Source organism: Protopterus annectens, chromosome 4.part1, assembly GCF_019279795.1.
Source record: "Protopterus annectens isolate FY-2018-M chromosome 4.part1, PAN1.0, whole genome shotgun sequence".
NCBI lineage: Eukaryota > Metazoa > Chordata > Ceratodontiformes > Protopteridae > Protopterus > Protopterus annectens.
The window spans coordinates 141,969,144-142,113,322 of NC_056734.1; the positions used below are offsets into that span (position 1 = coordinate 141,969,144).

Consider the following 144,179-nt stretch of genomic DNA (forward strand, 5'->3'; position numbering starts at 1 on the left):
ATTCATCAATGGACAGAGATGCATTTTCAATAAATGTGAGCTTCAAGGGAATCATTCATTGTTATTCATGGTAAGGCTGTTTATGTGAGACTGTTTTTTATTTTAATTTTTATTTTGTTGTTGTTGTTTTTGTTTAGCAAATGGCCATCAGTGTTTTCACTTAAAGTTTTGAAATAAAAGTTTCAGATTAAATTTATATTTCTGTAATCACTGTGAAAGCAAAGAAGAAAATGGTATGCACACTGATTGGTTTAAACAGTGTTCATAATAACCAATGAGATTCAGTCAAAGAATGGAACACTGGAATGACTGTGGTAGAGGCCTCATCCATTACTCTTCAGAGGGTCCCATTTGACCACGATCTGGCTCTGGATACAGATGGTAATAGATGTGGCTAGATTCAGAATAGACGTAAAGAAGTACTATATCACAAGGAGAGAGAATGGTAGGAAAGTAGAAAGAATTACCCATGGAGACTGATGATATTGGACAATGAACACCTTTTAAACAGCATGGGACAAACTGAATAGAATTGGAAATGAAATGCTGGATGGAGCAATAAGCAAAAAGCAACTATACACAGTTCATTTGGATATGTGATCTCTTTCTGTAGGCATACTCTCAGATCCTAAAGATGCAAAAGACATTTTTCTTAAAACATTTAAAAAGCTTCCTGACACTGTATCTTAATATTCTACTGTTAAAGAACTACAATAAGGTTTGATCTTTTCTTTTCTTTACTCTGACAGTATTTGTGTTACATGATTTGTAATTCTGGTGTGACATAATTATATTAGCTTAAGAACTTGTCATGTAATTTACACATGATGGATTTGGTGTGACAGTGTGCAGTGACAGGATATATGCTTGTTAGATTTGTGTGGATTAATAGAAGCATTTAAATTGCTGTATTTACTTTTTTCTCTTTCTCTCACATATGCTTGCTGTGTAAATAGATAATATGTTAATTTTACTACAAGCTTTTGAGTTACAGCCTTCTGTGTAAGCTAAATGATTTTGGAGGGAAAAACATTCCATCTCAACATTCTAGCAAGAAAATCTTCCCCTCAGAGTTCCAGCTGATGCTCTGCATGAACATGCACTCTACAGTCTCTCTGAGATGGATGGTGATGTCATCATTTGTGAGGAAAGAAGGACAGTTTCAAATACACAAGTCTGCTTGTTTTCAACAAGTATTCAATAGCGCTAACTTTTTAGTAGATCTGGCTATTATTTAAAGTGTTTTCTCTTCATAAATGAAGGTTGCTTTTTAAATTTAAACAGATTCATGTCACATAATATATTCAGTGACTTTTAGTGTGTCTGCATGACTTCAAAGCAAGCTGCTACTTTCATAAAGCAGAGTGAAAATGTTTCTGGAAACAAATGAACAGGTTAGTTTTATATATTAAAATTCTAAAGGATGTGTAAAGAAATGAACATATTTTCCTATTCAGAATATTTTTTCATACAATATTTTATATGATACTGAAGTGTTTAATTTGACAAATGTTGCAAAGTATACCTGTTCAATGAAAGTTTCATGTTCTTTCTATTCTCTGCTCTCTTTCTTCTCAGAGGCTGGATGTGATATTTATGATTAGTAGTTTATGTTTAAGAAAGCCTTTACTTATTTGAAAGGTTTGAAATAACTATCTTTAATATGATTAGCTGAAGCTACCTGTATATATTTAAGCCCTTAGATTTACTGCATTTAGCTTGCTTGTTTCTGTTTTAATTAGATGTTCAAAATGTTTACTTTAAAAGCCTTGTCTTTTCATGCTGTTTTGCTATGTTACATTTATAGCTTAGAAGAATAGTATGGCTACATAACCTAACAGAGTCATTAGGAAATATTCAAAAAGTAGATTTAAAATTATATGTATGCACATTGTTGTACATTCAGTCCAGTATATATGATGCTGTTTAAGTTACTATTTAATAATATAATTATACTGTATTCATGTATATTAACTAGTGTTAAAAACCTTACAGCTTATAATATTTCATTTTGAATAGTTCCTGTACTACTATTATCTAGTTAATAGATGCATCTCCAGACTGAATTGTTTTTCATTTTGAGATATGGTTGCTTGGTAGTTGTTTTTTGCTTTATTTGAACTATAACTAAATACTCATTCTACAGGTATTAGTGCTTTTATCATACTAATGGTCATGTTGATTAATGAAATTATCACTAAAGTACTAAAGAAGGTTCAGTAGATAGTGCATGACTATTATCTTTAGTTCAGTAATGCTATGCTTATTTACTTATATTTTAATGTTACCAGTTGGTTTTGTTATACTTATATATGTTATCTTACATATCTTTCAGTTTTAATTGTATTACTTCTTATGATAGAGTGTTCTAGTTAAGCAGAGTGTGATTTATTTATTATTTACTTGTTTCTCTTTCTCTTGAAATACTTGAGGAAATACATTTAATCACTATAAATTTCAATTTAAGGATAGGAGCTTTAGATTAGTATTAGAAGTAGGGATTAAGCATGTTGGACGTCTTGAAATTAGTTAATTTTGTATATATTTTTAGTAGTATTACTCGGACTTTATGTTATGTTAGGCTTCCTTTGAGTAATTTGTATTCTAACTTGAGGTTATTATTATCTATAATTACAATTTTTTTTATGTTCTTCTGCTCTTCCTTTATCACAGGGGGATTGGTGGGTAGGCACTAGGGTTAGGATAAAGGTTATTATTATACATTTCATGGTTCTTGAAAAACCTTTTTTCTTTTTTTTTTCAACAAATGTTATTTGATGACTTGCTTGAATACTTAAAGACTGTTTTTTCTTTTATTTTTTTTCTTCTTCTTTTTAATGTTATGTTGGATTTGCACCTTGAGTTCACTTTTATAGCATCAATAATGATTATACTTGTAGAATATGCCTGTTGACATAATTTTAGATTCTTGGAATGTTAGAGGCATTCAAGATAAAGCGAAAAGTCACTATTATTTCATATGATCTTTAAATCACAGGCTAACATTTGTTTTATTCAAGAGACCCATATTTCACGTATTGATTGGAATAAAGAGTTAAAAAAAAATGGATCAAAAAGATTATAGCTTCAGGTGACTCATCTAACGCCAGAGGTGTAGCTATAATCATTAAACAAAAATTCATTGGGAATATTATTGATGAGAAATTTGATGATGAGGGGAGGTGGTGCTTATTTACCGCTTCTATTGTTGGTTTGGAGAAACCCTTTTTAATTTTAAATCTATATGGCCCATGTAATTCACAACATTTGTTCATTTTAAAAATTTACAATATTCTTGCATCCTATAAGGATCATCATATTATAGTGGGTGGTGACTGGAATGCAGTTATAAACCCTGTAATTGATCGTTCCCGCTCCACTGTCACCTATAATCTTCAATCTACTCTGGCTATAAATGATTTGATGACAGAATATAATTTAATAGATCCCCTCCGCACTGTTAAAAGTATAAACAAGAATGATATATATACTTATTATTCTAAGTGCTATCATTCGTGGTCCAGATTAGACTTCTTTCTAATTTCAGATTATATTTCAAAATATATTGTGGACTTTACTACAGAACCCAGATTCTTTTCGGATCACTCAAGAATTTCACTAAAATTGAACATAAAACCCAATATCAAAAATAAAACTATGTTTAATAAGTGGACCTTAAATAATAACTTATTGTCAAATGAAGATATTTGCAAACAAGCTTCAGAAATCCTAAATGAAATGGTGAATAGTCTTGAATCATCAGACATTCCTTATGACATACAATGGGCTGCATGTAAAGCAAGATTAAGAGGTTTATTTATTAGTAAAGCTGCTTTTTCAAAAACAATACTTTAAGAAAGAGGAATTCTTAAAATCAAGAATTTCTTCGTTGGAAAATCATCTTAGTCTGAACTATGATGCTACTTTAGAAAAACAAATTTTTGATTGTCAGAAAGATTTAATTCTGCTTCACCAAAATAACCTCTCCTTAGCTGAACAAAAGCTACTTGCTTCATATTCAGAGTGGGCCCAGGTTCCATCTAAATTGTTAGCGAGAATTATTAAAGTTAACTTTAGAAATCCAAATATTACATCTTTATCTTATAATAACAGATTATATAATACTGATGAAGAGATTATTCAACTTTTCACCTCTCTTTACACTGAGTTATATTCAGGTTCTTCTAATTCTGTTAAAGATAATCACTCAAAATTCTTTTTAGACTCTTTGCAGTTCCCTAAACTTAATGATAATCAGCAAAAACTACTTTCTACCCCTATATCGGTACAAAAAATCTCGGATTCAATAGATAATCTTAAATTGGGTAAATCTCCGGGACCTGATGGTTTTACTCCAGAATTTTTCAAAACTTTCAAATTGGTAGTTCTTCCCTTTCTATTTAAAGTTTACAATCATATAAGAGTTAATGATATCTCAGATATTACGTTCATAGGTTCATAGGTTCATACTAGGCTATCTGCCCGAGGGCATTTACAAGCCTAGCCCATCGTTTTGTGGCTTACGCCACCCCTTTAGTATGGGGAACTATACCCATTATTTTGCTGTGCCTCTGTCGAGCAGTGACACTGAGGTAATCCCTGGGGTATATCTGCGATCTCCCATCCATTGGTCAAGATTTCTCTTGAACAAGGCCAGCGAGGTGCTCTGCCTCACATGTACCGGGATTTTGTTCCACAGCATAGGGAGTCTTTGGGTGATGAATCTATCCCTCCAGCACGTCCTATTAATAGCCGTGTCAAGGTTTAAGTCTCCGCCTTGTGGCTCTGATGGATCTAGATTTTTGAGGTGAAGCATATTCATCAAATCTGGGTTTGACATGGCCTTGTATGTTAGGCAAAGGTCACCTCTGAGCAAGCGGTGGCGACTGAATAGAGCTGGAGTTCTTTCAGTCGGGCAGCATAGGACAGATTTTGAGACCCTTTATCCTTTTGGTGAGGAACTTTGTGGCCTCTCCAGCTGCTGCAAGTGTCGGGTCAGATACATTCGAATGGGGCATTGTACTCAATCATTGGTCTGATGAGTGATGAGTAAAGGGAGACTATGACCTCCCTTGATCTAGATGAGAATCCTTCATGATAAGGTGGGCAATGTAGAAGGTCTTCCTAACTACTTTAGCTACATGGGTGTCGAATGACAGACTACTATCAACCTGGGTCCCCAGGTCCCTGATAACTTCTTCTGTGCTCAGTGGATTTCCACCTATTTGGTAGCTAGGGGTAACCTTGTTTTTCCCGAAGGGTATGACTATGCATTTTTTGGCATTTAACTTTAGGCTGTGGCTCTGGCACCAGTTATCCGTTTCTGTGAGACCCTTCTGAAGGATATCTGTGTCAGATGTGTTTTCTACTATGGCACCCAGTTTGCAGTCATCTGCAAACTTTGTCAGCCATAACCCTCCTGTGTTTGCTTGTACTTCGGAAAAGTAGATGCCAAACAAGAGTGGGCCCAGGACTGAGCCCTGTGGGACACCACTTGTGACAGGCTTTGAGTCTGACATGGCGCCAGCAGCTCTGACCCTGTGGGTTCTGTCACTCAGCCAGTTTGCAACCCATCTTGTGATGTATGGGTTGACATTTAAGCTGATGAGTTTTTCAATGATACCCGAATGGGGTCCACATCCAAAACCATTCTAATTCTAAAAAATAATAAAGATAAATCTGACCCAGTAAATTATAGACCCATTTCTTTAATTAACGTGGATATTAAGATTCTGTCATCTATTCTGGCTAACAGATTGAAACGGATTTTACCCTCAATTATCTCGTCAGATCAATCAGGTTTTATGTCTCAGAGACATGCTTGGGATAATACTCTATCTTTAGAGACTATACTTCATCTTATTAAGAAAAATCCAAACCCTATATATGCTTTGATTATAGATGCATCAAATGCCTTTGACAGAGTATGTTGGAACTTTCTATTTCAAACTATGTTATGTTTTAATATTCCCTTATTCTTTATAAATTTTTAAAAGTTTTATACAAGAATATGTTTACTAGACTATACATTAATGGTCAATTTTCTGCTCCGATAAAGATCACTAAAGGAACAAGACAGGGTTGTCCATTGTCCCCTTTTCTTTTCAACATTTATTTAGAACCTTTGCTATTGTTTATTACTCAAAATACTTTTCATAACATCCCTAGAATTCTTAATACTAATATTCATTTCTCTGCTTTTATGGATGATTTAGTAATCTACTTTCAAACTCCATTATCTGATTACAGAAAAATAATGAATTCTATTGATTATTTTCCTTTGGTTTCCAACTATCTTTTAAATTCTACAAAAACTCATATTTTTCTCTTAAATCATTTAGCACACAAATCTTTTTTGTTTCCAGACGATCATTTTCAGTTTACTTATAATATAAAATATTTAGGAATCAACTTAGAACACAATAATAAATCTTCCTTTCAAAATAATATTAATAAATTATGGAACTCTATATTGTCTGATGTGGACAGATGGAAGCATCTAAACCTTTCATTTCTTTCAAGGGTGGCCATTATTAAAATGAATATTCTGCCTAAATTTCTTTACCAATTCTCATCATCTGATCAGATAATTTCAAAAAATTTTTTTGAGTCTGTAAATAAAGCTTTGGCAAAATTCATATGGTTCCCTAAATCTGTTAGAATTTCCTATTCTAGATTGGCATTTTCGAAGGACAAGGGAGGTTTGGGTTTACCTAATCTTTATCTCTATTATTTGATTGTCTCATCCAATAAACTTCTTACTATCTCTAAATTCAATAACACTTCTTATCCAAATCACTCTTTATGGATAAAATTATGGTATAATTATGTCATTTCTAATAATTTAAATCCTGAAGCTATTCCTTTATCTCTCTGGATAGTTTATTTATTAAAAATATATCTACAGTATTTAAACAAAAGATTAGAGATTTCCAAACCTTACTCAAAATGTGTAAACTAGAAAAGATCTCGCACCATGTTCAGCCAATTCATCTAAACCCAAATATATTATTGGACAATAAACTTTTGAACTTAACAAACTATCCTTTAATTAAAAATCTAAAAGTAGGAGATGTTTTGAAATATCTTGACTTGCCTTTATCTGACTGGCGTAAGTTATTGAAAGTAAACTGGAATTACTCACCAATTCTTACACAACTAAGAGCAATAATTAAAAACAAATTTGTATGTCTGGTCCCCATAGACTCACAATTGAAAAACCTTAACACGATTATCAAAATACTTTCATCATCTGATAAAATGCTCTCAAACTCATATAAATTAATTAATTCTTTAATGATGGACCACAACTGTCTTTTATCTAATGTTTGGTTGAATTATAATTCCCAATTGTCAGAATCTCAGAAAGTCCTGGCTATTAGACACACTAAGGAATTTATCCCTTTTAAAAATTAGCATACACACAATTAATGATTAATAATGATGCCTACTTTACCCCAATCAAATTAAACAAATTTAACCCAAATAAGTCCCCTTCGTGTTCATGCTGTTCTCATCCCCAAGCAGACCTCCTTCATATTCTATGGTATTGTCATTTTTCTCACAGATTGTGGACATCTTTGAAAGTCAGACTGCAGAAAATGGGATATCAAAATCCACGTTGACGGGAATTTGCTATTCTACATATTCCATTGATTCATCTTTCAAAAGTTGATATTCATGTTATCATTTTTATTTGCTCATTACTAAAACTTTATATAATACAAAATTGGATTGATCGTTCTAAATTAAAATGGGTTACTTTCCAGAAAATGGCTTTTAAATTTATTGATGCTCAAAGATACTTAGGTGGGAGTCCAAAAAAAAAAAGCTATTAGAAAGGTTGTGTTAGAAAAGGTTTTAAACATATTAAATAGTTAATGTTAAATATATTTTTTTTCTCAGGTTGCCTAACTTGTATATAGTGTACATATGGTGTATGTTTTATTTCTAAATAATTTATCAAAATCTCATGAAGCTTGTTATCACTAGATGAATTGTTATATGTTCATTTATGCCTTCTTGTTATGTATAATCTTTTAATTGTCTTGCTATTCATATAATTAATAAAAAATTTTTTGAGATGTAAGTTCATTTGGATATGTGATCTCTTTCTGTAGGCATACTCATATGGTTATATAACAAATGTATGACATTTTATCTTAATCATACTGAATGTAGTAAAATATTATTAATGGAATACAAAAGGAATTAGAAAACTTCATAAAATTGATATGCTCTTTGGCAGGTCAGAGAAAGAATGTGCAATTGTTAGATACATAGATCTGTGGTGGAAAGAATATGAAGATGCCATTGCAAAAAAACAAGCACATTTGAAGAGTGTTTCCATTATGGTCCAGATTCCATAAACTTTGTGGAATTTTGGGAGACTTCACTGAGTTCTTCACAAAATTTTCAGCAAGCTAAGTTATATATAAATGTGTCCCAGTCTAGTGAGCATAACTCAGCCCAATGCTGGCAAAGCAAATAACCTGTAAAGTCAACGCAACTACAATCGGATATAGCAAAATAATTTCACAAGGGAAACTTGTACATAAGGTGTTATAAGTGCATTTACCAATGCACGTGTGTGAAAGTTATATAAACTCAAATATGTGCATTAGCAGTAATCCTGAAAAGTGACAAATATCTGCAATATGTTACAGATATCGTAAATCACAGAAGGGCATATTTAAATTGTTATCATTTGCAGAATCTGTCATAATCTGCAAAAATTCTAATAAAAATCAAGATTAAGTAGCATTCATGGCCACATTACCAGTGCTAACAGTAGTTAACAATGTGTGCAAGACATATGTGGGGAGCACAAGTAATGTACACACCAAAGGAAATAGGGTGATAGGCAAATGTGGGATGAGGGTGAAGAAGAAGGACACACAAGAGAGAGGATGAAATAGGAAGGTCAGAGAGAGAGTCAGAGGGGCATGGGCAATTTTTTGGTGGGAATAGGTTATTTTTTTGTTTTTGGAGAATAGAAGGTATAGAAATAACACGAAACAGGGGGTGTGGAAAAGTGTGGCTGCAAACCTATAAAAAGTACCACAAGACGATGGCCAAATGTCAATAATATACATAAAAGATGGGTAAGGTACACAGACAGCACACATATGCACTGTACAACATAGGTGAAGGAAAGATGACAAACAGGGTAGGATGCATACCAGCCATAGTGCACTGTAAGAATAGATTATGTACCAATGCACAAAGCAGAGCTGAGATGTTGCAAACTGTGTGACAGTTATACCAAAAGATGTATGATTGATGATAGGTGTGTGTCAGAGAACACTGAATAGGGAATGCTTACATTGCAGTACACAATTGGCATCAAACATCATCATCCACTAGGCTGTCAGTAGTGTAAGTGTAATTCATCCAACAGCTAGGCTGACTAAATCAAATCAAGGAAATATAGAAACAAAGGGCAGATTAGAACCATCAACCCTGCATGCTATAGGCAAACTGCTAAGCACAGTGCCAAGCATCAGTACTGCAACAAGAGAGAAGTGTGGTTGTATAATAAACTAATGTGTATAAATACCACTAGGACTGGAGAAATAGGATCCAGATGGCAAAGAAAAAATTCTGTGCCAGAGGAAACACAAATTGTGCAGCTATACAATGTATATGTGTGACGTGCAATGGCATCACACAAAGCAAACATTAAGAACGCTCATCAAGCACACTTACACCAATGACATGAAATGTGAAGCACATGGTGATAAATGTACATTATAAATAGCATATGAATAATAAAAAGTAAAGAATGTAAGCCTGTGCATACATAAATGTGCAGAAATAATACAAATATCATGGTAATGCACAAGACACAAGTAAAACATGAACACTGATGGACTCTTCTCAATTACTACCACCTTGTGTGTATATGCTTTGCATATGTATAATACCCTAACATGGCGCCACAATGTCATGTTGTCCCAGTACACCTAGACTGCAATTATGATACATTACATGAAGATACACATACACATATACATATGCCTTATATATGTGAAACATATCGGCCAAAGCTATAAGGTGAAAGGGAGGTGGACAAAGTAAGTCTACAGTAATAAGGAATGGCTGCACGAGAAGGCTGGCAAAGAAAAAAGTAAGACAAGCATAGCTAATTAAATAAATGCACCTGAGTGCGTCCCCAACACAAGATGGACTGTAATTCCCCTGCAACATACATTGATGGAAATGGTCAATGTCTGACACATGCAGTGTGCATTAGCAATGGCTATAAACATGTCTGTGTACAAATGATGCAATGATGCAAATAACACAGTAATGTGCAACATTTAAATATCAGTTAGTATAGATATATAATGAAAGTAGAGTTCAGTATCACATACACATATACTGAAGAAAATATCATACAGAAGCAAAGATATTTTATTGAAGACAAAGCTCAATCAAATAAAGCGCTTTGATCTATGTCAAACTTCTTTTGGTCTGAAGAAGTTTGACATAGATCAAACGAAAAGCACTTCACAGTTTATTTGATTTGAGCTTTTGTCTTCAATAAAATATCTTTTTGGCTTCTGCATCGTGGTTTGGTGGCTACTCCTGGATATTTTCTTCAGTTTGTTATCGTTTATTTTCCAATACACATATATACTGCTATGCTAATATAAAACGGCAGATGGCATACTCAGAGAAAATGATACAGACAGAATGCGTAAATGTGTACGACTGATCAAAGGATGAATTATGGCACACCATCTGCGGGTGAATGATACATGCTTACTATAGTCTTACAATGGCTCACTAATGTGCTTGCAATGTTAGGGAAATCCAGTTGTATAGCCATACAAAGGAAGGCTGCCGTATTATACATAATGACAATTGGAGTGATGTTAACATGTGTAATACACAGTCAAGGTATATGCATGTTAGAGTATAAGCTATATGCCCACTACAGTGGTGTTTACCAAAATAAGTAGACTGCATGATATGGTTGCTCACTACTTGTGCCATTCATAACGTAACAGCATGGAATTCTCAAATACAATGGGGAAAGTCAGTCTATCACAGTAACACCATCTAGCAATGTGACAGACAATGGAAATTTTACCAACAGAGCCATACATTATATCAGTAAAATAAAACTGTGTACTACATGCCACAGAAGTTAGCATTAACTATCACACACAAGTGCATAGTGCCAACGGAACCTCCTGACACACCAAGGTCACTATTGGAGCAAAGATTCTAATATGCCATGTATATCAACCAGCATATTAAAATGAAAATGTGACCAAATTTGTACAAAATATGCACACATTTATCTACCATTTGAATGTAGTCTCAAGGAGAAGGGAACTACAATGGTATATGGGGAATGTTATTAAACATAACATGTATAATGTACCACATATGCTAATGCTGGAAACTGTCCCTGTATGCAGGCGAACACAGCCAGTAAGAGCTGGAAACTGTCCCTGTATGCATGTGAACACAGCCAGCAGGACAAGTGTGTCACACTGTAAGAATGGCACCTGTATCAGACATACAGTATTTGTCACATGAAAGGGCACACTAGATCTAAAATAGCATTGTCACAGTGTACTTCATACAGAAGAGGCAAGCTGCATACTGAGTACAAGAATACCTGTCCTGCCACCTGTAACACTGTCTACAGGTATGTCAGCAACTGATGAACATGTGACACCTTGGTGATATTAGCAGTGTCATATTTTAACAAATATCAAGTTAGCAATAATATATTGCCCCATAGATACAGAACTGTGAAGTCTGCACCATGAGGTGCATCATACAAGCATGAACACAGTATGGTATTTGTGCACAAATGTGTACCTAATAATGCAAAATAGCTGAACAGGAACACACCATAGTAGCAGCATTACATGAGTGGATAACATAGACAATACATATGATCCAGAGGGCCCTACCTGATGGGGATGAACATCCTGAATGATCTCATACCAAGTTTCCTGTAAGGAGTCTTGCACAGCAAGTGCCATAACCTGGGAGAAATTGCTCATCATATCCCTCATGTGGGCCTGGAACACATTGATATGTTATTAGTTATGATTAACATCATGAATCTTATCCCTCCACTTATCTGGCTGGTGTGGTGAAGGATGTTGTCACTTTCAGTTCACTGGAATGATGGCATGTGCTGGTCCCATTCCCTCAGTCATCATCATCCTGTTTCCTGGCCTGATCCTCGGATTCCAACTCTGCAGGAAGTGGTCATGCACCTCATCTATGAAGGGGTGGACTAGCATGGGTCCTATGTTCTATAACATAGCAATAACTGTATAGCCTTACATATTCCTAAAAAAGTAAATGAAAAACAGCTATACATATAACAAGATATATGAGTCACACACCTGTACAGTATCCAGTGTTAATTATGTGATGTATTAGTCATGTGAGAACTAAACCAATAGGCTATGTGTCTGTGCAAATCTGCAATAGATCATACCCTAACACTTTCAAATATATCTGTTATATAAGTCAGAATGTAATGGGTGACACATATGGAATACATCCATGTCTTATGTAATGCATTCACATAATGAGGTGAAGATGACAAACAATATACCCATTGCCTTATGTACAAAAACACACCATGTAGGTCACATGCCAGTCTATTGTCTGGAAATATCAAAGTTAGGTAAGAAATCATGCCAGTAGTAATGGAAATGTAACAGAACAGAGGTATAAGATATCTGCTGACCATAGCTCTCAACTGTCCAGATTTTTGCAGAATGACCAGTTTTTGCCTCATATATTTGGTCTGTTGTTCATAAAACTTGTGTTATTCTGTCAAATCAGTGAGGACTGAATTCACTAAATAGTAATAGCTATTTAAGTTTCAGTCTTCATATCCTTCAGAAAATGCATGGTAACACAAAACCTTCTATTCTAGCAACTTTCTCAGATTATACAAGCAATATTTAAAATTTGTTCCTACTTTTGGGCCTTTGTCCCCCATTAATTTAGGCTTTGTCCAGATTTCTTGTGCTGTGAGGTTGAGAGGTATGCCAGCGCTGACATGTCAGAGGAGCATTTAAAATGGCCTGTAAAGGAGGTCACACACACATAAGTATCTTAAACTATCAGGATGTAATCCACATGGCAAGGAGTATCATAGCCCAAGGTATAACTACTGAACTAACAAATACACACACACACACACACACACACACACACACACACACACACACACACACACACACACACACATATATATGCAAACATAAAAGAGCAATGACAGCAGCACCTTGTAATAAGTATAATAACAGTACAAGTCAACATAAAGCAAGAAAATAACAATATATTAAACGTACAATTGACATCAACATACTCTCTACATGGTTGGTGTAATGATTGTCTGCCAAATGTTGTAAGAACGTAATGCAAGTGTAAAGGTTACATTACTAGGTGGTGAGAAAAATGGAAAACTGAAAACTGTAGAAGGAAACTTAGCAATGTTTAGGCCTTACATGCTGAATTGCAGTAGCAAGAAGCAATGACACCATCACAACACATGATAATACACAGATGCTAAACTGCAGCACACAGTATCAGTACTTACAAGAAATTACATAAGAAATCAAAATTATATCCATTGATATAAGTACAAGTTTGGCAGAAGCAAATTACCATATGTCTGCAAAAAACACAATCACAGGAATGGCAGATACCCATAGCATAACTATACCATTGCTAATATATCACACCAGTCTGTGCAGGTTGTGAACTCACTACAATGATTACCACACACATATATGTCGAGGTGGCACTACAACAGTAACATGCAATGATAAAACTGTAATATGCGCAATGTCTAATACATGTGGAGGTCACGTGTCAGATATGTGATACTTTGAACATTACCATATCTACACATGGCAGTCTGTAGTTGAAAACCAAATGCATTGCAAAATTATCCAAGAGTTTGAGAGATGTGAACTGTGAGTAAGTAGCTTTTCAAAAACAAACAGAAAAGGAAAGAAAGAGAGAGAATGAACTTATTTTAATTATTTCAGTTCTGCTTAAATATTTGAGTTGCACTTAGTGATCTTTCTGGTAGTGATACTTTGCACCTTTCTGCCCTGTTCCATCTGTTTGCATTTTTAAGTTAGTTATGGAACCTTAATCTTGTTTATTAAGAGTTGTGGGAAGATTGCATTTCTGTGTTATTCTGCACTTCTATTTCCACAAGTAGAATTACTTGCAAAAGCATCTGTTTGTATTTTAAATCCTTCTGGCCCATAGTCCTGTAATTTAATGCACTGTGATGGTAGAGCTGTGTAATTTTTAGATATTTTGAGCCTTAGTCATTTATTATTGTATTATTCTATCAACAGTATTACTGGTAAATTTCTGCATACTGTGGTGCCTTAAACTGTAGTAGAATGTCAACAGTGAGAGAATTGTCTCTGTTCCAGTTTATGTTTCATTGTTTTTATATTTTGCATATCTTTTCCCACCTTAAAGTTGCATTCTCTGTCTGCCCCATCCCGATTAACACAATAAGCTAAAGTTTCTGAAAGAGCTCAGCTATTTCCTTTATTTGATAAAATTTTTATCTAGCTATCCTCCTACTTCCAGCACAGAGCTACCCCCACCCAATGTCTTTTATCCAAGACCTGGTGATGTCAGAGACTCTGAGATATTTTGCTAACATCTGAAGCCATGCTTGGTAAGAAAAATGAAATTAAGTATCATTTTGCACTTTCATTGCTTGTTTTGATAATACGGTTAATGTGCTTTTTATTGCTTTTTTTTGCACATCTTCATGTTTAAAACTACATTTTCTAATTGCTGCAAAGGCTGCTGTTCTGCATTTAAATACACTGTGTCTAGTGATTTGTTAGCTAGTTTCAGGCATCTGTTTGTGGTTCCTTAACTTCTGGTCTCCAAACCAGTAATTTTACATTAAGAGGGTCAAAGTCTATACTTGTGTGGCAGCAGAGGGCTTATTTCACCTATCTGAGCTAGGAATAGCTGGTGGAAAGCTTATTGTGTGCTTACCTGATTGACTTTAGGGCATAGTTAGTGTAAAACTTTTTTTTGATCATATATAAGCTTTGTGTTTGCCCAAAGCTGCTCTTCACACAACAGCAGTTAGTGTTGCCTTGTATATACACAATCACCAGAAGTTGAAATTTCCCCATAATGATCACCTCAGAACATTACCTCAGTCCCGCATTACTCACAGAGCAACTATTTTGCTGTACTTAACATATTTAGTTAGGACTATTTAGTTATACTTCACCTTGTCATGGCAGCCAGGACTATCACTGCACATCTGGTTTGGGTGCTGGGCAGCATCGCTGGCTAGGTTAGGTACAGATTACACCAACTAAGCACCCATCCCTCATCCAGTCACAAACACCCTCCACTTCTATCCCTTGTGAAGCACACATTGAGACCTGCAACTATGGATGGACACTTTCCTGCAATCTCTGCATCTAGTTTGTTGGACATGGGCATCCTGAGGCAATGTAACAATTTCCTTATGTACACTGATAACCATTTAATTCTCAAACAGAGAAATACAGTATGTGCGTGACTTAGTTACACTTTGACACTGGAGGTCAGACTCTCACATACAGACACAAAAAGCAACTAACAGGTTGTCAGTGGTTCACACACACCATTCACTGCACCCACAGAGGACTACACACGTAGACCCACATATGCAAAGGTGCTCACATTTAACTTACCCAAACCTTAAAGGCCTCTTAGACACAATCCTCAGGAACTCTGCATGTACACAAACAAGACAATTCAGAACACAACACGTAAAGTCACATTTCATTGTGTCTCAACAACCTAGCCCATAAGGTGAAACACTCCAGAAGCCAATATTCTGGTTGTATGAGATGCCATTGTAAGACACACTGATGTCCCTGTTACCAGGCTGGATAAGAGAAGGTTACAATTAGTTGTCTGTCGGGGCCAGGATCCATCCGATCACACAAACACTCAGGTCAGTTTACCCCTAAATACCAGTATGACTCAATCATAGTCTGTGTGGTTGTGAATGACCTGAGACACACCTCCTTAGACTAAATGAAGAGAGACATGATTGAGCAGTCAGAATATGCATAGCCAAGGATGATGCCACAATACCAACAGAAAATGATTGACTTTAACAATTGGCTTAGCTATTGGTGTCATTCAAATGGGTCCAATACTTCTTAGTCTGGGAGAAAATGGTTGACAGGCCATGCTGCTTTGCCCAGGATGATCTTCACCTGTCACCTCTAGGCTTTTGTATACTGGCCAAAACATTATCCACCCCTGTAGTGCCTTTTTTAGGCATTGCCTAACAGACAAATCTTCCACCATAACAAAAACTACTCAGGATAAGCTGTTTTGCTGCTCAGTGCTAGGAATATCAACAAGAAACTGCACTCCCTAGAAGCTCTCCTCACCCTGGAGAATCTGGCATCAGTGCAGTTACTGAAACATGGTTCAAAGTTACTGGAAGCACTCTGGGAGTGCATGGCTATAATGCCTTTCATACATTCCGACCACCCACTGAACATGAAAGAGCAAACAGCAGAGGTTGTATCTATCTATATAAAGGATAAGATCACCTCAAGGCTGGTCAAACAATATGATATGCTTGAGCTACTTTTTGTCCAAACAACCATGGAAAAAATCCATTGCCATATTGTTGCTAACTACAGTACCCCTGCCATGAACCAGGAAACCCATACATCATACCTGAAGTTACTAGAATCACTTACTATCCAGCCCAATATGATACTCATGGGTGATTTTAACTACCCTCCATTAACGGGGAAGCATACATGACCACTAACATGCAGGCCCAAAGATTTCTTGACTTTGTAAATTCAAAAACCCTGGACCAGATAGTCTGCACTCCCACTAGTGGACTAAATATCAGATATGGTACTCACAAATATGGCAGAGTGCTGCATCTCCCCCCCCCCCCCAGTGTGATATCATCACTGGTAAGATCAGATCACAAAGTGGTCTCCCTTGAAATAAAGGTAAAGCTAGACCCCACACCTAACATCAAAAACTTTAAGAACTTTTCTAAAACAAGTACATCCTATTAAGTGATGATATAGCTAGTTTCCAAGCCCCCCAAATCCAGAAAACACAGAAGCCTATGCAGAGGCATACAAAAAAGCCCTGTATGACCATATAGGCAACTACATATAGTCAGCAGTATCAGACTGAAATAAACCCAGGTCAAACTGTAAAAATAAGCCACCCTGGTGGACCCCTGGTATGAATAGGTTGTACAAGAAAAGGAAGAAAATCCTGTTGGTAAGTAAGACGGACTGTGCACAACAAAGCAAAAAGTCCCTCATTAGTGTAAACAAGTGAATCAGGGAACTAGCCAAGTCTCTAAAAACAGACTTTGAGGTAAAACTAGCCTCCAAAGATATGGATAACCATAAAGCAGTTTTCAGTTATGTCCACAGTCTCAAGGGTAACACCCAACAATGTGTGGAATTAGTTGTAGATGTCATCACCTATACTCAGCCAGAAGATATAGAAAATCCAATGGCCAATAAATTCAGCTCATATTTCACCTTCCCATCACCCCCAGTTCTTCCCAAAGAAATGCCCCCCATCACTTTCCTGCCAATTATAACTAAAGAACAGGTTGCCAATGTGCTCTCTAAAGCTAAAAATATGGCCTCAATGGGGCCTGACGATATACCATGTTGACTCTTAAACAGCTTAAATTAGGATGTATCAGGCCCATTTATTTAACCACAACCTCTGGATCAGCTTTGTCCCAGTAGAGTGAAAGACAGCAACAGTTGTCCCTCTGTATAAAGGGGTCCATCAACTGACCCGGGAAATTACAGAGTCGTATGTTTGACTAACCTTATATGTCATGGAAAGAATAATAATGGACCTGATAAATAATGACATAGGAAACATGCAAGCACCGGACCTGACCCAATTTGGCTTTGTCAAGGGCAGGTTATGCCTACTAAATCTAGTAGACTTCTTTGAGAAAGTCACAAAGGCAATGGATGAGGGTAAAACAGTACACACAACCTACATTAACCTGGCCAAGGCATTTTAACACAAATCCCCTCACAGGTATTATACATAAACTCACAAAATGGGGCATAAATCCCTACTTAACCAGATGGATAGCCAGTTGGCTCATGTGGTTACAGTAGGTGAATCCAGATTATACCTCTCAACATCTTAGAGCAAAACATCTGGACAAAGCCTAAAATGATGGGGGGACAAATAGGGACAGATTTTAAATATTGCTCTTACAAACTTAGAAAGTTGATAGAATAATAGGTTTTGCATTAGCATGAAGTTTCTGAAGGATGTGGAGTCTTAAACGCAAATGTTTGTCATTATTTAATGACTTCAGTCCTCAGCTATTTGCCAGAAAGGAACAGATTTTAGGATGAACACACCAAAGATATGAAGCAAAAATCTGGACAGTTGAGAGGTATGATCCAGATCCAGCAAGAGGCCAGTTACTAGTGGTATGCCACAGGTCTCAGTGCTGGGACCAGTCCTATTTGGAATATACTTCTCTGAACTCAAGGTTAATATGAAAGGCCTTTGAATGACAAAGTTTGCAGATGACTGCAAGCTGGGGCCAGTCATTGAATCACCTAATGATGTAGATGCCCTTCAGGATGGTCTAAATCAGACACATGATTAGTGCCAGACCCATAGTCTAAATCTAAATGTAGAAAAATGCATTATCATACTCCTTGGGAAGTCAGAATTACAACATTAATAGCACACCCCTAAGAGAAGACTCTGGGAGCATTACTCTAGCTCCAACACCCTTGCCCAAAGGTTCCTAGAATTCATAAACTCAAATGCTATAGAACAACTTGTTACCACTCCCACAAGAGGGGAAGACATACTGGACCTGATCATCACCAACATGGGGACTCTGTGCTCCAGACCAGAAGTGTATCCCTTACTGGTAAGATCAGACCATAAACTGATCTCACTGGATATTCACATCCTGACCCCACCCCCTGCCCAGAAAACCACAGTGAAAAACTTCTCTAAAGCAAATTTCACACTCCTCAAAACCGAGGTGGAATCCTTCAAAGCCCCCGGGCCTGTGGAAAATACGGCCCAGACCGCAGAATCCTTTATAAATGCATTCTATGAACACCTTCAGGAATGCATGGATCATGCAATCCCAAATAAAACCAAGACCCAATCCTCCAAAGGCAGACGACCTGTCTGGTGGACCCCAGCCATAAACAAACTATACAATAGAAGGAGGAAGCTACTACATGATAGAGCAAAATCCCAAAAGGAAGGCATCTCTGATCAGTATTAGCAAAAAACTAAGGGCACTCATAAAATTGTCAAAGGCCAGCTTCGAGAGAAAAATTGCACAGGACACTAAGGATAATCACAAGGCTTTCTTTAGTTATGTTAGGAACCTGGGTGGGAATTCCCAGATATGCTCAGAATTAGTCCAAAATGACAAAAAATACACTGATCCCACAGACATTGCCAACATCCTAGCTGACAGGTTCAGCGCAAACTTCTCCCCCCCTCCAATACGGCAAATAGCTATCCCAGCAGAGTGCTGCGGCCTGACATCTCAGATGCTCAGGTGGGAGCCGCCCTCTCCAAAGCAAAAAACACAGCATCAATGGGACCAGACGGTGTCCCAGGCTGCGTCCTACATGAACTCCAAGAAGAGCTAAACCCAAACATAAAACTACTGTTCAATCTCAGCCTTACTACAGGATATGTACCCAAAGAGTGGTGTACAGCAACAGTGGTCCCTCTCCACAAAGGTGGTGCCTCAACGGACCCTGGAAACTATCGCCCATAAGCCTGACTAGCTTGGTCTGCAAAGCTATGGAAAGGATCATCATGGACCTCATAAATAAAGATATTGGGGACCTACAGACACTGGATCCTACCCAGTTTGGCTTTGTTAAGGGCAGATCCTGCCTCTTAAACCTGGTTGACTTCTTTGAAACAGTCACCAAGGCCATTGACGAAGGGAAGGTGGTCCACACAGCCTATCTGGACCTCAAAAAAGCCTTCGATACAATACCCCACTCGGGCATTATAGATAAGCTCACCAGCTTAAATATAAACCCCTATGTCACTAGATGGGTTGCAAACTGGCTCAAGGACAGAACCCACATGGTTAGAATTGCTGGAGCCATGTCAGACTCCAAACCAGTTACAAGTGGCGTCCCACAAGGCTCAGTCCTGGGACCTCTCTTGTTTGGTATATATTTCTCAGAGGTACAGGCCAACACGGAAGGACTGTGGCTGACCAATTTCGCAGATGACTGCAAACTGGGCGTCATAATCGACTCTCCAGCCGACACAAGCATCCTCCAAAAGGGCCTCGTAGAAACAGACAACTGGTGCCAGAGCCATGGCCTCAAGCTAAATGCCAAAAAGTGTATAGTCATCCCCTTTGGCAAAAACAAAGTGCCCACAAATTACCACATAGGTGGTAATCCATTAAGTACAGAAGAAGTAATTAGGGACCTGGGGACCCAAGTTGATAGCAATCTCTCATTTGACAACCACGTGGCCAAAGTGGTTAGAAAAACATTTTATATAGCCCACCTAATCATGAAGGGATTCACATCTAGATTACGGGAGGTCATCGTGCCTCTTTACTCATCCCTCATCAGGCCCATAATTGAGTACAATGCCCCTTTTGGGATGTACCTTACCAAACACCTGCAGCAACTGGAAAGACCCCAAAAGTACCTCACCAAGAGGATCAAAGGCTCAAACAGATGCCATATGCTGCCCGGTTAAAGAAACTCCAGCTCTACTCAGTGGCATACCGCCTGCTCAGAGGTGACCTGTGCCTGACGTATAAGGCCATGTCCAACCCGGAATTAAGGGACATGCTGCACCTCAAAAAATCCAAATCCCATCGAGCTACACGCTCGAGAGACTTGAACCTCAGCACTGAAATAAATAGGACATGCTGGAGGGACAGATTCATAACCCAGAGGCTCCCTTCACTCTGGAATAAAATCCCAGTCCAGGTTAGGCAGAGTCCCTCATTGACTCTTTTCAAGAGGAATCTTGATGAGTGGATGGGAGATCGTAGGTTTACCCAGGTATCACTTCTGTGTCACTGTTAGACAGAGGCACAGTATACTAACCTCGAAAAAGGTCATAGCAAAATTAATTTAAAATGGGTGGCGAAAGCCAAACATACTCTGGCTAGGCTTATAAATGCCCTAGGGCAAATAGCCTAGTATGAACCTATGAACCTATGAACAAATCTTCCACCATAACAAAAACTACTCAGGATAAGCTGTTTTGCTGCTCAGTGCTAGGAATATCAACAAGAAACTGCACTCCCTAGAAGCTCTCCTCACCCTGGAGAATCTGGCATCAGTGCAGTTACTGAAACATGGTTCAAAGTTACTGGAAGCACTCTGGGAGTGCATGGCTATAATGCCTTTCATACATTCAGACCACCCACTGAACATGAAAGAGCAAACAGCAGAGGTGTATCTATCTATATAAAGGATAACATCACCTCAAGGCTGGTCAAACAATATGATATGCTTGAGCTACTTTTTGTCCAAACAACCATGGAAAAAATCCATTGCCTTATTGTTGCTAACTACAGTACCCCTGCCATGAACCAGGAAACCCGTACATCATACCTGAAGTTACTAGAATCATTTACTATCCAGCCCAATACCATACTCATGGGTGATTTTAACTACCCTCCATTAACGGGGAAGCATACATGACCACTAACATGCAGGCCCAAAGATTTCTTGACTTTGTAAATTCAAAAACCCTGGACCAGATAGTCTGCACTCCCACTAGTGGACTAAATATCAGATATGGTACTCACAAATATGGCAGAGTGCTGCACCCCCCCCCCCCCAGTGTGATATCATCACTGGTAAGATCAGATCACAAAGTTGTCTCCCTTGAAATAAAGGTAAAGCTAGACCCCACACCTAACATCAAAAACTTTAAGAACTTTTCTAAAACAAGTACATCCTATTAAGTGATGGCATAGCTAGTTTCCAAGCCCCCCAAATCCAGAAAACACAGAAGCCCATGCAGAGGCATACAAAAAAGCCCTGTATGACCATATAGGCAACTACATATAGTCAGCAGTATCAGACTGAAATAAACCCAGGTCAAACTGTAAAAATAAGCCACCCCGGTGGACCCCTGGTATGAATAGGTTGTACAAGAAAAGGAAGAAAATCCTGTTGGGAAGTAAGACGGACTGTGCACAACAAAGCAAAAAGTCCCTCATTAGTGCAAATAAGTGAATCAGGGAACTAGCCAAGTCTCTAAAAACAGACTTTGAGGTAAAACTAGCCTCCAAAGATATGGATAACCATAAAGCAGTTTTCAGTTATGTCCACAGTCTCAAGGGTAACACCCAACAATGTGTGGAATTAGTTGTAGATGTCATCACCTATACTCAGCCAGAAGATATAGAAAATCCAATGGCCAATAAATTCAGCTCATATTTCACCTTCCCATCACCCCCAGTTCTTCCCAAAGAAATGCCCCCCATCACTTTCCTGCCAATTATAACTAAAGAACAGGTTGCCAATGTGCTCTCTAAAGCTAAAAATATGGCCTCAATGGGGCCTGATGATATACCATGTTGCCTCTTAAACAGCTTAAATTAGGATGTATCAGTCCCATTTATTTAACCACAACCTCTGGATCAGCTTTGTCCCAGTAGAGTGAAAGACAGCAACAGTTATCCCTCTGTATAAAGGGGTCCATCAACTGACCCGGGAAATTACAGAGTCATATGTTTGACTAATCTTATATGTCATGGAAAGAATAATAATGGACCTGATAAATAATGACATAGGAAACATGAAAGCACTGGACCTGACCCAATTTGGCTTTGTCAAGGGCAGGTTATGCCTACTAAATCTAGTGGACTTCTTTGAGAAAGTCACAAAGGCAATGGATGAGGGTAAAACAGTACACACAACCTACATTAACCTGGCCAAGGCATTTGACACAATTCCCCTCACAGGTATTATACAAAAACTCACAAAATGGGGCATAAATCCCTACTTAACCAGATGGATAGCCAGTTGGCTCATGTGGTTACAATAGGTGAATCCAGATTATACCTCTCAACATCTTAGAGCAAAACATCTGGACAAAGCCTAAAATGATGGGGGGACAAATAGGGACAGATTTTAAATATTGCTCTTACAAACTTAGAAAGTTGATAGAATAATAGGTTTTGCATTAGCATGAAGTTTCTGAAGGATGTGGAGTCTTAAACTCAAATGTTTGTCATTATTTAATGACTTCAGTCCTCAGCTATTTGCCAGAAAGGAACAGATTTTAGGATGAACACACCAAAGATATGAAGCAAAAATCTGGACAGTCTCTGTGCAGTTGAGAGGTATGATCCAGATCCAGCAAGAGGCCAGTTACTAGTGGTATGCCACAGGTCTCAGTGCTGGGACCAGTCCTATTTGGAATATACTTCTCTGAACTCAAGGTTAATATGAAAGGCCTTTGAATGACAAAGTTTGCAGATGACTGCAAGCTGGGGCCAGTCATTGAATCACCTAATGATGTAGATGTCCTTCAGGATGGTCTAAATCAGACACATGATTGGTGCCAGACCCATAGTCTAAATCTAAATGTAGAAAAATGCATTATCATACTCCTTGGGAAGTCAGAATTACAACATTAATAGCACACCCCTAAGAGAAGACTCTGTGGTGAGAGATCTAGGTACACAGATAAAGTGTAGCCTGAACTTTGACTGCCATTATGTCCACAGTGATGAGGAAGTCCTTCTGTGTGGCACAATTTATAAGTAAAGGTATGTCATCTAGATCCAAGGAAATTATAGTCCCATTGTACTCAGCCTCCTTAGACCAATAATTGAGTACAACGTGTCATTTGGCATGTACTTGACTAGGCACATACAACAGCTGTAGTGACCTCAGAAGTTCCTCAAAAAGAAAATACAGGGTGTTAACAACATGCCCTATGTGGATAGACTGTGAATGGACTAAATTCCCTATCCCTTTACTCTGTCGCCTAACAACTATTAAGGGATGATCCATGCATGACCTGCAAGGCACGCACAAATCCAGCTGTGATGCAGCTGCTACACATCTGCAAGACAAGCAGCATGAGGGTCACTAAATCTAGGGATCTAAGCTTAGACAGTGACTCAGGCAAAACATACTGGAGAGACAGATATGTGTCTCAGAGATTGCCCCTTCTTTGGAAAAGTCTTTCTATTCACGTTAAGCAGAACCCTTCCCTGGCTCTCTTCAAATGCAGTTTGGACAACAGATGGGAAAGTGTAAATTCACACCTGGTGTAGTGCCTATGTCCCCTTATAGACAGGGGCAATCTGTAAAATACTCAAGGCAGTAGCATAAACCTATGCCATCGTCTTGTCCCTAAGGGCCATATATTGGGTAAAAGTAAGTTATATTGGCAAGGTTTGTAAAGCTTTGTAAGCTGTAAGCCTATTAATCTCCTATGAACTTATGAACCTTTGAAATGTGCAGTGCATCATGGGTAACAGATAACATCACAACATACTTACATCCAGAACTGAATCAAATGTATGGGTCACATCTGTACGGTATACTGCACCATATGGCAGCATTATCTTACATAGGCCATGTTGTATGTATATAACAGATGTATAAACATTTTGTTGTCAATGCAATGAACCAAGCAATATCACACTGACACATGTAGAAGCAATACTGAAAAGGAGATATCCATGTTTGTCATATATTCAGCCTGCCTGTGCCTGCAATTAGTCCATTTACACTACTGCAGTACTGCATTTAAGAAATATAATTACATAATTAAATATGGAATAAGGAGTAATATAAGCCCATTAAGAAATTACAATGATGAGTGCCATGTGAACCAGTAACAGGAAACTGTGTTAGATAGTGTTGTAACAGACTTGTGCATCTACATATTGGTGTTAGAGTGGAACTCAAGCGATAAACCCCTGCCAATATCAATGATACTGTGACACTGCAGATACACATTCAATGCATGAATTAAGCTGGGAACCACTATCATAAATACAAGTTACTTACTGTATGCTATTGTCAGCAGTCACCATCAGTATAGCGATCACACACAACTAATATATAAGATTTTCAAAACAAACACTCTGTGCAAGTATAACAAAGCTGACTATCATTTTGGCTGTCAGTGAACAGCCTATAACCAGAAAATAACCCATTAATATTGGAAGGACTTGTATACATGCAGTTTTCAGAAAAATAATTGCTCAGCAAAAGGTATACACAATACGTTAACAATTACAATATATGCCTTGTGGATGCATGATGGGAATCTTGAAATTTACATTGCATGGATAACATCTGAATAGCATTCACATACAGGAGATGGATACATAACGATGGTCCTACAGGGCATAAATAAGGCTGAAGATAATAATGTTCATCTCTCCCCCTTCATTGATCCTGCAGCCTGTGCATATGTTCAATCCACAAGGCTCTGTTATGGGCATGGTCCTCACCACCTGTAGGAATAACGGGAGAAAAAAGATTACGTTAAGATATGTCAGTTCAGAATTTATCCTTAGTAAAGTAATTACATTACCCAGCAGTGTTATACAATTGTAGGTCACAATTTGCATACAGAATTATTTACATCAGAGTGCAACTGTATCACACATACTAGGAGAACTGAATAGAAGCAACTGGTAGCTGGATTCAAGCCTACAGCATTCACCAAAATCCAGAACCATACCTCCCTAGCTACCTGTCCTTTGCTATGAGAGATGAAGTTAATGGAATTCTAATACCTGTCATCTATGACTATGCAGTTGAAACACGACATGCCATGTGTCCCTGAGTACACATTAATAATGATATATGAGGTGACTTTTGGATAACATGTGAGACAGTCCCAGTGTATCATCCAAAGAATGATGGGATCTGCACTGAGTACATTTTTAAATATTAAACAAGGCCAGTGCTATATGCACATCAATGTTAGAAGGATGAGCTTTGCAATTTTAGTATATATCCCCCAGGACTACATGCAATGTTTATATACTGTCACATACCATACAGCATATAAAGGACAAATGCTGCATAAGTGGACAATAGTATAAGTACTCATAAAATAACAATGCAGCCATATGTCTTGACAGATGTACAAATATATGGTGAAAATCAAATATAAACATACACATTATCCTATGAAATATGGACACGGCAACAAGTACACATCCGTACAATAAGGCAATAATGTAAGCCATCAATGAAAATAAACCTACAGAAGTTGCAAGTGAAAAAAAATAGCCTGTCTCTCAGGCAAACACATAGCTGTACATTACAAGACTTAAATGTCTGATAGGGAGTCAAACCCACTAAAACAAGATAATATGGATTGTGATGTGTGAATACAACACACAATCAAATGGAATGCATGTTCCGCTGCAGTGTTTCAAACATTTCCTAGCATGGGTAAATATCAGTGTATGCCACTATTAATTAAGCAATCAGTCGCACACCTAGGGTTGGGTGAGATGGGCAGCTGCCCAGGCGCAAAGTGTTGGGGGACCGAGATCAGCTGATTCCGATGTCTCTTTAAAGCAATACCGGCTTTTAAAAGTTGGTATCGCATCTGCAGTCAAACCTTAGCACTGTAGCACACTGTGTGTGTGGTCTAAACTGTAGCAATTGCTTGCTACACTGTAGAAAGTAGCTTGCTACAGTTTAAAAGTAAAAAATGCCTTTTTTTAAACTAAAACAAGAGCACCACAGCGTATTGTGTAGGCAAAGTATAAGCTGTAGCAACTGATTGATACATTTGTAGCAATCAGTTTGCTACAGTTCAAAAAGAAGAATTTTTAAAAATTAAAACGTGAGCACTGTAGAGCTCCATGTAGGCAGGGTTTAAGCTATACCAACTGTTTGCTACATTTCTGGTAAAAAGTTTGCTACAGATTAAAAGAAGAAATTATTATTTTTTATATAAAAGATGCTGAAGTAGTGTTGGGTACTGGGCACAGAAACAGGACCTGAATGGCTGAGGCTGGAGGGATGGGGGTGTGTCATGCATGTATCTGACTACCTGGATGGTGAGCCAGTGGAAGGAAAGTCCTTTTTTTTTTGTTCTTCAATGAAGAGCTCGGGGGGGGGGGGGTAGGAATAGATCTAACTGTAATAAGCGCATCATTTACAATGTAACAAGTGATTGGCTTATTTCAGTTAAATGTTTTTTATTTTTTGCTCTGGGGGAAAGGGTGCTGGTTCATAGTACTGTCTGCAGTCAATATATAATGCTGAGCATACATATTTTTTGGATGTTCTGTACAAGTTGCAATAGGAACACAAGGTGATAAATGATAAATACATAAATGGTAGATCTAGATCAAGGGAGGTCATAGTCTGCAGAAGCTGGAGAGGCCACAATTTGATGAATATGCTTCACCAAAAATCTAGATCTGTCAGATTCATCACCCAAAGACTCCCTATGCTGTGCTGGCCTTGTTCAAGATAAATCTTGACCAATGGATGGGAGATGGATTACCTCAGTGTCACTGCTCAACAGAGAGCAAAAGCAAATAATAGGGTATAATTCCAAATATGAACCTATGAACCTATGGTGTGGAAATCTAGAAATATTGCAGATAATGAAGGAATGCATAGTCATCCATAGCATAAAAGAATCTTGTACTATAACACAGACATTATTTCACATAGGGTACAAGTAAGATATGTTGCAGTGTCATACCTCTCAACCTCTTAGAGAAAGAAATCTGAACAAGGCCTAAAATAATGAGGGGACAAAGGTCCAACAATAGAGACTATTTTAAATATTGCTGTTATAAACTTAGAAAATTGCTAGAACAGCAGGATTTGTATTGGTGTGCAGTTTCTGAAAGATATGAAGTCTGAAACTCAAATATATATAATTATTTAATGACTTCAATTCTTATTGATTTGTTCGAAAACCACAAATTTTATGAGGACCAGATGAAAAATATGAGGCAAAAATCTGGACATTCTGCTAAAATCAGGACACTTGAGAGGTATGCTCAATGTTACAAAAAGACAGGAATTAAAAGACAATAGTGGGGTTCAAACCCAAAGCAACATAGCAGTTAGAAGAGTGCAGTTCATGGCAAAAGCCAAAAGTGCTAAACCACCAACTATGCCACATGTAGTGATCACATTCCTACATTTGGTGTATATTCGATTTGAGTACAGATTACGCCCTGAGTCAGTACACATGATCATATCAACCAAAGAGAATCAAAATGTTTTGTCCCTGCATTTTGTGTATATCAAGGAATTAGTGGGATTTGAAACTACGAAAAATCCACCTCCATATCCACTGCTACATTCTCAGCCAGTTGAGCTAATGCACATCACAGTACTTGTCATGGCTGAACAGCTTCGGTGAATGACTAACAGTTTCAATGGGATTTGCAGAATACTTGCATTCTTCCATACGGCCTGATTGAGTAAAGCTCACAGTCTCTGGTACATTATGCCGATATCAGTGCAAAACTTGCAGATAACATAATATGTAAATGTATGGCAAGACACTCAGAATAGCTTATTACACACTGGAGTATCACAATATGAATGGCACACAAAACAAATCCACAATTAATCTGTAAGTAATGAGAAATGGTTGTCCAATCACGTTGTGCACTAAGATGATCACAATTCAAGCATTCTGACATTTTGATAAGTATACAGACATTTTTGACAATTCAGACAATTCTGAATGGAGACCTGCATACAGCACGGAATGGGATTTTTCCCTTTTCCTCACTGTAGTGCGATCTTGGAGTTGGTATATTTAATTAGTGGGGCATGGGGGGTGCAGGGGGGCTTGCCCCATGCAGAAACATTTTATCTGTTGTTGTTTTTTTGTTGGGTTTGTTTCAGAATTTCGAACTTCTGAAACCTCGGTCATATGGTCTTGACCATATGAATTTCAAGATTTCAGAAGTTCGACATTCTGAAGTGAATCCATATATACACATACTATATCAAAATACCACATCATTGAATTTTAATTCATTGAGACCAGTTCAATGAAACCTCACTATATTGATAAGACAAATCATTGAGTCCTGTTTCATCGAACCTACTAGCCAAATCTTACAGGATGCTGCAGTCAGAGCAGCTCCTCAACTGACAAACATAATTTAACAAAAAACTATAGCTATGTCAACAGTTATGCAGGGGGGACAAGCCCCCCTGCACCCACCACTCCCCCTGTATATTTAATATATCAACTCCAAGATCGCACTACAGTGGGGTAAGGGTAAATTTTCCGATCCTCACTGTACCACAGTCTCCATTCAAAATGTTAAACAGCAATAAACTTTTTCTTACATACTGTATTGCAATGCAGGAACTGCTCTTACAACTGCAGAGCGATCATCCATAATTGACTGCTATAGCAAAGGTATTAAAAATTGTAAGAAAAGTTACATCTTTTTGAGTAGTATCTATTTATTTTCACAATCCTTTCTGGGAATATCTGCAAGAGTAGGTTCAATGAAATGGGACTTGATGATTTGCATTGTCGATATAGTGGGGTTTCAATGATCTGGTCTTGATGAATTAAAAATTGACAATGTGGTATTTCGAAATAGTGAAGTAGACCCACACAAACCCATATATATATATATAATATATATATATATATATATATATATATATATATATATATATATATATATATATATATATATAATACACACACACACACATATATATATATATATATATATATATATAGAAAGAGAGAGAGAGAGAGATAAAATACAGAATCTGTCTATCAACAACTAAGGAATGTAACTGACTCTGTTGTGATACTAAAAAGCAAAAAAAATGCCAACTATCCCAATGTAAGCTGCATAGCATTCATAACATACATTTTCAGGAATAGACCCAAAACCCATCACAGACAACTATGGATATCTGTGTAACACATGTATTAATAAAACTGGTGGCTTGGACTTAACAGATTTTGACAGAATCTGTAAATTTCTTAATAAAAAATAAAAGGCAAAGGGCATTCATGGCCACATCACAATAACTAGTATTTGCTAACAATGGGTTTGGGACTTGTGTGGGCTACCAAAGTAACACACAAACCCAAGGAGGTAGAAAAGAAGTTGTAGGGTATGGGTGAAGAAGAGGTTCACACAAGAGGAATGTTAGAATAGGAAAATGTGAGGGAAAGTCAGAAAGGCATGGGCCTTTTTTTGGTGGGAATAGGCCCCATTTTTTTTAAGAATAGAAGGAAAGGTAAACAGGGAGATAGGAGGAGAAGGCTATCACATCAGTTATACCCATAGAACAAATAGCACAACACAAGACAGACAAAGACTGGAAAACCCCCCCAGTAAGGACAGGTAAGTTATATAAATGGCATACTGCACAACGTGGGCAATGGAAAGTTGACAAACGTGGTGACGGTTACCAGCCATCGTAAAATGCAGAAAAAACATAACTACCTATGCACTATCACATTATGATATGTTGCAAACTGTGTGGCAGTCATACCTGGATTGTATTATCAATGGTAGATGTGTGTTCTAAGGTAATAAAGCAGGATCACATTACACATTGAATAAATATACACATATGCAATTAGTCCATCAGCAGTGCAGGTGTAAGCCAATCAACATCACAGATGAGCAAAATGCAGGTCAAACAATACTAGATAACTCCAGGAAAGGACAGAACCAAACCTACAATAATGCATGTGAAAGGAGAATAACCAAGCACAGTGCCAAACAAAAGTACTGCAGAAGAGCAATGAAGGCTGGTACATACACAATTAGGTGTACACAACCCAAACAAATGTCTAATGAAATGTGTATATGTTACAAAGATATGCCATGTCAAAGGCAACATGCAGGTGTAGATGTGTGTGTATGTATGTCTGTCAGTGGCATAAATGGAATGAACGTGAAAGCAAGGTTGATACACATGCACATACCAATGACGTGTATGTTCAAAAATGTAACAGTACAGTATAATGAATATAGCAGGTTGTGCACATGGATATGAAAAAACTACAGCGGGTAGCACACAAGTATAATGAGAACTAGGATGTATTGTAGGTGTTAGCCAACAACTAGTGAGCACATGTCCTGCATTGTAAAATGGCCATACATGTAGCACATGTTCACTCTGTCAAATGAATACATAGCAATGGACATTATCTGCAACAAAGGCAAACATGTCTGCAAAAAATTATAGTGAAATATGAAGGTGAGAGAGAGGTGGACAACCTGGGCCCACATCAGGGTAAAGCAGGACAAGGCAAATACATGTGTATAGCAGACAGGGTGCTGTAGAAGCCAAACAAAAATACATTTAACCAAATGGAGAATGTATGTCAAATGGCCAGATTGATTGCTGATGTCCACAGAACTGGACATGTATAAAACACACGTATACAGTAATGTGCAATCATATGACATCAACACGCATAGGTAAGCAAGCTAAAAATTACAAGCACATACACATATACTATCATGCAAATGTCGAATAAAGAAATGCAGGTGTATGTCAACCACCCTGCTCATTACGGAGGAGAAGACACTCTTGTGAGAATCATTACAGCAAATCAGCAGTAACTCAGTAAATGCCCACATGTCAAAGTTACATTTATGTGTCATTATGTATCTGACTATGTGCACACACATGCATTCAGTTAATGTGTACAACTGTTTGCGGAAGGTGTAAACTGATGTTAGTATGTAATGGATGTGGAAATTCTACATACAACTAATGGCATAATTTACTCTTGAAGAATGTGTTATCTGTAACACTGTGTATAGATTAATGCTACATAGCTATTTGATGCAACCAGAAAAGGAGGACTGCACATACACAGGATATACCTGTATATTATCCCACATGGTATTAGTACTGCCAACCTATGACACACAGCACCACATCATGCCAGTGGGACATCATGACAACTGTCATCCAAACCACACAGAAATGTCATGTCTGTCTGTTGCACATACCTGATATGGCAAAACACAATTCTGAGACATACCATACTGTTAGTGATGAAGTACGGACAGCATATGTTGTCTGTCAGTCCCCCCAGTAAAACACATATTTACAGGCTACCTCTTGCAGCACTAGCTGCAGGTTAACTGCAAAAATGCATGGACAGTTGAATGTGGGAGGAAATTGTAATGTGTTAATGTGTATCATACATATATTGAAATAAAAGTATATGTCACATGGCAATAACACATAAGCATGACAGATACATGGTATGCATACCCAAGCATGTGTATACAGTCCAATCAATGAAATGGAAATCACCATGTTGGAAGCATTACACAAGCAGAGCACACAGACAATAATTACAGACCAGTGGGACCAGGCTGATGGGGCTTAGACTCTTGAATACCTCACAAGCTATCACCCTGAATGAATCCCACATAGCCCATGCCATATCCTCAAAGAAGGATCCCATCATGTCCCTCATGTGAGTTCTGAACACATTGGTCATGACCTCCTGGATCTCCTCCTGATAACTGTCTTGAGTCTGGTCATGTTGTCATCATCTCCTCTAGGGTGCAGGCATGATGGCTTGCACAGGGCCAGGTTCAGGTTCCTCAGCATTGTCATCATCATCATTATCACCATCATCCTCGGAAGATGCTGGCAGCGGCTTGACATGCACTTGTCAACGCCTTCTGATTAGAGAATGTCCATGAGTCCTATGTTCTGATGATTAAGATTAATCAAGATTAATTGCATTGAACAACAGAAAAGCAAAGCAAATGTCTATCACACAGAACATTCCCATGATTATCATAGCACTACAGAATATGATTATAATGACAATTTACAAAGGGACTGACACACAACCATTATGGACAGAGTTACCTCATAAATGCATGACCCTATATGCCCTATTCATAAACAAGATGTCAGTATTCCTTTTTAAAAAATTCTATAGGCTTGGACACACCCACCTGGGTCATTTGCTTTGTAAGAATGTACACATGCTCAAATCAAGAGATTATACTGCCTGCTTTCAATGATTTGTATAAACAGCCATAAACTGTCATTGTTAAAATGAGGAGAAAGTGATATAATAATATTATGGACAATAGGCAAGCAATATGACAAACATCTGAGACAGGCAGCATGATAATTGGCTGAACATACATCAGTACAATAACTACAATAGTAAAAGCAGTGCTATATGTTTAATCACCACAGTTGGTGACATATGAGAATCTAATATGACATTGCCATTGCCATATGGTGACATATGAGAATCTAATATGACATTGCCATTGCCATATTGTGACATATGAGAATCTAATATGACATTGCCACTGACATTGCAAACATCTTGTCTGATAGGTTCAGTGCAAATTTCTCCCCCCCCCACCACCTACAGAGCCTATTACTATTCCAGGGGATTGTGTAACTCCAATTATTACTGATACGTTGGTTAATAAGGCTCTATCTAAAGCTAAAAACACTGCCTCCATGGGACCAGATGGTGTTCCGGGCTGTGTCATACGCGAGCTCCAAAATGAATTATCCCCACATCTGAATACCCTGTTCAGTCTCAGCCTCTCGACAGGATATGTGCCCATAGAATGGTGCACAGCAACGGTGGTTCCGCTGCACAAGGGTGGGCTCACAACCGACCCTGGGAGCTACTGACCAATAAGCCTGACCAGTCTGATCTGTAAGGCAATGGAGCGAATCATTATGGAACTCATAAATGGAGAGATTGGGAACCTCCAAACACTTGACTCCACACAGTTCGGCTTCGTCAAGGGCAGATCATGCCTCCTGAACCTGGTGGACTTCTTTGAGACAGTTACTCAGGCTATAGATAAGGGAAAGGAGGTACACACAGCTTACCTTGACCTTGCTAAAGCATTTGACACCATTCCCCATTTGGGTATTATTGATAAACTCACCAACCTGGGCATAAACCCTTATGTCACAAGATGGATCGCAAACTGGCTTTCAGACAGATCCCACAAAGTAAGAGTAGCGGGATCTATCTCCGAATCCAGACCAGTAACGAGCGGTGTGCCTCAGGGCTCTGTCCTGGGGCCCCTCCTATTTGGCATATACTTCTCAGAAGTACAGGCAAGCACTGAAGGGCTGTGGCTGAACAAGTTTGTGGATGACTGCAAACTGGGTGCTATAATAGAGTCTCCAGCTGACATGGATATCCTCCAGAAGGGCCTTAATGAGACTGATGCATGGTGTCAAAGCCATAGTCTCAAGCTAAATGCTAAAAAATCCATAGTAATCCCCTTTGGAAAAACAGAGTACCCGCGAACTACCACATAGGAGGTAACCCCTGAAATCTGAAGAAGTAATAAGGGATCTAGAGACCCAAGTAGATAGTCAGCTTTCCTTTGATTACCATGTTGCCAAGGTGGTTAGAAAATCCTTCTGTGTGACCCATCTGATCACGAAAGGGTTTGCATCAAGATCTAAGGATGTAGTGGTGCCCCTCTACTCTTCCCTCATCAGAATCATTATTGAGTACAATGCACCAACTGGAATTTACCTGGCTTGGCATCTCCAGCAGCTGGAGAGACCACAGAGGTACCTCACTAAGAGGATTACTGGCCTCAAACAGTTGCCCTATGCAGCACATTTGAAAAAACTAAGGCTTTTCTCTGTTGCATACTGCTTTCTCAGAGGCGATCTCTGTCTGACATACAGAGCCATGTCCAACCCAGAACTGTTGAACATGCTCCATCTTAGCAAAACAAAATCTACTTGAGCTAAATGCTCTAGGGATATAAACCTCAGCACAACAATGAAGAGAACATGCTGGAGGGATAGATTCCCTTCGCAAAGACTTCCCTTGCTATGGAACAAGGTCCCGATTTACATAAGACAGAGCCCCTCACTATCACTCTTCAAGAGGAACCTTGACGAGTGGATGGGTGACAGAAAGTTCACACCAGGGATCATACCAACAGCTCTACTAGATAGGGGCCAAGGGTACTAGCTGCTAGATCAAGGGCCTAGGGAACTAACCAAAGGGGCCGTGAATACCGCACAATGTGGCTGGGCTACTATATGCCTTTGGGCAGATAGCCCAGTACCTACCTATGAACCTATGACCCTATATATCTGTTACTAATAGTATTGTATGTGTACAACTGTATGGATTATCTTCCAAAAAGTATTAGAAATTAGTAGCCTGAAAAAATCAAAATATTACAAATATGCTTACTGATAATGAACTGCTGCACACAAGTGTCTATCTGCACAAGTGTCAGTAAACCAAAGCTATAACTGTGTTTCTACTAAAAACACCCAAGGGGTTGGAGGCAGATGCAATACCAGTGATGACCTGTAGGATGTGCTCAATATGAACTGCTGCAATTAAATGTCTACTTGCACAAGTGTCAGTAAACCTATGCTATAACTGTGTTTTCTACAAAACCACCCAAAATGCTGAAAGCAGATGCAATACCAATGCTAAAACGAAGGACATGCCATATAGTCAACAAACAGCAATGCCAGCACTGATATAGCAGATACCCATTCACTATGTGATAAGGCAAGCAATACAGATCAATTACTGGATCACACAAACATAAACACAAATGTACAAAAACTTCATAAGAAGCTATCAAAGCACTTAAACTCATAAGCAAAACACTCCTGTTCCAATACGTGTGACTGATATACCAACCCAACTTTTATTTGGTTTGTGGAGTGCAATTCAAAAATGTGTGTTGAAGCAATGTCTCAATGGTACATGAAAGTTCAACATTTTTAGATTTCAGACACAGTTGTAAACACAGCTATCATATGATGATTTCACTTACCTTACTGATGCATGATGGGTATTGAAGCATTCTAATTAATGTACATATTATTGTGAAAAATACAGGCCTGTAAACAGGGAAAGAGGCATTTCCTTTTATAAAACAGGAAAAATAATCAACATACCTCTATCCCTCTGCTACTCCTCAAGCCTGTGCATCCACTTGATGCACATGGATGTGTTTCTGCTACAATAGCACTTTTACAAAGTATACAATGTTAACCAAAGAATTGCTCAGACATATAACAGTATTTAGCAAGCTTTAATGACCCTGCTGTTAAACAGCTGATGTTAACAGAACATTATGGGTCACAGATATGATTGTGTTAATTCAATGAATAATGGATGCTCAAAATATACTATAATATCATTAAGTGGAATATGCTGCTCTAAATAAATGCTATGGGTAAATTAAAGCAAGTTAATAGTGTCAGATATGTGTCCCCTCTCTGAAGTTGAGCACTCAGCATGCCAAAATGTAGGTATGTTGGCCTGTTTTCTTAAAAGCCACAATAAGAGCCAGCACCACGTTGTTACAAAGTTGATGTTATTAGAGTGTTATGGATTATGGGCATATTCATAGAACATTTGACAACTAATGTACTTATTCATAAACATGCACACAGAAATGTTAGTATCAAATTTTGGAATATGCTTCTGCAAAGAAATGCTTTGCATGAATTAAGCCAAGATAATAATTATAGATGTAAGTTTCACTTGTGTGGATTGGAACCCACAGCATGCCAAAATTTCTACCTACAGGCTGGTTGCTTTACAGACCAGGCTAACAGTCAGCAGGAGTTTCATTTTAGAGAACAGGTACTGCAGGTGTTTATTAAAAGTGCAGTAGGGAATGGATGAATATAGAAACTGCAAAAATGTATTGGACATTTTATTTAAAGAAATGACAGCTATCAACACATAACTGAAAACATATGTGTAAGCAGTCGGATAGGTATTACTTTTTATAGCTTAAATAAACGTGTCTGTGTACTTTCTTAGAAGAAATGAATTAATGAAGTCATGTATGTGTTTTTATTCCAACATATAGCAGTACAGTAGGCAATACTACACCGTTATACAGTGCAGTGCGTGAGACTGTGGTACCATAATGGAAAACTACGAAGTGCACAGTCATCATGGCCTAGTGATTAATGTGCACAGTAATTATGTCATTAGATGCAAAACATATGTACACCTACAAAGGTCATAATTATGGATATTATACACATTATTAAATAAATTAACAACATGGGAATCAAACACTCAGTTAATAGGACAATATTTACCAAATCCACTTATTTGTCCTCATGAGTTAATTGCCACAGGAGCTACTAAATAATTATAAAAACATCTATGTGATATAGATTGGATAGAAATATCTGAAAAATCTGTAGGAATGCTCAGATATGTGTAGAGTATAAACAGTAGGGATCTACAGGCTTTCTCAGCACCTCAGCAACCCTTGTTTAAAGCTCCTCCACATTTCTCTGATGCAGGTCATCATAGTGGTGGTGATCTTGCACTCCAGTGTGGTAGACCCTGTCTTCCTTTGGTATTCCTTGTGATTCCAGTTCCATACGTCTGTCATGGTGAAGTTCCTAGGTCTGGCTCTCATCTTCTGCTCTAATTCAGTGTGCACAGTCAACACCTGGGTCATCTCCTCATTGGTCCAGTTGGGCACACAGACAAATCTCAGCCTCCTCGAAGTAGCCATCACAGTCCTCAACTTGATGGAGTCTGGGAAATACAAACACAGAGAAATGCTCACAAAGGTGCCATTCATTTTGCAGTTAGCAGTGGTCTGAGTAGTGAATGTATTAAAATTAATATTTAAAAGAGGTGCTGATGTCATGTTATCAGATCATTGGAAGATAATGGGCACATGCCACACATGGTACTGTTTATGAATATCTATTGAGTGTTTAGGTAGTACATCTGGGTGTTATGGTTCATGAAGCCAGTTTATGCAGAGGTGTATGAATAGGATTCCAAAAACTTGTATTTTAATGAGCCTCATTAATTCTGTATCCACAAATGGTACTTAAAAGTGGATGCACATAAGGTGTACTTTGATTCTGTGATTCTGAATGAGAGGCAAATTGACAATTGGTAGCATTTCTGTTTTGGTGAATAGTAAATTTCTTCTAGTCAGTCATTGTCAAAGGTGCCTATTTCATTTTTATTCAAAATGTTATCTTTAACAGAAGTTGTTATAAGCTACTGGAGTAATGTGGCATTGAACTTTATGTATATAGGTGTTGCTGTTTTAAATAATTGATTTCAGTCTCGTATGTGGTTGTACAGACAGACTTTTATTGTAAAAGTTAACAGTATATGAAGGCTGATTTATTGATCATCTGTAATTCTTACTGGTAATTCCTTGCACTCTGTGGTGGAACTACAGAAATCTGCAGACTCTGACACTATCCATATCTGGTATGTGATGTTGATATTACAGATATTTCTTAATTCATGTTTCCTAACAAAACTATTAAAAATGTGCTGCTGCTGTTATGGAAATTTCTTCAATGATGTTTCTTAACAAAGGTGTTACCACTACTGGGTCAATATACAAAAGGTCTGTACTGTCTGTGTTCTGCCTATGAATCCTGAAGTATTCTGATGGTTTCCTTAAGTTGTTCAGTTGTCACTTGCTGTAGTATTGTAGTATGAAATAAAAGCAGATTGCTGTGGCGTTATACTGTTGTTTTTGGACCTCCATTTAACATATATATAGTGTCTGGGGTTCTAATCCTGCTCATAAACTGTAAAAATATTACAAGATATGTTGATTTTACAAACGTTATGTATGAAAGCATTGTTGTTACTTTTATATGTCACTTTAGTATTTATCACAGACAGTGTTATACAGACCTTTGCACTGCATACTGCTTATGTTGACATATGCCGTTCACAGAACCAAATGCATAAATGGTCTTACACAGGAATATTATCATGTGCATATCATTGCCTTTCAGATGACCCACCATCCTAGGGTGACAATTTCTCCCTCCGGAAAAAGATTGATGCTCTCCACCAACATGGATGGAGACTCCTAGGCCATTCAGGTGATACAGTTTGGAGAAATGAAATCTGGACTAGCCTCACCAACATGATCAATGCAGTTGGAGGCCTCAACCAATCCCATGAAGCCTGTAGATGAAAATGCTCGGACATGATTCTTTGTGCAGCTAACAGAGTGAGATGTTATGAAAGATCAAGGGATGCCACCAGTGGTGGACCACCATTGACCCCAGATGATCAGGTGGCATCACAATATTTCTGGCAACACTGCATACAGCAAGAGGGGAACAACACATACCCAGGGGTGGGATTGACGTTGGAGTTCCAGACCAAACATGTATGCCTTTCTTTTCATTACATGGCTGGGTATAGAGACAATAACTGCATATTGCTGTAGCATGCATACTCATGTATTGTTGTTTTTGATTTACAGCAGCAGAGTTGACCCATGCGCACATTTACACAGGGTAAGGATGATGAATGTAAATTCAATGATATGTATTGATACAATAAATACAGATAGAGCAGCCCAAACATCATTTGTAATGCTGTTTGCATTAATATTCATAGGTTCATCAGGACTAAACAAGGGATCAGCAGGTGAGTGTCTCCATACTGTCACTGTGACTGCTACCTTGTTACTTCCTCAGCCTCATTTCATGGCATTGCTGTTTACTGACATATTGTTATTTACCTAACATTGAACACTACAGGTACATCCAGTGGAGGCCCAAGCTGTGCAGGTTCAAGTGCAGAAGACTAGGTATGTTACAGCAAAATTGTCATAGCTTGCATCAATGTGTAGCACACGTGATATGTGACATTTATGCCAATATTTGTCAACAAAGGCCCATCTGGTGTACAGTTGCAATGTCCATCATGTGAGTATTTGTAGCCCATGTTATTGTGTTACTTATATCATGGTGTCAGTATTTCAGTATTCTTTTTGCTAAATACATGACTGTGCTGTCTTTCTCTTTACTTTCCCACTGTAGGATCCACAGTACAGCCCAAATCTGCTCCACAGCAGGAGTCTGTCAGTGGTATGTTACTAAGTATGTTTCATACCTACCCTTGCTGTTAATCCTGTAGTTGACCTCCATTAATACTGTATTCTTTCCATTCCTAGGACAGTCTGTATCAATGCCATTGAGTGCACATATAAATGGTATGTGTATGCCACACCTTCCAAATGTTTTAACTGTGTTCACCTGGTTAATGGTGTGAATGATGTGATCATTAATCCTGTTTTTTTTTTCATGCATAGTTGAAGTTCATCCCTCTTCAACAGCACCATTTTCCCATGAGTTGTTGTCAGGTGTGTATTTTTTGTATTCCTCACATATGTCATGTATGTTGGCCTTGTAACCAAATTATATACTTCATGTGTGCAGATTCCAGTGAAACATACATACAGTAGATCTCATGTAAAGTATTATTATTTGTAACATTGCAGTGATATATATATATATATATATATATATATATATATATATATATATATATATATATATATATATATAAAATGTCATATTTCTTTGATAATACCCATCATATGATGCAAGCACATTGTCCTGATCTGTGTCTTTGTATCCTGTAGTGCATCAACTATTTGTATCATCCAACAGATCATGATGTGGTTCAAGATGTGTCTCAGCATGGTGGTACGGCCGGCACACAGGTCCTTGAGATGTTTGGAGAGTCCATCCATGATGTTGCTGCAGCTGTAGTCTTAGATGTGGAGGTCAGCTTGTCTATAGGGTGAAACAGTTGGCCAACAGACCCCAGTTCAGACCACTGCTGATGGCAGTTCCACACAACAACCTAAAACAGGGTAGATGTAGGTGAGCAGATGTGCATCACCAGGTGTCAGAGGGTGTCTGTCTCCTGCTGCAGGCAAATAAATGGTCACAACAACAGCATCAGTCAGACGTCCATGTCACAGATTGTGTGGCACACCAGCTACATATCATGCATGAAGGAGAAGAGTACATACATGGTGAGATTCTGGCTACATTGGCCACTCAGAATGAGATTCTGGTGGTTGTGACATAGTAGGCCAAAATATTGCCTTCTACAGTACTGCAGCAGTGTTGCACTACCAGTAGGATTCTGCGTTCCATGACTGTGCTTAGCAGATTGTAACCTGGGAGAGGCATGCCACCTATCTGCAGAACCACCACTGGCCATTCAGACTCGGTCTGTGGTTCAAACTGCACAGAGTTCAACTGTTGTCACATCTGCTGCGGTTCTGACAGTCACAAGGCCTTCATCTCACAGTCATGCTCCTTCATCTCAACATGGTTTTGTAATCCCTTCCATCTCTTCTGCAGAGCAACTAGGGCAGCATGTGTCTGTACATGGCTGGAGCAGAGCGGACAGTTGTGTGAGATGTCAGCAAAATCTTCCTAGACAACATTAAAGTATGTCTTATAGTGTAGTACACACAGCTGTGTATGACAATCTGAGTGTGTATGCTTACCTGTGTCAGTTCTGCCCTGAGTTGATGATCCCTGTTGTGACACACTTGCACATCTTCATGTTGTAATATCTTATGATTATTGTGTTATGACTGATGCTCAGTGTGTACATCTAGCTGTTACTTGCTATTAGACTCAACCTGTATTGCTGTGGTGGGGCAACACCTGAACATCAATGCTTGATCTGTGTACTCATGTATGTGGGGCTTGTCATGACACAAAGATGTGGGTCAGATGCTGCCATGTTGCCTGGGCCTGCACTTGTGGTCACACCCTACATTACCTATGCCTGTGTCTTCTGGCTCCTACATCCTCCTGCTCTTCCTCTGATACCTGTGGGATATCATCTTCAGACATCTGGGGTTCTTGGGGGTAGTTCATGGAAGGCCACCATGTGCTCTAGTTAGCATGTTGTGCAACAAATTATACACCATTATCATCTGTGCTGCCTTCTCAGACGTGTACTGCAGTGCACCTGGGAAGTGTCCAGACATCTGAACCTAGCTTTTGATATACCAAACACATGCTCTATGGTGTTTTTGATTGTTGTGTGTGGTCTATTGTAGGCCTTCTGTGCAGGGTTGGATGGTTCATGGTATGGGGTCATTAGCCATTGTTCAAGTGGATAATCACAGTCAAGTATTGTGGGGAGTGGAAATACATGTGGTCAGGATGAATATAGTGTTATGAGGGTTATCCTTAACTTCCATGCTAGCTGTGTTCCTGTACTTACCAAATAGCATTCCCTCATGTATTTCACCTTGCTGGAATTCAGACCTCATCCAATTTCCATCCAAATGGCAGCATCATGGTCACTTCTAGGGTGTTTTACCATGATGTATGTTATTCTCCCATCTGCTGCACACACAACTTGGAAGTTGATGGATAGCCAGCTCTTTCTGTTTATGTTTCAGTCTGCTTCAGGATGTACCAGTGTCTTGATAGGTATGTGTGTGCAGTCTGTTGCACCAAGTACATGTGCGAAGTTTGAGATGCTGTAAAACTGGTGCATTACAGTTCTCTGCTTCATGGCAGTGGACAGAAAGTATAGGTTCATAGGTTCATAGGTTGGTACTAGTCTATCAGCCCTAGGGCCTATACAAGCCTAGCCACAACAATTCCTTGGCTATTTCTTCCCACATTATTTACTTTCCTGGACCCCTGTCTAGCAGGGCAACTGATGTGATCCCTGGGGTGAATTTCCTTTCTCCCATCCAATCGTCAAGGTTCCTCTTGAAGAGGTCCAAAGAGGCACTCTGCTTGACATGTATGGGCAATCTATTCCAGAGTCTGGGGAATCTCTGGGTCAGGAACCTGTCCCTCCAGCATGTTTTGTTTATTGTGATGACAAGGTTTAGATCCCTGGAGCATGTAGCTCTGAGGGATTGGGATTTCTTTAAGTGTAGCATGTCCAACAGCTCTGGGTTTGACATGGCCTTGTATGTTAAGCAGAGATCGCCTCTGAGTAGACGATATGCGACAGAGTATAGCTGGAGATTTTTAAGGCAGTCAGCATAGGGCATCTGCTTTAGGCCTGTGATTCTTTTAATGAGGTATTTCTGAGGTCTTTCCAGTAGTTGCAGATGTCTTGAGAGGTACATACCAAATGGGGCGTTGTATTCTATAATGGGTCTAATGAGGGATGAGTACAGTGGGACAATGACCTCCTTTTTTCTGGATGAAAAGCCCTTCGTGATGAGGTGTGCCACATAGAAGGATTTCCTGAATGTTGTGGTGATGTGGTTATCGAAGGTGAGACCACTGTTCACCTGTGTCCCTAAGTCTCTTATCACACTTTCTGTGTTTAGTGTACTGCCACCTATATGGTAATTCATGGATACATGTTTTTCCCAAAGGGGACAACAATACATTTCTTGGCATTGAGCTTGAGCCCATGGCTCTGGCACCAAGCATCTGTTTCTGTAAGGCCCTTTTGTAGAGTATCCACATAATTTGGGGATTCAATAATGGCTCCCAGTTTGCAGTCATCTGCAAACTTTGTTAGCCAGAGTCCCTTAGTATTGACCTGTACTTCAGAGAAGTAGATGCCAAACAAGAGCAGCCCCAGGACTGAACCCTGAGGTACTCCACTTGTCACTTGTCTGGAGCTGGATTTGGAGTCGGCTACTTTTACAGTGTGGGTTCTATCAGTAAGCCATTTAGGAACCCATTGGGTGACATAGGGATTAATGCCCAACTTAATAAGTTTATCTGTGATTCCAGAGTGGGAGATGGTGTCAAAGGCCTTGGCAAGTTCTAAATAGGCTGTGTGGACCACCTTACCCTTGTCCATGGCTCTGGAGACTGATTCAAAGAAGTCAATCAGGTTCAGGAGACAAGATCGGCCCTTCACAAACCCAAACTGGGTGGGGTCCAGTGTTTGAAGGTTGCCAATGTCTTTGTTTATAAGTTCCATGATAATACGTTCCATGGCCTTGCAGATAAGGCTTGTCAGACTGATGGGACAGTAGTTTCTGGGATCCAAGGTGGATCCCCCCTTGTGGATTGGGATAACTGTAGCTCTGCGCCACTCAGTGGGCATGAAACCTGAGGTGAGGCTATGATTAAACATGACACTTAGGTGAGGTGCCAGTTCATATTGTAGTTCATGTAGTACACAGCCTGGGATGTCATCTGGTCCCATGGATGCTGTATTCTTGGCTTTAGAGAGTGTGTTTTGTACCTGTGTGGCCGTTATTACTGGAATTTGGCAATCTTCCAGTATTGAGATGGGTCATTTAGGGGGTGAGGGGGTGAAGTTGGCACTGAATTGATCTGCCAGGATATTGGCAATATCCTTCGGATCAGTATATTTAATGCCATTCTGTTTTAGCTCAGAGCAGATCTGAGCATTGCCATTTAGATTCTTGACATAGTTATAGAATGCTTTGTGGTTGTCTTTGGAATCTTTGGCAATTTTATTTTCGTAACTAGCTTTGGAGGATTTTATGAGGCATCTTAGTTTCTTACTGAGGCTAGTAAAGGAGTTTTTTGCATCCTGGGATTTTCCTCTTTTCTGCAAAAGTTTCTTCCTTTTGTTGTAAAGTTTGTTTATGGCAGGGGACCACCAGATTGGCTTCCTTTTTTTGGATGAGAGCATTTTGGTTCTATTTGGGATGGCACGATTCATGCATGAGTGGATGTGCTCGTACAGTGCCTTAGTGTAGGATTCAGCAGTTGAACTTTCAGTTCCCGTCTGCATGGGTGTCATGAAGTTTGTCACTTCTGACTTGAGTAGCATGAAGTTGGCTTTGAAGAAGTTTTTTATGGTATATGGTATATGTAGTGATCCACCTTGCTGCACATTGCTTCCAGGGATTTGATGGGATATGATTGGCAGCTGTCTGTGCTACTCCCACAGCATCCCCCCATATGTCTCTGGAATGTTCCAGATCCAAGTACACTCGGGCCGAGACACACTTTGGGTTCAAGTGGAATGGGATTTCTTCACAGGGTCTGCACAAATATGTATGGGGCGCATATGTTGCAGACAACCTGCATCAGTTGTCTGTCTAGCTGATATCTGTTGATTATTTGCATGTCTGATATCTAGTTAAGCTGCAGCCTTGCTCTGATTCTAGCTGGCTGCCTTCTAGAGCACACAATCACAGCCTCATTTATGGCTTGTATAATTGCAACCTGTTGCAGTTTATTAACAGCTGTTTGCATTTTATATATTTTTTGATGTTTTGCTATAGATTTCACCATACTCTGTAGTATTCACTTGAATTCCTTCATACCCATAAAGCATAAACTGAGGATTTTAGAAATGGAGTCTACATGGCTGTTTGTCACATTTAAGTTGCATTGTGAGCATACAATGTGTTTTTGAATCAGATCTGCATGTGTAGAATCCCTAATTATCCTACGCTGAATACTTAAGTACTCAGGCTGCCTTCAGTATGTCTTCTGTGATCCTCCCCCAGCAGGTGCGCTGAAGTCTTCCTTCAACATTCTGTGCTGTCCACAAATAGCTTCAGCGAACTTTACAGGATCTGGCCCATAACATCCTGCATACCTGCTTGTTTGGCCCAACTTGTGTGCTGATGACCTCATTTTTCACAGTTAGACTTCCATCAATATTTAGATATAACATTTTATTTCCATTAAGAGTTCTCTAATCATATTCATACATGTATTATATATAGATATGGGCAGTAAATGCTAACAGTACATAGTAGGTGCTAAGGTGTGGATTTTGGCACTTTCTGTAGATGTCCAGGGCTGGTGTCAAACCTGAGCGATCCTGTTCTGTGGGTCATCCTGGTCTCTATGGTGAAGGTTGCAGTATCGATGCTGGACCTGCATGCCTGTCCTGATGATCCCTGTATGACCCTGGAGCTCTCTCTCAGTCTGGTTTGAAATGTTGTTGTGTGCAAAATTCTTCTGGTGGGTTTGCATCCCCTCCACTGATGTCCAACATAGACAGCCAGCATCTAGAGGGTCTCCTCATTGATCTAGTTGGGTGCCTAGACACATTGCAGTCGCCTCTCAGTCGGCACTTTCTTAAATGGTTGTAAGGTTAATGAAAAGTGCCTTCAAAATATTGCTCACTAGCATCCTACTCAGTTTGCAGGCAACAATGGTATGATAGGAAAATGTATCAATATCACATTATAAATGTGTCACATATAAGATGGTAGCAAACCATTGGTAGGCATTGGGCATGTGCTACAAATGATCTCATTAAATGATAACTGTTGGGCAATTGTGCTGAGCACTGTACACATACAGGGTATTGACGAAAGCACCATGATTTTAGAACTTGCATGGACGTTCGCTGATGGGATTACAGAACATTGTATGTTATTGAACCTCATTAATTATGTATGGCACAAATTGTACTTAATAGGTGTTTGTACTAAGCTAACCTCACTGTTACATATAGCTACCTGACTCCTATCATCCAAAAGCTAAGCTATCATGAGATCAGCTACTTTGGTGGAACCAATGCCATTATCACTCTACTATGTTCACAGTGTTCTTTGTAAAACTTTTAGCACATATTTAATGCATTTTTTGTTTGGAAAATTCTCTGCACATCAGTATGTCAGTTACATAAATGATGGGGCTAGACTTCCCTAATATGCAGCTATATGGCTACAAACAAGCTTGCCCCCGTGAACTTTGGATATGGATGAAATGTGATAATATCCATCTGTAATGCAGATTCACTTGTACATCTGTATTAGGTTTGCAGATAATGGCGCTTTATGGGGTTGTCTGCAAACTGTACATCTGAAGTCTGATTTACAGGTATTCAAGGATGATTACTCATACAGTGGTAGCTGCTATACCATTCGATGGGACTGGGGAATGTAAGGATGGCTTAGCATTTAACTTGTCTTTTGTCATCACATCTAACTGTGACTGCATGATTATTAATTTTTCATAAGCTCCTCTTGTTCTTCCTTGGAGGTTTAACACATTTGGATAGAGATGCCATTTAACATATCAAGAAGGTCACATTTTTGCTGATCTTTGTCACTGACATGACAAAGTGTTATGCATGTTATATTACCAGAACAATGTGCAGATAACACTGTCATCACTATGTGTACTGCTATGTCTTTTGATTGCATAGGTCCATCAGCATCAGGATAACATTACTGCTTGTCATATAAGTGTCTCCATAGTCTGTTAGTGAGATCAGTTGCCTTTGTGTGCCTCTGCCTTCTGTTATGCCTGAGGTGTATACTTACATGTTGTTTGTGTTCAGTTTTAACCAACAGGTACATCCTTGTCCCAGATAGTGCGTTCTCCAACAAGTGCAGACAGATCTGGTAACGTTAGTAGTTTCCACGTGTGCCTTCCCATATCTACCTGCTTACATACACATAAACACCTAAGTTGCTGTAACCCAAGCAATGCTGCATGTTCCATGGCTGGTGTGTACTGCCTGTCATTGATGCTCTGCATGATTGAACATATTCTTACATCTGAATGATGCATGTTGCAGCAATAACCTGTACATTGCAGTGTTGTCTTATGTGTGACATTCCACATCAGGTGTGTAATATGAAACTTGTTTGTAACATAGATATGTTTCATTTTGGCTGGTCCTTGACATGTTGTCATAACTCACGCTGCTGTATGCTGCATAGTGGGTTGTCTGATACTGTTACGCATAACTATGCTATGTGTAATGCAACCCCTGTAATTAGGTTTTGTTTGTGCTGATACATTCCTATACACTGCATGGGTCAAGATTTGTTATGGTACTGACTGTTGTACAGCTAACTTCACATACTACTTTTCTGTATGATGACATCCTACCTGTACGACGACACTTTCTGTTGCTCGCACCTCAAATATGCCAGACATATGCCAGTATGGTTCTCTTTGTTGCTGTACCTTGCAGAGTGTATTCCTGTGGTGATGTTTTCTCTGTAGGAATCCAGATTTGGTTCTTGCTGTGTCATGTGTATGTGTATAAGGTATGACAGGTGAATCATATGATTGCGTTATATATGATGTTCAATGTGGACAGCAAATGGGCTGTTTCCATTAGTCATACTCGGTGCTGCTGTTGTGGGGCAACACTATGTGAACATCACTGTTTTGTCTATATACTTCTGTATTGGTGGCTTGTCATAACTCAAAGGCATGAGCTAGATGCTGCCCTGTTGTCTGAGCTAAGATATATGGCCACACCTTACATCCCCATGCCTATTTCTTCTCACCCATGTGTCCTCCTGATCATTCTATGACAGCTCTGATAGCTTCATTTCTGACATCTGGGGCTCTTGAATAGGTCACCCACACCTGTAGTTTGTAGGCCACTGTATTTTGATGTTATCACATTGTGTAGCATTGCGCACATGGTGACCATCTATGATGTCTTTTCTGGTGTGTATTGAGTGTGCCTGGATGTGTCTAGACATTTGAATCTTACTTTTAGCATGCCGAGCATGTGCTTAGTGGTGTTCTGTGTTATGGTGTTCTGTTGTATGCATCCTCAGCAGGCATTGATAGGGCTCTGTATGGCATCATAAGCCAAGGCTCCAGTGGATAATAGTAGTCACCTTTTTTAGGGGGATAAGAAAAAATATTTGGTTGTCATGCTGCCTGTTGCAATGTGGCCATTGCTTACAATATAGCAGTGGTCATGTACTCACCTAGTAGAACCCCCTCTGGTATTTCATCATGTTAAAAAGCAGCTCTCATGCACTTTCCCCTCTAAATTGCTCTGTCAAGCATGCTACCAGGGTGTGTTGCCATGATACTGGCAATGAGCCCATCTGCGGAGCACACCACATGTCAAATAAGTGATTGCCACCCCTATCTATTGTATGTTGTATATTGTATGTATGTATGTTCATCATCATGTACCACTGGGGGGTTTGAAAGGATGTGGCTGCAGCCAACTGCACAGAGGATATGAGGAAACTGGCAATGGCACAGAACTGTTGCATGACAGTTCTGCACTCCATACCCATTGTTGGGTAGTGGGTGTTTTAATCTACTTTGTACATTACTGCAGAAACTGTGCTAGAGCGTGACTAGCAGCTGTCCAAAACACTCCTACAGCATCCCCCATATGCCATTGGAATGTCCCAGTGGTCAGTATAACCAGACTCATTTACACTTTTGTTTCTACCACTACTGGGTTACCCAACAGACTGTGAGTGTCTATGTGGGGTGCATATGTCCTGTACACAGGCTGCACCAGCTATCTATCTAATCTTTTTCTATCTATTATTTCCTGTTCAGAGAGCTGACTTAACTGCAGGCTGGCTCGGCACTTTGCTAGATGTCTACCAGGTTGAATTTGTAGATCATCTTTTATTATGGTTTGTAGTATCCCAGCCTGTTTGAGTGATAATATACCTCTTTTTAGTTATATTTTGTGGATTCCAAAGGATTGCTTAGTGACTCATAGACTAAAGTAGTGTTACGGGAAAGCACATATGGTTTCTGCTGTTTTCATGAAATTATTGGTACACTAGTCTGTTGGATTTTATTTGAGTTGGGTGCACCCGTTGTGTTTTGCAATCTGGCAGCCATGTATGGAATCTATAGTTATCCTACACTGAATAAGTTATTACTTGCTCCTGCAATACCATCTGTTATGGAGTCACATCTGTCGCTGATAAGCTGACATTTTCTTTCAGCACAGTGTGCTGTCTGCAACTTTCTTTTTGAATCCAATCCTATGAAACTCTAGGTAACAAGATTCCAAGGAACATTATCACTGAACACTAACTGCTAAAACACTACAAGGACGAAAAATCAAACTGTATGCATCTAGCTGTTCTACTCCCTAGAGCCCCAAAACGTACATATACTAACTCCAAGGCAACAGAAACACAAACACAAAGAAGGGGCAAATCTCCAAAAGCAATTCTGGCCATTGACACTTGAGGAATGTGTAGAAATGCTGTGAAAAAGTAGTTTAATTACCTTTGGCTGAATACAGCCAAATAATTCAGAAATAAATCAAATAATATATATATATATATATATATATATATATATATATATATATATATATATATATATATATATATATATATATATATATGTATGTAGAGAGAGAGAGAGAGATACACATACACACATAATATATATATATATATATATATATATATATATATATATATATATATATGTGTGTGTGTGTATTTATTTTATTTATTTAACATTAGTTTACCAGGAAAGTCCAATTTGGAACAGGCCAATTTGTCAGTGGAGGCCCAGGGAGAAATGTTCCAGATGCATGTCTTTGAAAGTTGGGAGGAAACCAGAGCACCCGGAGGAAATCCACACGAATGCAGGGAGGACATGCAGACTCCACACAGAAGGCACGCCAGCTAAGAATTGAACCAGAGAGCCTCTTGCTGTGAGGCGACAATGCTACCATGCACCATTGCTATAGATATATATATATATATATATATATATATATATATATATATATATAATTGTCCTCTATATGATCAACATTCTTAATGTCATGGTTAAAAATAGTATTAAATAGTTTGTACATACAGAACACTGAATACCCTAAATAACAAACACTACCCTGTACCACCTTAGTAAAGGGTGCTAACCCTAACCCTAATGCTACACCTTCCCTCAACCCTAATCCTACACCTCAAATTAATAAAAACCTTCCCATAACACTGCCACTACACAAGACACTCCCATACACACAAACGCACAATAACAACACATCTACACGCTTGCCTAACCCTGACCGTAACCCTAAAATGCATACACTCACATGTAAACATACAAAACCTATCACCCCACCTATTCCCAACTCTAACCCTGATTCCCCCCACACACTGTCTCCCCTTCCAACCCCATTCACTTTTCATGAGGAAACAGTCCCTCCACATTTTAAACATTCGAGTATCTGTACGCTTGATATTATGCACCACCGTCATCACTAATCAAGCAAATGAATGTTCAATCACATTGAGGGAAACTGTATATAAGTATTTGTGTGTGTGTGTGTTTGTGTCTTTGTGTGTATTCAGCCAAAAGTAATTAATCACACTCTTCCATTTTTCTCTGTTCTCTTTTCCCTCTCTCGATTGTCCTATTAATTTCCTTTTTCTCCCAGCATGCATTGCAGGCTTTAAGACCAGCTGTTAGCATTACCCGGCATCTATTCCCTCTCCCACACTCTCACTGGCTGTAATGGCACCCCTGACGATGTGAGTGAACTACGGCCCCCATTGTAATCATCTATAACATCCATTTCACTAATAAATACATTTATACTGTGCTATTTTATGTTATCGCTGCTGTTTGCCAATTGGAATGTTGTCATCGGCTGATGAATATAGAAGTGCTTAGGACTGGTAGTGTCTAACTAAGCAACCGACTGACTGTGCTATATTTTCTATGTATTACCTGCCTAGTTCTTAGTATTTCCACAAAATCAGTTTATACTGCTAAAGTGCCAAGTGTCGGTGTTAGTGTATGGTTTGTTATTGTCAAATGGCTGCTGGGTATATACATACATAGACCTGTGAATGTCTTACTAAGCGACCTTTTGGCTTATCTCTGGTAGTTATGGTTTAATTCTCTAGTGCTTAGTACTTTCATAATAACAGTGTGTACTGATAAACTGCATTGCTATATCTGACTGTAATTGTCCCTGTTTTATATTATACTATTTTTCTGTGTAACCTGATGGCTCTGCTGCTCAATGTACGGTGATTAGAACCAGTACGCTTCCAGCACCTGCATTGTTGTACTTCCCAATAGCTAAATAAACTCTGCTGCTTTCTGTGTTTCTGTAGTGAGTCACATACTAATTTGTGAGGCTCTGACGCTGTTTTTAAGTTTCTTGATCTTAACTCAGTCTAAGATTTATTATTTTGATGTAGGCCTCTTTCTATAGTTTGTTGTCCTGTAGATTACAGTATGTGGGTTAACAATTGAGCGTACTTCCTAACATTTTGAACTTTTTTCATGTAAATGCGATGTATTGACCAAGTATACCTCACCCTTGACTGTATGCATGCTGATACTACTAAGTTATTATATCTGTTCATACAGTATTTTACATTGTTTTATGTACTTCTATTCTTGCATTCTCACATTTACTTAGTTCCTAATTGTTATTCCAAATAATCCTGCACCCTGCCATCAGTACTTTTAGCCTCCTGCATTATTTTTAGTTACATAGGTTCATAGGTGTGTACTAGGCTAATGGCCCTGGGGCCTTTACAAGCCTAGCGATAGGATTACCCTGGCATCATACCACCCATCCTTAGTTCCCAGTGCCTCTGTCGAGTAGAGTCACTGGAGTTATCCCCGGGGTGAATTTTCTATTTCCCATCCACACATCAAGATTTCTCTTGAAGAGGGTCAGCAAGGTGCTCTGCTTGACATGTATGGGAAGTCTATTTCATACATGGGCAGTCTCTGGGTTATGAACCTGTCCCTCTAGTATGTTTTGTTGATTGTGGTAATGAGGTTTAGGTCTCTGGAGGATGTGTTGTGGAGGGATTGGGATTTCTTTAGATGTAACATTTCTAACAGAGCTGGGTCAGACATGGCTTTGTAAGTCAAGCAGAGATCGCCTCTAAGTAGGCGAAATGCAACAGAGAATAGTTGGAGTTTTTTTGAGTCTGTCCATATAGGGCACATGTTTAAGGCCTAGGATCCTCTTTGTGAGGAACTTTTGTGGCCTCTCCAGTTGTTGCAGGTGTCCAGTGAGGTACATGCCAAATGGGGCATTGTACTCGATTGGCCTACTGAGGGAAGAGTAGAGGGAGAAAATGACCTCTTTCTTCCTGGATGCAAAACCCTTAGTAATGAGATGTGCCACATAGAAGGACTTTCTGACCACAGTGGCAATGTGGGGATCAAAACAGAAGTTGCTGTCAACCTGTGTTCCCAGATCTCTTATAACACCTTCTGTGTTCAGTGGACTACCATCAATGTGGTAATTCATGGGAACCAGTCTTTTCCCAAAGGGGATGGCAACACATTTTATGGCATTGAACTTAAGGCCATGGTTCTGACACCAGTCGTTAATCTCAGTTAGGCCATTCTGTAGGATGTCAACATCACTTGGGGAGTTAATAATAACTCCCAACTTGCAATTGTCTGTGAACTTTGTCAGCCAGATTCCCTTCGTGGTGGCCTGGATTTCAGAGAAGTAGATACCAAACAGGAGAGGACCCAGGACTGAACCCTGTGGGACTCCACTCATGACTAGTTGGCAGTCTGACTTGGAGTCAGCTACCTTCACACTGTGGGTTCTATCTGTGAGCCAGTTTGCAACCCACCTAGTAATATAGGGGTTGATGCCTAGCTTAGTGATTTTTTTCTATGATTCCTGAGTGGGGAATGGTATCAAAGGCCTTGGCCAGATCAAGGTAGGCTGTATGAACCACCTTGCCTTCATCCACAGATCTAGTGACTGACACAAAGAAGTTGACCAAGATGAGCAAGCATGATCTACCCTTCACAAAACCAAACTGTGTGGGATCCAGATTCCCCATATCCTTGTTTATTAGGTCCATAATGATATGTTCCATAGCTTTGCATATCAGACTCATCAGGCTAATGGGACAATAGTTCCCATGGTCTGTAGTTGCTCCCCCTTTGTGGAGAGGGATGACTGTAGCAGTTCACCATTTGGTAGGGACAAAGCCTAAGGTGAGGCTGTGAATAAACAGGGCACACAGCTGAGGTGCCAGTTCACTATGTATTTCATGTAGAACACAGCCAGGGATATTGTCAAGTCCCATAGAAGCTGTATTCTTGACCTTGGAAAGTGCTGTTTTAACCTGTGCAGTAGTAATACTGGGTGCCTGACAATCTACTGGTATTGTGATTGGTCCTTTGTGGGGGAGAGAGGGGTAATGTTGGCACTGAATCTGTCAGCCAATATATTGGCAATATCTGTTGGCTCGGTATAGGAGGTACCATTGTGCAGTAGCGCAGAGCAAATCTGGGTATTGCCATGGAAATTCTTTACTTAACTATAGAAGGCCTTGTGGTTGTCTTTACTATCTGCTGCAATTCTGTTTTCATAGCTAGCTTTAGAGGATTTGATGAGGGATCTCAACTTTTTGTTGAGTTTGATAAGGGAGTTTTTCCAGTCTTGGGACTTCACCTTATTCTGCATCAGTTTCCTCCTTCTGTTGTAGAGTTTGTTTATGGCAGGGGACCACCAGATTAGCTTCCTTTTTCTGGAGGAGTGGGTCTTGGTTTTATTGGGTATGGCAACATCCATGCATGTGTGTACGTGTTCGTACAGTGCATTGGTGTATGATTCGGCAGTCATGCAACTATTCTCCATTTGCATGGTGATGTGAAGTTAGCCAGCTCTGTTTTTAGGAGTCCAAAGTTAGCTCTGGAGAAGTTTTTCATGGTGGTTACCTTTGCAGGGTGCGGTGGGGGTGGGGGGGATGTGGATTTCCAAGGTGATTAGTTTGTGGTTGGATCTAACCAGGGAGGAGTTGAGTAAGGGTGTAGAGCAATAGTCGCCCATGTTAGTAATGACCAGGTCAAGGATGTTGCTACCTCTAGAGGGGGTAAGAATGAGCTGGTCCAGGGCATTGGAATTAATGAATTCCAGGAACGTTGGGTAAGTGTATTAGTATATAAACAAGTTCCTGGATTACAACAACTACTTGCAGAAAAACAACTGTCTCCAGCTGAAAAAATGTATAGTCCAGGCAAATCCAACCAAAGCTCTCTTTTATTCCAAAAAATGAACCAACGATAGCTATTAAGTCTAATCTGCCATCTGACTTCTTTGTCACTCACTAGTGCCTTAATATTTCCTCCACGTGGATTGGGTTTCACCAATTCCAAAATGGCAAACTTAAACCCTGTGCAACTTTTATTATTCATAAGGTGCCTAGACAAGGCATTATTGGGATCATTCTTTTTTATACAATACAAATGATCATATATTCTGTTTTTCAGATATCGATCCGTTTTCCCAACATAATAATTCATACATGTGTTGCACAGGGCTAGGTATATAACATGCTGGCTCATACAGTTCCCATTCATAAATCTAATTCTTGTTTTAACAGTATTATTAAGTGTAACTGAATCCTTTTCAAAAATGTAACTACAGTAGTTACAGTTGCCACATTTTTTAGTGCCCACCTTCACACTCTTGGTATTACTACTAAAAGAATTATAATTAATTTCTAAGATTCTCTTTATATTATTACCAGTTTTATATACAAATTTAGGGATATTAGGTATTTTGTCTTTTATACTACTATCACTTGTTAAAATATTCCAATTCGAATGAATTATACCCTTAATCTCATTACTACATGCTCCATATTTCAAAATACAGGCTTTATAGTGTCCCTCATCACTGTTTTTCTTATTACCATTTGTGTGGCTTGGTCCTATTTTGTTTTCGAGTCCTATCCCTAATAATGGTGGATATTTCCGACCCCATTCGCTAGACACATATGTTATAATATCTGTTACCATATCCCTAGGATAACCCTTTTCTATAAATGCTCTACCAATAAAATCCAATTCCGATGTCATACCCTCCTTTGTTGTTGTCATTCTTGCTGCCCTTATGCACTGTCCTTTTACAATTCCTCTTTTGGTGTTATACGAATGGGCACTTTCGTAGTGTAGGTAACTATTGCTATATGTTTCCTTTCTGTATATTTGTGATTGAAAGGAGGTGCCATCATTAGAAATATAAGTATCAAGGTAGTTTATCCCCTCTTTGTTCATTTTATATGTGAATCTTAGGTATCCTGTTGTTTGATTGATATACCGTAGGAAGTCGGTAAATTCGTCACTGCTACCCTTCCATAAGATGAAAATATCGTCAAAAAATCGGACATACGTTGTTATTGATTTCATCCAAGTGGAGTGCAGTACAAATTCCTCCTCCCAATCTAATAGCACAAGATTGGCATATATGGGAGCACATGATGCTCCCATAGCCACCCCTGATAACTGTCTAAAGTATTCACCTTCATAATAGATATAGTTAAAATCCAACACTAATTCCATAAAGGCTGCAAGCAGGCTAATTTCTTCTGTAGAGAGTCCACTATGTTTTTGCAAACTACACATAAATCTTTCTAGGCCTTCCACTTTGGGTATACAAGAGAACAAATTTTGTATATCAATGGTAACAAATAACTGTTCAGGTTTCCATAAATCATGTGTAAATAATCCCAAAAATTCCCATGAATCTTTAATTATGTGTTTTATAGATGTGTATACATGCTTCAATTTATAGTCAATATATTTCCCAAAAGGGAATACTTTACTATTACTTCCAGAGATAATAGGCCTAAAGGGAGGATCAGATAGGTCCTTATGAATCTTAGGGATCCCTTTAATTGTTGCCAGAATGGGGAAGTCCACCTTTAAATATTTGTACAAGTCCTCATCTATTCTGTTCTCTAATAAAAATTCTTCCAAATATGAGTCAATTCGTCTATATGAAATGTTAACTTCATTTAATGATGATACTTCATATTGGTCTGTATTATATAATATTTCAAAAATTTTATTAATATATTTGATGTTATCATATAGTACTATCCCACCCCCTTTGTCTGCTGCCAATACTCTTACATTATTCTCTTTGAGTTTCTCCAAAGTTAGAATAGCCTGCTGGTTTGCTGCTCTATGCTTATTATTATATTTCTTTTTATTATACAATGAATATATTTCCTTATTTATAACATTCTCAAAGGAAATTAATGTCTTGGCAAGCGGGGGGGGTAAAAGTACTCTTCTTTCTTAAATCTTTATTGTACCTATATTCTGTGTCAGATTGGAAAAAAATTCCAAGATTTAATTTCCGAAGAAACAGTTTGGTCTCAACTAGTGTATCAGTAAGGTCCATTGATCTGTCTGGGATGAATTTCATTCCCCTGGTCAAAATTTGTAATAGTTCAGGGTTGATATTATATGCTGTATAATTAAATATTTTAACATCCCCCCTTCCTTCTAATATATTGGGGAATGTAGGGTCAATTGTCTGCCTAACTGGCACTATCGCTGACATCTCCCCTGCATTAAAGGGCTCATTATTCCACATTTCATTCATTATCTGTAATTGCTCCACCTTTGGTTCCCCCTCCCCTGTTTCTTCAGAGTCGGCCAATTTTCCGCTTTCCCATTCTCCCATAAAAAATCTTGTTCAGGGATGTTAGGCCTATATGAATTTCGTCTCTCTTTCGCATATGTATTATTTTTGCCTTTTATATTTCCACTTCTCCATCTATAAGCCCTCCCCTGTTCATACTGCAAAATATCTCTTTGTAATTTCCTATTCTTTCGTTCAAACATTTTTTTGCTGTTTGTTTCTGCATAATCATACTGTTTTTGGTAAAGTACTTCCCATTGTGGGAATAACAAATCCCTAGTGATACTATTGCTCATCTCTTCTGCCTCACTCAAAAGGCTACTTAATTTCATGTCATTGTTGGTTATAATAAATTTCATGAAACGTTTTCCAAAATCATCAAACATGCTATTGCAGATTTTAACATTCTCTGTATTCATTTCTATACCTATTGGCTCTTTGAAAAAACGTAAGCCCATAGGTATTACATTGCAGTCAATGCATTTACGCAAATACATGTTTTCTAATTGCAACATCTTTATCTTATTTAATTTGTCGCCAAATGAAAAGATGGTTTGTTTAAGTGTTACTGGTCTATCTTGTTCATCTCTACATTTAGCGTTTGCTTCGTTGCCAACTTTAAATTCAAAAGACGTATGCATTATTCTGTCACTATTGAATATATTATTATTTCCCCCAGGGGAAGAATGAAAAACAGTACCAAGACATTAATTTCCTTTGAGAATGTTATAAATAAGGAAATATATTCATTGTATAATAAAAAGAAATATAATAATAAGCATAGAGCAGCAAACCAGCAGGCTATTCTAACTTTGGAGAAACTCAAAGAGAATAATGTAAGAGTATTGGCAGCAGACAAAGGGGGTGGGATAGTACTATATGATAACATCAAATATATTAATAAAATTTTTGAAATATTATATAATACAGACCAATATGAAGTATCATCATGAAATGAAGTTAACATTTCATATAGACGAATTGACTCATATTTGGAAGAATTTTTATTAGAGAACAGAATAGATGAGGACTTGTACAAATATTTAAAGGTGGACTTCCCCATTCTGGCAACAATTAAAGGGATCCCTAAGATTCATAAGGACCTATCTGACCCTCCCTTTAGGCCTATTATCTCTGGAAGTAATAGTAAAGTATTCCCTTTTGGGAAATATATTGACTATAAATTGAAGCATGTATACACATCTATAAAACACATAATTAAAGATTCATGGGAATTTTTGGGATTATTTACACATGATTTATGGAAACCTGAACAGTTATTTGTTACCATTGATATACAAAATTTGTTCTCTTGTATACCCAAAGTGGAAGGCCTAGAAAGATTTATGTGTAGTTTGCAAAAACATAGTGGACTCTCTACAGAAGAAATTAGCCTGCTTGCAGCCTTTATGGAATTAGTGTTGGATTTTAACTATATCTATTATGAAGGTGAATACTTTAGACAGTTATCAGGGGTGGCTATGGGAGCATCATGTGCTCCCATATATGCCAATCTTGTGCTATTAGATTGGGAGGAGGAAATTGTACTGCACTCCACTTGGATGAAATCAATAACAACATATGTCCGATTTTTTGACGATATTTTCATCTTATGGAAGGGTAGCAGTGACGAATTTACCGACTTCCTACGGTATATCAATCAAACAACAGGATACCTAAGATTCACATATAAAATGAACAAAGAGGGGATAAACTACCTTGATACTTATATTTCTAATGATGGCACCTCCTTTCAATCACAAATATACAGAAAGGAAACATATAGCAATAGTTACCTACACTACGAAAGTGCCCATTATAACACCAAAAGAGGAATTGTAAAGGACAGTGCATAAGGGCAGCAAGAATGACAACAACAAAGGAGGGTATGACATCGGAATTGGATTTTATTGGTAGAGCATTTATAGAAAAGGGTTATCCTAGGGATATGGTAACAGATATTATAACATATGTGTCTAGCGAATGGGGTCGGAAATATCCACCATTATTAGGGATAGGACTCGAAAACAAAATAGGACCAAGCCACACAAATGGTAATAAGAAAAACAGTGATGAGGGACACTATAAAGCCTGTATTTTGAAATATGGAGCATGTAGTAATGAGATTAAGGGTATAATTCATTTGAATTGGAATATTTTAACAAGTGATAGTAGTATAAAAGACAAAATACCTAATAACCCTAAATTTGTATATAAAACTGGTAATAATATAAAGAGAATCTTAGAAATTAATTATAATTCTTTTAGTAGTAATACCAAGAGTGTGAAGGTGGGCACTAAAAAATGTGGCAACTGTAACTACTGTAGTTACATTTTTGAAAAGGATTCAGTTACACTTAATAATACTGTTAAAACAAGAATTAGATTTATGAATGGGAACTGTATGAGCCAGCATGTTATATACCTAGCCCTGTGCAACACATGTATGAATTATTATGTTGGGAAAACGGATCAATATCTGAAAAACAGAATATATGATCATTTGTATTGTATAAAAAAGAATGATCCCAATAATGCCTTGTCTAGGCACCTTATGAATAATAAAAGTTGCACAGGGTTTAAGTTTGCCATTTTGGAATTGGTGAAACCCAATCCACGTGGAGGAAATATTAAGGCACTAGTGAGTGACAAAGAAGTCAGATGGCAGATTAGACTTAATAGCTATCATTGGTTCATTTTTTGGAATAAAAGAGAGCTTTGGTTGGATTTGCCTGGACTATACATTTTTTCAGCTGGAGACAGTTGTTTTTCTGCAAGTAGTTGTTGTAATCCAGGAACTTGTTTATATAGTTGTGCCTTATGGATTCCCTCCATGAGCTCTCAGGGTATGGTAGCACCATTACCAGAGAAGAAGTGGATAAAATCCACTCTGAACTAGCGATTGTGAAAGGAGAATTGTCACGTTTAATCGAACTTTTAACACCACCTACTACCACTTTAAATGGTAGGAACTTTGCTAACGCTAACACAAACAACGTATTGATGTCATCTCGTTCCTCCGTAGGCAACGGCAGTGATGCGGATATCCCGAATGGGCAAAGGAGGCATTCCCTACCGCTTTCGACTGACTGTACGCCGAGGAAAGGTGAAACCCAAGGGCCGAGCAACTCGGAAAACCTGTTCAATTTAACAGGAGCTAAAGACGACAAGGAAGAGGATGTGTATCTTATATCGGGTGCCAAACCGAAACGAGCATTACCAACAAGGACTTATGCTACAACTGAAAAACTAAAAACATATACTGGTCACATTAAAGGTACTGTTTTTCATTCTTCCCCTGGGGGAAATAATAATATATTCAATAGTGACAGAATAATGCATACGTCTTTTGAATTTAAAGTTGGCAACGAAGCAAACGCTAAATGTAGAGATGAACAAGATAGACCAGTAACACTTAAACAAACCATCATTTCATTTGGCGACAAATTAAATAAGATAAAGATGTTGCAATTAGAAAACATGTATTTGCGTAAATGCATTGACTGCAATGTAATACCTATGGGCTTACGGTTTTTCAAAGAGCCAATAGGTATAGAAATGAATACAGAGAATGTTAAAATCTGCAATAGAATGTCTGATGATTTTGGAAAACGTTTCATGAAATTTATTATAACCAACAATGACATGAAATTAAGTAGCCTTTTGAGTGAGGCAGAAGACATGAGCAATAGTATCACTAGGGATTTGTTATTCCCACAATGGGAAGTACTTTACCAAAAACAGTATGATTATGCAGAAACAAACAGCAAAAAAATGTTTGAACGAAAGAATAGGAAATTACAAAGAGATATTTTGCAGTATGAACAGGGGAGGGCTTATAGATGGAGAAGTGGAAATATAAAAGGCAAAAATAATACATATGCGAAAGAGAGACGAAATTCATATAGGCCTAACATCCCTGAACAAGATTTTTTATGGGAGAATGGGAAAGCGGAAAATTGGCCGACTCTGAAGAAACAGGGGAGGGGGAACCAAAGGTGGAGCAATTACAGATAATGAATGAAATGTGGAATAATGAGCCCTTTAATGCAGGGGAGATGTCAGCGATAGTGCCAGTTAGGCAGACAATTGACCCTACATTCCCCAATATATTAGAAGGAAGGGGGGATGTTAAAATATTTAATTATACAGCATATAATATCAACCCTGAACTATTACAAATTTTGACCAGGGGAATGAAATTCATCCCAGACAGATCAATGGACCTTACTGATACACTAGTTGAGACCAAACTGTTTCTTCGGAAATTAAATCTTGGAATTTTTTTCCAATCTGACACAGAATATAGGTACAATAAAGGTTTAAGAAAGAAGAGTACTTTTACCCCCCCCGCTTGCCAAGACATTAATTTCCTTTGAGAATGTTATAAATAAGGAAATATATTCATTGTATAATAAAAAAAAATATAATAATAAGCATAGAGCAGCAAACCAGCAGGCTATTCTAACTTTGGAGAAACTCAAAGAGAATAATGTAAGAGTATTGGCAGCAGACAAAGGGGGTGGGATAGTACTATATGATAACATCAAATATATTAATAAAATTTTTGAAATATTATATAATACAGACCAATATGAAGTATCATCATTAAATGAAGTTAACATTTCATATAGACGAATTGACTCATATTTGGAAGAATTTTTATTAGAGAACAGAATAGATGAGGACTTGTACAAATATTTAAAGGTGGACTTCCCCATTCTGGCAACAATTAAAGGGATCCCTAAGATTCATAAGGACCTATCTGACCCTCCCTTTAGGCCTATTATCTCTGGAAGTAATAGTAAAGTATTCCCCTTTGGGAAATATATTGATTATAAATTGAAGCATGTATACACATCTATAAAACACATAATTAAAGATTCATGGGAATTTTTGGGATTATTTACACATGATTTATGGAAATCTGAACAGTTATTTGTTACCATTGATATACAAAATTTGTTCTCTTGTATACCCAAAGTGGAAGGCCTAGAAAGATTTATGTGTAGTTTGCATAAACATAGTGGACTCTCTACAGAAGAAATTAGCCTGCTTGCAGCCTTTATGGAATTAGTGTTGGATTTTAACTATATCTATTATGAAGGTGAATACTTTAGACAGTTATCAGGGGTGGCTATGGGAGCATCATGTGCTCCCATATATGCCAATCTTGTGCTATTAGATTGGGAGGAGGAATTTGTACTGCACTCCACTTGGATGAAATCAATAACAACGTATGTCCGATTTTTGGACGATATTTTCATCTTATGGAAAGGTAGCAGTGACGAATTAACCGACTTCCTACGGTATATTAATCAAACAACAGGATACCTAAGATTCACATATAAAATGGACAAAGAGGGGATAAACTACCTTGATACTTATATTTCTAATGATGGCACCTCCTTTCAATCACAAATATACAGAAAGGAAACATATAGCAATAGTTACCTACACTATGAAAGTGCCCATTCGTATAACACCAAAAGAGGAATTATAAAAGGACAGTGCATAAGGGCAGCAAGAATGACAACAACAAAGGAGGGCATGACATCGGAATTGGATTTTATTGGTAGAGCATTTATAGAAAAGGGTTATCCTAGGGATATGGTAACAGATATTATAACATATGTGTCTAGCGAATGGGGTCGGAAATATCCACCATTATTAGGGATAGGACTCGAAAACAAAATAGGACTAAGCCCCACAAATGGTAATAAGAAAAACAGTGATGAGGGACACTATAAAGCCTGTATTTTGAAATATGGAGCATGTAGTAATGAGATTAAGGGTATAATTCATTCGAATTGGAATATCTTAACAAGTGATAGTAGTATAAAAGACAAAATACCTAATATCCCTAAATTTGTATATAAAACTGGTAATAATATAAAGAGAATCTTAGAAATTAATTATAATTCTTTTAGTAGTAATACCAAGAGTGTGAAGGTGGGCACTAAAAAATGTGGCAACTGTAACTACTGTAGTTACATTTTTGAAAAGGATTCAGTTACACTTAATAATACTGTTAAAACAAGAATTAGATTTATGAATGGGAACTGTATGAGCCAGCATGTTATATACCTAGCCCTGTGCAACACATGTATGAATTATTATGTTGGGAAAATGGATCGATATCTGAAAAACAGAATATATGATCATTTGTATTGTATAAAAAAGAATGATCCCAATAATGCCTTGTCTAGGCACCTTATGAATAATAAAAGTTGCACAGGGTTTAAGTTTGCCATTTTGGAATTGGTGAAACCCAATCCACGTGGAGGAAATATTAAGGCACTAGTGAGTGACAAAGAAGTCAGATGGCAGATTAGACTTAATAGCTATCGTTGGTTCATTTTTTGGAATAAAAGAGAGCTTTGGTTGGATTTGCCTGGACTATACATTTTTTCAGCTGGAGACAGTTGTTTTTCTGTAAGTGTATTAGTACATAAGTAGTTTTCCCAGTTAATGGAGGGGTAGTTGAAGTCGCCCAGTATGAAAGTGTTAGGTTGGACCCCAATATTCTCCATGGTGCTGAGGAACATCGAGTGTGAGTCTTGGGACATGGTTGGAGACCTATAGCAGGCTATGACCTGAATCGCTGTCTTACCCAATGTTAGCTGCACCTGAAGTATCTCTGATGCGTTATGTTGGGCTACCAGTCTGGAGGTGTGCTCATCATTTATGAATATGGAAACACCACCTTCTTTGGAGCTTTATTCCATGTTCTGGGGCCGAAAGGTGTGGAATGACTTATAGCCTGGTAGCACAAGGGTGCTTTCTGCTGCCTTGAACCAGGTCTCTGTTACAGCACAAATGTCAATGTTCTCCATTTTAAGGAGTGCTTTGAGTGAATGCAGTTTGAGATTTAGACTTCTAGCATTGAGCAGCATGACCCTCAGATAGCATTTGTTTGTAGCTGTTACAGTGGTAACTTGATCTTTGGAACACCACCTAAAAAAGGCACTATAGGGGTGGCAAGCACCTTGGCCAGTATCCAGAAGCCCAGCGGTGACAGATGCTGGCCATCTCTGGCAAAGCATCGAGGTCTGTCAGTCATGTCATCCCAGGCAGACAGATACTGGATCCCCTTAGAATGACACCAGAAACTTAGCCAATTGTTGAAATCAGTCATTTTCTGGTTGTACTGTGGTATCATTCTAGGTGATGGTACAATGCTGCTCAGGGCTAGGGTCATACCCGCCTGGGCTACATAATCCAAGAGATCCTCCATGTATATTTTCATGTAGTCCTGGGAGGTATATCTCAGGTCATTCACACCAACATGTACAATGACAGAGTCATATTTGTACCTGTTGCTGAGGGATCTGAGTGCTTGCCTTATGTGGTGGATCCTGGCACCTGACAGGCAGCTGATTGTTACTTTCTCCTTATTCAACCTAGTGAGTGGGACATCATTGTGCCTCACGATCGAGTCACCTATGACTAGTGTGTTGGGCATGCTGTTTTGCCTCAGGGGCTTTAGTTGAGTGGCACACTGTTTAGGAGAGTTATATGTCTCGTGATTAGTGTTGTGTTGTGGTAGTCAAGTGCGTTCCTGCCTTGGAGGTCTCTGCTGTTTGGGTAGATTCTTGAGAGCCTCAGTGAAGGTGGGTGTGTGGTTTGTGTTTTTGTGTGAAGGCAATGCTGGTGTGTGTTCTGGAGGGCTATGTGTTCCATGTGGTGTGGTGCAAGTTTTGATCTTCTTCCTGACCAGCTATTCCGGTATTGGCTGGAGAGTGTGTGGCTTCCAATTTGGATATATAAGTCCATCTCTCACAAGTCTGAGTGTTGTGAGTTAAGAGGAGAGGGTTGTCGGTGTACATGAGGAAGTTGCTACATTGCCTCAGGATGCCCAAGTTCACCAGGTTAATAGGAGAAAGCACAAGGAACTGACCTTTAGACATGGCTGGAGGGGTGGGCATTAATAATAAATACTGGAACTGTTTCCTTGTAGAACATTTAGTGCTGGTAGCACTTTTGTGTGCTACAATAATTGCTACAAGAAGTCTGGCAAAGTGCAGACTAATAAGCTAGTAAAAGTGCAGGAGAGGAGAGAACTAGCGGCTCTATGGAAAAATTTGAAGAGCAGACTTTGGCACTGTTCAGAACCTTACAAAAAGTCCTAGATACAGCAAGTATGTATCTAGACTAGACTAGTTACAGGAAAGGTGCTAAACAAGTGCAAACATGGGCTTTTAAACCAGAAAGTTGAAAGAGATGGCAAAACTGCCTAAATGGCCAGTAAACTACAACTTCTAGGGCAGATAGGCTACCTAGTGCTTACCACTCCCACTGATAAGCTAGAAGGCTCCCCTCCAATACAGAAGGCTTGGGAGGCTCAGAAGCATATATACAGTCCTGGATACAGCAAATCTGTATCTGGACTAGACTAGTTATAGGAAAGGTGGTAAACAAGTGCAAATGCAGGCTTTTAAGCCAGAAAGTTGAAAGAGATGGAAAAACTGCCCTAACAGCCAATAAACTACAATTTGTCTGCCAGAAACTACTCCTCTTGTGGTAGCTAGGTTACCTAGTGCTTACCACTCCCACTGACAAGCTAGAAGGCTTCCCTACAACACAGAAAGGCTTGGGTGCCTCAGAAGCTTACAAACAGTCTTGGATAAAGCAAATCTCTATCTGGATTAGACTAGTTACAGAAGAAATGGGAAACAAGTCCAAATGCGGGCTTTTAAACCAGAAAAGTTGAAAGAGATGGAAAAACTGCCCAAATGGCCAATAACTTCATTTTCTGGGGCAGAAACCACTCCTCTTGTGGTAGATAGGCTACTTAGTGCTTACCACTCCCACTAATAAGCTAGAAGGCTTCCTTCCAATACAGAAAGGCTTGGGGGGCTCAGAAGCTTACAAACAGCCTTGAATACAGCAAATCTGTATCTGGACTAGACTAGTTACAGGAAAAGCAGAAAACAATCTCAAATGCAGAACCAGAAAAGTTGAGACAGATGGAAAAAATGGCCAAATGGCCAATAAGTACAATTTCTGGGCCAGAAACCACTCCTTTTGTGGTAGATAGGCTACCTAGTTCTTGTCACTCCAAATGATAAGCTTGATGGCTTCCCTCCAGCATAGAAAAGCTTGGGGGGCTCAGAAGCTTACAAACAATCCTGGATTAAGCAAATCTCTATCTGGACTTGACTAGTTACAGCAAAGGCAGGAAACAAGCTTAGAAATTGTATTTCTTAGTAGAGTGGAAAGGGAAAAAGGAGGAACAGAATATAATTCAAGGATAAGAACCTTCGTTGGTTGGCCTTCTCAAATGTTTTCTGTATTAGGTAGGATGAGCTAATGACACTAGACAGGGAGGAGTGTCACAGATCAAATTTACAGTATGGGTGGGCAACTGCAAAGCCACCGAGTATAAGAATAAGACACCAATATGGAAGGTGGGTGGGAAACTATTACAGCTATTAGCTCTAGCCACTAAATGAAAATTTTAAACAGATAAAGGAGCAAGGAGACTCAAGAGAATGCTTTTAACTGCAAACAAATCAGTTATGTGATACCTGACTAGAACACAGAAACCTCACAGAAAATGCACAGAAAAGCACAGATAGAGCACTCACAAACAGAAAATACAAGTCGCAGTATGAAAAAGCAGTTTACAGTTAAGTAATTCAGTAAAAACGCAATTACAGTGATGAACACAATTACAGCTACTAGCTCTATCCACTAACTGAACATTTTAAGCAGATGAAGGAGCAAGAAGACTCTAGAGAATGTTTTTAACTGCAAACAAATCAGTTATGTGATACCTGACTAGAACACAGAAACTCAGAAAAATGCACAGAAAAGCACAGATAGAGCAATCAATAACAGAAAATACCACTCTCAGTATGAAAAAGCAGTTTACAGTTAAGTAATTCAGTAAAAATGCAATTACAGTGATAATCGCTATTACAGCTACTAGCTCTAGCCACTAAATGAAAGTTTTAAACAGATAAAGGAGCAAGGAGACTCAACAGAATGCTTTTAACTGCAAACGAACACGTTATGTGATACCTGACTAGAACACAGAAACCTCACAAAAATGCATAGAAAAGCACAGGCAGAGCACTCACAAACAGAAAATACAACTCTCAGTATGAAAAAGCAGTTTACAGTTAAGTAATTCAGTAAAAATGCAATCACAGTGATGAACACTATTACAGCTACTAGCTCTAGCCACTAAATGAAAGTTTTAAACAGATAAAGGAGCAAGGAGACTCAAGAGAATGCTTTTAACTGCAAACAAACACGTTATGTGATACCTGACTAGAACACAGAAACCTCACAAAAATGCATAGAAAAGCACAGGCAGAGCACTCACAAACAGAAAATAGAACTCTCAGTATGAAAAAGCAGTTTACTGTTAAGTAATTCAGTAAAAATGCAATTAGAGTAATGAAACAATATCTAGCAATACAAATGCAGTTAAAATAGTATAAAGCAGTACACAAACACAATGAAACCATAGAAAAAGATTTATAACAGTACAAAATGTAGTAGATTAGCTGTATAGCATAATTATAAGCATTAAAGAAGTGCAATTCAATGAAATAAATGTAAGAAACAACTTATTTTGCTCTTGGAATCTTAAAGATTTCTGCTTTGTCCCAGTGATGAATCACCATTCCACAGCCTGGTAAATACAAGCACAGCCCCCTGCAGACACAGGATGTATATACCAGAAAGGATGAAAGAAACTAGAAGCTTGAATTACTACCCAGTCATGCTAGCCCTACTATTACAACCAATCACTCCTGCTAGAGAAGGTCAGCAAACTCTGTTACTCTCAATAACAAAGAAGACAAGACACTATCAGCAGAAGATGGCTGCCAGAAACACAGGAAACTCAACAAATAAAACAACCAAGTCTGGGTAACAGCAGGCCTCTATCCAGATTATTCTACCTGAGTTGAACACAGAAACCTCACAATAAATTCACAGAAAAGCATAGATAGAGCACTTACAAACAGAAAATAAAAGTCTCAGTATGAAAAACAAGTTTACAGTTAAGTAATTCAGTAAAAATGCAATTACAGTGATGAACACTATTAGAGCTACTAACTCTAGCCACTACATGAAAGTTTTAATCAGATAAAAGAGCAAGGAGACTCTAGAGAATGGTTTTAACTGCAAACAAATCAGTTATATGGTACCTGATTAGAACACAGAAACCTCACAAAAATGCACCAAAAAGCACAGCTAGGGCACTCACAAACCGAAAATACAACTCTTAGTATGGAAATGCAGTTTACAGTTAAGCAGTGCAGTAGAAATGTAATTACAGTGATGAACACTATTAGAGCCATTAACTCTAGTCACTAAATGAAAGTTTTAATCAGATAAAAGAGCAAGTTGACTTTAGAGAATGGTTTTAACTGCAAACAAATCAGTTCTATTATCCCTGACTAGAACACAGAAACCTCACAAAAAATGCACAGAAAAGCACAGATAGAGCACTCACAAACAGAAAATACAACTCTCATTAAGAAAAAGCAGTTTGCAGTTAAGCAATTCAGTAAAAATACTATTACAGTGATGAACACTATTAGATCTACTAGCTCTAGCCACTAAAGGAAAGGTTTAATCAGATAAAGGAGCAAGGAGACTCTAGAGAATGTTTTTAACTGCAAACAAATCAGTTATATGATACCTGAGAAAAACACAGAAACCTCACAAAAATACAGAGAAAAGCACAGATAGAGCACTCACAAACAGAAAATACAACTCTCAGTAAGAAAAAACAGTTTACAGTTAAGTAATTCAGTAAAAATGCAATTAGAGTAATGAAACAATATCTAGCAATGAAAAAGTACAGTCAAAATAGTATAAAACAGTACATAAATGCAGGGAAACAGTAAAAAAAGCTTTATAACAGTGCAAAATATAGTAGATTAGCTGTATAGAATATTTGTAAGTGTTAAAGAAGTGCAATTCAATGAAATAAATGTAAGAAATAACTTATTCTGCTATTGGAATCTTAAGGAAGTTTTGCTTTGTCCCAGTGACAAATCACGATGCCACAGCCTGATAAATACAAGCACAGCCCCCTGCAGACACAGAGTGTATATACCAGAAAGGATAGCGGAATCTAGAAGCTTGATTTACTACCCAGTCATGCTAGCCCTGCTCTTACAACCAATCACTCGTGTTAGAAAAGGTCAGCAAACCCTGTTACTCTCAATAACAAAGAAAACAAGACACTATCAGCAGAAGATGGCTGCCAGAAACACAGGAAACTCAACAAATAAAACAACCAGGTCTGGATAACAGCAGGCCTCTATCCAGATTATTCTACCTGAGTTGAACACAGCAACCTCACAATAAATTCACAGAAAAGCATAGATAGAGCACTTACAAACAGAAAATACAAGTCTCAGTATGAAAAAGCAGTATACAGTTAAGTAATTCAGTAAAAATGCAATTACAGTGATGAACACTAGAGCTACTAGCTGTAACCACTAAATGAAAGTTTTAATCAGATAAAAGGGCAAGGAGACTCTAGAGAATGGTTTTAACTGCAAAAAATCAGTTATATGATACCTGACTAGAACACAGAAACCTCACAGAAAAGCACAGATAGGAGTACTCAGAAATAGAAAATACAACTCTCAGTAAGAAAAAGAACTTTACAGTTAGGTAATTCAGTAAAAATGCAATTAGAGTAATGAAACAATATCTAGCAATACAAATACAATTAATATAGTATAGAACAGTACACAAATGCAGTGAAACAGTAAAAAAAGCTTTGTAAATGTGCAAATGAAGTGGATTGGCTGTATAGCATAATTATAAGTGTTAAAGAATTGCAGTTCAATGAAATAAATGTAAGAAATAATAATTTATTCTGCTCTTGGAAACTTAAGGAATTTCTACTTTGTCCCAGAGATGAATCACCACTCCACAGCCAGGTAGATACAATCATAGCCCCCTGCAGACACAGGGTGTATATACCAGAAAGGATGGACGAATCTAGAAGCTTGAATAACTACCCAGTCATGCTAGTTCTGCTATTACAACCAATCACTCATGCTAGAGAAAGTCAGCAAACCCTGCTACTTTCAATAACAAAGAAGACAAGACACTATCAGCAGAAAATGGCAGCCAGAAACACAGGAACCTCAACAAAAAAAAAAAAAAAACTACCAGGTCTGGATGACAGCAGGCCTCTAATCAGATTATGCTACCTGAGTTGAACACAGAAACCTTACAATAAATTCACAGAAAAGCATAGATAGATCACCTACAAACAGAAAATACAAGTCTCAGTATGAAAAAGCAGTTTACAGTTAAGCAATTCAGTAGAATGCAATTACAATGATGAACACTATTAGAGCTACCTGCTCTAGCCCCTAAATGAAAGTTTATGTCTGATAAATGAGCAAGGAGACTTTAGAGAATGGTTTGAATTGCAAACAAATCAGTTATATGATACCTGACTACAACAGAGAAACCACACAAAAAAATGCACAGAAAAGCACAGATAGAGCACTCAGAAACAGAAAATACAACTCTTGTTAAGAAAAAGCAGTTTACAGTTTAGTAATTCAGTAAAAATTCAATTACAGTGATGAACACTATTACAGCTACTACCTCTAGCCACTAAATGAAAGTTTTAAACAGATAAAAGAGCAATGAGATGCTAGAGAATGCTTTTAACTGCAACCATATCAGTTATGTGATACCTGAATAGAACACAGAAACCTCACAAAAATGCACAGAAAAGCACAGATAGAGCACTCAGAAACAGAAAATACTACTGCCAGTAAGAAAAAGCAGTTTACAGTTACGTAATTCAGTAAAAATGCAATTAGAGTAATGAAACAATATCTAGCAATGAAAAATACAGTTAAAATAGTATAAAATAGTACACAAATGCAGTGAAACAGTAGTAAAAGCTTTATAACAGTGCAAAATGTACTAGATTAGCTGTATAGCATAATTATAAGCATTAAACAATTGCAATTAAATGAAATAAATGTAAGAAATAACTCATTCTGCTCTTGGAATCTTTAGGAATTTCTGCTTTGTCCCAGTGATGATTCACCATTCCATAGCCGGATAAATACAAGCACAACCCCCGAGACACAGGGTTTATATACCAGAAAGGATGAAAGAATCTAGAAGCGTTAATTACTACCCAGTTATGCTAGCCATGCTCTTACAACCAATCAGTCATGGTAGAGAAGGTCAGGAAACCCTGTTACTCTCAATAACAAAGAAGACAAGCCACTATCAGCAGAAGATGGCTACCAGAAACACAGGAAATTCAACAAACAAAACTACCAGGTCTGGATAACAGCAGCCCTCTATCCAGATTATGCTACCTGAGTAGAACACAGAAACCTCACAATAAATGCACAGAAAAGCACAGATATAGCACTCACAAACAGAAAATAAAAGCAGTTTACAGTTTAGTAATTCAGTAAAAATGCAATTAGAGTAATGAAACAATATCTAGCAATGAAAAATACAGTTAAAATAGTATAAAATAGTACACAAATGCAGTGAAACAGTAGTAAAAGCTTTATAACAGTGCAAAATGTACTAGATTAGCTGTATAGCATAATTATAAGCATTAAACAATTGCAATTAAATGAAATAAATATAAGAAATAACTCATTCTGCTCTTGGAATCTTTAGGAATTTCTGCTTTGTCCCAGTGATGATTCACCATTCCATAGCCGGATAAATACAAGCACAACCCCCCCCCCCCGCAGACACAGGGTTTATATACCAGAAAGGATGAAAGAATCTAGAAGCGTTAATTACTACCCAGTTATGCTAGCCATGCTCTTACAACCAATCAGTCATGGTAGAGAAGGTCAGGAAACCCTGTTACTCTCAATAACAAAGAAGACAAGCCACTATCAGCAGAAGATGGCTACCAGAAACACAGGAAATTCAACAAACAAAACTACCAGGTCTGGATAACAGCAGCCCTCTATCCAGATTATGCTACCTGAGTAGAACACAGAAACCTCACAATAAATGCACAGAAAAGCACAGATATAGCACTCACAAACAGAAAATAAAAGCAGTTTACAGTTTAGTAATTCAGTAAAAATTCAATTACCGTGATGAATCCTATTATAGCTACTAGCTCTAGCCAGTAAATGAAGGTTTTAAACAGATAATGATGCAAGAAGATTCTAGAGAATGCTTTTAACTGCAAACAAATCAGTTATATCGTACCTGATTAGGAAACAGAAACATCACAAAAATGCACCAAAAAGCACAGCTAGGGCACTCACAAACAGAAAGTACAACTCTCAGTATGAAAAAGCAGTTTACAGTTAAGCAATTCAGTAGAAATGCAATTACAGTGATGAACACTATTAGAGCTACTAACTCTAGCCACTAAATGAAAGTTTTAATCAGATAAAGGAGCAAGTTGACTTTAGAGAATGATCTTAACTGAAAACAAATCAGTTATATGATCCCTGACTAGAACACAGAAAGCTCACAATAAATGCACAGAAAAGCACAGATAGAGAGCACTCACAAACAAAAAATACAAATCTCAGTATGAAAAAGCAGTTTACAGTTTAGTGATTCAGTAAAAATTCAATTACAGTGATGAACACTATTACAGCTACTAGCTCTAGCTAACAAATGAAAGTTTTAAACAGATAAAGGAACAAGGAGACTCTAGAGAATGCCTTTAACTGCAAACAAATTAGTTTTGTGATACCTGACTAGAACACAGAAACCTCACCAAAATGCACAGAAAAGCACAGATAGAGCACTCAGAAACAGAAAATACTACTGCCGGTAAGAAAAAGCAGTTTACAGATAAGTAAATCAGTAAACATGCAATTAGAGTAATGAAACAATATCTAGGAATGAAAAATACATTTAAAAGTGTATAAAACAGTACACAAATGCAGTGAAATAGTAAAAAAGCTATATAACAGTGTAAAATGTAGTAGATTAGCTGTATAGCATAATTATAAGCATTAAAGAAGTGCAGTTCAATGAAATAAATGTAAGAAATAACTTATTCTACTCTTGGAATCTTTAGGAATTTCTGCTTTGTCCCAGTGATGATTCACCATTCCACAGCCGGGTAAATACAAGCACAGCCCCCTGCAGACACAGGGTTTATATACCAGAAAGGATGAAATAATCTAGAAGCTTGAATTACTACCCAGTCATGTTAGCCATGCTCTTACAACCAATCACTCATGGTAGAGAAGGTCAGGAAACCCTGTTACTCTCAATAACAGAGAAGACAAGCCACTATCAGCAGAAGATGGCTGCAAGAAACACAGGAAACTCAATAAGCAAAACTACCAGGTCTGGATAACAGCAGGCCTCTATCCAGATAATGCTACCTGAGTAAAACACAGAAACCTCAGAATAAATGCAGAGAAAAGCATAGATAGAGCACTCACAAATAGTAAATACAAGTCTCAGTATGAAAAAGCAGTTCACAGTGCAGTAATTCAGTAAAAATTCAATTAAAGTGATGAACACTATTACAGCTACTACCTCTAGCCACTAAATGACAGTTTCAAACAGATAAAGGAGCAAAGAGATGCTAGGGAATGCTTTTAACTGCAAACAAATCAGGTATATGATACCTGACTAGAACATAGAAACCTCACAAAAACTGCACAGAAAAGCACAGATAGAGCACTCAGAAACAAAAAATACAACTCTCGTTAAGTAAAAGCAGTTTACAGTTTAGTAATTCAGTAAAAATGCAATTACAGTGATGAACACTATTAGAGCTACTACCTCTAGTCACTAAATGAATGTTTTAAACTGATAAAGGAGCAAGGAGATGCTAGAGAATGCTTTTAACTGCAGCCAAATCAGTTATGTGATACCTGAGTAGAACACAGAAACCTCACAAAAAAAATGCATAGACAAGCACAGATGGAGCACCCAGAAAGAGAAAACACAACTCCCAGTAAGAAAAAGCAGTTTACAGTTAAGTAATTCAGTAAAAATGCAATTAGAGTAATGAAACAATATCTAGCAATGAAAATACAGTTAAAATTGTATAAAATAGTACACAAATGCAGTGAAACAGTAAAAAAGTCTTTATAACAGTACAAAATGTAGTAGATTAGCTGTATAGCATAATTGTAAGCATTAAAGAAGTGCAATTCAATGAAATAAATGTAAGAAATAACTTATTCTGCTATTGGAATCTTAAGGAATTTTTGCTTTGTCCCAGTTATGAATCACCATTTCATAGCCTGGTAAATACAAGCACAGCTCCCTGCAGACACAAGGTGTATATACTAGAAAGGATGGAGTAATCTAGAAGCTTGAATTATTACCCATTCATGCTTGTACCTGTTACCACATAGGTGGCAGTACACTAAACAACGAAAGTGTGATAAGAGACTTAGGGACACAGGTGGACAGTGGTCTCACCGGGTCTATATTAGTACATCGAAGTATTACTACTTTGAATGTATTAATATCAAACCCTTTGCATTGAAAGCTGGACATAGCAAAGCTGCAGACTATCGAATACTTTCCTAGGGAAAGGATTCGGTGGGCCATTTCTGCAGCTTCGCTATTTCCTCGACTGTGGAGTGAAGGTTACGGACCGGGTAAAGGTAAGAGTGCGAATGAAGGTGAGTGTGCGATAGGGACCTTAGGGTTAGGGAGCGGGTAAGGTGAGTGTGTGGTAGTTACGGACCTTAGGGTTAGGGTTGGGTTAAGGTAAGTGGATAGCTAGTAGTGTATGTATGGTTAAGTGTAGGTTTTTGTTAAGTGTATGTGTGTGGATTATGTATTTTGGTGTGCTTGTGTTGTGTGTGTGTTTGTTGGAACAGAAATTTTTTTCCCTGGGAAAAAAATTCCTGTTCATAGTGTTCGATGTTGTGATGTTTTGAGTGAAATGGTATGATATTAGAACATTCAATGTAGTAATACTTTGATGTTTTAATATAGACCCATCTCACCTTCAATAACCCCATCACCACAACAGTCAGGAAATCCTTCTATGTGGCACACCTCATCACTAATGGCTTTTCATCCTGAAAAAAGGAGATCATTGTCCCACTGTACTCATCCCTCATTAGACCCATTATAGAATACAATGCCCCATTTGGTATGCACCTTTAAAGACATCTGCAACAACTGGAAAGGCCACAGAAATGCCTTGCTAAAAGAATCACAGGCCTAAAGCAGATGCCCTATGCTGACTGCCTTAAAAAACTCCAGCTATACTCTGTCGCATATCGTATACTTAGAGGCGATCTCTGCTTAACATACAAGGGTATGTCAAACCCAGATCTGTTGGACATGCTACACTTAAAGAAATCCCATTCCCTCAGAGCCACATGCTCCAGGGATCTAAACCTTGTCATCACAATAAACAAAACATGCTGGAGGGATAGGTTCCTGACCCAGAGACTCCCCATACTCTGGAATAGACTACCCATACATGTCAAGCAGAGCACCCCCTTGGCCCTCTTCAAAAGGAACCTTGACGATTGGATGGGAGAAATGAAATTCACCCGGGGACCACTTTGGTTGCCCTGCTAGACAGGGGTCCAGGGAAGTAATTAGTGTGGGAAGAAATAGCCAGGGAATTGTTAGGTCTGATCTTGCATAGGCCCTAGGGCCGATAGCCTAGTACCAACCTATGAACCTATGAACCTATGCTAGCCCTGCTCTTACAACCAATCATTCATGTTAGAGAAGGTCAGCAAACCCTGTTACTCTCAATAACAAAAAAAGACAAGACACTATCAGCAGAAGATGGCTGCCAGAAACATAGGAAACTCAACAAACAAAACTACCAGGTCTGGATAACAGCAGGCCTCTATCCAGATTATGCTACCTGAGTTGAACAAAGAAACCTCACAATAAATTCACAGAAAAGCATAGATAGAGCACTTACAAACAGAAAATACAAGTCTCAGTATGAAAAAGCAGTTTACAGTTAAGTAATTCAGTAAAAATGCAATTACAGTAATGAACACTATTAGAGCTACTACCTCTAGTCACTAAATTAAAGTTTTAAACTGATAAAGGAGCAAGGAGATGCTAGAGAATGCTTTTAACTGCAGCCAATTCAGTTATGTGATACCTGATTAAAACACAGAAACCTCACAAAAAATGCCTAGAAAAGCACAGATAGAGCACTCAGAAAGAGAAAATACAACTCCCAGTAAGAAAAAGCAGTTTACAGTTAAGTAATTCAGTAAAAATGCAATTAGAGTAATGAAACAATATATAGCAATGAAAAAATAGAGTTAAAATTGTAAAAAAAATGCACAAATGCAGTGAAACAGTAAAAACGTCTTTATAACAGTGCAAAATGTAGTAGATTAGCTGTATAGCATAATTGTAAGCATTAAAGAAGTGCAATTCAATGAAATAAATGTAAGAAATAACTTATTCTGCTATTGGAATCTTAAGGAATTTTTGCTTTGTCCCAGTTATGAATCACCATTTCATAGCCTGGTAAATACAAGCACAGCTCCCTGCAGACACAAGGTGTATATACTAGAAAGAATGGAGTAATCTAGAAGCTTGAATTATTACCCAATCATACTTGTACCTGTTACCACATAGGTGGCAGTACACTAAACACCGAAAGTGTGATAAGAGACTTAGGGACACAGGTGGACAGTGGTCTCACTGGGCCTATATTAGTACATTGAAGTATTACTACTTCAAATGTACTAATATCAAACCCTTTGCATTGAAAGCTGGAAATAGCAAAGCTGCAGACTTTCGAATACTTTCCTAGGGAAAGTATTCGGTGGGCCGTTTCTGCAGCTTTGCTATTTCCTCGACTGTGGAGTGAAAGTTACGGACTGGGTAAAGGTAAGAGTGCGAATGAAGGTGAGTGTGCGATAGGGACCTTAGGGTTAGGGAGTGGGTAAGGTGAGTGTGTGGTAGTTACGGACCTTAGGGTTAGGGTTGGGTTAAGGTAAGTGGATAGCTAGTAGTGTATGTATGGTTAAGTGTAGGTTTTTGTTAAGTGTATGTGTGTGGATTATGTATTTTGGTGTGCTTGTGTTGTGTGTGTGTTTGTTGGAACAGAAATTGTTTTCCCTGGGAAAAAAATTTGCTGTTCAGAGTGTTTGTTGTTGTGGGGTTTCGAGTGAAATGGTTCGATATTAGAACATTCGATGTAGTAATACTTTGATGTTCTAATATAGACCCATCTCACCTTCAATAACCACATCGCCACAACAGTCAGGAAATCCTTCTATGTGGCACACCTCATCACTAAGGGCTTTTCATCCTGAAAAAAGGAGGTCATTTCCCCACTGTACTCATCTCTCATTAGACCCATTATGGAATACAATGCCCCATTTGGTATGTACCTCTCAAGACATCTGCAACAACTGGAAAGGCCACAGAAATACCTTACTAAGAGAATCACAGGCCTAAAGCAGATGCCCTATGCTGACTTCCTTAAAAAACTCCAGCTATACTCTGTCGCATATCATCTACTCAGAGGCGATCTCTGCTTAACATACAAGGCCATGTCAACCCCAGAGCTGTTGGACATGCTACACTTAAAGAAATCCCATTCCCTCAGAGCCACATGCTCCAGGGATCTAAACCTTGTCATCACAATAAACAAAACATGCTGGAGGGATAGGTTCCTGACCCAGAGACTCCCCAGACTCTGGAATAGACTACCCATACATGTCAATCAGAGCGCCTCCTTGGCCCTCTTCAAAAGGAACCTTGATGATTGGATGGGAGAAATGAAATTCACCCAGGGATCACGTTGGTTGCCCTGCTAGACAGGATCCAGGGAAGTAATTAGTGTGGGAAGAAGGAGCCAGGGAATTGTTAGGTCTAGGCTTGTATAGGCCATAGGACTGATAGCCTAGTACCAACCTATGAACCTATGCTAGCCCTGCTCTTACAACCAATCATTCATGTTAGAGAAGGTCAGCAAACCCTGTTACTCTCAATAACTAAAAAGACAAGACACTATCAGCAGAAGATGGCTGCCAGAAACACAGGAAACTCAATAAACAAAACTACCAGGTCTGGATAACAGCAGGCCTCTATCCAGATTATGCTACCTGAGTTGAACAAAGAAACCTCACAATAAATTCACAGAAAAGCATAGATAGAGCACTTACAAACAGAAAATACAAGTCTCAGTATGAAAAAGCAGTTTACAGTTAAGTAATTCAGTAAAAAAGCAATTATAGTAATGAACACTATTAGAGCTACTAGTTCTAGCCACTAAATGAAAGTTTTAATCAGATAAAGGAGCAAGGAGACTCTATAAAATAGTTTTAACTGCAAAGAAATCAGTTATATGATACCTGACTAGAAAACAGAAACCTCACCAAAATGCACAGAAAAGCATAGATAGAGCACTCAGAAACAGAAAACACAACTCTCGGTAAAAAAAGAAGTTTACTGTTAAGTAATTCAGTAAAAATGCAATTTGAATAATGAAACAGTATCTAGCAATGAAAAATACAGTTAAAATTGTATAAAACAGTACACAAATGCAGTGAAACAGTAAAAAAAGCTTTGTAAAAGTGCAAAATGTAGTAGATAAGCTGTATAGCATAATTATAAGTGTTAAAGAATAATTGCAATTCAATGAAATAAATGGAAGAAATAACTTATTCTGCTCTTGGTATCTTAAGGAATTTCTGCTTTGTCTCAGTGATGAATCACCACTCAGCCTGGTAAATACAAGCACAACCCCCTGTAGACACAGGATATTTATACCAGAAAGGATGGAAGAATCTAGAAGCTTGAATTACTACCCAGTCATGCTAGCCCTGCTCTTACAACCAACCACTCATGCTAGAGAAGGTCAGCAAACCCTGTTACTTTCAATAACAAGGAAGACAAGACACTATCAGCAGAAGATGGCTGCCAGAAACACAGGAAACTCAACAAACAAAACTACCAAGTCTGGATAACAGCAGGCCTCTATCCAGATTATGCTACCTGAATAGACCACAGAAAGCTCACAATAAATGCACAGAAAAGCACAGACAGAGAGCACTCACAAACAGAAAATACAAGTCTCAGTATGAAAAAGCAGTTTACAGTTTAGTAATTCAGTAGAAATTCAATTACAGTGATGAACACTATTACAGCGTCTAACTCTAGCCACTAAATGAAAGTTTTAAACAGATAAAGGAACAAGGAGGCAGTGGAAAATGCTTTTAACTGCAAACAATCAGTTATGTGATACCTGAGAAGAACACAGAAACCTCACAAAAATGCACAGAAAAGCAGAGATAGAGCACTCAGAAACAGAAAATACAACGCTCAGTAAGAAAAAGCAGTTTACAGTGAAGTTATTCAGTAAAAATGCAATTAGAGTAATGAAACAATATCTAGCAATGTAAAATACAGTTAAAATAGTATAAAACAGTGCACAAATGCAGTGAAACAGTAAAAAAGCTTTATAGCAGAGCAAAATGTAATAGATTAGCTGTATAGCATAATTATAAGCATTAAATAAGTGCAATTCAATTCAATAAATGTAAGAAATAACTTATTCTGCTTTTGGAATCTTAAGGAATTTCTGCCTTGTCCCAATGCTGAATCACCATTCCACAGCCAGGTAAATACAAGCACAGCCCCCGTGCAGACACAGGGTTTATATACCAGAAAGGATGAAAGAATATAGAAGCTTGAGTTACTAGCCAGTCATGCTAGCTCTACTCTTATAACCAATCACTCATGCTAGAGAAGGTCAGGAAACCCTGTTACTCTCAATACCAAAGAAGACAAGAGAGTATCAGCAGAAGATGGCTGCCAGAAACACAGGAAACTCAACAAAAAAAACTACCATGTCTGGATAACAGCAGGCCTCTATCCAGAGGGTCTATATTAGATTATCCAAATGGCTGAATTTCGAATGATGTAATATCAGACCCAATATCTCGAATGCTGAAAACAGCGAAGCTGCACAAAACTGAATTCTTTCCTAGGGAATGAATTCGGTTGGCCGTTGTTGTGGCTTCACTGTTTTCAGTGATGTGGTGGAAAGTTACGGGTTGGGTTAATGTAAGTGTGTGATTGTGCAGATGTTCAGGTTAGGGTGCAGGTTGGGTGAGTTAGGGTTAGGGCATGGGTCAGGTAAGTGTGCGATTGTGACAGATGTTAAGGTTAGGGGTGGGTAAAGTGAGTTAGGGTTAGGGCGTGGGTGAGGTGAGTGTGCAATAGTGGCAGAATTTGGGGTTAGGGGCGGGTTAAGTGAGTTAGGGTTAGGGTGTAGGTGAGGTGAGTGTGCAATATTGACAGAATTTGGGGTTAGGGGCGGGTTAAGTGAGTTAGGGTTAGGGCGTGGGTGAGGTGAGTGTGCGATAGTGACAGACCTTAGGGTTAGGGTCTGGGTTAAGGTAAGTGGATAGATAGTTGTGTATGTGCAGTGTAGTGTAGGGTTAGATGTAGCTTTTAAGTGTATGTGTGTGGATTGCTGGTTTTTTGTGTGCTTGTGGTGTGTGTGTTTCTCGAAACAGCAAATTTTTTCCCTGGGAAAAAATTCACTGTTTTGAGGTTTCGATATTGTTAGGGTTCGGGCTTTGCAGTCCGACGTTACGGCATTTGATAATGAGCCATTTCGATGATCTGATATAGACCCTATCCAGATTATGCTACCTGAGTAGAGCAAAGAAACCTCACAATAAATGCACAGAAAAGCACAGATAGAGCACTCACAAACAGAAAATACAAGTCTCAGAATAAAAAAGCAGTTTACAGTTTATTAATTCAGTAAAAATGCAATTACAGTGATGAACACTACTACCTATAGTCACTAAATGAACGTTTTAGCCAGATAAAGGAGCAAGGAGATGATAGAGAATGCTTTTAACTGCAAACAAATCAGTTATGTCATACCTGACTAGAGCACAGAAACCTCACAAACAACGCACAGAAAAGCACACATAGAGCACTCACAAACATAAATTACAACTTTCAGTATGAAAAAGCAGTTTACAGTAAATTAATTCCATAAAAATGCAATTACAGTGATGAACACAGAAACCTCACAAAAAATGCACAGAAAAGCACAGATAGAGCACTAAGAAATAGAAAATACAACTCTCAGTAAGACAAAACTGTTTACAGTTAAGTAATTCAGTTAAAATGTAATTAGAGTAATGAAACAATGTCTAACAATGAAAAATACAGTTAAAATAGTATACAACAGTACACAAATGTAGTGAAACAGTAAAAAAGCATTATAACAGTGCAAAATGTAATATATTAGCTGTATAGCATAATTATAAGTGTTAAAGAATAATTGCAATTCAATGAAATAAATGGAAGAAATAACTTATTCTGCTCTTGGAATCTTAAGGAATTTCTGCTTTGTCATAGTGATGAATCACCATTCCACAGCCTAGTAAATACAAGCACAGCCCCCTGCAGAGACAGGGTTTATATACCAGAAAGGATTGATGAATCTAGAAGTTTGAATTACTACCCAGTCATGCTAGCCCTACTCTTACAAATAATCACTCATACTAGAGAAGGTCAGGAAACCCTTTTACTCTCAATAACTAAGAAGACAAGACACTATCAGCAGAAGATGGCTGCCAGAAACACAGGAAACTCAACAAACAAAACTACCAGGTCTGGATAACAGCAGGCCTCTATGCAGATTATGCTACCTGAGTAGAACACAGAAACCTCACAATAAATGCACAGAAAACCACAGAGAGCATTCACAAACAGAAAATACAAGTCTCAGTATGAAAAAGCAGTTTACAGTTTAGTAATTAAGTAAAAATTCAATTACAGTGATGAACACTATTACAGCTACTACCTCTAGCCACTAAATGAAAGTTTTAAACAGATAATGGAGCAAGGAGACTCTAGAGAATGCTTTTAACTGCAAACAAATCAGTTATATGATACCTGTCTAGAAGACAGAAACCTCAAAAATGCACAGAAAAGCACAGATAGAAAACTCACAAACAGAAAATACAACTTTCAGTATGAAAAAGCAGTTTAGAGTGAAGTAATTCAGTAAAAATGCAATTAGAGTAATGAAACAGTATCTAGCAATGAAAAATACAGTTAAAACAGTTTAAAACAGTACACAAATGCAGTGAAACATTAAAAAAGTTTTATAACAGTGCAAAATGTAGTAGAGTAGCTGTATACCACAATTATAAGCATTAAAGAAGTACAATTCAATGAAATAAATGTAAGAAATATCTTATTCTGCCATTGGAATCTTAAGGAATTTCTGCTTTGTCCCAGTGATGAATCACCATTCCACAGTCTGGTAAATACAAGCACAGCCCCCTGCTGACACATGGTTTATATACCAGAAAGGATGGAAGAATATAGAGGCTTGAATTACTACCTTGTCATGCTAGTCCCTGCTCTTACAACTTTGTATGTCCTGCTGCTGCTCCTTTCTAACCTATTTTTCTCTCCCCTTTTATAGATTTGTGTCTGCAGCTTAATTCTTTCTGCCACCCTCACTGTTGCACAGGAACCTGACTACTAGCCAAATGGCTACTCCAAACTGCAATGATATCAGCAGGCAGTGTACATTTTTTTCCAAGTGAATTTTGTCATAGTCTAGTTACAGTGGTGTACCCTGCCCTCGTTCACTTCACCACATCACCAGGTGTCTATACATTCCCCAATGAATAACTTGGTCAACTTTTCACACAACCCTCCCCCCATTTTAACCTAGGCCACATCTGTACTAGCTGTCCCTCTCTTGCTCTTTTCCTGGCCTCTGATAACAACTGTACTTTTTCCAGACACTGTCCTATCTATTTTCAGGTTCGTCCACTCCCATTGCTGCTGGAACCTGTACCCCCCACCCCCTCATGTTTTTACTTTGCTTGCTATTACTCTTAGTCCTCATAGCCTCCGTCTCTACCCAGCTTTTTTTCTCCTCCTCATCCTCCTTTCTTCTCTCTCTCTCCCTCATCACTTTGCTCCTCTTAACAACATTAAGAACAAAACAATTCAGAGATGACTGTTTCTTTAAATCTGTATTGTCTTCTCTCCCTAGCACTACATAGTTCCTTTTCTAAGATTGCAAGCCTATCTTTGCTGATTGTTTCTAAAGGACCCTGAGCACTGTCTCTGGTTCAACCCACTCCATTTGCCCTTGTTACACCCGGGCTCACTCTGCTCCCCTACCCCCATTCCCACCCACCCCACTTCATTACATTTATACCTAGCCAAACCACACCCCTACTTCTCCCCAACCAATCCAAACCTACCTTCCCAGCATCCTTACTCTCCCCACCTACCCACTCCACCCCTCACAAGTCATTCACTCTACTCCTCCACCCCCACCTACTTACCATGCACTTTCTCTTCTCCATACTTACTAATACTCTTCTTCTCCACTTTCTTTACCTCAGCTACAACCCCACCTCCCTCCACTCATACCAACTCAGACACTTCCAATCACCTACACTACCACTATCCACACTCTACTCATGATCCCACACTTATAGTATCATTAACCCACAACTTTACAATCACACACACTCTCTCCTCTCACCTCTTCAACACTTACACACCCACCATCCAATTTCCCCAGCCTCCAAATATCATTAACTAAGCAACAAACAGACTTCTTCAACTACACTCTATTACACAAATTAAACTCCAAGCTGACATCCATTCCGACCCAGGTCCCACTAACAACAACTGTCAACACCTACTATCTTCCTCATGTCCCACTCCTTCCACCTGTATTCAATATATCACACATTCACATCCCTAACTCACTTTCATAAAGCCTATAACTCCTATCTGCTCTTTATAAATTTAAATCTATATAGCATCACAAATAAAACCAGTGAATTCCATGCTGTCCTATCCACCTACTCACCAGATATAGCTGTAATAACCGAAACCTGGTTAAAGCCCCACATTAAGACAGTGAAATTCTCACAACAGGCTATAACATCATTAGACTAGACAGAGTTAACAAACAAGGAGGTGGTGTTGGTGTTATGTTTAAAGACACCATCAAAGTTGTACAACTGACCTGTACCCTTCCTGACCTACCCAATTCTGAAATATCGACTACCTACCATGAAATCAACCCTAACAAAGCAATAATTATCATTAACACCTATAATCCTCCTGGCAATAACCTTCCCATCATAGAAAATCTACATGCCTGGGCAGCTACCAAATTCACCCAAGAAACTATTATGTTTGGTGACTTTAACCTGGATTAGCATACCTGCACATCAAATAGCCCATCCAATTTTGTAAATCTCTTCAACTTCACCCAAACCATAACCTGTCCAACCCATATAAATAAACATTCCAACAAGCAGTCAACATTAGACTGGACCTTAACTAACAAACCTAACTAAAATGTCCTAGATGGTTGTCTACCTGACTCCCTCAGCGATCACTCTCCAACCTTTCTTTACAGGAAACGTCTGCATACCGAAGGCAACATCTCTTGTAAATACATCATTACCAAGAAAAACTTCTCTCCCAGTACTTTTAACCGCCTACTCCAACAATGTGACTGGATACCACTTAAACACCTACAGGTAGATGCTGCTGTTCAGTACTTCAACGAAAACTTCCTTACAATACTTAATCATCTTGCCCCACTAGAAACATTTGGACTAAAACTAAGCCCCTCCCATGGCTGACCAAAGACACCAAACTACTAATGAAACATAGAGATAAATCATGGTCAGCTTACTATACATCCAAAGACGTAATTGACATCTTAACTTAACAACTAAGAAACTTAATAAAGAAACAAATAAAAAAAACAAGCAATTGTGCTTCCAAGCCTATCAGCAGAAACACCAAAATAACCCCAAAAATTCTGGCAATCCAGCAACCAGCTCCTCAACCCTGGTCAAACCCCAACCCCTCCCCCAGTCACCCCAAACAACCTTGACCCTATTTCAACTCAATTCAACTCCCACTTCATCAACACCGTCACCTCCCTACTAGACAACCAACCAGCCCAGCCACTTACTGTCCCAACCCCTGCCCCAGATAATCACAACCCTTTCTCCTTCACACCCATACAAAGTTATATAAGGACTCTCTTAACCTAACTTAAACCCTGTTGCGTAGCTGCAGATAAACTCCCAAATAAATTTCTTAAACGTACCCTGCTGCATAGCTGCAGATAAACTCCCAAATGAATTTCTAAAACTTGCTGCTCCTTCAATTGCCTACCCCATTTCTATTTTGATTAATTGCTCTATAAAAGAACAATATGTTCCACTTCTATGGAAAATATCTCATATCATACCCCTGCACAAAGGTGGACCCTCCAAGGAACTAACTATCGTCCCATAGCCATCCTGTCCCCTCTTGCAAAAATCTTAGTAAAATGCATTCACAACCAACTCATTAGCTACTTCCTTAACAATAATCTCCTCTCCAGTTCTCAGCACAGCTTTAGACCTAAATATAGTACCAGCACTGCCCTTCTAACCTTCACCAACACCATCCATCATCTCATGAATGAAGCCCAGCTTGTTTCTTCCATCTTTCTTGATATGTCCAAAGCTTTTGACACCATATCCCACCAGCTGCAACTTAATAAACTGTCTTCCTATGGCCTCAATATATCATCACAAATCTGGTTCCATAGCTATCTTTCCAATCGACAACAGGCTGCAAAATGGGAAAACTCTTTTTCCCCTTACTCCCCATCTCCATGGGTGTACCTCAAGGTTCTATACTTGGTCCTTTTCTCTTTATCATAATCACAAACAGCCTTAGTTCTGCTACTCAACTAGCCTCCATAGTACAGTATGCTAATGATGCTACACTTATCTGCTCTGCCTCCTCTCCCCAGGAACTCCAACTAAAAATGCAATCATCTCTTCAGGACATTGAAACATACCTCTCTCAACACAAACTCATTTGAAATCCCAACAGAACCAAAATGATAGCTTTCAGTAACAAAAAAACTGAACCTTCCCAGCCCCCCTCTCTCAATCTTCTCCACAAATGGAACCAAGATAGTCCCCACAAACCACACTAAACTTTTAGGTGTTACCATAGATGATAACTTCAAATTTGATATACATATTGCCCAAACTATCAAAAAAGTCCACATCAAAGTAGGTACCCTATGCAGGGCCAAATTATACCTAACTCCCGACGCCAGGATAGCAACTACTCGGTCACACCTGCTATCCACCCTCCTTTATGGCTCTCTCATATTCATAAACCTTCGCAAATCGGACCTCAGCAACCTAGAATCATGTTACAGTAAGATTGCTAAATATGCCACTAATCATCCACACAGATCTCACCACTGCTCAGCTCTCCTCACAGTTAAACTAGCTAGAGTTCCCCAAACTTTTATCATTTAATCAACTAACCTTAGCCCACAAAATAGTCTATCATCCTAGCAATTGCCCTGCTATCTTCTACTTAGTCCAAGCTAGTACTAATCTTAGAGCTCTCAGATCTTCTAACAAACTTTTGCTAAAGGTTTCCAACTCCCACAACTATCATGACAACTCACTCTATTTGCAGAAAATAACCAAACACTGGAACACTCTTCCAGAGACCATAGCAAAAAACCCTAACCACAATCAGTTCAAAACACTGCTAAAAGAAAACCATGCTACATTGGCTGTGCTCTTGCCACTCTCCAGGATAATTATTTACCCACTTCTATTATTTTTCTCAGCATCATTTGTATCCTCTGTTATCTTAATTTGTTTTAGTATATAAACCTCCATTGTTTGCATTGTACTATTGCTTATATCTGTTTTATTGCTTGCATTGTACTATTGCTTGTATTGTACTATTACTTGTGTTGTATTATTGCTTGTATTTTTCTCCCCAAGTCTCCGCTGAAAACGGGCCCCTGGCACAGTTGAACACTACCCAGTTAACAAATGTAATAAATAAATGAAAGGAAAAAAAAAAAAAATATATATATATATATATATATATATATATATATATATATATATATTTTTTTTATATATATATATATATATATATATATATATATATATATATATATAAACACACACAACACACACACACACACACTCACACACACACACACACACACACACACACACACACACACACACATACACACATCAACACATATATATATATATATATATATATATATATATATATATATATATATATATATATATATATATATATATATATATACTTTATTTCTTAAACACATGGGACTATAACAATCTCACTAAATGGAATGTAGTGTCCTTCCTCCAGAGGTAAAAGGGAAAATATTAGCCAGTAAAGTTCTCTGAAAATTGCAGCTTAGTATGCAGAACTATTTAAGAATCATTTGATTTGAACTAAGTTTCAAATAACTAAAAAGCAGATTACATATAAACATGCTGAAAGCAATGTTCTTGATTGTGACTTTACCCTTTTGCAGAAATGATACTCAGTATTAGTCCTTGAAAATGGTCATACTGATGCCAAAAGCAAAATTTGCTTTTTTCACAGTTCGAATAAATAAATAACCATACCACATGTAGGATGTTGTACACAACTTTTACTGCCCCGTGGACTACCTTAATATAATCAGCTCCAAAGGTGCTATGTCTCATGGTAAATGGACTTGCACTTTGCAATTGCAGCATTCAGTAAGTGACACTCATTGTTAGCTGAACTGCAGTCAGTGAAAAACATCCCACTCAGTAGCAGTTTTGCTACCAAACCTGTTGTGAAATCATACCACTCCTCTGCCAAAATGCAGATAAATTTCCACATGTATATCTATATATCTATATCTGCATATATATATATATATATATATATATATATATATATATATATATATATATATATATATATATATATATATATGGCACTACTTTCAAATTGCAAATTACCACATGATCAAGTTTTACTTCATCAAGACGAAAAACCCAAATCTACAAATCACTGAAATTTCCAAATACCAAATATCAGAAGATTGAAAATAGTAAAGCAGACTCATCACACATCCATGACCCAAAACAATTTTGTTTTTAGTTTTTTTTCAGGGGGTCGCATCTGCCCCTGCACCCCTCACATCCCCTGCAAATTAAATATACCAGCTCCGAGATTGCACTACATTGAGGAAACTGGCCAGTGAGGTATGCACGTACTGTAATTCAGCTGCATTACATCTAAACATATTCTGCAACACTGTTTCAAATTATGCATAATGAAATAATGCTTTATTAAATGATAACATTAAATAAATAGAAAACTGTAGTAATGTAGCCTGCTATAGGCACACTTCCTTACTTTTTTGGTAAATTGTTCTGTTTAGATTTTAGGTAGTTCCAGCATCATTAAAAGTAACGTCCACCATTTTCCTTACCTACAGACTACAAATCTTTAAAGGGATAGTACACTGCATACAGACTTGGGCATTAGTAATTATAAAACTGTTTGACAATGTGTACTTCGATCATAGCAACTTTCAGTTATGTGCGGATTCGGGTTTTGGTCTCAATGAAGTAAAACTCAATCATATGGTAATTGGTAATTCGCAATTTGAAAGTAGCTCCATATATATATATATATATATATATATATATATATATATATATATATATATATATATATATATACACATACACATATCCAAATATTAAAGGTTGAGCAGTTAGAGAAACACTGCAGAGCAAATATACATATAACGAAAAACAAATTGCAGTGATCACCAGGGCATAGGGCATGATAATTTTTTTATTAAAACATTAAAATAAAATAAAATGGAATGATAAGCACTTTTGGGCTATTCCTGCCCTTCTTTAGATCTATTGTTTAAAAATCATGTCCATCTTCTTATAAAATAAATAATCTAATCATAAAATCTTATAAGAACACACCCTTCTATTGGCCAATCAGATCTTCCTTTGTAGTCTATGCCCTTTAAGGGGCAGTTTAAGCGATACATTCACATTTAATCCTGGCAGGTTGTAGGCTTGTAGAGCCGTGATCCAATTCGTCTCAGTTATTTCTGTTTTTAACAGGATGTTACCAACATGTATATTATCATGTAGCATCTGCAAAGCCACGAATTGAAAGTAATGACCTGGATGATCAACTATATGTTCATTTAATGGATTTTTGTCATCTTTAAGTTTGATGTCACTGGCATGTTTTCAGATGCACTCTCTTAACTGTCTGTCCATCTTGCCTATGTAAAAACCTGTACATAAAGCACAGTTATCAATATAAATAATGTGCTTAGTGCTGCAATTCACAGATTCAATAGCAGCGAATGCCTGTAGACGGATGTAAAAATTCATTAAAGCTGGTGATGTATCTGCAACATGAGCAGGTCCTGCATGGAAAAGTTCCACATCTGCTAATTCTACTGATGGAATCACTATTCCTAGGATGGCAAAGAAGTTTTTGAGATTTTTATTACTTTTAGAACCAAAACAGGGTTGTTCACCTACAATATCTCACAGACTATCATCAGATATAAGAATTTTCCAATTATTCTTAATAATGTCACATGTGTACTTGACGTCACTGGAATAGATTAGCATAAATCTAGTCTGTTGTTTTCTATTATTAATGCCATGTTGCTTCTTGATTATATTTGTAGGGACATTATTCCTTTCATTAATGGTTGTGATATTTCCCACAGGGGAGTAATAAGGTTGTGTTGTAGTTCTTCTGATACTTTGCTTATCTTCTTTTCTTCATAGTCACATTGTTGGAATTCATAGCTTAGATGTTTCAATGCTTGACTGAACTCTTCAACTTGTGTAGATAGTCTAGAAAGTCTGCACATTTGGTTGTTGACAATATTGGAATAGACATATTTTTGCTGCATACTATCTCTATCCAAAAGGGTGTTCTTACTACATTTCTTCCTATGAAGACAGGTGTCAATATTCCCTTTTTCGTCTTTCACAAGCTTTACATCCAAAAATTCTATTTCCATAGAGGAATAATGCAAGGTAAATCTTAGAAACTTGGCAGTAGTTTCCAAATAAGAAATAAAGTCTTTCAAATGTTCCAAATTTTCCTCCCATATAAAATAATTATCAACAAATCTTGCATAAAATTTTATAGCTGATGATAAAGATTATCACATTTAAAGACATATTTGTCTTTCCAATCTGCTAAGACTAAGTTTGCGTAACTGTTGGCACAGGGTTTACCCATGACAACACCCCATCTTTGCCAATAGATGTTGTTGTCAAAGTCAAATACATTGTGGCATAATATAATCTCTAGGAAATGGCATAACAAATTAATCTTTTCATGTAAGAAATTTATATTATTCTGTAAATAACATTTGAAAAACAATATACCATCTTTGTTAGGTATAACTGTGAAAAGGCTGTTGACATCAAGTGTGACCATGTAATATGATGTGCAAACATCCCTTGTTCTCATATATCCTGAAAGTAATTTCAAAAATTGTTTGATGTCTTTAATATGGTTTGTCTGTTCAAGTACAGGTTTAAACTAATGTTCAACATAAATGGATAGAGGTTCTGTTAGCCATCCACTTCTGCTACGATGGGTCGAAGTGGTGAATCATTCTGTTTTTTATGCATCTTAGGAAGGTCACTTATAATGGGTAATGTCAGCTGTTCAACTATAAAATAATCTTATAAAACCTTAGCAATCAAATTATCATGGAGAAGCACTGATAACTTCTGTATCATTTCTTGAATCATTAAATTAACTTGCATTCTACTTACAGAAGCATAAGTTGGATCTTCTTGTAGCATCAACTTCATTTTGTGAATGTAGTTAGATGTATTCATGAGCACAAAAGCTCCCCCTTTGTCTGCTGGTCTAATCATTAAATTCTTGTTGTCCATTAAATCATACAGCACTTGTTTCTCTTTTTTATCTAAGTTGTGAAAGAAATGTTTCTGTTGATTTAATCACTGTGATATCTCTAATTCATATACATGTATAAAGGTGTCCAAAGTTGAAGAATTCTGTGGCATATAAGTACTAGGTTTATGAAAAATATTCACTGCTTCAGAGTTGTCATTGCCATAGAGAGTCCTTAGCATCACATTCCATCCAAACAGTCTCAAACTAATTATTAGATCATTTAGCTGGGAGGAAGTAGCTGGTACAAAATTCAAACCTTTATTAAGCAAAGATTTTTGTTTTGCAGTTAACTGAACATTAGATAGATTGACAATGTATTTATTTCATTTTCTGTTTGTTCTGCACTTGCTGTTCTCTCAATTTGATAGAGAGTCACCATTTTCTTCTACCCATGCTTAGAGAATGTATCCATTGTACGTGATTTTTGGCGGGAATTTGAAAAGGAGATGGCAGAAGTGATGATGTAGAGGCATAAGTTTCATTTGGTCTAGACCCAGGTTGACTTCTGAATGTATAGGTGTATCATGCAGTTGATTATTACTTGGAGACATCTGTTCATGATTCACTGTATTCATATTTCTTTTAATATGACTAGTACCTTCTTGATATGATGTGACAGATGTGACATTCTCATTCTTTTTAATATCAGAATCCTTCAGTCGTGGCCAAACAAAAATGTGGCCATTTTTTAAATCTCTATGATCTCTTGCTAATTTTCTTTTAATTGATTCTAATTTTGTATCAAATAAGGATACATTCAAATATATCTCTTCTACTTATGACTGATGAATGTCATCTGTATAGGTAAATTCCAGCTCTCATTGTAACTTCTCTATAGCTTTTATAAGCTCTTTTTCCATTGATGTAAATAATCAGTGAACAGCCAAATATAATTAAAACCTATTTCGATATTCAGGGCTTGACATCTCCTGAGAAGATCAGGATATATAGTGCTGTATGTCAGCATAAGAAAAAACCCTGAGGCCCCTGGGTATAACTTTATGATGAAGACAGGCCTCTAGATGTAAACATCGCCATTGCTGTTTTTGAGATTAAATAATAAAATCTCTAATTGTCTCACCTTTGATAAAAATGTCTTCATATCATGTTTCTCAATTAAATCAATGTCAGCCACTTTGTTAAAATTTATCTTCAGCAGGAGATTGCAATTCATTTTAAATGTTCTAGGGAAACGATTTGTTTCCATGGCAAAATCCTTTCTTGGTCTCTAATTCAAATCCATCTCAGTAGCAATACTATCATAGCCTTCTGCCATGTGCTGCCTGCTCAGAATCCAAACAATGGATAAATATCCAAATATCAAAGATCAAGCAGTTAGAGAAACACTGCAGAGCAAATATATATATAATGAAAAACAAATTGCAGTGATCACCAAGGATTAGGGCATGAAAAAAATTTTATTAAAACAGTAAAATAAAATAAAATGGAATGATAAGCACTTTCAGGCTATTTCAAGCCCCTCTTTAGGTCTATCATTTAAAAATCACATCCATCCTGTTATAAAATGAATGCTCCAATCATAAAACCTTATAAGAAAATACTCTTCTATTGGCCAATCAGATCTTCCTCTATAGTCTTTGCCCTTTAAGGTTTTACATTGGAAGGGCTATTTTGCATTCTGGTGGGAACAGAGTAGTAAATTCAACCTATCCAAGTTGGGAAATACAGGTTGATAGCTTATTGCGTTTTTATCTGATTGGCCTGAGATTTTAACTTTATAATATAAAAGTCTTTTATCCTGCTTGTATAAAATAATTACATTTTTCTGTCATTGTGAGCATTTATTTAGAACTTCCTTGTACCTGGCCTTTGACTGCAAGGCTTGGATTGCTTCTAAAATTATCTGACAAACAAAGCTGATATATATATTTTTTTCATTTGCTCTGTTTCGGTGATATTTAACACTTCTGTGCTGCATTTCTTTATTTGGTTACATTTATCACTGTTTTTCAGCCTGCACCTATTAAAGAAGCTCCGTTTGTTACTGTACTGGTCTTAGGTTGTTTTAACAATATTCTGATATTTCTTAATCTCCTCTGATACAGCAAAAGCTGTTCTGAGTGAGTCTGCCAAAATATGTCTAAGTTTTGCAAAGTTTTTGTGTATTGTGAACATTTGCCAGGGTCAGTGAACTTATTTCCAATGATTCCTGATACTGCAGGAATTCTTCAGCTGTAAAACATTTGTTACTGCACTTGAGCTTAAAGCCAGCTTATTTCACATTGCACTGTGGTGAGAGCAGAGAGCTAAATTCAACCCATGGCTTATTGTGTTTTTATCTGATTAACTTGAGGGTTTAACTTTATAAAAGTCTCTCATCCTGCTTGTATAAAAGCCTCACAAAAATGTGGTTCCCCATACTTGCATATAAGCAAACCTCTCCAGTTTAAAATCCTCTATAGGAAATGCTCTGCTTAGTCTCCCACTGTTCACAGCTGCTCAAAGATCTATTAGTTTGTGGAGAGGGTGGTACCACTGCAGGTCAGCTAATAGTATACTAACACAGTCTCACTTTGACCTTTAAGTGACTCCTTCTTAGTCCTTCTCATTTAGAAATTGTGTTTCCTTGCCTTACATAGCTTAGGCTAGATTCAGACTTGCTAAATCTAGACTGTTTGGTATCACTGTGCTCTTAGACCAGGCCTCTTACATTAAGAGGGCATCCATGAACCCTTGTGGCAGAAGTGTGTAGCTCAGGACCCACCTGATTTGGGGATTGCTGGAGAAAGGAACTGGCATAGGTTTGCAGTCAGTTTACCAGAGCTGCTCAATGTTTGGGAACTTTAGCCAGAGGTCTGGAGTGCATCTTCACTGAAATCCAAAGCATCCAATGAAAACACTTTGTTAACTGTATTTAACTGAATTGATGCTTCATTTTTGCTGTTTATGACTAAGTCAAGTTAGCCCAATTCCTTCCCAAATACCACATTCAGAAAAATCCTGCCAAATGGGCAGGTAGTTTTCCATCATGTCTCCTGCAAGCTTGATTGATATGGGCATCTTGAGGCAATGCAGCAATTGCTTCATGTATACTGACAACCATTTACTCCTAAAGCAAACTAGGACCTTATGTGAAAGACGCAAATACCCTGTGGAACCGGAGTCAGTTCTGTCATGTAAAAACAAACTAGACATCAAACAGGTTGTCAATACACATGCTTCACCTCTTACACAAACCTCACCTCTCACACAAAATAAGGTCATGACAAATAAACCCACATATGTGGAGGTACTCACTAAAAGCCTACCAAAAGAACAGAGACCTCCCAAATACACACCACCCACACTCACCACTAAGCATAAAGAAACCACTACACATAACAACACAACATCTGTGTCTCAACAAATAAGCTCCTAAGGCAAAACACATCAAATGTCTTGGTCATAGGTGACTTCACAATGAGACACACAGATGTTCCCCTCATCAGACTGGACAAGGAGAGGGTCACGGTCAGCTGCCTGTCAGGTGCCAGGATCTGACAAATTACACATGCACTCAAGTCACTCAGCAAGTACCATTATGACTCTGTCATAATCTGTGTTGGAATCAATGACTTGAGAAGTACCTCTTTGGACTATAGGAAGAGAGACATGACAGAGCTCTCTGATTATGTGTCTCAGATAGGTATTTCCCTAGTCCTAAGCAGTATCCTACCCTCACCCAGGATGATGCCACAATATAAACAAAAAAAGATTGACCTCAACAATTGGCTTAGCTTCTGGTGTCAGTGCAGGAGGATCCAGTATTTGCAGGACAAAGCACATCAAACACCAACAAACTCTTCAGCTATTCATCTCTTTAATTAAAATTAATAAAAGATGGACAAACCACAGTATCACACTGTAAAGTTAAACGTTTTTCATCTGGTTCTATGACCAGACTTCTTCATACAAAAACAGCAGGCACAAAAGCAGTTTATATATATATATATATATATATATATATATATATATATATATATATATATATATTTATGCCTATACACACACTAGTTTGCACTTCCCTCCACCCCCTAATTAAACAATTGATTAGTTAATTAATCCCCCAAATACATTCCCTGACTTCTATACTTCATTCATTTAAAACAACTAGTACAACATTAAAGTTAGATGAATACACTCACTAGGAATGTAATCAACAGTTGGTGTACCACAAATTCAAACCAAAAATTCCTTACATGTATAATTTTCATACATAATTTCAATAATCTAAACACTCCAAAATACCTAAATCAATTTTTAATAAAATAGATATATTTTAAATATATACAAATCACCTTGTACCTAATATTATTTACACTGTAGAAATTTAGACCTAGCTCCAAGAAATTAAATGTTACATCCACTACTAATCTACATAAGACACTGGGTTAGCTATCACCATGCAATATACTACTAAGAATACGATCACGTAACATATGCAAAGATTACTTATGCTAGTTAATTATCTAAATAAACTTTTCAGTTTTAATAAACATTGAATAGAGCAAATATCATTAATGCCAAACAGGCATCTAAACCAATCTGCCATATCAATTCTCTTTTTTCTAATAATAGAGATCTAGGACCAACCCTAACCTCTGCAGCTATGTGGTCAATTACTCTAAACCTAAAGATGTGTGTGGGGTTAGTTTTAATATGGGTGGCTAACGCATTTTCCACTTTGCCTTTCTTAATATTGTAAAGATTTTCATACACTCACTCCCGCAGTCTACAATCAGTTTTTCCAATGTAGAATGCGGGACATAAAATGCACTGAGCAAGGTACACCACATTTATTTATTTATTTATTTTCAGTTTGATGACCTGGGAGGTCCACTGGGCTCAAGGAGTCTGTTTTCAGTGGAGGCCCAGGGAGAAAAGCTCCGCAAAACATAGCAGACATAGTAACAATTAAACAATTAGTAAAAATTATCTAGTAAAACATAAGCACAGTAGAATATCAACATAGTATGGTATGCAGTGCATATTTACATGTAAATACAATTAGAGGCCGATAATACAGAGTCACCATTATACTGAGGTTTTAAATCTTCTGAGAATGATATGAAAGACACATTTGTAAGAAAACAGTAAATATGATTGAACTCCTATTGGGCAAGGTGGAAGGCAGTTTATCTATATGTATGTATGCATACATGTATTAGGCAGGATTAGGTAGGTACAGTGCAAGTGCATTTCCTGTTATTGGAGAGATAGGAATGGAGCTGGGTTTTTGAAGTGATCAAAGTTTTGAGAAATTCTTAGAGAGGGAGGAAGAGAATTCCATTATTTGGCTAAGGAAAAGGATAGGAGACGGTGACCTGGGGGACGGTTTGGTTTATATACAGAAATAAGTAGTGTTACAATTATATTCACCTGACAAAGTCTTATAATTATGATCCCTCATATTAAATGAGTACCCTATACTCATATGTTTGCAAAACTTACAGGATTCACATTTACTCATTCCAGGATTCTTAATAACCTTGTGTTGTTTCATTTCTATGACATTTTTCAAATTCATACCTCTCTTAAAAGTAAAAGAGGGTTATGGACCTAACAAAGTATGCAATTCCAAGTTATTGCTTAACAGGTCCCAGTTTTTCTTAATGATTGAAATAATGTGTCCACTTTCAGGACCATAAGTTAGAATAAATGACAACGGAGACCTGTTAGCTTCCTGAATATTATTTAACTTATTATGTAATAAAGGTCTACCTTGTGAAAAGTGGAATGTAAAAGCCATTAGTTTTTTTATAGGTCACTTCTTCCATCATTTCATTTACAAGTTCCCTTGGATAGCCTCTAGCTAAAAACATCTCATCTATCTTATTACATTCTGTTATAAATTCACTTTCAGTGGTTACCATCCTTGCCGCTCGGGCCAATTGTCCTTTTATTACAGATTTCTTCTGGTGGTAAGGGTGGGAACTACTGGAATGTAAATAAGTATTTGAAAACGTATCTTTCCTAAAGATCCTAGCTGCTAATCTCTCCTGGAGTGAGTCCTTAAACACTTCAATGTCTAAGTATACTATGGATTCTGTATTAAATGTATATGTAAAGCTTAGAAATGTAGTTGAATGATTTAGATGTTCCACAAATCATTCCGCTTCCTCCAGGCTCTCTTTATACAAAATTAGAATATCATCTAAAAAACGTGTATCGAAAATAATTTTTCGTTTTAGATGACTATGGGAAAAAAATTATTCTCTTCCCCAGAGAGCCATTACTGAATTAACTTAGCTGGCTCCACATGGAGACCCCCATCGCCACCCCAGTTTTTTGTACATATAGTTGATCATCAAAAATTAAATAGTTGTTTGTTAAAACAATGTCCAATAGAATGTTCACTAACTTAATCTCTCTTTCAAGAGCTCCTTTCATGTGCAAAAATCGAAGGACAAAATCAATACCTTTGTCTTGGGGGATGGACATATACAAGTCCCTAACATCTATAGTTAAAAAGTTGAAACTGCCCTCCAGTACTAATGAGTTTAACTTACTTAAGCATGACTATGAGTCTTTACATATCTGTTCCTCACTTACAAGGTATATTTTCAAAATGTTGTCAATTACTTTAGCTAAAGGGTAAGTTACACGGGTCTACTGTACACGCTCGAAACACGAAAAACCCGAATCCGAATAGTGCAACATGTAAAGAACGAACCATGAATACGTCAAAAGAACAAAACCGTGAAAGTGGAAATATCAAATTCGCATAGTTGGCCCGTCTGTGGTATAGATCCATAAGGTAAGTGTGCGGTAGTTACGGAACTTAGGGTTAGGGAGGGGTTAAGGTAAGTGCATAGGTAGGTGGTGTATGTAAGGTTTTGTGTAGGTAATGTATGTGAGGTTTAGTGTAGGATTTTATTAAGTGTATGTGTGTGTAATATTTAGTTTGTTTGGGTATAGCTCCGTAGGGGAAGTGTGCGGTAGTTACAGACCTTAGGGTTAGGGAGGGGTTAAGGATGGTGCATAGATAGTTATGTATGTGTCATTTAGTGTAGGGTTAGCAGTAGGGTTTTAGTGCTTTAATTTAGGGTTAGAAGTAGGGTTTTGGTTAGTGTATGTATGTGTTTTATTTATTGTGTTTGGGTAGGTAGTGTGTTGCGGATGGTGGGTTGGCCGACTATGACGGTTCAAGGTTTTAAATTTCACGGTTTAGTACATTTTGCGGTTCGCTCTTTATGTGTCGCGCTATTTGGATTTGGGTTTTTCATCTTTCGAGCGAATAAAGTAGACCCAAGTTACACTCTGGTGGGCATCAACTAAAGGCCTCATAGGTGGATCTGATAGGGATTTGTGAATTTTTGGTAACCCAAATAAAGATGGAGTCCTTGGGGCTGACACAGTTAAATAGTTCAACATAGATAAATTTATGATTTGTTCAATGAACAAGTCATTTAAATGTTCTTTAATTCTCCTGTAAGCTGTGTTAAATTCATTTAAACTAACTTTAATATATGTGTCAGTATTCAACAAGGAATCCATCTTTTGGGTATACCAATCTTGCCCCATAACAACTTGTCCACCACCTTTGTCAGGTTTAAATGTTCTTATGGGTAGATGACGGAATTAAATAAAGGCTGCCCAATAATTCTTTTCTACATTTTTAACCTGGTTCTTTTTCTCTATATATAACTTCCTAAAGTCTATTTCGCAAATTTTCTCGAATGTTGCTAACAAGGGATGACTAATGGGATTAAAGGCGCTGGGAATATGATATTCTGATACACCAGTGTGTTCTCCTTTAAACAAAACTTGCAAGTTTAATTTCCTAATATACTGTTTAAAGTTCATAATTGTATGTACAATATCCATGTTTTTTGTAGGTACAAATGAAAGTCCTTCACTAACAACTCGACTACAGTAGGTTCAGTCTGATAGGGTGTGAAATTATAAATGGTAAAATCACCTTTCTGATTTTTAATTAAAGTTAAAGGGGGAACCAACTGTTCACATTCTTTCAAAACAAATTCCGGTTCAAGCAACTTATCCACACAGTACCATTTACCTGGGTAGACACAATAGATGGCTCTTCCTGGCTAAAAGGCTTGGGTTCAATCATTATGTGTCTCGAAAGAGCATTAGGAATTTCAATCAAGCCATCATGCAAATTGTGATTATCAGATTGAGTAAATTGAGACACAGTGGAAATCAACTTAGGTTTTACACTAATTTGTGCAACCGAAGTTGGTGATGAAACTTCCCTAAGGTTATCTATTCCAAAATCATCCATACTAGTTGCTGGCCCTATACTACGAGCCTTTACATAGTGACTCCCAATAAGGTTAACATTGAACATTCCAGCCATTTCCACCACACAATCTCCCACCCGTCCCCTTGTCACTGTTTCACATTCACTAAACTCTTTGTAACATAAGGCTATGTTGTTTAAACAACCACTCACTGGGCCATTTGAGATGTTGTTTGAACTCAAACTTTTTCTGTTGTTATTATTAATATGATATTCACCCTTGAACCAATCATTTCTTTGTGAGTTTGTTATACAGTACACCATATCCAAACAGCAAGCACTCATATTATTCATTTCGGTGTTTAAAACAGAAACATTTCTACTATTGTTCAAACATTTAACCCTAAAAGGGTCATTACTTAATGAATTTACTAATAAAGATATTGTGTTCAAACAGCAGTCACTCTTACTATTCATTGCAATGTTAGAAACCAAACCACATACTGAATCAGTGTCCATGTCCGTAAAAACGGATCCATAAGGCTCCTAAACAAGCTAGTTTGTGAATCAAGTAAACAATAAACACTTTTCAAGTCATTTTGTGTCACAGTACCTGAAGCAATTGGATTACTGTCCGATGCAGTTCAGGCTTTGGTAACAATTACCTTTTTTTCCTGGTGTTGCTGTTCTTTTGTAGAAGTCAGGGACTGTATTTGGTGGATTAATTAACTAATCAATTGTTGAATTAGGGGGTGGAGGGAAGTGCAAACTAGTATATATATATAAACAACGAGTTCTGCCAAAATCTGGGTAAACGCTCAAGCCTCACACAAAAAAGTAAAAAGTATATCGAAAAGTCCAACCAAGCGAAAGTGGGTATCAACTTGTTTTGTTGACTATAATATATTAATAGAAACACCACTGCAGGTGGGCCACTTCTTTCACAATTAATATCATCCTCATCAAGATCACAATAACCCTGTATTGCTACATTCCACATCAATTAGTTAATCAATATTGGTTGTTGTATGTGATCTAAGTATAGTATTAAAGTGAATGAAAGGTATGTTATCTGACCTGTGGTGTTATTTTTATTCAATAGTTTGTCTAGTTGATACTCTGCTTTTTTAAACTCGTGACTATATATATATATATATATATATATATATATATATATATATATATATATACACACACACACACACACACACACACACACACACACACACACACACACACACATATATATATATATATATATACTGCTTTTGTGCCTGCTGTTTTTGTCTGAAGAAGTCTGGTCATAGAACTAGACGAAAAGCGCTTAACTTTACAGTGTGGTACTGTGGTTTGTCCATCTTTTATCAATTTTAATTAAAGAGCTGAATAGCTGAAGAGTTCGTTGGTGTTTGAGGTGTTTTGTCCTGCATTTCTTGTCTTTCAACAGTTTGTGGTGTCAACCTTTGTGGGATCCAGTATTTGTTTACCTGGGAGATATGGTAGACAGAGCTTGCTGCTTTGCTAGAGATGGTCTACATCTTTCCCCCTAGGCTTTTGGAAACTGGCAAAGACCCTTACCTCCCTCATAGTGCCTTTTTTAGTCAATGTCAAAACAACAAATTTTCCAATGTAACAAAATCTAATTGAGACAAACTCATGGTCATGCTGCTTAATGCTAGGAGTTTAAACATGAAACTGCACTCCCTGGAAGCACTCCTCACCATGGGGGATGCTGACATCTGTGGAGTTACCGAGACATGGCTCAAGGCCACTGAGAGCACCCCGGGTATGCAAGGCTACAATGCCTTCCACACATTCAGACCTCAAAATGAGCATAAAGAAACCAAATATCCATCTTCATTACAACCAAATACACTTCAAGACTGGTCAAATCAGCATGACTCTCTCGAACTACTCCATGTCCAATTAACTACTGGGAAAGTAACATAACACATTATTGCTAGCTATAGACCCCCACCATGAGCCATGATACGCACACCACCTACCTTGATTTAATAGAATCCCTTGCCATACCGCCTGCCACCTTAGTCATGGGAGATTTCAACTGTCCTTCCATAGACTGGGTAACACACACTAGCAAAAACACACTCGCCCAGAGGTTCCTGAAACTTTGTTAACATAAATGTTCTGGAACAGATAGTCTTCACCCCACTAGTGGCTCTAATGTTCTGGACATAGTACACACCAACATGGGGGGGGTCACTGTACTTTCCCATGCGTGATGGCCTCTCTGGTTAGGTCAGACCACAAATTAGTTTTGTTTGAAGTAACTACTGGAACTGACACCCTCACAGGAACAAAAATTATAAAAAACTTTACCCAAGCTAACTACAGCTTACCAAGACATGATAATAAAAGCTTCATACCACCCACAATCACAGAGACCAGTGATCACTATACAGAAATGTACACAAATGCCCTGTGAAAACACTTAAGTTAATGCATAAACTGTACTGTACCTGACTTTATCAAAACCAGGTCTTCCTGTAAAAACAAGCCACTATGGTGGACTTCAAGTATAAACAGAGTATATCACAAGAGGAAGAAACTGTTGTCTAAAAGCAAGAGGGATATGACTCTGCAGAGGAAGAGTTCCCCTCTAAGCCAAAACAGAAAAAAATCAGAAAATCTTGTAAAGTCTTCTAAAGTAAATTATGAAACTAAAATTGCATCCCTAGCTAAGGATAATCATACGGCATTCTTTAACTATGTTCGAAGTCTAAAAGGGAATGCCCAGCTATGTGCCAAAATGATTGTAGATGGGATCACTCATATTACACTGGAATATATCGCCAACCTGCTGACAGATTCAGTGCAATCTTCACCCCCCCATCCCTACCTACCTTGTGCCAAAGTATAACTGACACCAGCCCTCTGCCTAGTATCTCTAGAGAACAGGTCATCTCTGCACTTACCAAGGCCAAAAACATTGCCAATATGGGACCAGATAATATCCCAGGTTGTTTACTAAACAATCTAAAAGAAGACCTAGCGGACCCACTTGGGGTTCTCTTTAATCATAGCTTGAGAACTGTTTATGTTCCTGCAGAATGGAGAACAGCAACAGTAATCCCCCTGCACAAAGGGGGGGGGGGGCATCAACTGACCCTGGGAACTGCAGACCCATAAGTCTAACTAGCCTCATCTGCAAGGCCATGGAAACAGTTATGATGGGCCTTATCAACAAGGACATAGGCAACCTCCAAACACTGGACCTACCCCAGTTTGGCTTTGTTAAGTGTAGATCATGCTTATTAAATCTGGTAGACTTCTTTGAGAATGTCACCAATGCCATGGATGAAAGTAATACAGTGCACACAGCCTGTCTCAATCTGGCCCAGGCTTTTGACACAATTTTCTACTCTGGCATCATTGAGAAAGTCTCCCAGATAGGGATTACCTCTTACATTACTAGATGGGTAGACAGTTGGCTCACCGACAGAACACACTCTGTCAAAATTGGTGACTCCACCTCCACCAGTAAACCTGTCACCAGTGGAGTACCACAGGGGTCTGTGCTGGGCTCTTTACTGTTTGGCATCTATTTCTCAGAAGTCCCGGCCAAAGTAGACAGCCTTTGGCTCACCAGGTTCGCTGATGATTGCAAACTTGGAGCAATCATTGAATCCCCCAGTGATGTCAACATATTACAGGAAGGGCTAACACAAACAAATGACTTGTGCCAAAGCCATGGTCTAAAGCTAAATGCAAAAAAATGCATTATTATTCCCTTTGGCAAAATGGAATTCACTACAAATTACAATATTGCCAGCACCCCCTGAGTTCCAAACCAATGGTGTGAGACTTGGGAACACAGGTTGATAACAAGCTGAACTTTGACCACCAAGTTTCCACAGTGATAAGAAAAGCCTTCTACTTAGTGCATCTCATAAGCAAAGGCATAGCAACCATAGCGTTGGTCAGGAGATAACTCCACTGTACTCGACCCTTGACTAATAGAGTATAATGCACCCTTTTGCATGTACCTCACCAGACACCTGCAGCAGTTGGAGAGACCTCAAAGGGTTCTCATTAAGAAAATACAAGGATTCCAAACCATGACCTATGTGGACAGGCTGAAAGCCCTGTCACTTTACTCTGTATCTTACAGGCTACTGAGAGGTTATGTGCCTGGCCTATAGAGTAATCTCCAGCTTTGCCCTAATGGAAATGCTGTAAGCACTAGATAGCCTATCTACCAAGAGGAGTAGTTTCTGCCCCAGAAATTGTAGCTTATTGGTCGTTTGGGCAGTTTTTTCCATTTCTTTCAACTTTCTGGTTTAAAAGCCCACATCTGTGCTTGTTTCCCACCTTTCCTGTAACTAGTCTAGTCCAGATACAGATTTGCTGTATCCAGGACTGTTTGTAACCTTTCCTATAACTAGTCTAGTCCAGATACAGATTTGCTGTATCCAGGACTGTTTGTAAGCTTTTCAGCCCCCTAAGCCTTTCTGTGTCAGAGGGAAGCCTTCTAGCTTGTCAGTGGGAGTGGTAAGCACTAGGTAGCCTATCTACCACAAGAGGAGTGGTTTCTGGGCCAAAAATTGTAATTTATTGGCCGTTTGGGCAGTTTTTTCCATCTCTTTCAACTTTCTGGTCTAAAAGCCCGCGTTTGTGCTTTTCCTACCTTTCCTGTAACTATTCTAGTCCAGTACATCAAAAAGTTCAGTCGGAGGTAGAAACCGCAACCACACAAGATTTATTGGAAGTAGATATAAATGCCAGCTGTAACTCAGTTAAACACGTTTTCATCGGAGAAATCTCTCTGACTTCTTAATACAGGTATAACTCAAAGGACCATTTAAATACCAAATACATAAAGTGTTAAATAAGTGAATTGATAAGCTATTATCTATTAAAGCAACAAGATGCAAAATGTGCATAGATTGTATATCAAACCAGCCAATGTAACTTCCGTACCAACATAAAACAATACAATACAAGATATAAAATATAAAGATTGATGGATAATATTTAAAAGACAATAATGTATAACATGATTATTTAATATTTAAAAACAATAAATAATTAATAAACCCCAAGCTAGCAACCTAGTTTAAAAGTGTGTCAAACAGAATAGGCCATAAACTCACATGTTGTATACACATTAGTATAAAAATATCTAGTATGCCACGAAAGTGTATTTTGTGTTTAAAAACATGTTAGTTACCATACTAATACAAAAAATATATCCAGCGTGTACATAGTACATGTTTGGAATGAACATTAATGGAAAATTTTTTTATTATTTAAACACTGGAAAAACGTGAGAAAAAAGAGCAACATAAAAAGCCTGTATATTTATTAATATGTGTGTTTCACAACTTAGCTGCTCTTAGCTTAAGGAGAGGAACAATAGATATATTTTCATTTAATCCTGCTGTCCTGTTGGCTTCTAGTATTATTTGTCAATAAGTATCTTGGTACTCCAGTTTAGTTTCCCAAGGGCCACCCCTGGCTTCCCTAGGAAGGGTTTCCAAAACGAAAAACAAAAACTTGGCTCGATTACAAACTAAAGTGTGTTTGAATAGAGCATTTTTAGAGTTTTGTTTTTGGATTTCATACATGTGATCATATATTCTACGTCTTAGATGTCTCTCAGTTTTTCCGATTTAGAACCCTTCACATATCTGGCACGTGGCAATATATACTAGCCCTTGTGTGTTACAATTGGAGGAAGAAGACGCTGTAATCCATCTATTCCTAGCCAAAATGAATATTTTCTCAGTTTGTGAAATACTGTTCATTGTGAACAGGCCCCACACTTGAATGTACCCTTGCTTTGGTTGGAAAATCCATTTACCAACTCTCCATGTTTGAGTATTGTTTTAATGTTGCTACCCTTCCGAAAAACAGTTTTCACTGGCTTCCCTATAAGCTTGGGGAGATCAGTAAAATCACTAAAAATTTCCCATTCCTTCTCTACTATATTTCTGATAGATGAAGGGTTCTACGTCAGAAAAACTGAGAGACATCTAAGACGCAGAATATATGAGAACTTTTCTTGGAATTCATTACTTCCAATGCCCTGGACCAGCTTGTTCTTACCCCGACTAGAGGTAGCAACATCCTTGACCTGGTCATTACTAACATGGGCGACTGTTGCTCAACACCAATAGTCAACTCCTCCCTGGTTAGATCCGACCACCAACTAATCATCTTAGAAATCCACCCCCCCCCCCCGCAAAGGTAACCTCCATGAAAAACTTCTCCAAAGCTAACTTTGGGCTCCTAAAAACAGAGGTAGCTATTTTCACAGTACCCATGCAAATGAAGAATAGTTGCATGACCGCAGAATCATACACCAATGCACTGTACGAACATGTACACAAATGCCATACCCAATAGAACCAAGACACTCTCCTCCAAAAAAAGGAAGCCAATCTGGTGGTCCCCTGCCATAAACAAACTCTACAACAGAAGGAGGAAACTGATGCAGAATAAGGTGAAGTCCCAACTCTGGAAAAACTCCTTTATCAGCCTCAACAAAAAGTTGAGATCCCTCATCAAATCCTCTAAAGCTAGCTATGAAATCAGAATTGCAGCAGATAGTAAAGACAACCACAAGGCCTTCTATAGTTATGTAAAGAATCTCCACTGCAATACTCAGATTTGCTCTGAGCTACTGCACAATGGTACCTGCTATACCGAGCTGAAAGATATCGCCAATATACTGGCCGACAGATTCAGCGCCAACTTTACCCCTTTCCCCCCACCAAAGGACCAATCACAATACCAGTAGATTGCCAGGCACCCAGTATTACTGCTGCACAGGTTAAAACAGCACTGTCCAAGGCCAAGAATACAGCTTCTATGGGACTTGACAATATCCCTGGCTGTTGAACTACAGAGTGAACTGACACTTCACCTGTGTGCCCTGTTTGATCAAAGCCTCACCTCAGGCTTTGTCCCTACTGAATGGCGCACTGTTACAGTCATCCATCTCCACAAGGGAGGAGCAACTACAGATCCTGGGAACTATTGCCCCATTAGGCTGACAAGTCTGATATGCAAAGCTATGGAATGCATCATCAAGGACCTAATGAACAAGGATATAGGGAGTCTCGAAACTCTGGATCCCACACAGTTTGGTTTTGTGATGGGTAGATCATGCCTGCTCAACTTGGTCGACTTCTTTGAGTCAGTCACCATAGCTGTGGATGAAGGCAAGTGGTTCATACAGCCTACCTTGATCTGGCCAAGGCCTTTGATACCATTCCCCACTCAGGAATCATAGTAAAACTCACTAAGCTAGGCATCAACCCTTATATCACTAGGTGGGTTGCAAACTGGCTCACAGATAGAACCCACAGTGTGAAAGTGGCTGACTCCAAGTCAGACTGCTGATCAGTCACGAGTGGAGTCCCACAGGAATTGGTCCTGGGTCCTTTCCTGTTTGGTATCTACTTCTCAGAAGTCCAGGCCAACACGAAGGGACTGGCTGACAAAGTTCGCAGACGATTGCAAGTTGGGAGCCATTGTTAACTCCCCAAATGATGTTGATATCCTACAGAAAGGCCCTACTGAGACCAACGACTGGTGTCAGAACCATGGCCTTAAGCTCAATGCCAAAATATGTGTCATCGTCCGCTTTGGGAAAAACCTTGTTCCCATGAATTACCACATCAATGGTAGTCCACTGAACACATAAGGTGTTATAAGAGATCTGGGAACACAGGTTGACAGCAACCTCTCCTTTGACGACCACATTGCCACTGTGGTCAGAAAGTCCTATGTGGCACATCTCATTACTAAGGGTTTTGCATCCAGGAAGAAAGAGGTCATTGTCTCCCTCTACTCTTCCCTTGTTAGGCTGGTCATCGAGTACAATGCCCCATTTGGCATGTACCTCACTAGACACCTGCAACAACTGGACAGGCTGCAAAAGTACGTCACAAAGAGAATCCTAGGCCTTAAACACTTGTCCTATAGGGACAGACTCAAAAAACTCCAACTATTCTCTGTCTCATATCGACTACTTAGAGGTGATCTCTGCTTGACTTACAAAGCTGTGTCTGACCCAGCTCTGTTAGAAATGCTACATCTAAAGAAATCCCAAACCCTTCACACCACATGCTCCAGAGACCTCAACCTCATTACCACAATCAACAGAACGCGCTGGAGGGACAGATCCATAACCCAGAGACTGCCCATGCTATGGAATAGACTTCCCATACATGTCAAACAGAGCACCTCACTGGCCTTCTTCAAGAGAAATCTTGATGAGTAGATGGGAAATAGAAAATTCACCCCAGGGGTCACTCCAGTGGCTCTACTCAACAGAGCACTGGGAACTAAGGTCAGGTGGCACAATACCAGGGTAATCCTATGGGCTAAGCTTGTAAAGGCTCCAGGGCCATTAGCCTAGTACACACTTATGAACTTATGAACTTCTGCAAGTCAAACGGCTCATGAGTCACTCACTGTATGGATATCAGCCTAGCTTGTGACATTAACAGATCTTGCCGGAGAGACAGATATGTCTCCCAGAGACTGCTGCTTCTCTGGAATAGACTTCCTATTCATGTAAAACAGCGGTCCTTATTGACCATATTCACACACAACTGAGATAATTAAATGGGATACCAAAACTTGCCCCTGGGGTGGCACCCATGTCCCTTATGATCACAGACCCGCTCTGTTCATAAATTCATTCTGCAAAATACCCAGAAAAAAAGAACAAATGAGGATACTTGGGAGTAACATGGCTAGGCTTGTAAAGGCTCTAGGGCCGCTAGTCTAGTAACCTCCTATGAACCTATAAGATGGGCTGCCATTGAGCCTCAAGATATCACTGTCCTGCTTATAACAACATCAAGCAAATACACTTGGGATGGGGGACAGTGGACTGTATGTTTGAAAAGCATGATAGTTATACTACAACTCTGACATTCACACTTATTCTTAATTCAGCACAGAGAAATACCATGCAAAGTAACATCAGGGTGCAACAGAGATATCACAGGCTGATAATATGATAGTCTAGTGTTGGTATTAGCTGTTGTAATTATCCTTTAATGTCTCTGTATTATATTATTTAATTGTTATCTGTATGTTTGAACTGATCCTGTATAGACCATTGTCAGCCGAACTCTGGGCCACAAGGACAAGAGTATATGTGCTGTGTATGCACATGGACATTTAAAGTGTACAGTTCAGACCACATGTTTTGAGAATATTTGAGGGAACTGGAGTACCTGGATAAAACCTACAGAGATATAAGGAGAACATGCAAGTGCTAAATGAGACTGGAGTTCAGAATCAAACCAATGATCCAGAAGCATGTGTAGTCTGTTTGACTAGTTGCATTTATTTATTCATTCTTTAACTCTGTAAAACTCGTGAGACATAAACACATATTTTCTTGGATGATCTGTCAGCTTTATTTGGTGCAATGGCTCTCTTTGTCATGAAATATGCAAAACGAAAGCAAAATAAGTTGATCCACTTATGTTGTATTGATAAGCTCAGAAAAAGGGCAAAACATGGCATTTCTTCAGCTAATGGGTTTGGCTTTATTGGCCTGACTGTCCCTGTAAACACTTAAAAAAAGCAAAAATTCATGGGCTTTAGAAGCCATATAGCTGAAACAGTGGTACACCGTTAAGGAGTCATTAACATGTATACTCCATGGGTATCCACAACAGGAGGTTTAAGGTATTACACGGTGAAGATGCCTGCTTGGCTTGGTCTTTTTTAGAGCTTTTACTTAAGTTTGTTTGACCTTTTTACCCCTTGGATTAGACACATCTATATGTAAATGATACATACACAAAGAGACTCTAATGCATTTGATCCTTTTTAAGTATCGTCTTTGTGCACAACTTTGTCAAGTTCTGTTGATTTACAGCAAAATATTAGATTAGTTATCTGAAATGTGAGCTTATTTTTCTTACTTTGATACTCCCTATTTTGCAGTTTTAGTGGGGAAAATTGTGTACTAGCAATATTTTGATTCTACTCTAAAAGGGCAGCCAAATTAGGAAATTATCTGTTTGCACCCGCATGTGAGTTCTTAGAATTTCATTAACACTTGTCCTGTGAAGATCTGCATAAACAAGAAACAACCACAAATGCAATCATGACTCTGTCATTGGCTACGTTTGGAAATACAGGAAAAATCCAATTCTCACGTGCTGAATTCTGAGCTAATAGCTGGGCTGCCTCCACTGTTGTATATAACAGCTGTATTGCTGGTGTCAAAAAGCATTGTTACTTCAAAAGCTTAATGCAGATAAAATGATTAACATGAGTCTCACAAGGGATAATTGGCTAGGCTTAAAATGGCTCGCAAGGGCAGTTAGCCTAATACTAATCTAGGAACCTATGTAGGAACCTATCTATGTCCTGATGATAATTCCATTTCCTGGTCACCTCCTTACAGTCTGATTGTTTACTGTAGTCTAATAAGGCTATGAGCTCCTAAACAAAATTCTTCTAGGTTTGATTCCTACAACCTCCACTTGTCTACTATGCGACTTTGAGAAAATTAGTTGACAAGAAAGAGATCCTAGGTATCCTGTGAAAGTGGGACTTAACCCATTTAAAAATGTATAAAAAAGAAAAAAAAAGTGTCAGGTGGCAATGACACTCAAGATATGTCATATAAATACTGAAATGTATTTGTACTTGTTATGTATTTCTATATACCTAGATTATCTATCTATCTATCTATCTATCTATCTATCTATATATCTATATCTATATATAGATATATCTATATCTATATATAGATATATATATACACACACACACACACACACACACACACACACACACACACACACACACACACACACACACGCACACACACAAACACACACACAGACACTGGTACTACATTCTGGGTAGTGTTAAAATACAAATGTCACCAGTTTCTCTACATTCTCAGGAATGATGTTATTTTTGTTCTTATTATGTTCAGTCTTATTTATAAATGTGCATGTAGTTAATGTTCAGAGTTTGATCTTAGATAGCAAATAGGTCGTATTACGTTACTGCAAATGTATCATTTTACCTCTTCAGGTGCTAATGTTACAAAGACATACATCTGGAGTGTTTCTTCCCGGGCCTCCGCTGAAAATTGGCTTCATTCCAAGTCAGACTTTCCCGGTTAACAAATATTAAATAAATAAATACATAAATAAATAAATAAATAAAAATAATGGGTATTTTAAGTCACTGCATATGATATGCAAATATTTATTGCAATATTTATTGCACACAACACTTTTATTACAAGGATTCCTTCACCTCTAGCAAAAAAAAAAAAAAAAAAACATAAACAAGCCACACTCTCGACATATATTCACCATTAAGTTAGCTAGGTGACATAAACCATTTAACAAGACTACTAACATTTTTAGTATCACAAATCATGCTTATCTACGCTATCATCTCTTCAGATATCATGTAATTAACAAGCTAATCAAAATTTACATAGACAAGTGAGAAATGTAGTACTTTTTACTGACTTCAGTACGTACAAAATATGGAAATAGGCTGTATGTCTCAAAATATTCTTTTAAAGGGAAATATGCATGGAATATGGAGTTCATTGATGCAACTCTATTTTCTGCCTACTGCATCTCTGAAAATCAGGATTAGCGTTTGTGGGCAGTGTAGCAGTGCTGCTACAGAACTGGTGCCATTTTACAGATAAGATAAGAGCTATATGATTAGTTTTTGTTATGGAATTCAAATGCTAATAACCTCATATGCATCACTGAAGTCATAATAAGCCAAAGGGCATGTGCCTCACCGGTCTTTACAAACCTAACTGTACTCCATGCAGCAGTGTAACAACCACTCATTCTTTGCTGAAACATTTGCGGTAGCCTATTGACTTCTTAAATGCAGAAATGGAATGCAGTTTGAATCCAGACAGAAATGAATATTCAGTATTTGATCCTTGCACAATAACATCTACGGCCTGTCTCTGAAGGTCAAACTCAGACAAGATTAAATACTCACCTGCAATGTTTCTGATAAATTTACTAGAAAATAATGCACTGTACCTTTTTCACCCTTAGAAATACAGTTATTCCTGATTTTTTTCCTGTCACTGCTGTGAAATTTAACACACACTGCACTTTTTAATATCTGGAAAGATTGTTGCTTGTACTGCAGCAAGCATTATCCTACAAATCAAAGCACTATTCTGGTTTAAATGCCAGGTAGGAGTCTTGGAGCCATGAGTCATGATTATTCTCAACACTGTAAACAAATTACCTTAATAAACAGTCTTATTTTAAATATTTTATTAGCCTAAGCCATACTGTTTGGCTGGTTTTCTTAGTTCTGAACAATCTCTTTCTTGTCTGACACATCTTTTTGCATCTTTGATTTTACCCCAGAGGAACTGATAGCAAAAAAATAGATAACTGGGTCGATGCAACTGTTAGTGCTGACTAAACATAAAGTTATTATATGAGCATGTGACAAGAAATCTTGAGAAGAATGAAGTATCTCTGCCTTTTCCATGGCATAAGGAATTATGATGCTGTGAAAGGGACCAAAACAAATGACAAAGACAATAATATTAACTGCAAACAGTTTGATGAGTTTAAATTTGTCCACCACATCTGAATCCATTTTGCAGTTTTTCAGTGTCCGTATGGCTGCAACTGTGCAGAACAGTGTGACAATAAATGGGACATAAAACCCAACAAATGATGTCCCTAACAAGACATTCACTGCACTCTTCCAAGTATCTTGTAGGTGGCACTCAAAGCAGTGAGTTTCATTCCTCTTATCCATTGTTGTTTTATGAGCTAACCCTAAAGGAAAGCTGACAGTGAGCATAAATACCCAAACCATGGCACAAGTAATTCTGGCAGCTTTCTGGCTTCGCAAATGTCGTGATCTTATTGGATAAACAATAGCCAAATACCGATCCAAACTAATCAGAGTAATCATAAAAGAGCTGGAGAAGACATTGATTGAAAAGAGAGTTGCTGGAATCATGCACATAACATCTCCAAACGGCCATTTGCGAAAAGCAAAGTAATATATTCTTAGAGGTAAGGATATGGTAAGGAGAAGGTCTGAGAAAGCTAGATTTACCATGTAAATGACTGTGGAGGTCCAAATTTCAAATTTCTTGTGGAAAATCCACAAAGCTGCACAATTTAGTGTTAATCCAAGAAAAAATACTGTGGTAAAGACTGTTGTGTAGAGGATATAACGGTATTGTTTGCCTGTCTGCAAAATACATACAGAAATGTTTGCCATCATCTTTCTTCGGCAGTTATTAAGAGAATTTTCTATGTCTGAAGTTTTTCTCTTGAAGTAAAATATGTCGTAGCTGAAAATACATAATAATTCCCACAGACGTTTTCTACTCTCAAGTTATAAAAACATCAGAAAGAACAAAAAAGGTGTCTCACCTTTTAGATAATGTTTGTTCTAATTCCACAGTTTCCACATATGGTATAACTAGAAGTAATTGCCAGCAAGTTCAGTGATGTTTTTAATTTTTTATGCTGCTCACAACTCTTTAGATCACTTCAAGTACTTCACAAATGCTATAATTTTACTGAAGAAAGGCATTTTGCTCATCAACTGGCTCTATGTGCAAACACGACAAAAGAGTTGCACATAGCCTTCAGCTTCAGTCTGACAGCAGCATTACTGTGGTTTTGCAAAACAGGAAAAAAGATAACTTTTAACGCTATTGGTAAGGAAATTGAATACTAGGAAATGGTAGGCCTGAAAATGTCTGTGCCAATGAAGTTATGAGACACTCATTATGTTTTAAGTTAACCTCCCAGCAGTGAATGAAATTTTAAGCAATCAGATTTTCTTGATTTTGCAAGTAGTATTTTGTTTTAATCCCTAAAAACTGATGTTCATTTATTATCAGCAAAATCATTTAAGACCATTTAATCTGCTTACATTCAATATGTATTATGGACAATCTGATTTATGTTTTTGGTATTAATGATAATGGGGTTTTTGCTTTTTATTCATATATGGTTTAACAAGATAGATAGTTTATGTATAGTGAATACACTTCCTCTTTCTCTTACATTGCAAAGTGGCAGCAATAATCCTCCGTGGGGTAGCCTATTACTGGAAAGAAGTGCATTGCCCTCACATACAAGTCAATAAGTTGAACTGGACAAAAGACACAAGGTAAAATTATAACTAACTTAAAATATACTGAATACTGGAGTGAAACAAAATGTGCAGTTTCAAGCTGTCTACTGCCATAGGTAGCAGAATGAGACAAGTCACCAAAAATGGACAGATCCTTTACTCAAGTTTAAGTGCACATTCCAAAGCACACAAAACAGTTCAAAAACTGAAATCCAAATAGGAATGCGATGACAGTCACTACATGGACCACCAGTGCAGTCAAAAAGTCCACATGTATTAAAAGTCAATGCACAATCTAGCAAAATTCAGAAAGTCAGAGAAAAGTAAATGTATTACAAGAAACTGTTCCAAACTGTAGAGCTACAATGAATGTTGTAATTCTCCTGTCCTTGAACTTCTGATGCTTCCTGAATGGCTTTAACACAGGAAATCTTATTGCAGAACCACCACAGAAAATAAATCTAGCAGAGGGAACTTTATTATTGGCAAGAAACTGAAGTACTGCCAAGTACATGTAACACAATGTTCTCCATCACCACGGAGAATTTATTCAAAGCATTGTTCACATTCAGCATTGAGGGGAGCTCACAAAAGAAATTAAGGAAACAAATAAAAAACATGTTTAATAACCAGGTATAAAGTGCAAGTATTAAAATAAATACCATAGTCATATGTAAAGATGATATGCTAATGTTCTGATGTACCCCCTACTTGCCTTTCTCAGACATCACTTGGCATATTGATTTGTGGAAAAGCACCCACTTGCTCTTCTTCGGCAATGGTGGCAGGCCACTTGATTTTTAAGAGCATTGACACTGTTGTGTATAAAGCAGATCACAGTGAAACTCACATAAGCTAATATGCTTGACTCTATATATAGTACGATACCACCTATGCTATGTCTTCATACTGCCCTATAGGTCTGTAAGGGATGTGGCAGACAGTTCCTGTACAGAGCAGAACATGGCAGCAGAACAGAGGTAGAAGATGGTGAGTCTATGACACTTTGCGATTGTAGCTTCTAGGACAGCCTCTGATATATTTATCGTTGAACCATTCAAAAGAGGGTACCTCCTCCAAGACTCCAAACGCTGTGGGATCCCTTTGCAAACATATTTGACTGAGCCAGGACATCCATGATGTCATGCTGACATTCTGGATATGCTGCACACTTGATGTGTAGCCGCATCTTCTGGACCCAGTGCCAGAGTATCTGTCACATGTAGAGCAGACAGCCATGGGGGCTATGCTGAAAGAAATACAGTATTATTATTATTCAACGATAGCCCTTGGAAACCTAACATTCCAAACTGTGGTCCTAGAGTAACCTCATATCCACCAGACAGACAGACATATCAAGGTACTGAATACATCTAGTTACAGTCTTGCTGACATTTACAGGCCATTAGACAATACAGTGAATGCCACATGTTGCATTATCTCCAATCCTAAGCCTCCTGTGTATACTATATAGCTGCCATGCTAGAGCCATCCATGTTGGGAAGGCCCTGTCCATGATACTTCATGGAACTATGTGCCAGGCAGGTGTTGTTACCTTTTGTTATCATGAGGCATGGTCACTATTTGGCATTACCTTTGGTGTAAGTTAAGTGTCACTGACCTCAGTTGTACATTCTAGACTTACATGGAATCCACCAAGGTAAAGGTTTTCACTTCAGCAGCCTTTCCTTTTCTCATCATGCCCTGGGTAAGCTGCAGTAGGCCCTGCTTCCATGGCATATGTTGCAGAGCTTCTCTTCTGGTTGCCTGTACACACCTTTCCAGAACTGTGGCTTGAATACCATTGTAAGTAGATGCTTCTGATGCAATAGGAGGTATCAGATGTGCTGACTTGAACTGATCTGAATATGGGTATGGAGTTGTTGCACTGACTTGCTTAACTCCACTCCAGGTACTATTTCAGGTCTAACAGGCCTAATCCAGTACTTGCTCATCCATTTTTCAATACATTCTCAATAAGATATTTCAGTGGAGTATCTTTCATAATGATTATATCTATAGCTATTGATCATCAGTGTTGGCTTGTTCTACTGGGACAGTACCATCGCATGCACCTGTCCCCCAGCTCTGGGCATGCTTTATTCATTATCATTCTCTGCAATTATCATACTGGAGCTATGGGAGCCGATCTGCGCCTTCCTTTTCAGCCAGACCTGCATGGGGATTTTGTCATATTCCATAACTGGAAGGAAAAAGCACAGGGTGAATAGTCCCTTCATGGAATAGCGGCTAAGCTGACATGTGTGAGTGGATACCTGGTGAAGTACTTCTGTGGTGAGTGTCACACATCCACTTTAAGCTTCAGTGACTTACATTATGATGAGACATGGGGGAATGTAGTCAGCTATTCAAAGTGTTTTTGAAATACCACTGCATTTTACTGACTACACTCTCACTCTTCTTCAAATGAGATAATGAGAAACGTGACCTGTAATTCTATGTTTAACTAATTAATCTTATCCCCTTAAAAGTGGGAAATAGAGAGCTGGGAATGACTACATGAATGCAATACATATTTTTGTCAGAAACAAACATCACATACTTTTCTGACGTACAAATTCCTGGCCATATAATCCACCTTGTTTACAGCAAATCCTAAATCTGCTAGTTTATTCTTCAGTCCATTTCACGTGTGACCAATAATACAAAAAAGACTTATCACTAGCATTCTCCAAGAATTTCTGCATGTTGCCTGTTGAAGAAAAAGGGGAGAGACCTCATTAGCATACTCAAGAAGTGTATGTATTATAAATATAAGTTAATTTGGAGCAATGCTGATTTATCTTAAAGTGTAAGCTAGAAAAATAAAAATTCATAATGGACACACACACACACACACACACACACACACACACACACACACACACACACACACACACACACACACACACACACACACACACACAACCATTTTATATATATATATATATATATATATATATATATATATATATATATATATATATATATATATATATATATATATACCTCTTGAGGAGGCAGTTTCCTACTTCAACAATAACTTCCTGCAAATTCTTAGCCACCATGCCCCCACTCATTCTATTAAAACCAGAGCAAAATCTGCTCCATGGCTAACCAAAGAGACCAAGCAAAAAATGCTACAGAGAAATAGAACATGGACTAAATGGCGTACGACTAAAAACATGTTTGACCACCAAACCTTTATGCAGCTTAGAAATGAAACAAAGAGATTAATACTCCTAGACAAAATAAATATTACTTGAAATTCCAACAAGCTCAACACCAAAACCCTCAGAAATTCTGGTCAGGTATCAACAAATTACTACATCCAGGAAATTGTAAAACACCTACTCCTTCCAACCTCACTCAGAGTACACCCATCCAAATTGCTGACACTTTCAACAAATTATTTTCTGACACTGTCACCTCCCTAGCCAAGACCTTGTTGCCTGTTGACACCCAGGAACTTTACTCCCTGACCAATAAACCCCCCACTTTCAAATTGCAACCAGTCTCAACATGTCTCACCCACACCCTACTTATGAAACTTAAACTCTGTACACCCTCAGCTGACCTCCTCCCAGCTGAGTATCTGCAAATTGCAGCTGGAGTACTTGCCTATTCTGTCTCCATTTTAATAAATCGAGCCATAACTGAAGGCTTTATCCCATCCCTCTGGAAAGTCTCTCATATCATTCCTCTACATAAGGGGGGGTAACTCTAATGAACTCTCTGATTTCCATCCCATAGCCCAACTTTCTCCATTAGCTAAAATCATGGAAAGATGCATTCATCGGCAATTGCTCAACCATCTTCTCCAAAACAATCTAGCTGACTGCCAACACGGTTTTAGACCGTATCACAGCACAACTACTGCACTCTTATCCTTCACAGACCATATTAATAAAAATCATAATAACAACTTGCTGTCCTCAGCTCTCTTCTTAGATTTCTCCAAGGCCTTTGATATGGTTAACCATAAACTCTTACTAAACATCCTTAAATCTCTGGCATTAGACTCACAGGCAATCCAGTGGTTCAATTCCTACTTAGATAATAGACAGCAAGCAGTTATTTGGGGCAATCACATATCCTCTCAGCTTCCCATTAAAATTGGAGTCCCACAAGGTTCCATTCTTGGACCACTCCTCTTCTCTATTTTTATTAATGATCTAAATATATCCCTTCCACAAACCACCTGCATTCAATATGCAGATGACTCAATACTGATATGTTCAGCACCATCCCCAGCTGAGCTACAGACTACTACCCAAAAAGTATTTACAGCAGCTGAAAACTCCTTCTTAACCCCCAAAAAGCTAAATTATTACTATTCACACCTACACAGAAATCCTCTACTTTAGATTTCAATATAGCATCTAACAATGGCACAATAATATACTCTGACTCTACCACCAAACTTCTAGGTGTCACAATAGATCATAATCTTAACTCCGATTCTCATATTAACTTAACCATCAAGTCGATCAATAGAAAACTTGGATCTCTATATAGGCTTAAACCCTTCCTCTCTGCTTCAGCTAGAACTACCATCACACAAACACACCTGCTCTCTACCCTTCTCTATGCCTCACCAATTTTTACCAACTTATCTAAATCTAATATCAATAAACTGGCAACTTCATACAACAACATTGCCAGATTTGCCGCCACAGGAGCTCCTTTTCGCACCCACCATTGCATAAATCTTAAACAACTTGGTTGGCTGGAATTACAAAATCAACTGTTGCTACAGCAGCTTAGCATCACCCACAAAATCTTCTATCACCCCATGAATACTGCCATACTCTGCACTCTTATTAGCCCTTATAAAAATGTATAATCCTTGCGTTCAGCCACCAAGCTCCTAGCGGCCTCCCATAAATCCCACAACAAAGCTGGGGACTGTTTGTTCTCCAACTCTATTGGTCCTAATTGGAACAAGCTTCTAATTGAGCTTACATCACTAGCCTCCACGCCCCTTTTCAAGAAGCATCTAAAAACCATCCTTAATTCCCAATGGCTCTGCCCTTGTACTAACCCTGAATGACACTTTTATTGCCTCTTGTCTCACAACTGTTCTTTTGAGTATAACCTACTATTTATGCTGTTCTACTGTTGACAATCACTCAAAAAAAAACAATTGTCTCACATAATTAGTGTTAGTCCCCCTTATGTAAATGACTTAACAAATGCTGTCTTGTGTATATCAATGCTACACGTTTCTCTCTCATTTTAGCAATACCTTTGTTTAGGAATTTTTTCCCCTAATGTATTTTTGTTGGCTGTTCTACTAGCATTGTTTTTTACTACTTTTTTTTTTTACTAATTTTACTATTATGTTAGTGGAGCTTTTCTCCCTGGGCCTCTACTGAAAATGGACATGCATCCAGCTAGACTAGCCCGGTCAACAAATGTAAAATAAATAAAAATAAAAAATCTCAGCAGTTAATGAAACAATTGACTGACTTACAGTCAATCACAACAGTGGACCACAAGCACTTCAAGTGGTAGACAAAATAGCAAATGCAAGCAAAATAGACGTGTGTTTGTGACCATTACAAAAATACAAATGAAAGGAACAAAACCATTAAAATGTATTTACGTAGGGTGCTCTATTCCCCACAGCCCCCAAAATGGGGGGTATATAGTTTGGCTCGAATGTCACAAAACTGCTACAAAAGGGCAAGCACTAAACTAAACAAATAGCATTCCTACATGCAGTCTGACAGTAGCAGCAGCAGTTGCCCAAATGCATAGCTATACTTCAGTTGTCTTAGTGCCTTGCTGACATAACCAAATGCAAGCATATGTATCCACTAATGATGTGCCTTGACAAAGGAGTATACTGTACTCTGATAACGTTGTGTGATAAATACATGTATCAAGACATAGGATGCAGATGTTGTTATTACCATTCCATGCACATTTTCAAATAATTTATTACAAGCATTTCTGCATCATTACAACTTCCAGCCAACCAAGACCCCTTCTACTGCATCTTCTCAAAGAAACTATCCATACTGTATACACTGAAAGTAAGTGCAACTCCCCAAAGAAACTCTCCTAACTACATCAAGCCTCTGGAAATCAGAGCTGATGGAACTTTCATGAAAAGTAGCTAAATGTCAGTAAAAATGACTGCAATTCAAACCCAAATTAAAAAATGTAATTGATTAATATTATTATAGTTGTTTTAGAAATTTTTGATTCTGACTGGTTATTCAGATCAAAGACCCTTAAATTAATATGCTCTTTAACAAACCCAATGAGTATTGTAACGGTGGAATAATATCACTGGAATTACTGGACAAGGCTTTAGATATTCCTTTCAAAAATAATGGCAACCATTTTGCATCTTCACAAGCAGTGTCCAATATGCAATGAACAAGAGAAAGCAGTCTTAATAATTTTCTATAAAATAATTCTTAGCAAAAAACCAAACGCGTGTGATTATTTTCTATATTAAGAAATATTTTTCTTTATATTATTTAACAAACATCTGAAGCATTGTGTCCATCACTACTTAGTGTACATACAGTTTAGAATAATGTAGTGATAGTAGTTCTCTCACTTTTATTAAAAAAACACACACAGCCTTTGCAAAACAAAATTATAGGGTGGTATCATGAAGGTTAACAGCCATGGATTACTCTTGTTAGTTAGTAAAAAAGTTCTAACAGTGCAACCTTAAGCTGCCATGTCCAGCAGACAACAAACTTTTTGGGTTTATGATTCAACATGTTTGTAAAAGGAGTTCTGCTGGTTAAAAAGAAGGCCTGAATGAATATCTTTGTTCAGACACATGCGGCAGAAGAGACCCTGATGTGTAATTAAATACTCACACAGAGGACATAAGAATAATTAAACATAAAGAATTACAACTCAGAAGTTCCATTATTTCCCTAACAGAACAGTAATTGCTGAGAAATTACAAGCATCATCCTCAGTAACACCCCCCCCCCCAAAAAAAAAAAAAAAACTGGCACTGGACCAGCTAAACAACATGGAACAGAACATGACATTTAAATAAGATGGGCCCTTTATATGTATCAGGATTGATATCTGCAAAATGAAATCAGTGGGGATGTCCCAATGAATACTGAATAATAGATAAATCTTCAGTAGACACAACTGGAAACAGGAAGCAGTTATTTTGACTAAGTATCTTAGCATTTATTTAGCTCAGGTTTAAAAATAGTGGTTTCTAAGCATAAAGAAATGTGCTTCACACAAAACAAATGGTTACTTTGTTCAGTAAAGGGCTAAGCTGACATAATGAAGCAGAATTTTTGCTTGGAGTTTCTGCCCATACCTTACTTGGATAGAAGTAAGTTTCTCTGTTCACCTGAGAGAGAGGGGAGCTTTGAGCAGCCTGTCTGTCCCTGGAGGAGTGGTTTCAGCCCAGAAGTTAGTAGTTTATTGGCCATTTTGGGCTAATTTCTATCTTTTTCATTTCCCTGCTATAAAAAATGCATTTGTGTGGTTTTGCACGCCATGCAGCGCCAGTTAGCTAGGGTTAAACTATTCCCGGCTCCACGAAGTGTAATCTTCAATTTTTCCCTTGGAACTAGACAGACTTTCAACTTAAGCACTCAAACTATTCATTTCACAGCCCAGCACGTGCTCAAAACTCATAGCAAGTATGAATTAACCTGAGCACTAGACCCCCCCCTATACTGTCCAGAAGGACAAGGCTCTCTATACGTCCCTACCTGCCAATCAGTAAAATAGCTCACTTTACCTATTCAGGCATGTCCAAAGGGCAGTTTCAGGTGTACTCTCCAGTCCAACTGATGAATCTGGGCATTTTGAGGCAATGTTACAACTGCCTCATGTACACAGACAACCCTCTTCTCCTACTGCCAAACACTAATATATGCAAGAGATGCAGTTATACAGCCAAACTAGAGGCAAAGCTCTCTCAACCCAAGACTAGAACTGACAGTCAAGAGGAGAAGGAAAATACTTGCAACACACCACCAGTCTCACATAGACTTACTAAACCAACACCGGCAAATCACACACATAAATACAAGAAAACATACTCGGAGGCTCTAAATAAAAATCTGCAAAAGCAACAGAGACCTCCAAAGCAGACACTCAAGCAACCTCCACACCCCATCACAAACCATGAAACACATACTTCACATAATCAATGTGCCATGCAATCACAGCCCTTAAGGCAAAATAACATACCCAACACACTAGTAATAGGCGACTCTATAGTCAGGCACACTGATGTCCCACTAACTAGGCTTGACAAGGAGAAGGTTGCAGTTAGCTGCTGTTTAGCGCCAGGATCCACCACATAACACAAGCACTCAGGTCGCTCCAGAACAAGTACAAATATGACTCTGTCATTGTCCATGTTGGTGTGAATGGCCTGAGACGTACCTCCCTGGACTACATGAAAAGAGACATGGAAGAGCTCTCTGATCATGTAGCCCAAGCTGGTATGAACCTGACCCTGAGTAGCATCCTGCCCTCACCAAGAATGATGCCACAGTATAAAGAAAAAATTATCAATTTCAACAATTGGCTAAGTTTTTGGTGTCATTCAAAGGGGATCCAGGATCTGTCCACCTGGGATGAAATGCTCGACAAGCCACATTGCTTCACAAGAAATGGCTTGCACCTATCACCCTTAGGCTTTCGAATACTGGCCAAGGCTTTTGCCACCACCATAGTGCCTTTTTTAGGCAAGGCTCAAAAGACAAACCCACCACCATAAATAGCACAAGTAACCAAAAACTAAGGGTAATGCTACTCAGTGCCAGAAGTCTAAACCTCAAAATGCATGCACTCGATGCACTCCTCAGTATGGAGAACATTGATATATGTGCAGTAACAGAAACCTGGTTTAAGGCTCCAGAGACACCCCAGCACTGCCAGGCTATAACTCATACCATACTTTTTGGCCACAGAACCCGGAACGAAACACAAAAGGTGGGGGTGTATCCATATTCATCAAGGATACCCACACCTCCAGGTAAGTGGTGCAGCACAATGCCTCAGAGATCATCCATGTGCAACTAACAATGGGCAAAACTGCAATCCAAATTGTAGCTTGCTACAGATCACCCACCATGACCCAGGACCCTCATTTTGCATTTCTGGAGACACTGGAAAATATGACGGTCCTACCAAATGCCCTAATATTGGGTGATTTAAATTACCCAAACATTAACTGGGAGAACTACTCAAGTACTAACTCCCTTGCCCAATACTTCCTAGAATTTATAAACTCAAATGCCCTGGATCAGCTGGTCAACACCCCCACCAGAGGTGACAACATATTGGACCTGGTCATCACCAACATGGGTGACCGGTGTTCTACACTGGAGGTCAACCCCTCACTGGTTAGATCAGACCATAGACTAATCACTCTGGATATCCACATTCCGCCCCCACCCCCAATCAAGGAAACCACTGTGAAAAACTTTTCAAAAGCAAACTTCAAGTTACTTAAGACCGAGGTAGAAAGGTTTGCAGCCCCCATGCTAAAGGACAACGCTGTCCAAGCTGCTGAATCCCTTACAAAGGCACTCTATGAGCACATGCAAGAATGCATGGATCATGCGATTCCAAGCAAAACCAAGACTCACTCCTCCAAGAAAAGGAAACCAGTCTGGTGGACAACTGCCATAAACAAGCTATACAATAGAAGGAGGAAACTAGTACAGAAAAGAGTAAAATCCCAAGAAGGAAATACATCCCTGATCAGTATCAGCAAGAAAGTATGATCCCTCATAAAATCATCCAAGGCTAGCTTTGAAAGAAAAATTGTGAAGGACTCCAAAGATCCACAAAGCGTTCTTTAACTATGTCAAGAACCTAAGTGGAAACTCTCAGATCTGCTCTGAGTTAGTGCAGAATGGCACAAAATACACTGAACCAACTGATATTGCCAACATTCTGGCAGACAGGTTTAGTGCAAACTTCACCCCCTCTCACTCCCTAAAGGGCCCATAGCCATACCAGAAGAATGTACAGCCCCGGCAATCAGTGACACACAGGTTAAAACAGCCCTATCCAAAGCCAAAAACACAGCTTCAATGGGACCGGACGGTGCCCAGGCTGTGTCTTACATGAACTCCAAAATGAACTAACCCCTCACCTAAACACACTGTTCAAACTCAGCCTCTCTAAGGCTACATACCCATAGAGTGGCACACAGCAACAGTTGTCCCACTCCACAAAGGTGGAGCCACAATGGACCACAGGAACTATCGCCCTATAAGCCTGAATAGCCTGGTCTGCAAGACTATGGAGCGCATCATCATGGAACTCATTAACGGAGACATTGGAAACCTCCAAACATTGGACCCTACCCAGTTTGGTTTTGTTAAGGTCAGATCATGCCTCCTAAACCTGGTGGACTTCTTTGAGACAGTTACCAAGGCTTTAGATGAAGGAAAGAAGGTCCACACAGCCTACCTAGACCTCGCAAAGGCTTTCAACACCATTCCCCCATTCTGGTATTATAGACAAGCTCACCAGCCTGAACATAAACCCTTACATCACGAGATGGGTTGCCAATTGGCTCACGGATAGAACCCACATGGTGAGAGCTGCAGGCTCTAGGTCCGACTCTAAACCGGTTACAAGTGGCATCTCCCAGGGCTCGGTCCTGGGTCCACTCCTATTCAGTATATACTTCTCAGAGGTACAAGCAAGCAAAGGAGGACTATGGCTGACCAAGTTCACAGATGACTGCAAACTGGGGGCTATAATTGACTCTCCGGCTGATACAGACACCTCCAGAAGGGTCTCACTGAGATGGATACCTAGTGTCAAAATCATTGCCTCAAGCTAAATGCCAAAAACTGCATAGTCATCCCCTTTGGAAAAAGCAAAGTACTCATGAACTACCACATACATGGTAGTCTCCCAAATACAGAAAATGTAATAAGGGATCTGGGGACACAAGTAGATAACAATCTCTCCTTTGATAATCATATTGCCAAGGTGGATAGAAAATCCTTCCATGTGGCCCACCTAATTACAAAAGGGTTCGCATCTAGAACAAAAAAGGTTATTGTGCCCCTCTACTCATCACTCATCAGACCCATCATAGAGTACAACGCCTCATTTGGGATGTACCTTACAAGGCACCTGCAACAGCTGGAAAGACCACAGAAGTACCTCACCAAGAGGATTACTGGCCTCAAACAGATGCCCTATGCAACCCAACTGAAGAAACTCCAGCTGTACTTGGTTGCATACCGCTTACTCAGAGGTGATCTCTGCCTGACATACACGGCCATGTCAAACCCAGAAAGGATGGACATGCTCCACCTAAAAAAAAACAAATCCCCGAGAGCCACAAGGTCTAGGGATCTAAACCTCACCATAACAATAAATAGGACTTGCTGGAGGGATAGATTCCTGTCCCAGAGACTCCCCATGTTTTGGAACAGGATGCCAATCTACATTAAGCAAAGCCCATCACTAACACTGTTCAAGAGAAACCTTGATGAGTGGATGGGAAACAGAAAATTTACCCCGCGGATCATTGCAGTGGCTCTGCTGGACAGAGGCACAGGGAACTAATGGTTCTGCTGGACAGAGGTACAGGGAACTAATCTAAGGGGGTGGCGAAAGCCAACGCATTCTGGCTAGGCTTACAGATGCCCTTGGGCAGATAGCCTAGTACCTACCTATGAACCTATGAAAATTATCAATTAACAGTTGGTTGTTCCCTTAATTGATATTTGCATTTTTAGGAACAAAGGCAAGTACAGAACTTATCTGGCTTAGCTTATTAATGTCTATCAATTAATTAAGTTTGACATTCCTGACTGCTGGCTGGGTGGAGCACAACTACCTAGAGCTATGAATTGCACAGTCTTTTTGCTGATCAAGAAAAACTTTTTGCATTTCTTGTTCAGCTGCAGTCATTTTCCTATATTGAGTGTACTTGGTCACAATATTTTGTACAGCAAATTCAGTGCAATGATTAAGCTACAGTAAAATAAAAAGACTAAATCACTGTGTAGAGCCCCCATTTAAAGCATTATCAGCTTGAATGGGACAAGGCTGCCCAAACAGCATGTGCTACATGTGTGATTAACACCACAGCACAATCAGTACTGTCAGTGGTAACGATTTAAGTCCACTATAAAGAAAAGAGATGCAGCTTTACAAAAACATTTCAGAGGAGGTAACATCCACTGCATTCCTTGATTCAGGTTGTAAACAACAAAAAGAAAGCACAGTGTTAACTGCAGATGTTCTCAATGACAGATTCTAAGCAGTCTTAATTTTGCACGCTCTTATATAACAGCAAGAAACACAGTCCCTGTTGAAGTGTCTTCCTTTCTTAGTGCCTATTTAGAAGAAAGGACTCTGCTGATTCCTAATCCCTGTTTTTTAAGATGTTGCAGCATTTTCCATGGCCAAAGAAATACAACCTTTTTCCTTTCCCAAACTTCACAGCTCAGCAGCAGACAGTCTCCTTCAATCTCTATTCTGATCTTATTCACATACAGCTGTGCTGATTAAAAGCACCTGCTTAGAGTATCTATAGTACTGTTCAAAGGGAGTCTTATCTCATCTTGGACACGACAGGCCAACTATCATTCACACACACACACACACACACACACACACACACACACACACACACACACACACATATATATATATATATATATATATATATATATATATATATATATATAGGTTCATAGGTTCATAGGTTCATACTAGGCTATCTGCCCTAGGGCATTTATGCCAGCTGCCTGTGTGTGTGTGGCTTTCCTCACCCACCAGAATACTTAGGATACTATACCCATTAGTTTGCTGTGTGCAGTGATACAGAGATGAGAATGATTCGTGATTCCTACTCGATCCCACATCCATCCCATCCTTTCAAGATTTCAAGGTCAGTGAGAGGAGGTGCTCACATGGACTGGGATTCTGACTCTGATTCTGTTCCATCTCTCTCTGATGGTGATTGTCCCTCAGCAGCATGTTATATCCGTATTGTTATTTGAGAAAGGTTTGTCTCTTCTTCTTGGCTCTGGTGGATTTGGATTTTGAGGTGGAGCATGTCCATTAATTCGGGTGTGGGACATGGCCTTGTACAGATCACCCAGGAGATCACCTGTGAGCAGGCAATATATATATATATGTGGGTTACTGATAATTGGCCAGATGTTCTAGTTGTCAAATGGAAAAAAGCTGGCACAGCTGACTGAAAATCAAAAATCAAAAATCAAACATTATGTCTTTTTTCTGTGTGAGATTGTGGTATAGTGTAGACTGGGGAGTTTGCCCTTTCCCCACTGAAGTGCAATCTTGGAGATGGTATGTATAAGTAGCAAGCAGTGTGGGGTGGGTGCATAGTGGCTTGCCCCACCTGCAAAAACAATATTTTGCTTTATTTTGTTTTACTTTGATAGGCTGCAGATTGACAAGTTGTGTTCGATCAGTTGCGTTTTGATTAAATGAATTTTTGATATATATGATATACATCTATCTATCTATATATATGTCACTCACAGAGACAAACACACATACACTGATCCACATATATCTTTTTAAGAAATTAAATTGGAAGATGTACAGTTAAAGGCATTCTACCCTCCTTATGTTACTTAAGAATATAGTATGACTAGTACTTCTAATCAGTGTGTTCATTTCACACACACACACACACACACACACACACACACACACACACACACACACACACACACACACACACACACACACACACACATCTATCTATCTATATGGCTTACTATCAAAATTTTGAATGCCATTATGCAAACTTCGATTGTCAGAAGGCAGTTTACTGAAGTCTCATAATGGCAATTCGAAAATGTCGAACACGCAACAGCGAATGCTAGTGTGCATTCACTGTTGTGAGATCAACATATTGATTGGAGATCACACTACAGTGAGGATTGGGAACTTTGCCCTTTTCTTCACTGCAGTGCAATCTCAGAGTTGTAATATATAAGCAGCAGGGGGTTTGGGGGCACTCCCCCCCACATAGCGGGAGCAGGGGGCTTGCCTCCCTGCAAAACGTGTGTTGAACATCACCGGATGTTAAGGTAAGTTTGAGAAATGTGAACAATTCAATTTCGAATTGTTGACTTTTTTGTTTCGTTATTTTGATTTATCGCTATTGTAAATTTTAATAATGTGTTTTGAGTACGTAATTACTCGCACATTTTTTTTCAAAATTTTGATAGTAATTTATACATAGATGTAGATAGATATAATGAGTATACAAATGTAGTATCTTGATTATAATTTGGTTAATAGCTGGTACATATTTTTAAGAGTAAACACTACAGTTTAAGCAGCTTTAATAAGTTCCCATCCTCAGCTGGTCTAAAGTCCTGTGCTTATCATTGCAATCTGCTTTCAATACTTTGTATATTGTGAAGGTTTTCAGCTACAAAGCCATGCGGCTTGAGTTAAATGCTACTGTTTGTCATGCAGTTCTACTTACTAGGTTATAATTAAACAATGTGGATTTTGCTCAAGTTAATTTTTGTGACATGATCTCCAGTGTTTAAAGACGCCAGCCCTTGCATACATTTTCTGCAAAGGAAATAACAGTGCTAGGTAATCAACTGCATTTGTTTGAAACCCTAAACCTAGTAGGACTGTTGTGACACAAAGGAACAACATTCTACTACCAATGATAGAAAAAGGCTCATACTTCTTTTTGTGGTGTGGAAACTTACAGTTTAATGAAGAGATTTGTGAATCCTAAAGCCTAATCAAAAGACGTATGTGCATCTGTTAAGCTTATTACAAATTACATAATTTATAGACAACCTGAGATACTAGACAGAAATGTTAGACTTTAATCAGAATGCTTACTGAATCTGTATATGAATATTTAGGTGAGTTGAGGACATTATCCCAAGACTGCAGTTATTGAGAAGATATTAATATCTGAGATAAAGGACTATATGTGAAATAAATTATGACAAAAAAACAATAAAAATATTATCTGAATGTATCCTGACATTTAAAAATGTCTTATGTAGTAGAAGTGGGAAATAAAGCATGCACCACATTTGTCATGATGCTAGTAGATCAGAGCAGAGGGCAAAGTTCCAAGAGAAGTAATCTAGCAAAATTAAAAGACTGTTACAATTGCAAAGTAAATAGCAAATAACTTGTCAACATAAATTTAAGCAAGAAAAAACTATACTTATGTTAGAACCATGCACACTGCATGAGTTTGACTTGAAAGCTTAAAAAACACATTAAAGCAACTGAAAATAAGTGTGACATGGATTATTACTGATACAGGGTGTCCAATTCAAACATGCAGCTCTTAAGTTAGTAAAAAGTTAACTCATTCACAGCACAAATTAAGTTTGGAGAGAAGCCTACAAATTCTCAGGTGGACACAGGTAAAATGTAACCATTATAACTGTAGTCTACATGGCTGTTTGTCACATTTAAGTTACATTGTGACCTCACAATGTGTTTTGGGATCAGATTTGCGTGTGCAGAATCCCTAATTATTGTACACTAAATACTTAAGTACTCAGGCTGCCTTCAGCATATCTTCTGAGATCACATCCGCAGCAGGTATGCTGAAGTCTTCCTTTGACATTCTGTGCTGTCCAGAAATAGCTTCAGTGAACTTTACAAGATCCAGCCCATAACCTCCTGCATACCTGCTTGTTTGGCCCAGCTATTGTGCTGATGTCCTCAGTATGCACAATTAGACTTCCATCAATATTTAGATATAACATTTTATTTCCATTTAGAGCTCTCCAATCATATTCATACACATATTATACATGGAATAGCTCTGAACCCTACTAATCAGATATAGGCAGTAAATGCTAACAGTAGGTGCTAAAGTGTGGATTTTGGCACTTTCTGTAGGTGTCCAGGGCTGGTGTCAAACCTGAGTGATCCTGTTCTGTGGGTCATCCTGGTCTCAATGGTGAAGGTTGCAGTATTAATGCTGGACCTGCATGCCTGTCCTGATGATCCCTGTATAACCTTGGAGCTCCCTGTCAGTCTGGTTTGAAATGGTGTTCTGTGCAAAATTCATCTGGTGGGTTTGCATCCTCCACTCATGTCCAGCATAGACAGCCAGCATCTAGAGATTCTCCTCATTGATCTAGTTGGGTGCCCAGACACACTGCAGTCTCCTCTCAGTCGGCACTTTCTTAAATTGTTGTAAGGTTAATGAAAAATGTGTTCAAAATATTGCTCACTAGCATCCTACTCAGTTTGCAGGCAACAATGGTATGATAGGAAAATGTATCAATATCACATTATAAAAGTGTCACATGTAAGGCAGTAGCAGACCATTGGTAGGCATTGGGCTTCTGTTACAGATGATCTCATTAAATGATAATTATTGGGCAGCTGCACTGAGTATTGTACACATACACCAGGGTATTAGCGAAAGCACCATGGTTTTAGAGCTTACATGGAAGTTAGCTGATAGGATTACAAAACATTGTATGTTACTGAACCTCATTAATTATGTATGGCACAAACAGTACTTAATAGGTGTTTGTGCTGAGCTGACCTCACTGTTACATATAGCTACCGGATTGCTATTATCCAAAAGGTAAGCTATCATGAGGTCAGCTGCTTTGGTGAAACACAATGCCCTTTATCACTCTATTATGTTAACAATGTTCTTTGTAAAACTTTTAACACATATTTCATGTATTTTTTTTTGTTTGGAAAATTCTCTGCACATCAATATGTCAGTTACATAAACAATGGGGCTAGACTTCCCTAACATGCATGCATATGGATCCATGTCCATCATTATCATGAGGCTTTCTCCATATGCAGCTATATGGCTACAAGCAAACTTGCCCTCGTGAACTTTGGATATGGTTGAAATGTGATAATATCCATCTGTAATGCAGATTCACTTGTACATCTGTAGTAGGTTTGCAGATAATGGCGCTTTATGGGATTGTCTGCAAAATGTACGTCTGAAGTCTGATTTACAGGTATTCAGTGATGCTTACTCATACAGTGGTAGCTTTTATACCATTCGATGGGACTGGGGAATGTAAGGATGGCTTTGCATTTAACTTGTCTTTTGTCATCACATCTAACTGTGACTGCATGATTATTAATTTTTCATAAGCTCCTCTTGTTCTTCCTTGGTGTTTTAACAGATTCGGATAGAGATGCCATTTAACATATCATGAAGGTCACATTTGTGCTGATCTTTGTCACTGACATGACAAGTGTTATGCATGTTATATTACCAGAACAATGTGCAGATAACACTGTCGTCACTATGTGTACTGCTGTGCCTTTCGATTGCATAGGTCCATCAGCATCAGGATAACATTACTGCTTGTCATGTAAGTGTCTCCATAGTCTGTTAGTGAGATCAGTTGCCTTTTGTGCCTCTGCCTTCTGTTATGCCAGAGGTGTATACTTACATGTTGTTTGTGTTCAGTTTTAACCCACAGGTGCATCCTTGTGCCAGATGGTGCATTCATCAACAAGTACAGACAGATCCGGTAACGTTGGTAGTTTCCATGTGTGCCTTCCCATATCTACCTGCTTACATACACATATACACCTAAGTTGCTGTAACACAAACAATGATGCATGTTCCATGGATGGTGTGTACTGCCTGTCACTGATACTCTGCATGATTGAACATATTCTTACATCTAAATGATGCATGTTGCAGCAATAACCTGTGCATTGCAGTGTTGTCTTATGTGTAACATTCCACATCAGGTGTGTAATACGAAACTTGTTTGTGACATAGATATGTTTCATTTTGGCTGGTCCTTGGCATATTGTCATCACTCATGCTGCTGTATGCTGCATAGGTGGTTGTCTGATACTGTTACACATCACTATGCTATATGTGATGCATCAGTGTTAGTGTATAACCCCTGCAATTAGGTTTTGTTTGTACTGATACATTCCTATACACTGCATGGGTCAAGATTTGTTATGGTACTGGCTGTTGTACTACTCTTCTGTATGATGAAATCCTAACTGGACAACAACACTTTCTATTACGCACACCTTGGATATGCCAGACATATGCCAGTATGGTTCTCTTTGTTGCCGTACCTTTAATCACCTGTGGTGGTTTCCTCTGTAGGTATCCAGATTTGGTTCTTGCTGTGTCATGTGTATGTGTATAAGGTATAACAGGTGAATCATATGATTACATTACATATGATGTTCAATGTGGACAGTTAATGGGCTATTTGTATTAGTTGTACTCTGTACTGTTGTTGTGGGCAACACTGTGTGAACATCACTGTTTTGTCTATATACTTCTGTATAGGGGGCTTATCATAACTCAGAGGTGTGAGCTAGATGCTGCCCTGTTGTCTGAGCTAAGACATATGGCCACATTCTACTTCCCCATGCCTATTACTTCTCACCCCTGTGTCCTCCTGATCATTCTGTCACAGCTGTGATAGCTCCATTTCTGATATCTGGGGTTCTTGAGGTAGGTCACCCACACTTGCAGTTGGTGGCCCACTGTGTTTTGATGTTACCAAGTTGTGCAGCATGGCACACATGGTGACCATCTGTGATGTATTTTCTGGTGTGTATTGGAGTGTACCCTGGATGTGTCTACACATTTGAATCTTGCTTTCAGCATGCCAAGCATGTGCTTAGTGGTGTTCTGTGTCATGGTGTTCTATTGTATGCATCCTCAGCAGACATTGATAGGTATGGCATCATAAGCCAAGGGTCCAGTGGATAACAGTAGTCACCCTTTTTTAGGGGGATGAGAAAGAGTATTTGGTTGTCATACTTCCTCTTACAATGTTTGGCTACTGCTTACAAAATAGCGGTGGTCATGTACTCACCTAGTAGGACCCCATCTGGTATTTCACCATGTTGGAAAGCAGCCCTCATAGCACTTTCTCCTCTAAATTGCTCTGTCAAACACACTACCAGGGTGTGTTGCCATGATACAGAGGAGCGCCTTAAGGAATGTATTGTATACATCAACAATGTGACTACATTCCTTAAATTTACTCATAAATATTCTGACAGGAAGATAGAGTTTATAGATGTCAAGGTTAGTAGAGATGCATTTCATTTAGTATCTACTACTTTGTATAAGAAACCCATCAAGAAGAATACTGTACTTCATAACAGCAGTATGCACCCTAAACATACTAGAGCAAATGTCCTGAAAGGGCAAATTCATCGTGTTATGCATTTGCATAATGATGATATTGCTTTACAATCAGCACTATTTGTGCTAAAACAAGAGTTTATGTCAAGAGAGTATAGAGAGAGCACGATATAGACACACAATTGGAACTAGCATGGAGAGAGAGAAGTGGTAGCTGTAAACCATGTTATAATACGCAAGTTGGAGTATGTAGTAGTGATAACATCTATACAGGCCCTAATAATACTACTGAGATGGATGCACTTAGAATGCCACTCACATATGCTAGTAATATTAATATAGTGTGCGATATTATTAAGAATAACTGAGACATTCTTTCTAATGTTAAAGAATTAAAAGGAGTTATAGGACATGAACCTAGATTCACCTTTAGGAACAACAGGTCCTTGAAAAGACAGCTCTGCTACAAGACTGACAATGTGCAACATTATAATCAATCCGACAGGTTAGGTATGTACTGTTGTAGGAGGTGTACAGCCTGTCAATATATACATGTGGGAGGCTGCTTTTTACATCCACACAAGAGGTTCACCTTTGAGTCTAATTTTTATGCTGATTGTCAAACGAAGAACGTGGTTTACTTTAGTTATTGCACAATCTGCTATGCTTTTTACATAGGAAAGACCAATCGTCCTTTGAAAGACAGAATACTGGAGGGATGTCAGGAATGCTAAGGAAACCAGTGCACTTGCAATGCACGTCAGAGAAGAAGGTCACACACTTGGTTTAAGCTTTTTTGTACTTAAAATAGTCCCTGTTAATAAAAGAGGAGGTAATTTGAATAGTCGTACAGAAGGTGTTGAGCAGGAATGGATACTCAAATTCCAGGCGGATGTACCACCTGGACTTAATAATAAAGTATCTTTAAAACCTGTAAAAACACTGAACCCATCAGGGTAATAACTAAATAAAACAAACAAAAACACAAATTCACAGACTGTATCAAGCTGTTTTAATGAAGAGCTAAAAGGCTCCAAAATACTAAGCGCTTTCACCATCAACTGATGGCTTCTTCAGAGTAAAAGGAACTCATAATCACATTGTTTAAATACAAAATTCCACATGCACATTGACCAATCAACTTCCTTGATTAATTACAATCCCAATAAACATACTGTTGTAGCTTTCAAATAAACCATAAAACATGCATGCTGTGTGTGTCTTTCGGCTTTTCCTGGTTAGGGGTCTCCACAGCGGAACTCCGGTCCGCTAATGATTGGCAGTTGATTTTTACATACCGGCTTGCTGGGCCTGACGGACAACCTTCAACAAAGGTACACCCATTCACGCATGTCTCCATGCAGAAAACGCTTTAGCTGAGAATCGAACCAGACAGCGTCTTACTGTGAGGCGACAATACCACCGCAGCACCACCACCGCGGTACTAAACTTGCTTAAAACATGTATTAAAATATCTATGCACTCACTTTGAACACACTCATTATACACATATTAGTATTGAAACCTTTATTTAAATTGTTACTGGCTTTTTCCCAATAAAACAAAGCAAAATGACTTCAAACAACCATAGCCCTTTGCTTCAAAATGGGCTTAATAGAAATATGGTCGTTGAGTCCAGGGTAAGTTGTTGCATCTAAAATCACCTGCCATTTAAATTCTAAAGACTCAACTCTGATGTTATCATCACCCTCTCTTTCACTTATCATCACCCTATTAATTACAAAAAATATAAACTTTTTAAAGTTAACACAATTATTGGAATGTGAATACAACGTGTTATGATTATTCTTATTCTTAATAGCCCTCTGGTGTTCTGCTATTGTTTCCTTTAATCTACGTATAGTTTTCCCAAAGGAAAATCCTGCACATGTCGTGCAAGTCACAAGGTAAACCACTTTCTTAGTGTTGCAACTACATTTACCCAGGCTTGGAATTGCCTTGTTGTACCCCCTTACTGTCAGATAGAGTCCATCATTGATGTATCTACAGTACCTGCATGACCCACATTTGTACATTAGTGACCTTGTAAATCTACTTTGTGGCTTTTCAAATAAGTTCTTTATATTTGAGCCTCTTGAAAAAATTACTTTTGGTGTTTGGCATAGTTCTTTTTGCATATCCATATTAAATGCCAGATTCCAAGATTTCCCAATAATCTCGATAATATTACATGTCTGTAAATTGTATTTCAAGACAAGGGCTCTTGAATCAAATGTTTTAGAATAAGAAGGTTCTATTCTTTCCTTTGCATCTATGGTCCCTCTGTTTTCTACCAATATGGGTTTAAATTATGTCAACCTCCTTTTCATCATCTCTTTTTTAACTGTAATCAACAACTTCAATGGATATCCTCTATCCAAAAACATTCCTATTAATTTGTACATCTCCCTTTGATACATCTCATCATTGCCCACAAGGCGTGACAATCGAACCATCTGCCCTTTAATCATGCTTTTACGCTGATGTAATGGATGACAACTTGAGAAGTGCAAAGAGAATTACTATATGTCTCCTTTGTATGTATGTTGCTTTCTAAACCTCCACTTGTCTTAGTGAGTTTAATATCCAAGAAATCAATTGTTTCATTGTCCCACCTGTGTGTAAAAGAAAGAAATGGGGTGGTAGAATTAAGATATTCAACAAAATTTCTAGCTTCATCCTCATCCCCCTTCCAAAGAACAAGTATGTCATCTAAAAATCTATTATATAATACAATACGTTCAAAAAAAGGGGTAGGGAACAAAAATGTTTCTTCCCAATGTAGAAGTACCAAAAAAGTACCACCCCATTTCTTTGCTACAGGCACACTTTCTTACTTTTTTGGCAAATTGTTGTTCTATTCAGATTTTAGGTAGTTCCAGCATCGTTAAAAGTAACTTCAAACATTTTCCTTATGTACAGACTACAAATCTTTAAAGGGGCAGTACACTGCTTACAGACTTGGGCATTAGTAATTATAAGACTGTTTGACAATATGTACTTCGATCATAGCAACTTTCAGTTATGTGTGGATTCAGGTTTTTGGTCTCAGTGAAGTAAAACTCGATCATATGGTAATTTGTAATTTAAAAGTAGAGTAATTTATATATATATATATATATATATATATGTATACAAATATCAAAGATCAAGCAGTTATTGAAACACAAAGACTGCAGAGCAAATATACATATAATGAAAAACAAATTGCAGTGATCACCAGAATGACATTTTTTTTTATGAAAACACTAAAATAAAATAAAATAAAATGGAATGATAAGAGCTTTTGGGCTATTCCAAGCTATTCAGATCTATCATTTAAAAATCACATCCAATTTCTTATAAAATGAATAATCCAGTCATAAAACCTTATAAGAACACACCCTTCTATTGGCCAATCAAATCTTTTTCTGTAGTCTACAACCTTTAAGGGCCATTTTAAGCGATACATTTCCATTTAATTCTGATAGTGTGTAGGCTTGTAGAGCTGTGATCCAATTTATCTCAGTTATTTCTATTTTTAACATGATGTCACCACCACGTATAGTGTCATGTAACATCTGCAAAGCCATAAATTGAAAATAATGACTTAGATGATTAACTATATGTTTATATAGTGGATTTTTGTCATCTTTAAGTTTGATGTCACTGACATGTTTTCGGATACGCTCTCTTAACTGTCTGTCTGTCTTGTCCATGTAAAAACTTGTACATAAAGCACAGTTAGCAATATAAATAACATGCTTAGTATTGCATTTTGCATATTCCTTAGAACAGTAGCGAATGCCTTTAGACGGATGTTATAAATTCATTACAGCTGGTGATGTATCTGCAACATGAGCAGGACCTGCATGGAAAAGCTCCATATCTGCTAATTCTATTGATGGAATCACTATTCCTAGGATGGCAAAGAAGTTCTTTGAGATGTTTATTCTTTTAAAACCAAAGCAGGGTTGTTCACCTACAATATCTCTTAGACTATTATCAGATGTAAGAATTTTCCAATTATTTTTAATAATGTCATCATAAATCTCTTCTGTTGTTTCCTATTATTAATGCTACATTGTTTCTTGATTATATTTGTAGGGACATTATTCGTTTCATTAATGGTTGTGATATTTCCCACAGGGGGTAATAAGGTTGTGCTGTAGTTCTTATGACGTCATTAGCATGATCCATTACTTTGCTTATCTCCTTTCATTTATAGCCACATTGTTGGAATTCATAGTTTAGATGTTTCAACGCTTGATTGAACTCTTCATCTTGTGTAGATAGTCTAGAAAGTCTACACATTTGATTGTTGATAATATTGGAATAGACATATTTTGGATGTATACTATCTCTATCTCAAAGGGTTGTTCTTTCTACATGTCTTCCTATGAAGAGGAGTGTCAATATTCCCTTTTTCATCTTTCACAAGTTTTACATCCAAAAATTCTATTTCCACAGAGGAATAGTGCAAGATAAATCTTAGAAACTTGGTAGTAATTTCCAAATAAGAAATAAAGTCTTTCAAATGTTCCAAACATTCCTCCCATATTAAATAAATATCAACAAATTGTGCATACAATTTTATAGCTGATGAATAAGGATTATCACATTTAAAGACATATTTATCATCCCAATCTGCCAAGACCAAGTACGCATAACTTTGGCACAGGGTGTGCCCATGGCAACACCCCATCTTTGTCAATAGATGGTGTTGTCAAAGACAAATACATTATGGCATAATATAAGCTCTAGGAGATGGCATAACAAATTAATGTTGTCATCCATAAAATTAGTATTGTTCTGTAAATAATGTTTCAAAAACAATATACCATCTTTGTTAGGTATAACTGTAAAAAGGCTATTGACATCAAATTTGAACATGTAATATGATATGTAAACATCCCTTGTTCTTATATGTTCACAAAGTAATTCCAAAAATTGTTTGATGTCTTTAATTATATTTTTTGTCTATTCAAGTATAGGTTTAAGCTGATGTTCAACATAATGGATAGCAGTTCTGTTAGCTATCCACTTCCTGTTACAATGAGTCAAAGTGGTGGATCACTCTGTTTTTTATATATCTTCGGAAGGCCACTTGTAATGGGTAATGTCGGCTGTTCAACTATAAAATAATCATATGAATCCTTAGTAATCAAATTATCATGAAGAAGGGCTAAAAACTTCTGTTTCACTTCCTGAATCATTAAATTAACTCGTATTCTATTTATAGAAGCATAAGTTGCATCTTCTTGTAGCAGTAACTTCATTCTGTGAATGTAATCAGATATATTCATGAGCACAATGGCTCCCCTTTTTTCCACTGGTCTAATCATTAAATTCTTGTTGTCCATTAAATCATCCAGTGCTTCTTTCTCTTTTTTATCTAAGTTGTGAAAGAAATGTCTTTGTTGATTTAATCGCTGTGATATCTCTAATTCGCATACATGTATAAAGGTTTCCAAAGTTGAAGAATTCTGCGGCATATAAGTACTAGGTTTATGAAAAATATTCACTGCTTCAGAGTTGTCATTGCCACAGAGAGTCCTTAGCATCACATTCTGTCCAGTCTCAAACTAATTATCGAATCATTTATCCAGGAGGGTGTAGCTGGTACAAAATTCAAACCTTTATTAAGCAAAGATTTTTGTTTTGCAGTTAACATCATATCAGATAGATTGTCAAACAACATATTTATTTCATTTGCCATTTGTTCTAAACCTGTTCTCTCAATTTGATGCAGAGTCACCATATTCTCCTCCCCCTGCTTAGAGAATGTATCCATTGCACATGCCTCTTATCAGGAGTTTGAAAGGAGATGGCAGAAGTGATGAGGTAGAGGCATAAGTTTCCTTTGGTCTAGCCCCCAAGTTGACTTCCGAATGTATAGGTGTATCATGCAGTTAATTATTACCTGGAGGCAACTGTTCATGATTCACTGTATTCATATTTCTTTCAATATGACTAATATCTTCTTGATATGATGTGATAGGTATGACATTGTCATTCCTTTTAATATAAGAATCTTTCAATTGTGGCCAAACAAAACTGTGGTCACTTTTAAAATCTCTATGTTCTCTTGCAATTTTCTACTTTTAATTGATTCTAATTTTGTATCAAATAAGGACACGTTCAAATATATCTCTTCTAGTTTTGATTGCTGAATGTCATCTGTATATGTAATTCCAGCTCTCTTTGTAATTTCTCTATAGTTTTTATAAGCTCTTTTTCCATTGGTGTAAAATAATCAATGAGCAGTAAAATAATCAATGAGCAGCCGAATATAATTACAACCTACTTTGATATTCAGGGCTCGCCATCTCCTGAGGAGATCAGAATATGTAGTGCCGTATATCAGCATAAGCAAAACCCTGAGGCCCCTGGGTGTAACTTTATGATGAAGACAGGCCTCTAGATGTAAACACTGCTATTGTTTTTTTTTAGCTTAAATAATAAATTCCCTAATTCTCTCACCTTTGATAAAAATGTATTCATATTGGGTTTCCAATTAAGTCGATGTCAGCCACTTCATTAAAATTTATCTTCAGCAGGGAATTGCAATTCATTTGAAATGTTCTAGTCAAACAATTTGTTTCCGTGGTAAGACCCTTTCCTGGTCTGTAATCCAATTCCACCTCAGTAACAATAGTATTGTTTCCTTCTGCTATGTACTGCCTTCTCAGAAACCAAATGATGAACAAATATCCAAATATCAAAGGTCAAGCAGTTAGAGAAACATGAAACAATGCAGAGTAAATATACATATAACGAAAAACAAATTTCAGTGATCACCAGGGCATAGGGCATGAAAAAATGTTTATTAAAACACTAAATTAAAATAAAATAAAATAAAATGGAATGAAAACTGCTTTTGGGCTATTCCAAGCCCTTCTTCAGATCTCTCATTTAAAAATCACGTCCATCTTCTTATAAATGAATAATCCAATCAAAAAACCTTTTAAGAACACACCTTCTACTGGCCAATCAGATATTCCTCTGTAGTCTATGCCCTTTAAGGGCCGGTTCAAGCCAAGTCATGATTTTTAATTTATGGCTTTGTAGGTGCTACATGATAATATACATGGTGGTAATGTCTTATTAAAACAGATATAACTGATAAAAATTGGATTGCGGCTCTACAAGCCTACAAACTACCAGAATTAAATACGAATTTATTGCTTAAACCAGTCCTTACAGGACGTAGGCTATAAAGGAAGATTAGCCTCAGAGCATGTGTGTCTATATGGTTTTGTCGACACTATTGTGTCAGTGTTAAACATGTTGACATCTGTGTGGATTGAATATTCATAGTAAATCCATATTACACACACACACACACACACACACACACACACACACACACACACACACACACACACACACATGCACGCATATTTATGCATGTTATAGGATAGCAACATTTATTAATTTAAGGTAAGGTAAAAGAGGAAAGAATAAAGCTCAAAGTGTATTGAATTCCAATAAATCTAAACTGCATAAACTGAAATATAATTATATACTTTTTACTTTAAATGTACAGCTTCATTAAAATGTATTCTCATCAGCAGGACTAAATATGGCTTTTCCCTAATAGTGGAAAGAGCAAATGCAAATATCCTTTTTGATGGTAAGAAATATATAGAGCACCACACTTAATGAAAATAAGAAGATAAAGTTGAGTTATAAATGTGTGCAGTACCAGAAAACGAGGAAACAACACTGAAATTATAATATTTTTCCAGAAATAATACCAAAAGTAAAAACAAAACAACAAAAACAGCAAAATTAGACACAAATTCAGTTTTTAGTTCCTTTCAGTTTTGGTCTTTTTTTCTGGATAGTAAAGGAGGCCACTCATTTTTTTTTTCAGCATGGAATCTCAATCCCTGTTGGCATCCTTCAGGTCATATGCTGAAGCATTACATCATTTTTATTGTTAAATGAAAAGAATTACTTCTGAAGTAGGTGACACTCAAATGTGGGTATAATACTAACACAGGTGAATAAGATAGATAGATAAGAGCTCAACGACAGTTTGTATTACATTGGAAAGGCTCTTTTGCACTCTGGTGGAAACAGAGAGCTACATTCGACCCATCCAAGGTGAGAACAACTGGTTGATAGCCTATTGTGCTTTTATCTGATTGGCCTGAGGGTTTTAACTTTATAAAAGTCTTTCATCCTGCTTGTATAAAAGAATTACATTTTTCTGTGATTGTGCTCATTTATTCAGAGCTTCCTTGTGCCTGGCCTGTGACTGCAAGACGTGGATTGCTTCTAAAATCATCTGACCCCCAAAGCTGATATATATTCTTTTTTTGCATTTGCTCTGTTTCAGTGATATTTAGCACTTCTGTGCTGCATGTATTTATTTTGTTGACTATATCATGTTTTTCAGCCTGCACTTTTTAAAGAAGTTCCCTTTGTTACTGTACTGGTCTTCAGTTGTTTTAACAATATTCTGATATTTCCTAAGCTCCTCTGATACTGCAAAAGCTGTTTGTTCTGAGTCAGTCTGCCAAAATATTTCTAAGTTTTACAAAGTTTTGTGTGTTGTGAACATTTCTCAGGGTTACTGAACTTACTTCCAAGGATTCCTGATATTGCAGGAATTCTTCTGTTGTAAAACATTTGTTACTGCACTTGAGCTCAAAGCCTGTTTGCCTTACATTTGAAGGGCTCTTTTGCACTGTGGTGAGAGCAGAGAGTTAAATTCAACCCATCCAAGGTGGGGATTACCAGTCAATAGCTTATTGTGTTTTTATCTGATTAGCCTGAGGGTTTAATTTTATAAAAGTCTTTCATCCTGCTTGTATAAAAGCCTCAAACAAATGTGGTTCCCCATGCTTGCATATAAGCAAACCTCTCCAGTTTAAAATCTTCCATAGAAAATGCTCTCCTTAGTCTCCCACTGTTCACAGTTGCTCAAAGATCTGTCATTTTATGGAGAGGGTGGTACCACTGCAGGTCAGCTAATAGTATACTAACACACTCTCACTTTGACCTTTAAGTGACTCCTTCTTAGTCCTTCTCATTTAGAAATTGTGTTTCCTTGCCTTACATAGCATAGGCTAGATTCAGACTGTTTGGTATCACTGTGCTCTTAGACCAGCCCTCTTACATTAAGAGGGCATCCATGCACCCTTGTGGCAGAAGTGTGTAGCTAAAGACCCATCTTAGTTGAGGATTGCTAGAGAAAGGCATTTGTGCGGGTTTGCATTCAGTTTACCATTGCTGCTCAAAGTTTGGCAACTTTAGCCAGAGGTCTGGAGTATATATGTACTGAAATCCAAGGCATCCACTGATAAAACTTTTGTTAACTATATTTAATTGAATTGCTGTTTCATGCCCACTTCCTTCCCAAATACCACATTCAGAAAAATCCTGCCACAATGGACAGGCAGTTTCCCATCACTTCTCCATTCAGCTTGATTGATATGGGCATCTTGAGGCAATGTAGCAATTGTTTTATGTATACTGACAACCATTTACTCCTAAAGCAAACTAGGACCTTATGTGACAGATGCAAATACATTGTGGAACTGGAATCAGTTCACTCATGTAAAAACAAACTAGACATCAAACAGGATATCAGCACACATGCTTTACCTCTCACACAAAGCTCACCTCTGACACAAAATAAGGTCACGACAAATAAACCCACATATGTGGAGGTACTCACTAAAAGCCTACCAAAAGAACAGCAGCCTCCCAAATACACACCACCCACATTCACCACTAAGCATAAAGAAACCACTACACATATCAATGCACACATCTGTGTCTCAACAAATAAACTCCTAAGGTAAAACACATCAAATGTCTTGGTCATAGGTAACTCCACAATGAGACATACAGATGTTCCCCTCATCAGACTGGACAAGGAGAGGGTCACGTCAGCTGCCTGTCAGGTGCCAGGATCTGGCAAATTATGCATGCACTCAAGTCACTCAACAAGTACTGTTACGACTCTGTCATAATCTATGTTGGAATGTCTGTCATAATCTATGTTGGAATGAGTAACTTGAGACGTACCTCTCTGGACTATATGAAGAGAGACATGACGGAACTCTCTGATTTTGTGTCCCAGACAGGTATATCCCCAGCCCTAAGCAGTATCCTACCTTCATTCAGGATAATGCCACAATATAAACAAAAAATGATTGACCTCAACAATTGGCTCAGCTTCTGGTGTCATTCCATGGGGATCCAGTATTTGTTTGCCTGGGAGGATATGGTAGACAGACCTTACTGCTTTGCTAGAGATGGTCTACACCTTTCTCCCTAGGCTTTTGGATACTGGCAAAGCCCCTTGCCTCCCTCATAATGCTTTTTTTAGGCAATGTCAAAACGACAAATTTTACAATGTAGCAAAATCTAATTGAGACAGACTCAGGGTCATGCTGCTTAATGCTAGGAGTTTAAACATGAAACTGCACTCCCTGGAAGCACTCCTCACCATTGGGGATACTGACATCTGTGCAGTTACCTAGACATGGCTCAAGGCCACTGAGAGCACCCCAGGTATGCAAGGCTACAATGCCTTCCACACATTCAGACCTCAAAATGAGCATAAAGAAACCAAGTATCCATCTTCATTACAACCAAATACACTTCAAGACTGGTCAAATCAGCATGACTCTCTCGAACTACTCCATGTCCAATTAACTACTGGGAAAGTACCATAACACATTATTGCTAGCTATAGACCACACCATGAGCCAGGATAAGCACACCACCTACCTTGATTTAATAGAATCCCTTGCCATACAGCCCACCACCTTTGTCATGGGAGATTTCAACTGTCCTTCCATAGACTGGGTAACATACACTAGCAAAAACACACTCATCCAGAGGTTCCTGAACTTTGTTAACATAAATGTTCTGGAACAGATAGTCTTCACTCCACTAGGGGCTCTAATGTTCTGGACATAGTACTCACCAACATAGGGTGAGAGTCACTGTACTTTCCTATGCATGATGCCCTTCCTGGTTAGGTCAGGCCACAAATCAGTCTCGTTTGAAGTAACTACTGGAACTGACACCCTCACAGGAACAAAAATTATAAAAAAAAAACTTCACTGAATCTAGCTACAGCATACTAAGAGATGGTATAAAAAGCTTCATACCACCCACAGTCTCAGACAACAATGATCACTGTGCTGAAGTGTATGCAAATGCCCTGTACAAACACTTAAGTGACTACATAAACTCCATTGTACCTGACTGGATCAAAACCAGGTCTTCCTTTAAAAGCAAGCCACTGTGGTAGACTTCAAGTATAAACAGATTATATAACAAGAGGAAGAAATTGTTGTCCAAAAGCAAGAGGGATATCACTCTGCAGAGAAAGAGTTCCCTCCTAAGACTAAACAGGAAAATCAGAAATCTTGTAGTCTTCTAAAGCAAATTATGAGACTAAAATTGCATCCCTAGCTAAGGAGAATCATAAGGCATTCTTTAACTATGTCCAAAGTCTAAAAGGGAATGCCCAGCTATGTGCCAAACTGGTTGTAGATGGGATCACTCATACTACACCAGAAGATATCACCAACACATGCTAGCCAACAGATTCACTGCAATCTTCAACACCCTATCCTCACCTAGCATGTGCCAAAGCATAACTGATGCCAGCCCCCTGCCTAGTATCTCTAGAGAACAGGTCATCTCTGCACTCACCAAGGCCAAAAACACTGCCTCAATGGCACCAGATAATATCCCAGGTTGTTTACTAAACAATCTAAAACAAGACCTAGCAGACCCACTTGGCATTCTCTTTAATCATAGCTTGAGAACTGGTTATGCTCCTGCAGAATGCAGAACAGCAATAGTAATCCCCCTGCACAAAGGAGGCCATCAACTGACCCTTGGAACTACAGACCCATAAGTCTCATTTGCAAGGCCATGGAAAGATTTATCATGGCCCTTATCAACAAGGGCATAGGCAACCTCCAAACACTGGACCCAACCCAGTTTGGCTTTGTTAAGGGTAGATCATGCTTATTAAATCTGGTAGACTTCTTTGAGAATGTCACCAAA

General features: G+C 38.2%; 1 protein-coding gene and 1 long non-coding RNA gene across 2 annotated transcripts; both read right to left on the reverse strand.

Moving 5' to 3' along the window:
- Positions 1-23,887: 23,887 nt before the first annotated feature.
- On the reverse strand, positions 23,888-112,569 carry LOC122800783. The gene is made up of 3 exons (XR_006364641.1): positions 112,342-112,569; positions 37,320-37,605; positions 23,888-25,543 (listed from the first exon to the last, which is right to left on the reverse strand). It is a non-coding gene; the product is annotated as an uncharacterized LOC122800783 (long non-coding RNA).
- Positions 111,199-112,360, reverse strand: LOC122800782 (lysophosphatidic acid receptor 6-like). The gene has a single exon (XM_044070043.1). The coding sequence runs from the start codon at positions 112,187-112,189 to the stop codon at positions 111,248-111,250; it is 942 nt and encodes a 313-aa protein (XP_043925978.1). The 5' UTR covers positions 112,190-112,360; the 3' UTR covers positions 111,199-111,247.
- Positions 112,570-144,179: the final 31,610 nt, after the last annotated feature.

Bases quoted from the DNA above. Each gene is read 5' to 3' on its own strand.
- LOC122800782 (XM_044070043.1), bottom strand. From the start codon at position 112,189: ATGATGGCAAACATTTCTGTATGTATTTTGCAGACAGGCAAACAATAC.